General features: G+C 45.0%; 1 protein-coding gene across 4 annotated transcripts; it reads right to left on the bottom strand.

The window, feature by feature from the left end:
- Positions 1-25,154: 25,154 nt before the first annotated feature.
- LRRC28 (leucine rich repeat containing 28) lies at positions 25,155-109,586 on the bottom strand. 4 transcript variants are annotated; one of them, XM_073568779.1, is made up of 10 exons: positions 109,434-109,586; positions 72,268-72,489; positions 71,775-71,815; positions 41,755-41,792; positions 40,266-40,403; positions 37,351-37,557; positions 31,599-31,701; positions 29,589-29,764; positions 28,470-28,629; positions 25,155-26,222 (listed from the first exon to the last, which is right to left on the bottom strand). In XM_073568779.1, exons 2-10 carry the CDS (start codon positions 72,469-72,471, stop codon positions 26,150-26,152), a joined length of 1,140 nt encoding a protein of 379 aa, XP_073424880.1. In that variant the 5' UTR covers positions 72,472-72,489; positions 109,434-109,586; the 3' UTR covers positions 25,155-26,149. The 4 variants fall into 4 exon arrangements, with proteins under 4 accessions (XP_073424880.1, XP_073424879.1, XP_073424881.1 ...); XM_073568778.1 differs by lacking the exon at positions 109,434-109,586 and adding an exon at positions 100,413-100,596; XM_073568780.1 differs by lacking the exon at positions 109,434-109,586 and adding an exon at positions 76,611-76,631.
- Between the last annotated feature and the right edge of the window lie 34,593 nt (positions 109,587-144,179).

Raw genomic sequence — 144,179 nt, 5'->3', positions numbered from 1 at the left:
ACCAAGAGATTATCACTGCTGTGACCACAGTGCAAGTGAGCCCTTGTCTGACCACACCTCCCCTTCTGATAAGCAGCTCACTGTCAATGACAAGAAAACTGTGGCGTTGGTGGGGTTAGCTTTCTGAGCTCTGCTACACTAAAAACCTTGATTGTGTCACAACTGCTGCACCCAGTAAACTAAGTGATGCATCGTTGGAATCAGTGTCTCTTTTCGTACTCTAAGGTAGCAAAAATCTACTGACAGATCACCTTTACTGTTTATGGGGGTCTCCCAACTGTCACTCGATTGGGAATTTGGAACTGAGTGGCTCAATCCTTTTGTCTGACAAGGAGAAAAGTTGCCAGGGTTTTCCTGAAGTGTCTTCCTATTGCAAAAGTGATGTCGGTAGGCACTGTGTATACATACATTCTTATAGAAAATGCAGCAGAGCTCAGCCACGCTAAGTGTTCTTATGTATGGGGGACTGGGGAAAGATAGATGGCAGTTTAGACCAGAGACTTTGTGAATAAATTACCCATCCCCTTTAGGTCCTGCTCTGAAATTTCAGTTACTGGTAATCTCTGAAACTCGTTGAAAAGCTCCATTGATTTGAAGGGTTACTGACATGTAGGATGTTGGTTTAGAGATTTCCAGTGATGGGTTTGATCTTGTACCCCATTGTTCAAGTTTATAATTTTTTTTTTTATATTGTCAATGATCTTTTTAGATTTTACTGTGTTTACAGAGTAAGCTTGTTTTTTCACTATATTTATGCATTAGGCTTGGACATAGTAACATCTGTATGAAAAATTAACTCATCTAAGCATCATTCGCACTCATCTGATGGCCTGCATATTGCTGAATTTCCACAAAAGCTAAAGTAGCTAAAAAAAATTGTGAAAGAAAATGTTTTAGCTAATTAAAGGCTATATCTTTGACATATAAGAATAGTTTTGAAATGATATTCGTGGCATACCCCTGGAAGACGCTAACATGAAACGTGCGTTGGGGTACTGCTCCTCACCCTTTCCAGTAGTTCAGGTTTTCTGTTTATTTTTATACTACTTGGCTATATGACCTCCATTTTTGCATACATCTCATTGACATACACTGTGTATAACCCACTATGGGTTCACACTGTCATGTCATTTTGAATCCTTTATACCTTATTAGGACTGCCTTTTACCTTATTAACTTCTGCATACCTGCATCCTCGATAGGTGGGGTAATATATTTCCTATATTTTACCATGTTGAATTACTCATAATAAAGCTTGTTAATTTAACATGGTTGTTTTTGCTTCCATTGTTTTTCAAATTCTTAAAATTATACAAAGTTTCAGTCTGCGATCTTCATTTCTTTATTCATTTCAGATGCCCTAATGTGCAGTTTCCAGATTGAGTAAAATTTCAGATTTTTGTGGGAGTTTCCTTTTGTGCAATACATGATGAGCGTGAGGTCAGTGTGTATCCAGAGTGCCGCTGTCTTCACTTTCTTTCATGTATCAGCACAGCACCAGGATTGTATTTTCCTCTCCATGTGCTTTCTTGCTTATCTATAGCCTATCTTCTCTGCCCTCCCAGAGACCATAGATACTTTCCCCTCTCTGTGTACAACCTCTCCCCCAATTGGTGCTATAACTAGCACTGAGAAAAGGGAGCAGAGAGTTGTCAGGAGTAGGGCATCGGAACAGATTTGTAACATTTCTGCAAAATTTAGCTAGATAAATGTCTTACAAACACTGCAGCAAAAAATGATAGAATTTTTTTAATGAAGACTATTTAAAAAGTTGTTTAAGTTTACATTTAGGAAGCAATTGAACAATAACATTTTTTGTGAGAACGTTTACATAGCTATTAAGGGTTTGTAACTCTTTTATTCTTGTAAAATAAAGAGAGCTACTGTATATAAAACCTTTCTTGCTGTGTTTTCACTCAATATATAAAGGTGTCATGTGTGAATATGAAGCATTCATGTACACACATCTGTACTGCATTAAGAAGCTCACACAGCTCTGATCACTTTGAAACGCTTTCCTATTGGAGTGAGGCTATAGTGTAGCTGGAGGTGTCACTATGAGGCAGGTGTTGATACTTCTGAGGAAGCTTGCCAATTCCTGTCTCTTGAGTTCCACACCCATTCCTTACCACAGAGAACACTCCAACATTGTGTATTCTGGAGAACGTCCCTAAATAACAGCTGAAGAAGCACATTTTGCACTGCAGATGCACAAAAATGAAAAAACGTATGACCTAGGCCCTAAAAGTGAGTTTCAAAGAATCATCCACATAACAGAAAGTGATGCTATACCCCTAGCAAATGGCATCTTTTTCACTAGTGACTAGTGGAGGTACTGAACCATATTCGCCTGTAGTATCTGACAGTCTGAGAAGAGTTTATATTTCCACATAAATTGCGATTTATTGAAAAAATACAGATTTAATTTTTTTGCAAAATTAAAAGAAAATCTGTGTCCTAACCCCACAAATGTAAAACTTATACAGGTCTGATGTATATTTAATTCATTGTATTTCATTATTGTAATCTAGCTAATGATGAGTCTCTATATGGGTCCACTAGTCTCCCCAAATCCCTCTGAGATGTTACATAATACCCTCCTGTGTTTTTATTCGGTAGAGCTTAATGGCAATCTGTAAGAAGAATAAACCGTCCTAAGTCGTATGTACATGTAGGTCATAAAAAGTTGAATACATGATGCTCAATATCAATAATCCAATGTTTTACTGCAGAGAAATCTAGGTTTATTTTCACATGTAAATGAGCTGTTCAGGAATATGGTCCGGACATAGATCTCCCTGAGAAACTGCCTCCAGAGATTATATTACATGAAAGGGGGCATTACCTGTGGGAGACATGTAATGACTGACAGTTTGATCTCATAATCACATACAGCTCTGCAGTGAGATCAGAGCTAACACCGTACAGCAGAGCTAGCTCAGTACAGCAGAAGTGAAGTTTTTCTCATTACAAACATTTGCAGCAGCACTTGTTCTCTCATAGTGCTGGTAGTTCTGCTTCAGGGCTGTGCCTGATTATAACCAACATAGCACAGCAAAGTTAAACCTTGTTTTATTCCAAACACTGTGCTCTCAGTTCTGCTGTACAGCCTTCCCCCCACACTGACTGCCTGTGAGATAGAAGCTGAAGTGCAGCGAGAGGATAAATACAAATGTTTTTATAATGAGACAAATTTCATTTCTGCTGTGCTATGTTAGCTCTGCTGTACTGTGTCAGCTCTTCTTTACCATGTTAGCTCTGCAGTACCGTGTTAGCTCTTCTGTACCATGTTAGCTCTTCTGCACCATGTTATCTCTGCTGTACCCTGTTAGCTCTGCTGTACCATGTTAGCTCTTCTGTACCATGTTAGCTCTACTGTACTGTGTTAGCTCTTCTGTACCATGTTAATTCTTCTATACCATGTTAACTCTTCTGTACCGTGTTCGCTCTTCTGTACCATGCTAACTCTTCTGTACCATGTTAGCTCTTCTGTACCGTGTTAGCTCTGCTGTACCGTGTTAGCTCTGCTGTACCATGATAGCTCTGATCTCACTGCAGAGCTGTGTGTGATTATGAGAGCAAACTGTCAGTCATTACATGTCTCACACTAGTAATTCTCTCTTTCATGTAAAAAATTCTATGGAGGCAGATTCTCATGCAGATCAGTGTCTGGCCCTTGGCTCGAGAACAGCTTATTTGCATATAAGAAAAAAGTGGATTGATCTGGAATAAGACATTGAATCACAGATATCAAAGTATCATTTTCTCCAGCTTTCTATGATCTCATAGCCCAAATAGATAGCTTAGAGGGGGGTTGACCCCACTGACAGATTCCCTTTAATATCTCCAATCAACTTCTCTAAGCCATCTACAAAGTCATTAACATCATGAGAATAACACAATACTTACCCTTGTGGTCCCCCATTAGCTCTGCTCTATTAATCCCCACCTTCTATTTTCTAATCTTTAACCAGATGTTAACCATTTTACTCTTTTTCACTACATTCCAGAATTCTTATTTTGTAAAACCAGTATCAGACTTGCATGTTTTGCATTGTAAACTAGATGGAGGAACTTTCATCTTTGAGGTAAAACTTATTGTATAAAACTTACTTGTGCTCCCTGCATGCCATCACTTTCTAGGGTGGGAAAACCCCATCGAGTTTCTTAGTAACATATCTGCACTTCAATCTTTATGAAACATTTACTAGTGGAAGATTTCCTTTTTACAAGGGTAACGTGAGGGTCTTTTGAGTTTTGACATCCTCCCAGTCTTAGTTTCTTTTAACTACATTTTTTCTTAAATTTGCAAGTAGCTTTAAATATGCAGCTATTGCTAAAATAATATTTGATTTGGGTGTAGTTGGGCGAGTATAATAAAAGAAGTCAGTATTAGTCATTTCCTAAATCCTGATTCTCTGTGATAATGCCTTTTTTGTTATGCGGCTATGAAAGCCGTACAACAATTAGAGAAGCAGAGTAGTACATATAAGCAGACTATAGAAAAATGGCCACGATATAAAAAAGTCAAATACATTTTGGGAAATAATTCAGAAAAAAATACATATAAAGAAAACTACGGTAGATCCTTTAATTTAATCCTACACTGTACAGCTAATGGACAGCTGCAACATGTGCCACTGTTATGTCACATACTGGTATAAAGAGCCAATAGGCTAATCTTTCCAAAAAAAAGTTTACAAGATTGTCATAATTAAAAATGTGTACAATGTATATTAGAACACAAGAACCCCAGGAACTGAGCCTAATTTACAAGGGTTCCTACTACTTGTTTCAGACAGGGAACATTAAAGCACCACTCCAGCGTTTTATTCTTAACTTCAATGCGAAGGTGAAGTACAAAACCTTGCTCAGTACTATGTTGAGAAACATTTACTTCTCTGAATGAAGCATTGAGAGACGTGGAGGAGAAAGCGGTGGTGGTGGACATGTGACCGCAAGACTGAGCGGTCACGCAACGACTGCTGGAAATGCCAGAGCAGGATCCTAACAGTCAGCATTTTCTATATTGTTAAGATTCCCAATTTTTCACACTCATACAAATTTTGTTATTTGCCAGGAAAACTCCTTTAACTAACATACACCTGACATGAGGACCAAGACATGGTATTGTTGTGCACTAGGCAGATGAAGCTGCGGACGCACCCCCTCCCAGCCGGATGAACCCTCAGCACCCAAGTAAAGGAATGAGCCAGACTCTAAAATAACAAGACCCCTAAAGTACCCTCCTTTTTCATCAAAAAATGCTGGCAAAAGTAAAAAATTGATGCACTTTAAGGTGACGCTCAACAGGGAGTGCGTTTCAAAGTTAGACATGGAATCAGTCATTGTTTGTGTAAAGGGGTTTGTTTAATTACGTTCTTTGCTGTATTTATGCCTTTTTGCTTACTGGTATTGCTACATGTTTTATGTACTACCTAATGTATGATATGGTACTTCTATCCCTTCTGGGTATTACCATTGCTGTGTTTTCATGTTCCTCATTGTATATAGTGTGATAATGTTCACTATGTTTCATGTACAGTATAGGGAAAGCGTAGTACTCTTGGGTGAACACTAGAGGGGGCACTCTAGTATACACAATAGTTAGTAGGTAGTATAGGGTTGTGTAAGAGGGCCTGCTGAGAGTTAAGGTTAGAGCAGAAGGGAAGTTAGTCAGATGGGGCCAGGGTGCCCGAAGTGTCCACATGAGCTATAGGCCCAGGACGACTCAGCAACCACGAAACGTTAAGCAGCTGCAGCCCACATTATCCACGGCCACTGGGCATAATTGCAGTGGGCCAGTACAGTAGGAAGAAGTGGTAACTCATACCCTGGGCAGACGCCATTAGGGCGGGAGTCGGTTGGAGTGAGGAACAGAAGGAAGTTGGAGCTTCGCAGGGAACTGTTGGATGCTTTTCCAGAGGCAACTAAACTGGATGACTGATGATTTCAAGTCTGGGGTGAAACAGGCAGAAGGAATTGTCATCATGGCAAGGTTAGGCCAGGAAGAAACTGGGAAGCAGTCTAAGATGGTCCAGTCCGTATGTGTGCCGCACAGAAGCACCAGTAAAACAGGGAAAGCTGAGGAAACGAGTAATTAATTAACTCCAAGAACAAGCCATTTGAAGCTTGGTGACTAGCAATTAGCACAAGGGTGTGAGTTCTAGTGCAGCTACAGCCAAACTGGATTCCTTTGTTTGACTCAAACACATGGAGACATCGTGACACTACAGGTCACAGCAAGGCTCTGAGGTATTGAATCTGTAAAATGACCTATAATAGCAGAATGCAATATCTCTGAGCCTAGCCGAGCACATTTTCAGAACCAGCATTCCTTCCCCCACATGCCTGTGCCCGGCAGCCACCTGTAGCACTCTGCATTATGGAGTTACGAAGCGTAGATACCAGGGATTACATATGGTAGGCATATTTGTTCTCCCTGCACAGATTAAATCCAGCGGAACCCAGTGGCGGTGCCGCCGACCCATTTGGAGTTACGGGTGGAAAGTTATGGGCCATCCACGGTTCTGCCTGGAAAATCACAGTTTTAGAGATGGGACGAGAGAGGCTGCACAAGCCCAGGGGTTGGCACAGAGTGTGGGAAGGAACAGCCTAGAAGATATGAGACAGCTCCTCATTTTTTAGCTTAGTTTTCTACTGGCAGGAGGATCTGTTATCTGACGTGGCCAAGGGAACCACGTAACTAAGATTTGGACCAGTGATCCATCAGCGCCTCCCTGTGGTCACATGCTACATAGCACGGTAATTGCAATATATCTATACCCTAAGCTTGTACTACACTCTTGACTATATACTTGTATATTGTTCTGTAAATATATGCCTGTATATTTCTAGTGTGCCGTTGGGTGATTAAATATAAAATTAAGCTTGGACTGCTCTTTTATATCCATACACGAATCCCCACGACCACACGCTCTCTTGGTTACTATACACTACCCAGGTTGGTTTCTGACCTGATATAAGCCTGCTGGCTGGCTGGAAATTGTGGCAGCAAACCGTAATGTTTTGGTGAGGAACTCTGGCAGTGACGGCCAGGAGGTTTATATATATATAACCCCAGCCTGGACTGATGATGTATATCCCCCCTCACTGGGAGCGCCTCATCAACTTATGCCTATAAGAGAAGCCTTTCCGGCGACTACTTGCCCTCAGTGCAGTTCCATATCTGACCTGGGGCAAGTGGTGGTGCCAGAGAGCCGATCCCTGCTGGGTCCTTATCTCCCCTCCCCCGAGATGAGCGAAGTCGACACCCCCTTTTCCTGTGCGATTCTTCACAGGACCATATAGGAACCACAGTACATATGAGAAGCAGTCAGTATCAACAGAAAATATTTACATCCAGGTATCTTATGGGTAACCTCTTTGAGTCTTTTCTCTTTTCTTGCCTTCTGCAGCACATGTCCATATAGTCCCCTTTACACATATTACCTAAATAAGCTTCCCATAGTATATGACCTCCATAATGTCAGCCTTAATGAGCTACACCCACCACGCTGTCTGCCATTATCATTTATAAACGCTATACCATCCACCATTATAAACCATGGCCTATACCATGGGGTGGGGGGATCTTCTGCTGACACTATTAAAGGGGTAATGTCCCCCAATTCTCTACTAATGTCCCCCATCCTGTCCTCCTTCCATTTATATGGCTCCATTCTGGCATAGATGGCTCCCATATTCTGGTATAGATGGCCCCCCATCCTGGTATAGATGCCTTCATCCTGGTATACATGGCTCACCATTCTGGTATATGTGGCTCACCATCCTAGTATATACAGCCCCACATTCTGATATAGATGGCCCCCCGCCTAGTATAAATGGCCTCCATCACGCCGCTCACATTAAAAAAAAAAATTCTACTTACTTTCCTTCCACTCCCTCACGGAGAGGTGTCCTGTTCTGGTTCCAGTTGCTGAATTCAGCGAGTAAGCAGCGTGTGACGTCACTGCCATGTGCCCCCATACACCGACGTCAGGTGCTGGAATATTCATTGCTCCGTACGCCCGGAATTATGGGAGTGGGGAGCATTGAATATTCATTTTCCTAAATAGTGGACACACATGATCGCCCAGCCGCTGCAGGAAGCCGGCTGCTGTGGCTCACACTTTTACCCGCTGTGGTATAGTGACCACTGTGTCCGCTAGGGGGCGCTGTGTGGGTGTCCCAGGACAGGCGTATAAGCATTTCCAGTGTCCTGATAGGAGTAGAATGCTGAATGATCGTAATGTATCTCAAGGTGGGTGGCCTCGGGATGAAGGCTTGTGTATGTGTTGATCAGCAGTGATACTGCTGAGGTTTCGTGCCAATGGGTTAGGGAGAGCTACCTACAAATCCACCCAGGGGTGTGGCTAGAACACCATAGTAAAGAATGTATGAATGCTTGTAGGACCTGTGATGAGGTCATAGCCATGTGACCCGGTGGGCGTGGCTACAGACCATATAAAGTGGCCAGGGTAGGTCACATGAGTGAATGCTCGGACTCGGTTGGTCCGTTGTGGAAGGTTCCTCTGGGAGATGGGGCTTCCTGCCTGACAGCACGTGAATGCTGTGAGTAATGGCTGCAAGCGTCTGACAGTTCCCAGGGAATGGGAATGAACGTCTGCAGTGAGCTGAAGCAGCCATGAGGGAACCCTGACGGGGTGAGATATCTGTGAGGCTGAAGAGCCTGAGTACTGGACATTGCGTAACCTGTGTTACCACAGGCTTAACAGAGGGAAGCTCTGTCATGAACGCTATGCTGATTATATGAACTTTATGTTGCTGGTTATGGTTTATGATGCCTGAATAAACTGCATGGACTGTTCTTGTTTTATGGAAAACCCGTGCCGGATCTGATTATTTGGCTGCCAAGCGAGTGTCCCCAACCTTGAATGACAGCGCTACCTTACACCGCTATTAAGGAAAATGAATGTTCACTACTTTCCACTCCCATAGTCCCACCCATCTCTTAGCACTGGCTTCAGTCCATAGAGGAGGGAGGGACTATGGGCATGGGGAGCAGTAAATATTCATTTTCCTTAATAGTGGGCACAGTGTTTCCCAGAGCCGCTGGCTCCTGCCTCATGTGACCCTGCTCCTCCTCTCCCACCTTTTTCCCCTACAGCTACAGCAGAAATATCTTATAGTCCGCAAAATATGATATCTTTTTTTGCCCCCAAAGTGCGTCCCCCTCATGGAGGCAGGAGGTAGCACCCTAGTAGGTGGGTTCCTACCCCTCGTCCCGGCCCTGTCTGACATTGCCACAAACAAAATGGGTGTAATCATGGATAATGGAACGGCTGTCAAATAACAAAGACAAGAACAGTAAAGTCCACATGGTCAACCTAAAGCAACGGTACCAGAAATAGATTATGGCACCAAACTAACGGACTGAAGGACCTGCAAAACAGTAGGTCACAAAACCACCAGACACATGTAAAATAAATTGTCAGACTTGTGAGGGTTTGCTAGGAAACCACACAGACATGCACAAAGTACATGGGCATCGCTTACATAATTGCTTTTCTTGAGATCTTTTAAAGGGAACCTCTAAGCTTCATTATGCTGTGCACTGTATGGAGCGTGTTATAGAGCATATGATTCAGGATGTACATATGGGGAAGGCTGGTACTGGACTGTCTGACAGTCACTAGAACAATTGCTGATCAGATTTAGGCCGGGGTCAGACTTGTGAGAAACTCGGACAAGTCTCGCATGTCAATACCTGGCATGTATTTCTGTTCAGCAGCATGCTCCGCTCCCAAGTGCCGGCAGCAGTGCCTGGTATTAAGATGCGAGACTCGTCTGAGTTTCTCGCATGTGTGATCCCGGCCTTACTCTTTCATTGTGCTCGTCATTATGATTAGTTTTATGTAGTAAATTGCATAAATGCTGCGAAATTCTTTGGCGCTCCATAACTATAACACACTTACACGAAGTCAGTGATGAGCCCAACAAACAAGCAGTGGATCTTTATAGTTGATTGTTGGCATTAGAGTATTTATACTGGCTGTATTAAGTTGCGATGTGTAAGTATACCAGGATCAACCTGGGGTCAAAAAGTCTCTGACCCCACACATTAATCAGTGATGGGAAGGTATGGGACAAGTGTAGGGTCACAGCGCAGCCCACTTCTTGAAGGATGTAAGAGTCTTGACTCGTGTTGATCCCGTAAGCTTCTTAAATCAGAAAATAGTATTACACTACAAAGAGCTTACATAGGCGGCACTTGTATTTGCCACATAACTAGGGTTACATGGACAGATCACTCGATAATAAGGAAAGATGTATGTGTATCACACATCATTATTACTCATCACCAATCACCACAATGTAAAGACACAGTGTGCAACATGGCATAACACCACCTTCGCTAATCTCACCATTGCGTCTCTCTCAGAGGTAGACTACAGATGTACATTGAAGGGTGACGTCTGCTACACATCTCTGTTTCCCCCTAAGCAAAATAGTAACTTACTGTTGTGTGAAAAAAGTGTTTGCCCCATTCCTGATTTCCCATTCTTTTGCATGTTTTTCACACTTAAATGTTTCAGATCACCAAACAAATTTAAATATTAGACAAAGATAACACAAGTAAGCACAAAATGCAGTTTTTAAATGGACATCTTTATTATTAAGGGATAGAGAAATTCAAACCTACAGGGCCTTGTGTGAAAAAGTGATTGCCCCCTAAACCTAATAACTGGTTGGGCCACCCTTAGCAGCAACAACTGCAATCAAATGTTTCGGTAGCTGTCAATGAGTCTTTTACAACACTCTGGAGGAATTTTGGCCCACTCATCTTTGCGAAATTGTTGTAATTCAGCCACATTGGAAGGTTTGCGAGCATGAACCGCCTTTTTACGTTCATGCCACTGCATCTCAATCGGATTAAGGTCAGGACTTTGATTAGGCCACTCCAAAGATTTGTTTTTATAAGCCACTCTGAGGTGAACTTGCTGTTGTGCTTTGGTTCATTGTCCTGCTGCATATCCCAAGTATGCTTCAACTTGAGGTCACGAACAGATGGCTGGACATTCTCCTTCAGGATTTTTTGGTAGACAGCAGAATTCATGGCTCCATTTACCACAGCAAGTTTTTCAGGTCCTGATGCAGCAAAACAGCCCCAGATCATCCCACTACCACCACATTTTACTGTTGGTATGATGTTCCTTTGCTGAAATGCTGTGTTACTTCTATGCCAGATGTAATGGGACATACACCTTCCAAAAAGTTCAACCTTTATCTTGTCAGTCGACAGAGTATTCTCCCAAAAGTCTTGGGGATCATCATGATGTTTTCTGGCAAAACTGAGACCAGTCTTTATGTTTTTATTGCTCAGCAGTGCTTTTTGTTTTGGAACTCTGCCATGCAGGCCATTTTTGCCCAGTTCCTTTCTTATGGTGGATTCATGAAAACTGACCTTAACTGAGGCAAGTGAGACCTGCAGTTCTCTGGATGTTGTTGTGGTAGTCGTCGCTGTGCTCTTGGGGTAATTTTGGTTGACCAGCCACTCCTGGGAAGGTTCACCACTGTTTCATGTTTTTGCCATTTGTGGATAATGTCTCTCACTGTAGTTCCCGAAGTCCCAAAGCTTAAGAAATGGTTTTATAACCTTTTCCAGACTGATAGATCTCAATTACGTTGTTTCTCATTTGTTCCAGAATTTCTTTGGATAGTGGCAAGATGTCTAGCTTTTGGTCTACTTCACCTTGTCAGGCAGGTCCTATTTAAGTGATTTCTTGATTAAGAACAGGTGTGGCAGTAATCAGGCCTGGGCATGGCTAGGGAATTTGAACTCAGCTTCACTTTTTCATAGGGCTCTGTAGGTTTGATATATTTTTCCCTTAATAATAAAGACCTTTATTTAAAAACTGCTTTTTGTGTTTACTTGTGTTATCTTTGTATAATATTTAAATTTGTTTACTGATCTGAAAAATTTACGTTTGACAAACATGCAAAAGAATAGGAAATCAGGAAGGAGGAAACACTTTTTTCACATAACTATTTATACACACCGCTGGTGCTGATGCTGTTCGCACTGGCTCCTCTGGGGTACAAGGCCACTTCACTCTCACCTCTTTCAGACAAATGAAGCATTTTATTTATTTTACTAACTTATATAGTGCCATTAATTCCAAAATGCTTTACAGACATTATTATTACTGTCCCCAGTGGGGCTCACAATCTAGATTCAGTATGTCTTTGGAGTGTGGGAGGGACCCACGCAAACACAGGGAGAACATACAGACTCCTTGTAGATATTAAAAAAAAAAGGCTACACTACTAACCACTGAGCCAGCGTGCTGTCATAAACAGCCGGAGGAAGTGACATAACAATTTCATGCAATCCCCAGGAAAGCCATTAGGTTCAGTTGCCATTTGATATTTAAAATATGGCATCTGAACCTAATGGTGAATGCATTGTGGGTTTCTGCATGGAGATGCTACATCGTGTATAATTGTGTTTCAACCCTAGTAGAGATTTATGACCAATATTTCTCAATACTTATAGGGTAAGGAAATATCTAATCTCATCAGTGCTGGTGTAACCTGTGACTATTATTATACACCTAACAAAAAAGGGGTACTGCTGCTGTAATCCCTCGAATATGCACACATATTATAAATATTAGTATTGTATCACGCCATAGCACACAACTGAGTGTTACTCACCTGTATCGGTCTATGAACCACTGATTGCGACAATTGGCGGTCGGCTGAGAACTAGTGTGCACAGTAACCAAGGTCTTACTATCTAAATCTAAACCATTACTCCAACACTTTTAAGTAGCCACGCTAATTAGGTTCGGCAGTGTTATATACTGCTGTTGGGTCACACTATTATTGTATACATGCAATATATTCATAGACTACCAATAAGTTTTAATTTTGTAGGTATAATTGTTTAGCCTCTATACTACACATCAGTCTAATCAGGTCCAAAATTTAGTTATTCCATCCACCCCTATTTTAGCGAATATACAGTTGAAACCAGAAGTTTACATACAGTATATAAAAAGACACACAATTGTTTTTCTCAATATCTGACATGAAATCAGAAAAAAAATGAAATTTTAACTACACAAAAATGGGTTTCAGGTTTTGGATCCCTCCTCTCCTACCTAAGCTCATTTCTAAAATGTTTATGCATCTTTCCTCAACATTGAAATTGCAACACCAAGAAAGAAAAGTCATGGAGCTATGAAGATCACAGGATGGATAGACATGGTAATGATGCACAAATGATGAACAAATGGAACAAATTTTCAAAACATATTGATTTATGAGCAATGAGTATGAGCAACACGCGCAGACGTTCCCGCACTTGCACACGGCTGTTATCCATGAGGCTATTAATGGTTATCTGAGGAATGTCCTACCACGCCGACAATTGGGCTTTGATAGCAGCCAAGGTGTGAAAGTGCAGGGATTTCTGCACGTGCAGCTCATACTTGATACTGAATAAATCGAGATGTTTTGAAAATTTGTTTCAATTTTTTCATCATTTGCATATAATATGGTGATTTCCATAATTCCATGGCTTTTCCTAATTTCAAAGTTGAGGACTGTACATTCATTTAACACTGGGGGATTTGTTGTTGTTGACAGTACAGTTGTGGCCAAAAGTATTGACACCCCTGCAATTCTGTCAGATAATACTCAGTTTCTTCCTGAAAATGATTGCAAACACAAATTCTTTGGTATTATTATCTTCATTTAATTTGTCTTAAATGAAAAAACACAAAGAATTGTCCTATAGCCAAATTGGATATAATTCCACACCAAACATAAAAAAAGAGGGTGGACAAAAGTATTGGCACTGTTCGAAAAATCATGTGATGCTTCTCTAATTTGTGTAATAAACAGCACCTGTAACTTACCTGTGGCACCTAACAGGTGTTGGCAATAACTAAATCACACTTGCAGCCAGTTGACATGGATTAAAGTTGACTCAACCTCTGTCCTGTGTCCTTGTGTGTACCACATTGAGCATGGAGAAAAGAAAGAAGACCAAAGAACTGTCTGAGGACTTGAGAAACCAAATTGTGAGGAAGCATGAGCAATCTCAAGGCTACAAGTCCATCTCCAAAGACCTGAATGTTCCTGTGTCTACCATGCGCAGTGTCATCAAAAAGATTAAAGCCCATGGCACTGTGGCTAACCTCCCTAGATGTGGACGGAAAAGAAAAATTGACAAGAGATTTCAACACAAGATTGTGCGGATGTTGGATAAAGAACCTCAAGTAACATCCAAACAAGTTCTAGCTGCCCTGCAGTCCGAGGGTACAACAGTGTCAACCCGTACTATCCGTCGGCGTCTGAATGAAAAGGGACTGTATGGTAGGAGACCCAGGAAGACCCCACTTCTTACCCCGAGACATAAAAAAGCCAGGCTGGAGTTTGCCAAAACTTACCTGAAAAAGCCTAAAATGTTTTGGAAGAATGTTCTCTGGTCAGATGAGACAAAAGTAGAGTTTTTTGGGCAAAGGCATCAGCATAGAGTTTACAGGAGAAAAAAAGAGGCATTCAAAGAAATGAACACAGTCCCTACAGTCAAACATGGCGGAGGTTTCCTGATGTTTTGGGGTTGCTTTGCTGCCTCTGGCACTGGACTGCTTGACCGTGTGCATGGCATTATGAAGTCAGAAGACTACCAACAAATTTTGCAGCATAATGTAGGGCCCAGTGTGAGAAAGCTGGGTCTCCCTCAGAGGTCATGGGTCTTCCAGCAGGACAATGACCCAAAGCACACTTCAAAAAGCACTAGAAAATGGTTTGAGAGAAAGCACTGGAGACTTCTAAGGTGGCCAGCAATGAGTCCCGACCTGAATCCCATAGAACACCGGTGGAGAGGAGATCTAAAAATGGCAGTTTGGAGAAGGCAAATATCAGGGACCTGGAGCAGTTTTCCAAAGAAGAATGGTCTAAAATTCCAGCAGAGCATTGTAAGAAACTCATTGATGGTTACCGGAAGCGGTTGGTCGCAGTTATTTTGATTAAAGGTTGTGCAACCAAGTATTAGGCTGAGGGTGCCAATACTTTTGTCTGGCCCATTTTTGGAGTTTTGTGTGAAATGATCAATGTTTTGCTTTTTGCCTCATTCTCTTTTGTGTTTTTTCATTTAAGACAAATTAAATGAAGATAATAATACCAAAGAATTTGTGTTTGCAATCATTTTCAGGAAGAAACTGAGTATTATCTGACAGAATTGCAGGGGTGTCAATACTTTTCGCCACAGCTGTACATGCATATGTTATTATCGGATTGCCGCATCGGAACAAACCCTTTGATATCCATGTTTGGCCAGAATTGTGTGAGTAGAAGATTGAGCATAATTTTAGTGATAACTATAACAATCACAGTCGTTATTGTCACTAGAAAAGATTTTATAACAAAATCCTATTTTTGGCTCTTTTGACATCATGGATCCAGTCTAGAACAGAAGCCATGATGCAGTGTCATAAATTGTACAACAGATATCATCAGTGACTGACAGGTTCATTGATTATGGAGTCATCCGGGTTTCATCACTTTTACTGGAAGAATTGCGCTGCGTACAAAATTCAATTCATCCTATCATATCTGACGCTATTTGCAACAGACACTCAAAATATAGTTTCTGTCGGTTGTGTGGCCAGATTAAGACTACGTTCACACCTGCCCTTGCAAATTCTGTTTGTCTGTTCCTGTTACTGGACAGTGTGGAGTCAGAAGACAGCAGCGTCTGATTGCTCCTACTCCGCCGCTGAGAAGAAGCACTTCTACTTCATTTTAAATATTTCTTCTGGCAGAAAAGGGCTTAATCGGCCATGTTGGAAATCCCTGTGCTCACAGCTGTGCTCAGATATCCACTCCTTTTCCCTTTATAATCTGGGCTCTATTACTAATCCTTGTCAGTGCTAGCATTTGCTGCATGGCTAACAGTGGGAGAGGAGTACATAGGAGAGGGAGAGATGAATGAGTTATGTGTGACTACTGTTTGGTTTGTATGTTTGGTAATTCCTTATCCTTCTCTATTTTGGTTTATTCCCCTACCTCCACACCCCGGTGCATTCCTCTGTTAAATGTGAGTGAATACTTTGTATGCCTGGAGTTTTATGGTAACCCTTGTCTGTGTTGCCTTGTTTGTTGGGTTGGTGTACTATGGAGCACAGTAGTGCCCCCTCTTCCCTGGGCGGGGGAAGAGAATAGCCCTGCCTCCTCTTCCCTGGGCGGGGAAGAGAACAGACCAGACGGAGGGCTAACTTAGGAGATAAGGTAAGTGTGGAGGCCCCGGCATCTTCACCTCCACAAGTATCCCGGGGAGTAGGGCGAGCTAGGGCACCACCTAGTGTTAGGGTCTGGAAGGAGCTCCTGGTCCCGGGTCACCCGGCAGCTGTGTCATGACAGTTCTATTTTTAGTGTTTTGGAGCAGACCAATGAAAAATGGATCAATTGAAGACCTGAAACCATCTGGTTTCCATCATGTGTCAGTTTTTAGAATGGACAAATAAAAGTTCTACATGATGCACGTTTTTTTTCCATTCTAAAAATGGACACGAACCCTCTTCTGTCTGTGTGCACCGTGATTACATCCTTAATCTCCCAAATACGTGTATTGGAATTTGAGGAAAATATTGATGTAACTCTAATTTGCGCTTTGGACTCCAAGCTTTTTTCTTCTTTTTGCAAACATTTTAGAAATAAAAACTTATATGCTGCTGTATATATTTTTTGTCTACATTTTTATGTAACAATGTTATTACCCTAGCCCTAATGTTAGCCCTAACCCTAACCCAATCCCTAATGTTAGTCCTAACCCTAACCCAATCCCTAAACTTAAAGTTTTTTTCCTCATTTTATCCCCCATGCTTCACCACTAGGTATCGTGGGTTTCACTATATTTTGAGGACAGTGTTGTGTCATTGTGTTGGCTGTCACTTCTGACAGTACTGGGGCTATTACTATATCGGTGGACACTCTTTCACTATATTTGAAGGCTCTGTGGAAATGTGGTCATATCTGTTTTAGGGAAACTGAAGCTGTCGCTATCTGGGGGACAATGATTACCATGTAGTAACAGGGAGCAGTGGGGCTCTCACTGTATTGGGGTGACTTTGGTTATCACTATATACAAGGTCACTGTGTCATTCACTGCATTTGGAGACAATATTGCAATCAGTATATTTGGGGGCACTGTGTCTGTCAAATCAGGATAAAGACATGTTCTAGCAAACATTTCAATCTATTTTTTACTATAATTTTAAAATTTTGTATTACTTTTACAGTATGTCTCGGGTCGACTGAAAATCCTCATATCTGGCCCAATTGCCACGATTCATTTCAATGTAGCAAAAAACACCGGATGGAAAGTGATGACACAACTGAACCTATATTCTTCTATGTGAACATTTCTGCGTCCCGCGCCATCGTTTGACTCCCTGTGCTGGACAGAAAAATGCTGCATGTGCAAAGTGCACAACTTTGTCATTAGTTACGTCTGGCTCCGGCATAAAACATATGGCTGGATGCATAAGTAAATCAAGACTGGATATAATAACACATAAGCACAATGCATAGTTCCTGTTCACACTAATGATATTTCTGAGCTCGTTTTCTGTCGTTTGTTAATATTCTGCACTCAGTAGGAGGAAATCAATACTTATTTTTTAAATACTTTTTTTTTTTTCTTGATTAATGCTGCCCTTCAATCTTTATGCATCAATGACCTTCAGATTTTGTCATTTTTATGTAACGCAGGAAGAAATCTCTAATTGTAGGCGGAGGAGCTCCACAGGACTCCAAATGATTTCATTTTGCTGCATACAAATGTGTGAACTAATAATTTTCATCAACAGTTAATGAAAAATTGCAAGTGTACTTTCATCTCACGGACGTTGGTCACATAATAAAAGGGTCCTTTCTCTTTATGGGACGTTTTTGGCTTAATACATTGTGTTAAAACACTAAGTAAATTATAGTTTTACCTTGTGGGGGTAGATATCACTGCCATTATGTGAGAATCGTTCAGCAAAAAATGGTCTATCATGTGAAAAATGAAGAAAAGCATACATCACAGATCTTTGTGATTGAGTAATCTGTGGGAGTCCGTGACATGAGAACTAGAATTATGGAACCAGGTCTCTTATTGGTTTTTCTCTGTTTCATTGCAACCATTTGGTAAATTCAAAAAAGTTCATTTTTTTTCTCATTAATGTACACTCTGCACTGCATCTTGTCTGAAAAAAAAAAACAAATGTAGAAATTTTTGCAAATTTCTTAAAAAAAACCCTGAAATATCACATGGTCATAAGTATTCAGACCCTTTGCTCAGTATTGAGTAGAAGCACCCTTTTGAGCTAGTACAACCATGGGTCTTCTTGGGAATGATGCAACAAGTTTTTCACAAAAGGATTTGGGGATCCTCTGACATTCTTCCTTGCAGATCCTCTCCAGTTCCGTCAGGTTGGATGGTGAACGTTGGTGGACAGTCATTTTCAGGTCTCTCCAGAGATGCTCAATTGGGTTTAGATCAGGGCTCTGGCTAGGCCAGTCATGAATGGTCACAGAGTTGTTCTGAAGCCACTTCTTTGTTATTTTAGCTGTGTGTTCTGAAGCCTCTTCTTTGTTATTTTAGCTGTGTGATTAGGGTCATTGTCTAGTTAGAAGGTGAACCTTCGGCCAAGTTTGAGGTCCAGACCACTCTGGAAGAGGTTTTCATCCAGGATATCTCTGTACTTGGCCGCATTCATGTTTCCTTCAATGGCAACCAGTCGTCCTGTCCCTGCAGCTGAAAAACACCCCCATAGCATGATACTGCCACCACGTTTCACTGTTGGGATTGTATTGGGCATGTGATGAGCTGATGAGCAGTGCCTGGTTTTCTAGACACATACCACTTAGAATTATCACGAAAAAGTTCTATCTTTGTCTCATCAGACCAGAGAATCCTATTTCTCATAGTCTGGGAGTCCTTCATGTGTTTTTTAGCAAACTCTATGCGGGCTTTCATATGTCTTGCACTGCGGAGGCTTCCGTTGGGCCACTCTGCCATAAAGGCCCGACTAGTGGAGGGCTGCAGTGTGTCACGGTCCTGTTAAGGTCGGCGTGCAGCCACGGCTGAGCAAGGACTCACCCACACTGCAGAGGGGCCCGGGGTCAGACACGGCCGGATAGTTCAAGCAAACAGGACCTGGAGAAGCTAAAGTCAGTGAGCAGTGAAGGACCTATGGTCATGTGACCACAAGGGGGCGGGGCTTAGCGTCCTGCTGTCAGAGATAGGCAGAACACTAATACAGGAATTCTCAAAGTCAGACAAACCGGGTCATACACAGAGATAACAGTAAAGTACCAGGGATGAGACAGAATGGAGAGTCGGTGCCAAGCAGAGATCAAAACCAAACAGACATAGAAGGTACCAAGCAGAATCCAACAAGCAGTATCCAGAGAACAGACCGAGTCATACACAGAGTATCAGGCAAACAAGAACATAGCACAAACACACTCAGGGGTCACCACACTATGCCAAGGGCGAAAGTATAACTGACGGGGATGGGAGCGTCCTGAGGCTATAAGAAGCTTTCCCAGAACCAGGGAGAGGCCAGGATCATAAGCCCAAGGTGTGCAGATAAACCTGCACTGGAATCACAACCTTTAACCCCAGAAATGCCAGTCATCAGCACTGGTTCCAGACATTAACCCCACGTGTGCGAGTCAAACCCGCACTGAGATCATGACACAGTGACGGTTGACTTTGTGGAACTTTCTCCCATCTCCCTACTGCATCTGTGGAGCTACAGTGATCTTGGGGTTTTTCTTTACCTCTCTCGCCAAGATTTTTCTGCCACGATTGCTCAGTTTGGCTGGACTACCAAGTCTAGGAAGACTTCTGATGGTCCCAAAGTTCTTCCATTTAAGGATTATGGAGGTCATTGTGCTCTTAGGAACTTTGAGTACTGCAGAAATTCTTTTGTAACCTTGGCCAGATCTTGCCTTGCCATAATTCTGTCTCTGAGCCCCTTGGCCAGTTCCTTTGACCTCATGATTCTCAATTGGTCTGACATGCACTGTGAGCTCTTATATAGACAGGTGTGTGCCTTTACAAATCAAGTCCTATTAGTTTAATTAAATACAGCTGGACTTCAATGGAGTAGAAACATCTCAAGGAAGATCACAAGGAAATGGACAGCATGTGACTTAAATATGAGTTTCTGAGCAAAGGGTCTGAATACTTATGACCACGTGATATTTCAGTTTTTCTTTTCTAATAAACTTGCAAAAATTTCTACGTTTTTTTCCGTCAAGATGGGATGCAGAGTGTACATTAATGTACATTAATGAGAAAAAATGAACTTTTTTGAATTCACCAAATGGCTGCAATGAACCAAAGAGTGAAAAAAAAGATTCTGAATTCTATTGAGCTCCCTGCTCCACATTCAGCCTGGGTGTTAGTCTTAGGAGAACAGGTGTGCTTACATCACTAGGTTGCACCTGTTGTGCAAAGCCTCGGTCTGCACACAACAGACTGGAACAGCGCATTTTGGGAGGTAGTTCTTTTGATTGTCAGTCAGTACCTGTGCTGGGCAGCTGTTGGGGCCAGTATACCATTTTGGGGGTCTGTGGAGGAGCACACTGTGTGGGCACCACCATACCATGTGGGGAGGCAATTGTGGGCATCATTCTATGTGGGTAGCTGTTGATCAAGCTGCCAGGGCTGATTAACAAGAGCAGTATGATTTCTAAAGTTTTAAAAAAACAATAAATTACCGTATATACTAGAGAATAAGCCGACCCCCCTAATTTTGCCACAAAATACTGGGAAAACGTATTGACTCGAGTATAAGCCTAGGGTGGAAAATGCGATAAATTTCAAAAATAAAAAATAGATACCAATAAATGTAAAATTAATTGAGACATCAGTAGGTTAAATGTTTTTGAATATTCATATTGAATCAGGAGCCCCATATAATGCTCCATACAGTTATGATGGCCCCATAAGATGCTCCATACAAAATGCCCCATATAATGCCGCACAAAGGTTAATAATGGCCCCATAAGATGCTCCATAGATTATGCCCCATGTGCTGCTCCATAAAGGCTATGGCCCCATAAGATGCTCCATAGATTATGCCCTATATGCTGCTCCATAGATTATGCCCCATATGCTGCCCCATATATTATGCACAATATGCTGCTCCATAAAGGTTATGGCCCCATATGCTGCTGCGAATAAAAAAAAAAAGACATACTCACCTCTCGTCGCTGGGGGCCAGGTGCTGGTGTCCTGAGCAGGCGGGGACACCGGCGCGCTATGCAGACCAGGTTCCGGTATCGCCACTGGCTCACGCCCCGGCTCCTGAGATATTCTGAGACATGCATACTGTATATATGCCGAGTTTTTCAGTACATTTTTTTAAGCTGAAAACGCCCCCCTCGGCTTATACACAAGTCATTGTCCAGAAAGCCAGCGGGGGAGGGGGAGCAGCAGCAGAAGGCGGTGGCTATGGCTAAAGCCTGTTCCGCTGCAGCCACCGGCTTCCAGAAGACTTCAAACTCACCCTCCTCCAACGTGCCCTCGATGCATCTCGCTGGTGCCGGCTTTCAGCAGCTCTTCCTGTACTGAGCGATCACGTGGCCCCACTCATTAAGGTAATGAATATACACGCGTCTTCACTACCATAGGCGTGGAGCGCATATTTATAACCTTAATGAGCGGTGCCAAGTGATCGCTCAGCAGGAAGAGCTGCTGAAAGCCACCACCAGCGAGATGCATCGAGGGCATGCTGGAGGAGGGTGAGTAGGATGTTTTTTTTTGTAACATCAAGCATGCATACCAGGACAGGAGGGGGGAGCCATGCATACGATAACGATGGGGGGAGTCATGCATAGCAGGACAGCGATGGGGGAAGCCACGCATACCAGGACAGGGGAGCCACGCATAGGACAGCGACGGGGGGAGCCAAGCATACCAGGACAGGACGGGGGGAGCCACGCATAGCAGGACAGGGATGAGGGGACAATGCATACCCGGCTTATACTCAAGTCAATAAGCTTACTGTTTTCCGTGGCAAAATTAGGTGCCTCAGCTTATGTTCGAGTTTATAAGGTAATTATGCTTAATATTAAGCAATAACATTGATATCAAAATATGTTAATAATATTAAATTAAATTAATTTCAGCAATTTGATTTGTCCCTTCACCACAGTCACAGTCTTTCAAATGGCCCATTGGGAAAATGAATTGCCGACCCCTGACATAGCACCATGTTCTTGTGAAGGATGTGCTCTTCGTACCAAAAGTTAATGTCCTTCACTTTTCAAACCAAAGTTTCAAACATGGAAGAACCGTGTATCCACGTGGTAATGTTGATCCTGGCAGCCTTAGGAAGGCATCTAATGGACTTTGGTGTTACAGTATTTTGTTCTGGTGGATAAAGAATAATCTGGAATCCATAGACACAATGACACATTCGGATATGAAGCATTGTGCCTCTTGCTTTACCACTAATCAGCCAAGAAACTTTTCTCCACAAACTGTGAGGGGCCAAACAAGAAGATGCCATCTGTGGCCCACAAGGGGATGCATCCTAGGAATGTAACTCTACTCTGTAGGCTAAAACTGTACCTACAACACTTGTGTCAGGAAGGGTATTCATCACTGGACAGACCGATAGAGATTTAGTGAGTAAAAATTATCCATAAATTCTGTACTCTATGATTACATTGATTGAATACAAATACAGCACCTTTTATATCACTTTCATTAATAGAGGGATCCAAGCCAGATGTAAATGTTGCCAGAGATTCCGCTCCTTACTGAAAGGTACTGTATATGCAGTTTGAATGTTCCTAAAAATAGTGACCAATATATCATTATGTGGTTATGTGGAGCACACAGTCAGCACTAATCGTACCGTCTGCAGACTCCGTACAGAACAAAAATAGAGCATCCATTCATGGTTCTTACAGCGTGTAAGTCACAGCGATTCTACTATCCCAAGGTTTCCTCAAAGACATCTCTTGATCTATGATTTCACGTTTTTCAACTGCATTTACTTTCTGGTTATATTAGCATAAACCGTACATACGCCACACACATCCTGGAAGACCAGTCTTAGGAACTCAGTCACTGCAGTAATTAGACAATTTTAAAAATTACAACTCTGGGTAATTGGTATAATGTCAAAATTATGGACTCTAAACATTTTCTGAAAAACTTCTAATTCAAAAGTGGTGAAGTTGCTGTCTATTAGCACTTATCGATACAGTAAGGGCAGTATTACAGGTTCTGTGCTGCTCTCTATCTGTGCCATGACAAGCTTCTTCTCTGGTCACCACGTGGCCTTCATTGATCTGGAAATGCTCCTCTGTGTGTGGTTGATCACCCGTAAAAAGGAGAGGAGTGGCACACAGCTAAGGAGAAGACTTCGACAGGTACTAATGCTACAGGTTCCCCTGTATTGCAGGAGAATGGAGTCCCTTGGCCCCAGTTCGGAAATTCAGAAACGAAGAAAAGATGTTTCGAGCACTCATCCCAAGGTTCTGTAGAAAGTTGGCATTAGATATACATAAAATCTACGTGTATAGACCAACGTGTATCAAACCCAAGTTCATGGATTCTTAATCCTATGAATACGTTATGATTAATAGTCTATACACATTTATTTTTATATGTTGTACTGTTGGATTTTAAGTCCATCTAATAAAAGGGAATGAGTTATTGAACCTTGGGATGAGTGCTGGACATTTCTTTTCTACATTCTCTGGCATTCTACTGTACATTATTTTCTTCCATTCCGTGCACCACCTGGCTCATTAGACCGTGGATTGTGTCTCTATAGAAGGATGATCCTAAATTACAATAATTTTTTCCTATGTTCAGTAAGGTCCAGAAATGAGTATATGAAATGGAGAGGTGGCAATTGTGAAATGCTGAGCTCTTAAGTGCTGATTAGGGAAATTGTTACCCCAGTTCTTCAGATAGTCTGGCGTCTGGAAGTTGAACCTGAAATTTATGGCATAAAGATTTGGTAAACGATAAAACTGCGTTCATGAATTGCAGATGCATTTGGACCACAGTGATTTTCTTGTTCAGGGCTTTCTGAAATAGTGGCAAACTGCACATTTTTGGCAAATTTATGCCAAAAATAATGTGCACTTACAGTAGTTTTGAACATCATGGCAAAAACACTACATTCTATAATTCCCTCACGGATTTAACCTTTGTATAGAAATAATTTTGTAAATTCCTCTTGCTGTCCTCTCTGCCTGTCAGCGGTGCTATCGCTGACCGCTCACTTGGCGTCACGTGACCCCGGCTGCAGCAGCCACGGATGTTGTGTCAAGTACCAGAATGTCTTGCTTCACCTAGGTGTGACCCGGTAGCGTGCAGCCCTGGATAATGAAATCAGAGAGAGAAAGCGCGCGCCGGATACTGGGCTGTGACGTGCAGTGAAACTCCGCCCACAGTCCACTCAACTGGGTGAAGCAAGGCATTCTGGTACTTGACGGGACATCAGCGGTGTCTGCAGCAGGGGTCACGTGATGCCAAGTGAGCAGTCAGCGATGGAGCCGCTCTCAGAAAGTGGACAGCAAGAGATTTTACAAAAATACTTCAATAGAAGGGTTAAATCAGTGGGGGAAGTATAGAATACAGTGGACCACCTCTTTAAGGTCTTAATACCTTAAGTTTTATTGTGGTCCTTGGGGTTGGTTTAATAGGAGAATATGGCCCTCAGACAAAAAAAAAAGTTTCTGCACCCCTGCTCTATGTAGAAAGCGATGTACAGCTTACAGCTTCTCTTTCTGACTTTATATATAAGGACTTACTTTATCTGTCTTACATATCTGGCTAGTTTAGTTTTTTTTTTAATTTTATGTTGAAATTTACTAATAATAATTTTGACAGAGTTTTGGCCTCCAGTGTAATGGTTTCGATATACAACAGTTATCAGATGAATAATGTAACGCAAGGGATGACTGTGCTTTTTAATGCAGCAGAAAAGTGTGAGCGTTCTTGAACGCTACGACAGATCAAAACATAAATGACAATATTCATCCTACAATGTAAATCTCATACCGCCTTGGGAGCATTATAAAACGGCGTTCAGCCTCTTTACCCCTTTTATGTAGTTATGTTGAAGAACAAGTCACAGAACAGGCTGGAGTTTCACATAAACACAAGCTTTATTTCAGTCCATATTTTGTTGAGACGTTTCTTGGATCAGGTCATTAGAAATGACGATCTATTCCTGGGCCTTTAATAAGATGTCTGGTCAGCAGCCATGGTGTTTTTTTTAACACACGGCGTTGAGAGATTTGCTGTCGGCACATGTGGTCCAGAAGAAAAAATCTGCAACCCTTCTGATCCCAGATAAAAGCCATGGAGTGATGACGTACATCCATCGTTTTGCTCTCAGTACTAGTTATAATGGATTTGTTCTCATCTGCGGCAGAGAACTAGTTAAAAGACAAGATTCCGAAACATTTCATCTTAATGAAGCACCATTGTTACTGTTGGGTTATGGAGGATTGCAAGGCCGCCCCGGTACTGGGAAGCCATCCGGCAATGCCATCACTACTGTCTTCTCCGATCATCCAGTACCAGGGCTGACGCATCACTCGGTGGCTTTCATGTTTGGCAATTCAGTGAAGACTTTCTTGCACCTTGTGTTCATATAATATCTGAAATGTCTAGAAACATACGGGAAAAGGCCTACGATCCACTGCAAACCACAGATGTGTACAACAAAGGCTACTCCACCAGTCTGCATTAGCTAAGTTGCCAATCATATTTTGTGTTGTTTCATATTACACAAATCCTTGTCAGAATCTTCTGTAATATGTATGGTGTCAGTACTGAGTAATGGTTAAGGCCAGCGTGGGCCTGTTTATTAAATCACATCCCTCACATGCATTTTGGATGTCAGATCCGCCTCCCTGTGGTATGTATGATTCATCCAAAGACACACAAGGAGAAGAGAGTCTTTACTGAAGAACCTGCAGGAAAGGACAGTAAGTGTAACAGTGTAGTCAACGTGACCATTGTCAGTCCCCGGGGTCACTCACACCGAATCACACGTTCCAGAAATATCACTGCTGGTTGTTACTTAAGACGATGGGGCAAGATAGGATAGTCCAATATTGCCAGGGAAGATAAATATCAACTTAGTAGATCGAATGTCTGGAGACACTGGATAGAGCAGCAGTATGCCACAAAACTGACAGCTGTTCTCCTGCAAGAAAAGAACGGGGATGTGTCAGGGGTCTGGTCATTATCCTACTTCATACATGCAGATTAGTAATTAAAGGGTTATTCTCATGTTCTTTAATACTTAAAATTGTTAAACGCTTGTAAAAAGAAGCAACTTTGCAATTTACATATTATTAAAAATCCTCTCCAAACAAGTACAGTGCTTATATGCTCTTTGCAAAAGAGCTTGTAAGCGCTGCTGTGATGCTGTTCGGCTTGCTGGGGCACTCTGTTCGCGCCATACCGGTCAGCTTCAGTGCATCTGCAACTCTCCGATGTGCCTCTGTCTAAAGAACGGACAGTATGGACCAGTAAGCAGATGATTCCGCTGGTCTGAACTGTCAATCACGCAGGAGAGCAACGCCCCCCTGACCAGCAGGAAGCCTGGAGGCTGGGGAAGTTTGCTCTTGCAGAACATTAGACAACCCCTTTAACCAATATGCTGATATTTATAGTTATCATTTCTTCTTAACTTTGAAAAACCTTATATGACCTCAGTTTCTTCAAATAAAGAGACCAGATATTGGTAGGTTTCATACTGGCTTATGGTTAAATTTGTCAGAATACATATGTTCTTTTCCTTACATCAAAGTTAATCAACTTTCTAAATAGTCCTCATCAATCATTTTCTTCTATTTTGCTGTGACAATGTCTTTAAGATCTTTATTTAGCTGATGATCTGCACAAATAATACAAATCTGCAAAGGTCCTGCTCCTGTGCTCCTACCTCCCTTTTCTGGCTGTTAGTGATAGCACCAGGAAAAGGGTTGTACCTGGATCTGCAATCAAGAGATGGGGAATTATCTACAGTCTCATGGAAAGCACTGAAAACAGGCTCCAGGCGAGAAGGAAAGCACATTGAGACGAAAAATAGTTCTGGAGCTGTGCTGAAACAAGAAAGCAAGTGAAGAGAGCAGCATCCTAGATACACACAGCCCTCACATCCAGCCTATACTACAGGGAGAGACACTCCCGCAATAGAAAAACCTGAAACTTGGAATAATTGGTCTGAAAATGAATGATGGAACGAAGACTGCAGGCTGTAAATTACTTATGCTAATAACATAGATGAAATCATTTTTCCCATGTCAAAGCTGTTCATAGTCTTTAAGCTCTTTACTTGTTAATGAGGCCCTCCATCCCCATGTGACTATATATTTGAATTCCCAGGGCTCATGTGAGGTTATGACACGTGAACCCCGCGCCCAATCTGCAATGGCATCTCTGTCCCAGCCTTTTGGCATATTAGTAAGAGGAAGTGAGCAACCAGCCGCAGCTCTTGACGTCCCATAGGCCCAGGACTCACGTGTCAGAAGAGCCTCGCGTGAACCCCGGGAACCCGAATGCCAACACCACTGGAACAGCGCAGACACGGGAAGGGAGTGTAAGTGTTTTTATTTTCACAGGGCCAAACATGGGGAATTAAAAGGGGTTTTCCTAGTAGTGGACAACCCCTTTAAGTCTTTCCTCAGTGCTCCCTATGCCTCTGCAGTGGCCAAGAGGATGGAGCACTGATATAAAATAGTGTAGGCGCAGGATCAGACAGGAGTCAGGTATGGTGGCTATACATTTACAGTACTATGGGGGGTAATGGGTCACTATAAATCTCCCATCTGAAAGTTACTTCAGAAATGGCTTATGTACATTTGTCATATATTTTATGTAACGTCGGTGCTCTAGCAGTCCCATGCAACCTTTTCCCCTGGTAAGCTCATGCTTGCACTGCAGTATGGCTCTGTAGAGGACCCCACTTTTACACGAAGCGAGTGCTCACAACTTCTAACCAGATGCCTTTTCACTTTGTCTTTAATGAGAGATGATGATACGACCAATGAGTAGTACATAGACAGAAACCATGAGACTAGAGCCACAGGGCTAATTTGGAGGTGTGACATAAAGATCACATGGTGCTGTTAAATGGCCACTAATGACAGTGAATGACCATCCCTTGGACGTTAATGAGTTTGCGACATGACAGTTGGCAGAAATGTGAACCTGATGGATTTCAGTGTGACCATATCCACTATCAGTTGTGACATTAGCACACAGCGATATGAATGTTGTGTAGCCAAAGTCTCGATCCTGCTCTTACCTTAGATAAAGAACTACAGTCAACTGCTTCTAAAAATGCTGCGTAAAACCTAGCGCTCAAATATAAGAAAATCTCACAAACTGCACCTCAAACGTGAGACCCAATATTGGAGGCCACTTTTGTGATCTTTTGCATTACCCTTGATGTAGTCCAGCCATAGGGGTCTCTCTCAGGGGGAAGAGCTTTGGATAAACAATAGTAAACATGGACTGGCTGCAGCGGTGGCAGTGCCCTAGAGGATTCCGCAGTAGCTCCAACAGACTCCTGGGTAATGTCATGTAAGAAAGGCAGCTTATATCTGATGAAACAGAAAGAGAGAGGTCAGTTTATGTTATTCTTTAAGGAATGCACTTGATTTTGGGGGGGCTTGAGTAGGTGGTACATGACTCCGAGAATCAAAGAAAACCAAAACAGAAGCCATATCCTGTCTGAACCTATACAGAGCGGTCCATGGAAAATGTTATTAAATACAGATTTATGAGAAGTCGTAGGAGCGTCTCCCATGCTACATTGAAAAATAACGTTACTTTATTTATTTACTCACTTTTATAGCGCCATTAATTCCCTATCAGTATGTCTTTGGAGTGTGGCAGGAAACCCACGCTAACACAGGGAGAACATACAAACTCCTTGCAGATGTTGTCCTTGGTGGGATTTGAACCCAGGACCCCAGTGCTGCAAGTGCTAACCACTGAGCCAGCGTTCTACCCTAACAACGTAGCCAAAGCAGAGGTCGAACAAAAAAGTAGCAGAAAGGGAACATGGCTCTCCAGCCCCAGGGCAAGGTGCTCGAGTAGGGTCCTATCCCTTATACACCATGGCAAAAATAATTTGGCGCCTCGCAACGCTTCTCACCAGAGCGGTTATACCAACACTCACTGAGCGGTTTTCCTACATTGTAATCAGCTCCTGTAATCTGATGACTGACAAAGGTCATAATATAAAGTTAGAACATCTGGGTCAATATAACTTGGCCAAAGGACATTTGCTACAGAGCACTTTATGAGATGCCAAGATGTGCACACAACTACAGTACATCCTATCCCACATTATTCCCAGTGTTTCGCACCTACAAACCAAACCTCAATGCCAAAGAGAGGGGCTAGGACCTAAAGGTGAGCAGCAGGGAATGTGCCCCGAACAGTACGTAGTGTAAAGGTTATTTTTTAGTCTGATTTTTTTTATTTTTATTCGCAGACAATTCAGGTTACAAAATGTGAAAAGGTTTCTGTTTATCTAGTGTGCAAAAAAGATCACCTGGTATGAATGCGCACAGAGCAGCATGGAGGGAGCGCAGCGCCAGTTCTTGCAGGGGCAATACCGGGTCGGTGGATAAACCGATAGTCTTCACCTCGGCCGGGAGAAGGACGCTCAGTGGCCCAGAGGTGAAAGAAAGCAGCTTTGTTTCAGATATGGGAACGAGCGAGCCGCAGCTGTGAGGATGGAAGGAAGGAAACTGTTAACATCACAAGGTGTCTTTCTTTCCTGGAATTCTCTGACAAAGGCATCTACGTGTCTAGAACAGCTAACCCTAGAAAAAAAAACATCCAACCATGCGCTTAGCAGGAGCCATTTCCAATCACTTAACAGTGGAAAATAGTGATCACAGCCTGGCCTGTGTCCAGAGGGGCTTAGTGCCGAGTTTTGGACTGGAGGAGATAGATCACAGGCAGGAATAGAGACTGCTATGAATTTTATATTTTTAACTGTAACAAAACTGATTCCTTTCAGCTTAATGTAACAATACATTGCTTTATCTATCTAGTTCTTCTAGGGTCAGGTGTGAGAAGTTATGCTCCTGCAAGCGCCATTACAGCCCCTACATGGGTTTTCATCCAGCTTGAATATCCCATTTGCTTACGTAGGGTCGTGTTTAATCCCTCTCGTGTGTATAGCTGCAAAATTGGAAATCTGTGCTGTTCAAGTCCCTGGATAAAGTAGTAGATAATCCATTCTGAAGCCATAACATCCACAATAGGGCTCGCTAACTAATTTTTTCTTGTTCTTAAACTAACTTAACCAAAATAATTTAAAGAGAATCTGTCACCAAATGTGACCTAGCTAAACTATTAATATGGGCATACAGGTTATAGACTTCTGAAAAAGTCCTCCCTTTGTGTCTGATGTCAGATGTGTTGTTGCTGATAAATCATCTTTTATCCCTTTATATTAGTGACCTCTTCCAGGCTCTGGGGAGGACAGTGCCTGGAAGATAACTCTGCCTCCATAGATTATTTTACACGAAGGTGGCGTTACCAGTGTGATATGTAATGGCCACCCTCTACTCTCCTGATCTCACTGCAGAGCTGTGTGTGATTATACCTGACACATCTGCAGGTTCCTCTCAGCTTCAGCTTCCAGTTCACAGACAGACAAGGCTGCAATATTGTTGCAGTACAGCAGAGCTGAGAGAGCTGCAAAATGTGTTTGCAAGAAGACAAATTTAATTTCTCCTGTTCTGTGTTAGTTACTTGTCTCACACTGGGAACTTCCTTTTCATTTAAAATAAGCTCTGGAGGCAGAGTAATCTCCAGGCACCATCCTCTCCATTGCCTGGAACAGCTCATTTATATAAAGTGATAAAAGTTGACTTCTCACCAACAACATATCTGTTAGGAAACATACAGGTAGGACTGTTCTCAGTATTCTATAGCCTGTATGACTAATAGTTTAGATAGGTCAAATCTGAGGACAGATTCCATTTAAAGGTGATTTGTTAGCAGGATCAACCCTCCCAAGCTGTGCACAAGGGCAAGTATGTTATAGAAAAGTGAATAAAATGATACCGTGATATCTGAGAGCCGATGTCTTATTCCAAAGTAATGCACATTTTTCTTAATATGTAAATAAACTGTTAAGAACTATGGGCTGAGCAGAGATCTACCTGAGAGTCAGCCTCCAGAGCTGATTGCAAATGAATTTGGACGTTACCAGTGTGAGACATATAGATTAGGAGAACTGACTGTCAGTCATTACATGTCTCACACTTTTAAGGCACCCTTTAACTTACAATAATCTCTGGAGGCAGATTCTCATACAGATCAGTGTCCAGCCAGTAGATCTTAACAGCTCATTTACATATAAAGATAAACGTGGATTTCTCTCAAATAAGACATCGGATCACAGATATCAAGGTATCATATTACTCAGCTTCCTATGACCTACATGCCCATATAGTCTCCTTAGGAGGGTTGATCCTACTGACAGATTCCCTTTAACTGAATTTTATCTTCTTTAAAAATCAATACTAAAAAGTGGTGGACTCACCCGCTGCAGCCAATCACTTTATTATAGAGATAGGAGGGGAGACCCTTTAGCTGAATGTTGTTGTCCACATAAACATACTGCAATTCCCGGGATCTTCCCAAGTCTGGATATAAAAAGCAAGAAAATATGAAAAAAAGAAAATGATTAGGACTGCTTCACATTTCCGTTGTCGGCGGTCAGCTGAAATCCGCCAAAGGTAAAAAAACAACGGATCCACCTCCGTTTAGTGACGTACGGATGTCAGCGGACCACTTTTCAGTACGGATCCGCGGAAGATGCAAAGTGCCGAAATTTAAAGAGAGACAGAGAGAGAGAGGGTGAGAGAGAGAGACAGAGAGAGAGTGAGAGAGAGAGGGAGGGAGAATCAAAAAACGGATCCAACGGACGACCGTCAGTCAACATCCACCACTAATGCAAGTCTATGGGGGAAAAAAGCGGATCCGCCAAAAAAGGGGCGGATCTGTGTTTTTTCAGAAACTGGCGGATTTTGACTGACGTCAAAAAACGGAAATGTGAAAAAGGCCTTACACACAAATTTTTTTTTCCCCAAAAATCTGTGTTAAATGAAGAGAGATCGGAGGTGACAGTTGGAGCTTTTAAAATGATATGGAGAGGGGAGAAGGCGCTAAAATGCAAATAAACATTCTGCTACAAGTTCCCCTGAAACGACAGTTGCAGTTCTACATAGAACTTTAAGAGCACCAACTGTCATCTCCTATCTCAGTATTGGGAAAGTCTATATTTATTTGAAAACAGATTTTACTCATGAATTGATAACTTTGAGAATAAATGATCAGTCCTGGAAGGGAAAGAAGCTGATTTCTTTAATACAATATGTTACAGATTCACGGTGGGGACACGTATGATTACTCCATGTAACCCTTGAATACCTAAAACCACAAATTGTTTCCCTTTAATATAGTGGGGTATTAATAGAGGTTGTGACCTGCCCTAATTATTAAAGGTTGAAGAGAGGTGAATTTTTAACATTCCTGTTTTATGTCTCTTGTAGATGGTCCGAGTTCACTGAATCTCAGCCAAGCAGAAACATTAATGTCATTCTAATATACTACATTCCCTGGAGGGTATCTGCTCTAGGCCTCCGCCACCTTCAGGCTGGAGGGCAAAGAGTTCACCCGGTTAGCTGCGTGTGGGCACAGTACAGAGCCTGTCACCCGAGTGTGCCGTCAGCGATGACACCAGGAGCATTAACCCCATGCATGCTCCTCACCAGCTCCCGCTGTACGGGAAGCTCGCGCAGTATATCGTCACTCCGCTGGCCCCTTGGCCGTAGCCCAGCACATTATTTTTTTTATCACCGCAGCTCAGATGTTGGCAGCTGCTGCGCTATTGTCTGGCGAGTAATGCTTGTGATTTACATTGAGCTGTGGACTGGACTGGAGGCGATAGCCAAACTCACAGAAAGTCCAAATATGGGAACTTCTGCTCACTGCGCACAAGGGGCAAAACCAGACGCTGCTTGTACAGCAGCAGCACCAGCCAAGAGCACACCGAGGTGCTGCAATAGACAGGGAGGAGGTAGTGCTAAAAATCACTTGTGTTAACCCCTGCATTTCAGCGGATGGGGATCACATGTCATGCACTAAATAATGAGGAGCAAATGTGCGCTGAGGTGTTATCTGAGCATGCTCGGGTGCTAACAGAGTGTCTTGGGTGTGCTTGAAAAATATGTTCGAGTAACTGTGGGTACATGATTTATACACACAGATATATGTCCAAGCATTTTCCCAAAATCTTCTCTACAAAAAACATAAAAAAAAACCATGCCTGTGTAAATAAAAAAAAAAAACATGAACAAAAGCTTGTAAAAGATGCAAGAAAATCACGGCATTAAAAGGCAAGAAAAAAAATTGCATAAGGCGATGTTCTCATGTAGAATAAATCCTGCATTTTTAAGGGAAAAAAATCCGCTAAGCTTAAAAGTGCAAGCAAAATGGATGCAACTCAATGAAAAGTCGTGTCCACTAAGTGTTTAAAAATGTTGTTAAACTGTGTTTTTCTTCCCAATAGGCCTAAAGAGGAGCGTGAAACATTCTTAAAGGGAACTTGTCCCCAGGTTTGGCCGATATGAGATACGGCCATCACCTTTCAGGGCTTATATACAGCATGCTATAACACTGTATATCGGCCCCCAACTCGACCTGGAAGAGAAGAAAAATAACTTTTATTATACTCACCTGTGGGGCGGTCCGGTCTGGGAAAGGTCAGAGAGCCCCGGCGCCTGCGCACTGCAGTACTTTGCTCTGCCCTCAACAGGGCAGAGAAGCACGCCTGCGCAGGAGCGCGATGCTGGGGAGCTTGTGTGGATGATGCAGGGTCGCGTCATCCATATGAAGCAAGCAGGAGGGCGGCATTGCAAGAAAATGGGATGCGCCGGACCAAGAAGAGCGATACTCACCAGACCAGACCGCCCTGCAGGTGAGCATAATAAAAGTTATTTTTCTTCTCTTCCAAGTCGGATTGGGGGCAGATATACAGGATAACAGAATGCTGTATATCAGCCCTGAAAGATGGTGGCCGGATCTCATATCGGCCAAACCTGGTGACAGGTTTCCATTAAGTGCAGGCTTCCATTTTGTCTGTACTAAAAACAGCATAAAAATACTTTGCCAAATTTGCATGAAAAATGCAAAAAAAAAAAATAAAATAATTAAAAAATAGGGGAAAATGTATAATAAAAAAATCACAACAAAAACACAATAATCAGAGCAGATTGCTACTGCATATTTTGGCGCAGTCACTCTACAGAAAACCACAACCTTTTTCTTGCAAGTTCCTGGGGGAAGACAGAGGCGAATCCTTGCAGCCTACAGTGCGGTGCGCTGGGAGGATTCATAAGTCTGCAGTCACATAGAGAGACTGCAGACTTTTCATTTTAGACCGGACAACCCCTTTCAAAAATCACTTTGTGAAGGCAATAAGACAACACAGAATTTGGGCACTAGTCAACAATAAAACCAAGTAACTAGAACCAGAAGTGCCCATAACTTTCACAATGAGTCTGAATATTGTGTACTGCAGTCAGGGAGTGAGATGTGAACGTCCTTGACACTCGGGTAAAACTTGTGCAGCTTATGGGCACATAAACCCTTTTTTAATGGCTGTTTATAGACATCTAAATGAGGATGTGTCACATAATGTGGACACTTACAAGCATACAACTGACAGATGCGTATAAAGGGAAGCCATCATCAGTAAAAGACCTATTGTTTAAATTGAGTTTTTGGGTTACATGTATTTATTTTTTTTAATGTTGCAGTTTTAAATCACGATATTTATTTAACAAAAAAAAATATTTAAACAATATTAATAATCTTACCATTTGCACACTGGCCACCAGTTTGGAGCTTGTTTATTGTGGCTATGTGCATGTGTTGTTTCCTGAAACAATTGGGTTTTTGGGTTACATGTATTTTTTTTTAATGTGGCAATTTTAAATCACGATATTTATTTAACAAAAAAATAAATAAACAATATTAATAATCTTACCATTTGCACACTGGCCACCAGTTTGGAGTTTGTTTATTGTGGCTATGTGCATGTGTTGTTTCCTGAAACAACAGGAAGTATGAGTCTAAAAAAGCCCCAGTGGTGAAATTTGCTAAATTTTTATTTTTCATACAAATTTCAATATAAAAAAAAAATAAATTGCTGAAAAAACCCCCACACAATTAACTAAAAAACCTAATTTAAACAATAGGTTATTTTAAATAGAAAGTAGTCTGTACAGGCAGAGCTTACAGTATGTCTTAGTAACCCCTTTTTCAAATACACCCTCCTGTCATATTGCTTGGGCATCAGCTGTTGGGGGAAGAGTTGGAAGGCCCCCATAAACCTCAGTAGGTTGGTCAGTCTCTCCGAATTCGGTGGGTTTGGCACTTCTTGCATCTGGGCACCTTTAGTAAGAAATATGTAAGATACCCCAAAGTACAGTGTAGTACAACTTTATGCACCATGGGTAGGTTTCCTATAGGAAAGAATGCAACCATACCATAAAATTAATTTTCAAAAATATTCCTTAAAGGGTCTCTCCGATGTTACTTCTGCTGCAGAAGGTGACTGGCATGAAAGTGTCCTGACTGGTATTGGTAAGCGCAATGAAAAACCCTTTAAAGTATAACTGCATTTGATCTTTTGATGAGGAAATCTCTGGTAAGAAATTATAATGTGCGTCCATACATTGAGGGTCTGTGGCCGCCTACATACATAGCTGCCACCATACTATTATCGCTCATTGTATTCATTCCATCATTGTCTGATGTTCGGAGTATCTTATGATTGGGGATCATCGAGTGGATTCAGAATAATCGGCTATTCAAGATACGGCTATCCTGAAGCGGTCCTGTCATTATTGGGTTGACTATTCTATATGGGGGGGGTCTTTTTATCCTATCTTTATATGTTGATATATTATCACTATGCATTATATATATTTTTTGTCATTCACAACATAATTTTCCTTTTTCTGGGATTTTATTAGTTTAATCCTAGTATCTATGTTTCACATTTATACTTATTTTTTCATCTTTTATTACATAATAATTACATTTATGCGTGTCTGTTTAGCAGGGGTGATCTTTATATTTTTATTTTTTTATTGCCCTTGCTATTATAATAGATAGTCACAGTTGCACTTTATTATTGTTGTCATTAATATGAGATTTTGCGGTATTTATATCTTCTTTATTCACTTCAATATTGTCTCTATCAACATGAGATACAGCGATATCTATGCCCTCTTTTCTGCCCATATTAAAGATGGTGGCTTCAGTGTGTGTGCGCATGCCCAGTGTGGCGGCTCCCATGATTCAACTTTCCGGCGGCTAGCGGTGACACGGGAGGCTATTGACGTCATGAGGGAGTTCCCTCTGCCTTCCGGTCACATGGGCGGCTGTGGGCGTTGCTTTGTGGCGTCTTGCTTAACACTGCGCATGCGCCGATAATGGCGCTGATAATCATGTACACCTGGATCTCCTACATAAAATGCCCATATGTCCAACACACAGACACAGCCCCCCGAGGAAGCCCATGCGAAACGCGCGTCGGGGCTGCTCTGTCTTGTGCCGTGCTCACCTGCAGTTACTATATGGGTATGATATTAACTCTTTGTATTGCGTTCTATTTAATTCATTATTTGGAGTGTGTTAGCGCTGTTTTTCCTATATGGTGGCCTGTGCATTATGCATATACAATATCGTTATGACACGAACCTGTGCACTATGCATATATAATATCGTTATGATATGAACATATTGGCAGTATAGAGACTCATCGCTTTATATACATTCATTACCCAATCTGCTATATAGGGTGTTGTTAGCGGTTACCACATGTGAGCCTTGTGTGAGCACTTTTGTCATTTGTCTGTATTTTGTACCAGTTTTTATGTATTTGCAACAATAAAACGTACTTTTATTATATTTTTTGTGGATTATATCTCCGTGTTTTGTGTAGGATTTATACTATTGAATACCAGTATATGGTTTGGGGTAAAATCCCTTTCAGTTTAGGATTTCAGTCACCGAGTTCTTCTAGATCTCATCTTGTGTCATTACTTCAAAGAAGACAGGATGATGCCCGGTAGTGATTCTATCTAGTCTGAGATTTCTCGTAAGTCTGTCTGTCGCTCACAAAATCTTAAGGGTCTGTGTGATTATTTTGTCAGGATGTGTTTTACATATAACAGCTTCTGAACATTAACAATTCGGAAAGACCTTGTCATCTGTCTTACCCAAAGGCAGAGATGCCAGGCGGTTCCCGGCCATGGAGAGCTCGTTCAGACTAGCCAGCTGGCACAGTTGGCGTGGAACGCTGCACAGGAAGTTCCGATCCACGGTCAGATAACGCAGCGACTGGCAGAGGTGCAGTTTCTCTGGTAAACTGGCCAAGTGATTGGTGGAAAGGTCTAACGTCTGCAGTTCTTTCAGCTTTCCAATTTCTAGAAACGTGAGCACAAGTCTTAACCACACAGCCTGAAGAAGGCCGCTCACACAGAAGAAGATGCAACCTGAATTCACATCACTGTTGGACAGTACGTTAGGTTTTGCAAGTAATGTTCCTGTTCTCAAACCCTGAAAATCCATTTGGGGCTCTCTGCAGCCTTGTCAGGACTGCCCTATGAATAAATATTCATTTACAAGATCATGAAAAAAAAAACAGGACAATTTTATAACTGGAATTATTATAATTTTTAAAAGGAATCTGTGTAATCTGAGAACCGCATAACATAGGAGCAGATACCCTGATTCCAGCGATGTGTCACTTACTGGGGATGTGTTTTGCTGTTTCAATACAATCAAGTGTTTTATCAGCAGGAGATTATTACTACAGGACAACTTGGCAATTGCAGGGTAGTCAAACAAGCCCCTCACACTGATTAGCAGCTCCCAATCACTATACAATGTGCACAGAAAGCTGTGGAGTGGGTGGGTTATACACAGATCAACAACTGAGCTCTGCTAAATCTGCAGCAGGGAAAACTGTGACTCTAACACAACTGCTGCACCCAGTAAATTAAGTGATGCATCGCTGGAATCAGGGTCTCTGTCCCTACATCATGGTGCTGACAAATTACACAGGAAAAACCTGTTGACTCATTCCAATTCAATGCTTCTTGTCTAGATATTGTTGTTGTTTCCCCTGATACTCTTGATTCCCTCTCCCGACATCCACTGAAAAAGAGTTTACCTTACAGTCTTTCTTTAGGAGCGCACTGCTCCCCAAATTACTGTTAGCCTTGGGTTGGTATGCTCATCACTGACAGTCTGGACACATGGTATTGCTACATAACTGGCCTGAACTTTACACTCTCCCGTCAGCTTCAGAGCAGTGAAAACTCTACAGGTAAGAGCTTGTAAGCGCTGCTCTTGTTGCCTAGGAGACCGGCCATTGCTGATAGACCTTCTGCAATGAGCAGAGCACAAAATTAGAAATCCCTTGTTCTTGAGAACTCAGTAGATATTTAGTTACAAGCAGATTGCAAAGTGGATTGATTTTACAGACACTGTGAGTTTAACCATTTAATATAGTGACAATGAGCCTTTAATGTATTAAAGTGTAACTACCGTGAACATTTTTATATGTTATACCTCCTATAGATGAGTACTAGAATGGGTTCTGAGACCCACAGCCCACCAAGCAGAATTACTGAGCGGTGAAAAGGCCACCTTATGGAGCTTGTACATGACGCAACATTTTATTGTGTCCACACACTGTCTGGATACTTTTGGGCTATGTTCACACGTTGCGTTTGTGCTGAGGTTTTGTTAAATGCAAATTTTCAGCTGCGTTTTACAGCAACAGCAAAGTCTATGAGATTTCAGACATTTCATACACACACGTTGTTTTTTTTCCTGACTGATTTGGAGAACTGCTACGTTTTCGCAAACGGCAGCACGTCGCTTCTTTCGGAATTTTACAGTGTTTATTCACCCAAAGGAAACAATGGACAAGCGGAAAAACGCAGCAAAAACCGCAGGTATCAGGTTTGGCTGCAAAAACCTAAAGAAATGAAATCCTGCAGATTTTGGGGAAACTAAACTTTATCAACATGCACAAGAGACAACAAAACTGCAGCAATAAAAACTCAGCGACACTTGCTTTTTGTAAACAGCATCTTTACTGACGAGAGCAGGTTTTGCTGCAGAAAAAAATGCAAGGTGTGAACACAGCCTTATATAGGATTCCTGCTATTTTGTAGCTCCGCCAACAAGAATTGATGAACTAGAAGTGGATCCTGGACACATTAACCCGGACATTCTGATAACAAGAACAGCAGGGGGCGCCACAACAAGTATGGAACAACACTTTCTACCTGAAAAATTGTTCTGTCTGTGCACAGAGTAAGGTCAGATTTAATGGCGGTACAACCCCTATAATTGTGAGGAGAAATCATGTAATACAACTGTTACCGGCCTGCCTCTGAGCATCAGGTTTACAGGAACATGCCCAATCCTTTTCTGCTGTCAGACATATCCTGCAGAGGCCAGCGTCCTTCTCCTCATCCGAATAACCATGTCTTACCCGAGTATGGGTGACGGCCGCGGGCGGCCTCAATCTGCTGTCCCCAATACCGGTGCTGCAGCCGGTGAAAGAAGACAGCAGAGGGGTCTGGGATGCAAATGCCAAAAAGGAAAGGAGCTGCACAAATGACCTCCCTATGGCCGCTCCGTGCTAGTACCCAGATGTCTCCAGCTTGGAAAGCCATCTGAGTAGTAGAAATGTATTACAGAACTTCTCACCGTTCATTTCCTTTAAATAAATGGCTTTAAAGTGGTTCCAAGGCAGATATTCACAATCTGACGTTTACATTCCTGCTAATCTCTTTCATTTTACAAAATGCTGAGAATATTTAGTCATTTTGTGCAAAATATACCTATCATGTGGCCAAAAACCAAAATGTGCAGAAAAACACTATGTAAATGATAGTACAAAGACATGACGGCATCGCTCTGCCGCAATGAACAACATGTCAGGGCTACGAGAACTTTCAGGAAATCAGCCCGTACCTGGACAGTTGCAGTATTAATCACACAGCATTTCCTTTCACTAGCACTTCTACGTTACAAGAAAGACACATGGCTCTGACGGGCAACAGCTGGGGGTCTCCGGCTCCGCGAGCAGGTGTGCGTGTAGGTCAGTCCTTACCTGGAGGAAGGTATTTCAGGCGGTTGTTCGTCAGCCGTAAATGGCGCAGTGATTTCAGCCTTCCGATGTCGGGGCACAAGATTTCAAGAGCGTTATCACTGAGGTCCAGGGACTGCAGCTTCACCAGGGAGCCGATGGCTGCGGACAAAACCAGAAACGCCTTCAGCCCCTTCCAGAATACATAACTTGCCATGTTTGCTCTTGGATTTCTTATATTCTTCCTCCAAGAGCCAGAACTCCTTTACTGTTGTGTCCACATGAGTTGGAGTTTTGAATGCCACCAATTATTTTACCAAAGTGCCAAGAAAGGAAAAAATATAAAAGTGGGGTGCAATGGTGAAAAAAGGCACAATTCCACTATCTTTTTTGTCTCTATAGCATTCATTAACCCCTTGGATTCACAGCCACTTTTGGCCTTTATGACAGACCATTTTAAAAAAAAAAAAATTTATTGTCGCATTCCAGGAGCTATAATTTTTGTTATGACCATCATTCGACAACTTTTTTAGTTGTATTTGTCAGTGGAATCAATTTTCGGGGTACATATAGCTTATTAACTCTTTACGGGAAGGAATATAGAACAAACCTACAATTCTACAATACTTCAAAAGCAAAGTGATCAGGACGAAAATGGAGATGACAAATTTATATAGTTTTATTATATTAGACAATACACACTTTGGAAAAATAAAATCACTTGTTTTTGTATCACCATATTCGTCAGTCAGAAGTTTCACAATTTTCCGTCAGTGGAGCTGTATGATGGCTTATGTTTTGCATGACAAACTGTAATTTTTGTTGGTTTCATCTTGTGGCGCATGTGATTTTTTGATCAATATATTACACTCATGGGGAGACAAAATCAATTTGTGGGTCTCTGGTCCATCAGCCAGGTCTGTAGCGCCGGCCTCTGGATGGGAGGTCAACAAATTTCTTAGCTTCCGGGATCCCCGGGGTGCAGCGTTTCATTCCCTTATTGGTCCCACAAGGGACTATATTGTACAGTGCATTATGTAACCTGACAATATTTGATTGACATTTAGCCTATCAGGTTGGATCTGATAGGCTGAGGTTTATGGCAAACATGGAGGCCATTATTTGGCCTCCTTCCTGCCATAGGAACAATAGGCACCCCACGAACGTGCTGCGGGGGTGCAGATGGGCTGACAGAGAGTGATTTTCCTCTGTCAAACTCCTCACTTGTCGCCATCACTGTTGACAGGTACATCTGAGGGTTTAAAGTGCTGGGATTGGAGCTAGGTCCGGTCCCAGAATACGTAGCAGGAACTCAGCAGCTTATTACAGTCGGATCCTGTGGATGGCATGGGCGTAAACCTGCTTTTAATTAGCTTACTGCAAAAAAAACTGTTCCTATCTCATTTCACTTTGCTAGAAGGTGATCAAGTATAGATGATTTTTGCATCATACGAGCGAGCATATTATCCAAGGAGAGGGACGGTTGACCAAATTATCACGTAACGACACTTACCTTCTGGGACAAACACAATGTTATTTGAGTGGAGATACCTTCGAAAATAAAGAAGAAAAAAAACCCATGAACAGCTGCTACCCTGAAGGACTTCATCAAGGACATACACTTCCAGACATGTTAATATGCTAGAAGCATCAAGGGCAAAAAAGAAGAGAGATAAAGGCAGGCAGAAATACAAGATGGCACATGTTTAACTCATTACTGACCACTTTCACTTTTCAGAATAACAAGCCACCAATTCCAGAATAAACAAAAATGTGCTGTATGACCGCAGCCTTGGAAGAAACATATTCTGCCAGGCATCGCTCCTTGATGTCAAAGAAGTTTAGTGTTTGCAGTTACTGTACATAATGTCCCTACTGAGACATCCCCAGATAAATGGAAGTTTAAGCGAAATATCTCACTCTGATACATGACTCTGACCGCAGATCGGCAACTCCAGTTTTTCTTTTTTAATAAATTTGCAAAAATTTCTACATTTCTGGCTTTTTTTCCGTCAAGATGGGGTGCAGAGTGTACATTAATGAGAAAAAAAAGGAACTTTTTTGAATTTACCAAATGGCTGCAATGAAACAAAGAGTGAAAAATTTACAGGGGTCTGAATACTTTCCGTACCCACTGCATGTTGTCAAAATTTTGGCACGTTTGGAGCAATTTCAATACAATGTTAGTACGTTCCTTGGAGCACAAGTCAAAAGAGCATGTCTAAAACGAATTATACATGTGTTGTAAAGCAAAACTTGGCAAAGATTAAGACAAGTTTCCAGTGCAGGTAGCTTAGAAAGTCAACCCCACTACATATAGCTAGATTATAAACTCAAATGATATTTGACTTTCATCTATGACCTTCTTCACTTGTCAATTTCCCCCAAAATCACATAAAATTTGCACCAGATGAAGACAAAATGTCATTAAAATTGTGACAAAATTTCAGCATAACCACATAAACATGTATTGGTAAATGTGTGCCAACATTTGTCGTCACTTTGAGGACTGTTTGCCAAATAAAGCAAGGTTCAGACTAGTAATAGAAGTTCAGTTTTAGGAATAGAAAACTGGAATTGCTACCAGAAAAGGGATCCATCCTATGACTATATTGGTGTCTGCTTGGTTTCCATTTGGGTGGCCACTATTTTATCTAGCTAATACTCCTTCTTACAAGTGAAGAAAGTCAGAGGTGAGAGCCAGGTATCATTTTAGTTTTACATCTAGGTGTCACGTGTCAGTATTCAGAGTCGTGTATCAAAGAAACCTGAATCAAACGTACATTAATCTGATGTATGACAGACACCCATGTGTCCGATGTCTTATTCCAGAGAAATCCATATTAACTGTTAAGATCTATGGGCCGGATACTGATCTGCATGAGAGTCTGCCCCCAGAGCTTATCCTAAATGGAATGGGGCATTTCCAGTGTGAGACATGCATATCAGGAGAGCAGACTGTCAGTCATTACATGTCTCACACTGGTAATGCCCCCTTTAATTTACAATAAGCACTAGAGGCAAATTCTCATGCAGATCACGAAAATCTTAGCAGCTCATTTACATATTAAGAGAAATGTAGATTTTTTTGGAATGACATTAGGGCTATGTGCCCACGTAGCGTTTTAAAACGCTCACTAAAAACCGGACTCCTTCCCAGAAATCGTGCTGAAAAAAACGCGCAATTTCACTGCGATTTTACCGCGATTATGATCGCGATTTTGCCGCGATTTTCACGTGCGATATTCAAGCACTTTCCAAGCGATTTGAAGCATCGCTTGGAAAGTGATTGACAGGTTGGTCACACTCGTCAAACATAGTGTTTGACAAGTGTGACCAAGTTTTTACTATTGAGGCTGCCTATGCGGCCTCAATAGTAAAAGATAGAATGTTAAAATGCTAAAAAAAATAAAAAAATCGGGGTATATTTACCTTCCGGCGTCCCGCGCTGCATTCCCGGGCATCAGCGTTCCCAGTGATGCCTTGCGAGACCTGTGATGACGTAGTCTCGCGTTGCTATAGCGATCTCGCAAGACCGCTAGAGTCACGCGAGACTACGTCATTACAGGGCCTTGCCGCAAGGCATTACTGGGAACGCTTAGGCCGGGAATGCAGCGCGGGACATCGGCTGGTAAATATACCCCGATTTTTTATTTTTTATTCTTTTTTTTTACAGGGGTATGGTACCCAGGGCCTGTAGCACAGTCTCCTCTCCTCCACACCGTGGGTACCAACCGCACATGAGACGCTTAACTTCCCGCATGGTGGGCATAGCCACATGTGGGAAGTAAGCGATTCTCATGCATTCCTATGGGTGCGGAATCTCGGCAATTCTTTGCGATTCCGCACAAAAGAATGAGCATGCTGCGATTTTTTCCGCGATGCGATTCCGCTGCGGAAAAAAGCGCAGCATTAGCACAGCATGTGTGGAATGTCATAGGAATGCATAGGGGGCGTTCTGTACATGATTTTTAAACGTTTTCGCAGCGTTTTCGCGCCAAAAATCACGGCAAAAACGCTTAAAAATCGCTACGTGGGCACACAGCCTAAATCGGAAAAAGCTGCAGGAAACCGAATCTTTATAACGTAAAGAAAACATTCGCTGTTAAACAGAATTTCTAATCTGCAGTGTATAATTATATTTTACTCTTGAAAATCCCTGCTCTTTCTATGCTTAGACGTATAAAGGACGATCCTATTTATTGATTGACTTATGTGTGAATACAGCAATTAATTACTGTTCATATAACTCTTAGGCTGTGTGCACACGCTGCGGATTCCGCTGCGTTTCCGCAGCGGTTTTGGCCGCTGCGGACACGCAGCAGTTTTAGCTGCGGTGTACAGTACCATTCATTTGAATGGGAAAACAAAAAACGCTGTGCCGACGCTGCGGAAAAAAACGCGCGGATTTGCTGCGGTTTTGAATCCGCAGAAAGAATTGCATGTCAATTCTTTCTGCGGAAACCGCTGCGGGTTCCTATCTCCACCATTGTGGAGATAGTGAATCCGCAGGACCAAACCGCAGATAATCCGCAGGTCTTTGGACCTGCGGATTATCTGCGGTTTTTGCAAAATCCGTGCGGATTAATCCGCAGCGGATTCCGCAGCGTGTGCACGTACCCTTAAAGGGGAATATACTTTCAATAAACTTTTTAGAATAACTTATTGTGTGTAAGGAATAACACTTTTTCTGGTCATTATATGACTTGTATTATGCATTTTCAGAAGTTTTTCCATCTGCAGACTCTGGTTCTTCATTTGCAATTGACTCTGAGCTGGTGGTATGAGATTAGCTGCTAAAAATCTTCAAAACATAGCACAGCACAAAGAGAGGTATTCTTCCTCTTGATTCCTTAGATAGCACACAGACAAAAGCAGCAGACAAAAGCAGCAGAAGCATGGATAAAATTATACAGAAGTACTAAACTGTGCAGCTGTGAATCCAGATCTAGGGCAAAATAAAAAAAAACTTGTTAAAAAGCTCAACATAATCTTTCTGTGTCTCCCTATGCTTGTGTGAAGGTAAGCACTTAAATATTTATAGGGGTCAGACCTATGAATTTTGTAATACAATCATATGAAAACAAAACAGCAGAGTTTTTGACCAAATTACAGCAAAAGTCCTCGGCTCACCAGGAAGAACTCTGATACCATTATAATTGGAGGTCTTTGGCATAATAATGGAAGCATGGTCCGATCCTGTTTGTGAAAACATTTAAACCTGTACATAGAACTTGCTGTTCCTCAAGTGTTCTTAAAAAGTAACCTTAAAATTAGGCACGTAAGGGATATAATTGATCAGGTCACGGACAACCCCTTGAAGACAAATGAGATATATCCAATGAATATTTATCATCTATTGGCCTTAATTTGGAGACTGTTTATACTGCACAGGACATGTAGACTAGAGATGAGAAGTTAGCAGACAATGTAGTATTCTTAATTGATTGTGCCACATGGTTGATTGTTGCGGTATTTCCATTAAGTGACCCGTTGTGTCCATTACAGGGATTTTGTGACTGCTAAAGAAATTTCAGGTCATTAATTAAATGATGACAGATAGGAAATGACACAGGTAAAAAAGAAATTAATTTCACAGCGGTTTTCGCATTTGTGCCAGAGGCATGTCACAATGACTTTTCTACTCTGCTTAATTTTGGAGAGGGTGTTCAGACTTTGTCCTATGTACAGTCTGTGCCCACTAAGATACCCAGAGAGTCCTTCACCATTATGAAGGGCACATTGAAAACCTAGTGTTTGGGATCTGGCTAGCTTCCCGCTGGCGACACGGCCATGTTAATATACTCGATTTTGCCTGCCCTTCAGTTGTCTTCGGTTTAGACAAAGCTGACTGCCGTTTGTGCCACCAGACTGAAGGACAATCTCCCTCCCTCAATCCTCCTTGTCTTGTAAAAACTGCACTTTTAATTCTTTACTAAACACAAACGCTCTTGGTATATCTTGTCCAGATTTAGAGTGTAGCGTTGAGCAGAAAGGGTTGCAACACTCTGATCCAGCAACCATATCGGTTGTCTGTGGCTGCGGAAGCAGAACCCTGGGAACCTCCCACCTGCCAGCATCCCTGTCTAATCTTCTGAATAGTAAGTCTGGCTGTTACACACCTGACCTGCATCCGGGCTTTGCTCCACTCACCCCAGTCTTGCGTTGTGCTCCACCTCAGGCTTTGCAGATGGCCCAATGTGATCTCATATGATCATCGGCCTGGGCCTACCAGGACACACACCTTTGTCTTGGTATTAAAACTTTCTAGTTGCTCAGGAGAGCTGTCCGTTACCTGTTCCCGGTCCTCCAGGACCTCTGGTACGTATTCACCTGCGGTTGTCAGGACATCTCCTGTCGACCAGCAACTTCCGGGACCTCTACTACCTGTTCCCAATCTTCCAGGATGTCTCCAGTCCACTTGTAGCTTCCAGGACCTCTCCCACCTGCTCCCGATCTTCCAGGACCTCTGCTAAGTGTCCGGGTGCAGCTTCCAGGATCTCTGCTACGTGTCCCCAATCTTCCAGGACCTCTTCTACATGTCCAACTGCACCTTACAGGATCTCTCTTGTCCGCCTGTGGCTTCTGGGACCTCTGCTGTTACCGGTGTTCCAAGACCTTTGCTGCCTGTTCCGGGACGCCGGTCTGACTGTAGCTTCTGCACCTCTGCTACCTGTTTCCCACGTGCCTGAACTGCCTGCAGCACTGACGCCCATGGCCCATGTGCTTACCAGGACCTTGAGCTTTGAGGATCCACCTCATCTAGTGTGCCCAATATTGGCACGGACTACTAATGAGGGTCGACTGGACCAGGGCCCTGCAAATCATTTTACGTAAATCTAAATGCAAGCTTTTTTTAAGATACAGTCTAAAAACATGTGTCCTCTAATTGTTGTGTTTGGACAGAAAAAATAAGATTTGTAGCTTTTTTACTTTAGACTTTGTACTTTTGTTTCCAAGCACGAGGCAATCCACAAAGTAATTTGGTGTATGTGTTATTGTAAAGTAAATATGAGAATGGCCATCTCTAAATGGTGGTGGTTACAAGTGTTCTGAGGTTATAGCCATGACTGGCAGTCATAATGTGTACTAAAGGGATTTTATATGGAAAGTCATCAACCTTTATGCACAAAGTGAATAGGACGCAATTTTGGGCTGTGATAAAAGAAGAAACAATTGCACGTTCAAACCCTGAAGATGGTGATATCAAACTTTTGAGAAATGGCCCAAAGTAAACTTGTCACCTATATAATATAAAATTCTGGCCTGGGTATGATTTTTTTTTGCATATTGTGCAGACACAATAGTGAACGTTGGTGCAAAGGAGGTCAAATAGAGTCCAATATTTCAAAATTTAGACTCCCATGAGCCTCCTTCAAGTCAATGGTACGTCTGAAAACAAAAGCTATATGATTTCTCCAATCACCCAGTTTGAAGAACAACAATTTGACAATGTGTTCTGGAGACCAAAAACGTTGTGTGCTGTGTGGGGGACATCAAACCTTGCGCTTGCACCCAAATTTTCATACACTTTACGATATTACGATGCCATAAATTCATGTGCCAGATGCATCAATGTTTTACCCAATTTTTTTTTGTACCTAATCAAAGACTTATAGGGTTTGTCCACTACTTTTATATAGATGGCCTATCCTAAGGATAGGTCAACAATATCAGATCAACGACACCTGGCACTCTCACGACTGGCTGTTTCTGGTGCTCCTGCCTGTCCACTCTGACCACAACATGAATCTGACGCTAATAAATTAATGCTGACCCTTAGCTGCAAAAAGTTAGGGCAGGGATCCCCAACCTGTAGCTCGGGAGCCACATGTGGCTCGCGGTCCCATGAACTGTGGCTCACGACTGTCTGCCAGCTTGGTGCATTAGATCTAGCAAACAGGTAGGAAGAGCACATCTCAAAATGGTGAATTTTGTGAGTAGCCCTGCACAGAAGAGCAGATCTAGAAGGACATTTACTGGTCTCAGGGGTTTAGAGATGTTTTAGGTATGGTATGCTGGAGGATAGTACTACCTGTTAGAGGAGATGCTCAAAGATGGATGTGACCGTGTGTTGGGAGTCCTTGATGGGAGAATACTGAATGGGGGTATTGTGGGAACCCCTGGATCTCAGTGTACTGATTTGGAGTAATTTCTGTGGAAAAACTTTGGTTATCATTATATCTGTAATGGGGGCTTTGGTTGACACTACTTTGAAGGGGGTGGGGGGGCTGGATGTGGCTCACGCCCCTCTCTTGGGGTATGTGCACACGTTGCAGATTCTGCTGTGGAATTTTCAGCACAGATTTTGCTAAATCTGCAGATAAAATGACCTGCGTTTTACCTGCGGATTTAGTGCACATTTACTGCAAGTTTTTGTGCGGATTTCCCCTGCAGTTTTACACCTCCGGATTTCTATAATGGAGCAGGTGTAAAACTGCTGCAGAACTGCACAAAAGAAGTGACATGCTGCTTTTAAAATCCACACCAAATCTGCATGGAAAAATCTGCAGCATGTGCAACAGCGTTTTTTGCTTTACATAGCCTTAAATGATACTGTACATCACTTGCAGTTCTGCTGCAGTTCCACAGGGCCAAATCTGCTGCTGAACTGCAGCAAAATTCGCACCGTGTGCACATATCCTTAGTGCTGAATGTGGCTCGTGACCATCTCTCTAAGCTGAATGTGGTTCTCAAGGTCAGAAAGGTTGGGGACCAATGAGTTAAGCGGGAGTCACACATAGCAATCTCGCTAGCGAGATCGCTGCTGAGTCACAACTTTTGTGACGTAACCGCGATCTCACCAGCGAGATCGCTGTGCGTGACAGCGATCAGCGACCGGCCCCTCTGCCGGTATCACTGATCGCTGCAAGAAACCTCTGGACATATTTTTTGTCGCTGGTCTCCCGCTGGCCAGCACGCATCGCTGCATGTGACAGGCGGGAGACCAGCGATCAGCTGTAAAAAATAGAATTAAAATAAAAAATATAGTTATTCTCACCTTCCGACGTCCCGTTCAGCCATCCTGCCTCACTCCACGCTCCGGTCCCAGTGATCCTTTGCACGAATGACCGCGAGACTTCATGCTCCCACGAGACCGTGACGTCTCGCGGTCATTCTCGCAAAGGATCACTGGGATCGGAGCGTGGAGAGAGGCGGGAAGACTGCGCGGGACGTCGGAAGGTGAGAATAACTATATTTTTTATTTTAATTCTATTTTTTACAGGGATGGCAAGCGATGCCGGGCGCTCGGCATCGCTGTGCTGATCGCTGGTGAAGCTGTCTGTGTGACAGCTCACCAGCGATCACATAGCGACTTACCAGCGATCCTGACACGTTGATATCGGTGTCGGGATCGCTGGTAAGTCGCTATGTGTGACTCCAGCTTTAGGGCAACTAAATAATTCTGGACATGTAGTAAGACTGGTGGCGAGAAAATATGTGGTGGTATAAAAAATACTAATATTACTCAGACAAGAGTTAAATTATTTCCCCCATCACCCAAATCTGAATTCCACTGTAAACAGCTGGCCTTGTTCTATACTTAATGCTCCAATGCTCCTTAACCCCTTTCTGTCATGTGACGTACTATCCCGTCCATGTGCCCTGGGACTTAACCCCTTCATGACCCAGCCTATTTTGACCTTAATGACCTGGCCATTTTTTGCAATTCTGACCAGTGTCCCTTTATGAGGTAATAACTCAGGAACGCTTCAACGTATCCTAGCGATTCCGAGATTGTTTTTTCGTGACATATTGGGCTTCATGATAGTGGTAAATTTAGGTCGATAATTTTTGCGTTTGTGAAAAAAATGGAAATTTGGCGAAAATTTTGCAATTTTCAAATTTTGAATTTTTATTCTGTTAAACCAGAGAGTTATGTGACACAAAATAGTTAATAAATAACATCTCCCACATGTCTAATTTACATCAGCACAATTTTGGAAACAACATTTTTTTTCGTTAGGAAGTTATAAGGGTTAAAAGTTGACCAGCAATTTCTCATTTTTACAACAAAATTTACAAAACCATTTTTTTAGGGACCACCTCACATTTGAAGTCACTTTGAGGGGTCTAAATGGCAGAAAATACCCAAAAGTGTCACCATTCTAAAAACTGCACCCCTCAAGCTACTCAAAACTACATTCAAGAAGATTATTAACCCTTCAGGTGCTTCACAGGAACTAAAGCAACATGGAATGAAAAAATGGACATTTTAATTTTTCCAACCAAAATTTTATTTTAGCATCAGTTTTTTCATTTTCACATGGGTAACAGGATAAAATGTATCCTAAAATTTGTTGGGCAATTTCTCCTGAGTACACTGATACCTCATATGTGGTCATAAACCACTGTTTGGGCGCACGGCAGGGCTCAGAAGGCAAGGAGCGCCATTTTACTTTTTGAATGTAAAATATGCTTGAATGTTTAGCGGTTGCCATGTCTTGTTTTAAGAGTACCTGTGTGCCTAAACATTGGAGCTCCCCCACAAGTGAGCCCATTTTGGAAACTAGACCCTCCAAGGAACTTATCTAGATGCATAGTATGCACTTTGAACCCCCAGGTGCTTCACAAATTGATCTGTAAAAAAAAAAAAAAGTACTTTTTTTTTTCACAAAAATTTTATTTGGCCTCAGTTTTTTCATTTTCACATGGGCAACAGGATAAAATGGATCCTAAAATTTGTTGGGCAATTTCTCCTGAGTACATCAATATCTCATATGTGGTCATAAACCACTGTTTGGGCGCACCGCAAGGCCCGGAAGGGAAGAAGCGCCTTGTGACTTTTTGATTGGAAAATTAGCTCCAATCGTTAGCGGACACCATGTCGCATTTGGAGAGCCCCTGTGTGCCTAAACATTGGAGCTCCCCCACAAGTGACCCCATTTTGGAAACTAGACCCCCCGAAGGAACTTATCTAGATGTGTGGTGAGCACTTTGAACCCCCAAGTGCTTCACAGAAGTTTATAACGCAGAGCAGTGAAAATAAAAAAATAATTTTTTTTCCTCAAAAATGATTTTTAGCCCGCTATTTTTTATTTTCCCAAGGGTAACAGGATAAATTGGACCCCAAAAGTTGTTGTCCAGTTTGTCCTGAGTACACTGGTACCCCATATATGTGGGGGAAAACCACTGTTTGAGCGCACGGCATGGCTCAGAAGGGAAGGAGCGTCATTTGACTTTTTGAATGGAAAATTAGCTCCAATCGTTAGCGGACACCATGTTGTGTTTGCAGAGCCCCTGTGTGCGTAAACTTTGGAGCTCCCCCACAAATGACCCCATTTTGGAAACTAGACCCCCTAAGGAACTTATCTAGATGCATAGTGAGCACTTTGAACCCCCAGGTGCTACGCAGAAGTTTATAACGCAGAGCCGTTAAAATAAAAATATTTTTTTTCCCTCAAAAAATAAATTTTTAGCCTGCTATTTTTTATTTTCACAAAGGTAACAGGATAAATTGGACCCCAAAAGTTGTTGTCCAGCTTGTCCTGAGTACGCTGGTACCACATATGTGGGGGGGACCACTGTTTGGGCACACGTTGGGGCTCAGAAGGGAAGTAGTGACGTTTTGAAATGCCGACTTGATGGAATGGTCTGTGGGCGTCATGTTATGTTTGCAGAGCCCCTGATGTACCTAAACAGTGGAAACCCCCCACAAGTGACCCCATTTTGGAAACTATATCACCTAAGGAACTAATCTAGATGTGAGGTCAGCACTTTGAACCCCCAAGTGCTTCACAGAAGTTTATAACGCAGAGCTGTGAAAATAAAAAAATATTTTTTTTTCCTCAAAAAGTGATTTTTAGCCCACTATTTTTTATTTTCACAAGGGTAACAGGATAAATTGGACCCCAAAAGTTGTTGTCCAGTTTGTCCTGAGTACGTTGGCACCCCATATATGGGGGGGGACCACTGTTTGGGCACACGTTGGGGCTCGGAAGGGAAGTAGTGACGCTTTGAAATGCCGACTTGATGGAATGGTCTGTGGGCGTCATGTTACGTTTGCAGAGCCCCTGATGTACCTAAACAGTGGAAACCCCCAACAAGTGACCCCATTTTGGAAACTAGACCCCCCAGGGAACTTATCTAGATGTGTGGTGAGCACGTTGAACCCCCAAGTGCTTCACAGAAGTTTATAACGCAGAGCTGTGAAAATAAAAAAATTTTTTTTTTTCCTCAAAAAGTGATTTTTAGCCCACTATTTTTTATTTTCACAAGGGTAACAGGATAAATTGGACCCCAAAAGTTGTTGTCCAGTTTGTCCTGAGTACGTTGGTACCCCATATATGGGGGGGACCACTGTTTGGGCACACGTCGGGGTTCGAAATGGAGGGAGCACCGTTTGACTTTTTGAACGCAAAATTGGCTGGAATAAATGGTGGCTCCATGTCGCGTTTGGAGAGCCCCTGATGTACCTAAACAGTGGAAACCCCTCAATTCTATCTCCAACCCTAACCCCAACACACCCCTAACCCTAATCATAACCCTAACCACAACCCTAATCCCAACACACCCCTAACGAAATCCCATCTCTAACCCTAACCACAAGCCTAACCGTAATCCCAACCCCAACCCAACCCTAACCCCAATTCCAACCCTAACCCTAAGTTCAACCCTAACCCTAAGTTCAACCCTAACCCTTAGTCCAACCCTAACCCTTAGTCCAACCCTAACCCTTAGTCCAACCCTAACCCTTAGTCCAACCCTAACCCTAGCCCTAACCCTGGCCCTAACCCTAACCCTAGCCCTGGACCTAACCCTAATGGAAAAAAAAAAATATATATTTTATTATTTGTCCCTACCTATGGGGGTGATAAGGGGGGCGGTGATTTACTTTTTATTTATTTTGATCACTATGAAAGTTTATCATAGTGATCAAAATAAATGAATGAATCTGCAGCGTTGCAGATTCGATTCGGCGCACTGCGCATGCGCCCGCCATCTTGCAAGATGGCGGCGCCCATGACGCTGGACGGCAGGACACCGGGACGGATAGCGGGAGGTCGGAGGCACAAAGGAGGGTGAGAGTGGGTGATCGGAGGGGCGATCGGAGGGCTGGGGGGCGGAGGGAAGGCGGAGGGGCAGATCATGACGGCGGCTGCCGATCGGTGCCGTCAGACGGTGGCGGCAGCCGATCGGTGCCGTCAGTCGGTGTGGGGGGGGTCGGGTCTCGGTGTCCAGCCATGTCCGATGCTATTTCAGCATCGGCCATGGATGGATTGTAATATTTCACCAATTTTCATTGGTGAAATATTACAATCGCTCTGATTGGCAGTTTCACTTTTAACAGCCAATCAGAGCGATCGTAGGCACGTGGGGGCTAAGCCACACCCCCAGGTGTTAACTCTGAAGGGTCCTTTGTGTGCGGGTCGGGTGACCTTTCAGTGACCCCGGTCACCCGACCCGCAGGGGGGCTATTTATAGCATGACGCCTACGTAGGCGTCATAGGTCGTTTGGGCACTGCTTTTCATGACGCCTACGTAGGCGTCATGGGTCGTGAAGGGGTTAATTCCCAGGGACGGGATAGTACGTCACAGCGATCAGCGGCGCCCACATGGTGAGCGCCGCTGATCGCGGCCAGGTGTCAGCTGATTATCACAGCTGACACCCGGCACAATGTGTCAAGGGCGGTTACGGACCGCCCCGACACGTTAACCCCTTGCACACCGCGATGAAACACGATCGCGGTGTACCGGGGGTTAAAGGGAAGCATCGGCAGGGAGGGGGCTCCTTCCGTGCTTCCCTGAGCCCCCCACAGCAGCGCAATGTGCAGCGCTGCTGCGGGGGGCTCCATCCCTGCAGGTCCCCGAATCCAAGATGGCGACGGGGACCTTCGGGGGCCTGCAGGGAGCTGGCTTCCTCATGCCTGCAAAGCGCAGGCAAGTAGGAAGCCATGTTCAGTGCCTGTGACAGATCGCTGATCTGTCACAGTGATCTGTGATGTGACAGATCAGCGATCTGTCACAGGACAGTGATGTCCCACCTGGGACAATGTAATAAAGTAAAAAAAAAAAAAGTGTAAAAATAATTTAAAAAAAAAAAAAAAAATCGCTAAATAAATAAAAAAAAAATTTCATTTTTTTGTAAATAAAACAAAACAATAAAAGTACACATATTTGGTATCGCCGTGTTCGTAACGACCCGCCCTATAAAACTGTCCCATTAGTTAACCCCTCAAAAAATAAAAATAAAAAACGAAGCAAAAAATAATGATTTATTATCATACCGCCGAACAAAAAGTGCAATAACGCGCGATCAAAAAGACGCATATAAATATCCACGGTACCGCTGAAAACGTCATCTTGTCCCGCAAAAAACGAGCTACCACACAGCATCATCAGCGAAAAAATAAAAAAGTTATAGCTCGCAGAATAAAGCGATGCAAAAATAATTATTTTTTATATAAAATTGTTTTCATTGCATAAAAGCGCCAAAACATAAAAAAAGACCTAAATGAGGTATCGCTGTAACCGTGCTGACCCGAAGAAGAAAAGGGCTTTATCAATTTTACCGCAGGCGGAACGGTGTAAACGCCCCCCCAAAAGAAATTCATGAAACGCTGTTTTTTGTTCATTCTGCGTCCCAAAAATCGGAATAAAAAGCAATCAAAAGATGTCACATGCCCAGAAATGGTACCAATAAAAATGTCAACTCGTCCCGCAAAAAATAAGACCTCACATGACTCAGTGGGTCAAAATATGGAAAAATTATAGCCCTCAATATGTGGTGATGCAAAAACTATTTTTACAATAAAAAGCGTCTTTTAGCGTGTGACAGCTGCCAAACATAAAAACCGCCATAAATAGTAAATCAAACCCCCCCCCCGTTATCACCCCCTTAGTTAGGGAAAAATAATAAAATAAAAAAAATGTATTTATTTCCATTTTTCCATTAGGGTTAGGGCTAGGGTTAGGGCTAGGGTTACGGCTGAGATTAGGGTTAGGGGTGTGTTGGGGTTAGGGTTGGAGTTAGAATTGGGGGGTTTCCACTGTTTGGGCACATCAGGGGCTCTCCAAATGCAACATGGCGTCTGATCTCAATTCCAGCCAATTCTGCGTTGAAAAAGTCAAATGGTGCTCCTTCCCTTCCGAGCTCTGCCATGCGCCCAAACAGTGTTTTACCCCCACATATAGGGTATCAGCGTACTCAGGACAAATTGCAAAACAACTTTTGGGGTCCAATTTCTCCTGTTACCCTTAGGAAAATAAAAAATTGGGGGAAAAATATCATTTTTGTGGAAAAAAATGTTTTTTTTATTTTCACGCCCGGGCATTATAAACTTCTGTGAAGCACTTGGGGGTTCAAAGTGCTCACCACACATCTAGCTAAGTTCCTTAGGGGGTCTAGTTTCCAAAATGGGGCCACTTGTGGGGGTTTCCACTGTTTAGGTACATCAGGGGCTCTCTAAAGGCAACATGACACCCGCAGACCATTCCATCAAAGTCTGAATTCCAAAACGTCACTACTTCCCTTCCGAGCCCTGACATGTGCCCATACAGTAGTTTTCTCCCACATATGAGGTATCAGCGTACTCAGGACAAATTGGACAACAACTTTTGGGGTCCAAATTCTCCTGGTACCCTTGGGAAAATAAAAAAAATTGGTGACTAAAAGATCATGTTTGTGGATAAAATACGATTTTTTTTATTTTCACGCCCGGGCGTTATAAACTTCTGTGAAGCACTGGGGGGTTCAAAGTGCTCACCATACATTTAAAGTAGATAAGTTCCTTGGGGGGTCTAGTTTCCAAAATGGTGTAATTTGTAGGGGGTTTTCACTGTTTTGGTACATCAGGGGCTTTCCAATCGCGACATGGTGTCCGATCTCAATTCCAGCCAAAAAAGTCAAATGGCGCTGCTTCCCTTCTGAGTTCTGCCATGCGCCCAAATAGTCATTTACACCCACATGTGGGGTATGAGCATACTCAGGACAAATTGCACAATAACTTTTAGGGTCCTGTTACCCTTTGGAAAATAAAAATTGGGGGTGAAAAGATCATTTTTGTGGAAAAAATATGATTTTTTAATTGTACCGCTGTACGTTATAAACTTCTGTGAAGCCCTTGTTGGTTCAAAGTTCTCACCACATATCTAGATAAGTTCCTTGGGGGGTCTAGTTTCCAAAATGGGGTCACTTGTGGGGGGTTTCCACTGTTTAGGTACATCAGGGGCTCTCCAAACGTGACATGGCGTCCGATCTGAATTCTAGCCAATTTTGCATTGAAAAAGTCACACGGCGCTCCTTCCCTTCTGAGCTCTGCCATGCGCCGACAGTGGTTCCCCCCCACATATCAGGTATCAGCGTACTCAGGACAAACTGCACAATAACTTTTGCAGTCCAACTTCTCCTGTTACCCTTGGTAAAATAAAAAAAATTGAACCTGAAGTATTTTTTTTGTGAAAAAAAGTTAAATGTTCATTTTTTTTTAAATATTCAAAAAATTCCTGTGAAGCACCTGAAGGGTTAATAAACTTCTTGAATGTGGTTTTGAGCACCTTAAGGGGTGCAGTTTTTAGAATGGTGTCACTTTTGGGTATTTTCTATCATATAGACCCCTCAAAGTGGCTTCAAATGTGATGTGGTCCATAAAAATAAAATGGTGTTGCAAAAATGAGAAATCGCTGGTCAACTTTTAACCATTATAACTTATTAAGTTTTTTGTGTGCCGTATCTCTGTGATTTAAGGGCATAAAAATTCAAAGTTGGAAAATTGCGAAATTTTCAAAATTTTCGCCAAATTTCCATTTTTTTCACAATTAAACGCAAGTTATATGAATGAAATTTTACCACTAGCATGAAGTACAATATGTCACAAGAAAACAATGTCAGAATCACCGGGATCCATGGAAGCGTTCCAGAGTTATTCCCTCATAAAAGGACAGTGGTCAGAATTGTAAAAATTGGCCCGGTCATGAACGTGCAAACCACCCTTGGGGGTTAAGGGGTTAAAGAGTTGACCTGGTTAAAAGAGCTCTCACAAGGTCACAAGTGGACAGTTTTTGCTCTTTTGTACTCTCACTGCTCCTATGAGTATTCAGTTTCTTTTTGTTTGCTTTTTTTAATGCATCATACTGATCCAGAGATATGAACTTTATGGTCTTCACAAGGGGGCATGCTTATAGGATCTTCTGGAGGCATATTTAGGTTGTTCTGCATTATCCCCCTGTAAGCACCACCCCTTGTAAAGAACATAAAAATAGCAATGAATAAAAAGGCACAGATCTCTATAACCCCTTTGATTAGGTGCAGGTGTCAGTTCTGCATGAGAGGTGACACCCCGTAGCAACGACGTTTAACAACTCTGATTATGGTGTCAATAGTAACAGTGACATCGAGGTGCATCACACAGGGAGTGAGCTCCCTGTCTGCTCCCATCAGCACAACGCAATCGCATCGCGTTGTGCAGATAGTGTCCATGGTGACCAACGGCCACAAGATGGCTGCGGGGTCCTTCACGGAAGGTGGCTTTTGAGCGTCTGCGAAGAGAAGGAGCTGATACGCCTCCTTCCCTGCCGATCAGACACTGCTCACATGCCCGGGCAGTGCAGAAGCATTGCAGAGTATCAGATCAGTGATCTGTCACTGTACAGTGCAGTCCCATCCTGGGACAATGTAAAAACGTTAAAAAAAAGTTATTACAAAGTGTAAAAATGTAAAAAAAAAAAAAAATCCTCAAATAGAGAAAAAAAATATATTATTACAATAAATACAATGATTTATGTATAAAAACAAACAAACAAAAAAGTACACACTTGTTATCGCCACTAGTTAACCCCTTCAGCGAACAGTGTAAAAAATAAATAAATAAAAAACAGGGTAAAAAAACTATGCTTTATCATCATACTGCTGAACAAAAAGTGCAATAAAACAAGATACAAAATGCCATCTGGTCCCGCAAAAAACAAGCCGCTATAAAGCTCCGTCAGCAGAAAAATAAAAAAAAGTTATAGCTCTCAGAATAAAGCGATGCAAAATTATTTTTTCTAAAAAATTGTTTTTATTGTGTAACATCACCGAAACATAAAAAAATGATATAAATGAGGTATTGCTGTAATCGTACTGATCCGGAGAATAAAACCGCTTTATCAATTTTACCACATGCGGAACGTTCAATTCCTGAATTGCTGTTTTTTGTTTATTCTGCCTCCTAAAAATCGGCATAGTAGGCCATCAAAAAATGTTATGAGCCCAAAAATAGTACCAATAGAAATGTCAACTCGTCCCGCAAAAAAGAAGCCGTCACATGACTCTGTTGGCCGAAATATGGGAAAATTATAGCTGTCTAAGCATGGCGATGCAAAAACTAGTTTTTGAAAAATGAAATGTCTTTTAGTGCGTGACAGCAGCCAAACATAAGAACCCGATATAAATTGGGATGGCTGAAATTGCACTGACCCAAAGAATAAAGACGTCTAATACCGCACAAGGAACGGCGTAAAAAATACATAAAACCAATTCTTCATCTGCTGTTGATTTGTTCATTCTACCTCTCACAGATCGCAGTAAGGCTGGGCTCACATTTATCCTGCACTTCGCGCTTACATCACGGTTTCCGTGTAAATATCTGAAATCCGTGATTCAGACGGAACCCCCTGCGGAAGATTCCCTATAATGAGGCAGATGGAGACAGAGTGAACACTGTCTGACCTGTGATCAGGCAGTGTGTCGTTTTAGGCGAGCAAACAAGCCCGGCCGACTACAGTTTTGTGCACTTCTGAAAAGAAAGACAACGGTGGATAGAAGCCAGACAGAGTCCAGAGTAACACATTATAGTGAATGGATCCCTCGGGGGTTTCATCTGTCACGTCACTCAGAGATTTAGATGGAATCCCCGATGTAAGTGCTCAGCGTAGAGCGCCGGATAAATGTGATCCCAAACGTTATGTAAAATGTTCCCAATAAAAGGTTCAACTCAATCCACAAAAAAAGCAAGTCCCCTTCTACATTACTGGTAGTACAAAGGCTCTGGAAAAGCTAAATGACTCCTCGCACATCAAAAGAAATTCAGTAAATTCTGCGCTAAGAAAAATCTAAATGCCCCCTACCTTCTGAGCCCCAGTGTGCCTAAACCACATTTAGCGCCCACATTTTTGGCATTTCTGAAGTGATGAGAGCCTGCCTAATTTACGGGTACGTGTCTCCAGAAGCATGACCTTGGCAAAATCTGCTCTCTAGAGGCAAATAGCGCTCTGTCCCTCCCGACTCGCGCCGTGTGGCTAAGCAGTACTGTACAGCCACATATGGGTATTTCTACAATCAGCAGAAATTGTGGGACAAATTTTGGTGCCAATTTTACCCATTTCCCTGTATGAAAATGTAAAATTTGAGGCTAACACAATTAAAAATGTAAATTATTTTATCTTCACTGCTCAAATGTATAAAATTCTGTGACACACCTGTGGAATCAATATAAACACTGCACCCCTAGATAAATTCATTGAGAGGTATAGTTTGTAAAATGGGGTCACTTATGGGGTGTTCTGCTGTCCTTGCACCTCAAGTGCTCTGCCAATGTGACATGGCACCCCCAAACAAGTGCAGCAAAATCTACGCTGTAATATGGCGCTATGTCCCTTCTGAGCTATGCAATGTGCCTCAAAAGTAGTTTTCGACCACATATGGGGTATTGATGAACACAGGAGAAATTTCACAACAAATGTTGCGGCCTATTTTCTTCATTACCCTTGTGAAAATGCAAAATTTGGGGCTAAAAAAAATAAAATAAAATAAAATTTGCGTCACATCTGGCCACATCATGATGTTATAACCTCATCAATTTTGCGGTATAACCCCTGAAACATACGTTCTTCAAAGTATAAAAGTGATGGTGTGAGTGATCTTAAGAATAAATATCTATTACAATCTGAATAAATACAGATTTAAACTCTGATAAAGAACCTGTTGGTTTGATGGTGCAATGCTTTGTAGAAATGTTATACTTTATTTGTAGTGCTTGTTTACTCTATTGTTGAAAGTATGCTTCTATATCTACTTTGGATGATAATGATATGCTGATCCGTATTCTATACTGCAATGTCTTATGCTTGTTGTATTAATTTGTGGAATCTTTCAATAAAAAGTTTAAAAAAATAAAAATTGTGTGGGAAAAATGTGATTTTTTTTTGTTTTTTAAGGCTCAACATTATAAACTTCTGTGAGGCACCTTGGAGTTCAAGGTGTTCAATACACATCTAGATAAGTTCCCTGAACCAAAATGGTGTCACTTGTGGGGGGTTACCACTGTTTAGGCACTTCAGTGGCTCTCCAAACATGACACAGCGTCCGCTAATTACGGTATTCAAGCAAGTTTTGCATTCAAAAAGTCAAATGGTGCTCCTTCCCTTCCGTGCGCCCAAACAGTAGTTTTACCCCAAATATGGTGTATCGACATGCTCATAAGAAATTGCACAAAAAATTATATGGTGCAATTTCTCCTGTTACCCTTATGAAAATGCAAAATATGGAAGTAAAAAACATTTTTGTGGGGAAAATGTTTTTTTTTTTTTTATTTCACGGCGCAACGTGGTAAACTTCTGTGAAGCACCCTGGGGTTCAAGGTTACTCAAGGTGCTCAATACACATCTAGGTATGTTCCCTTAGGGGGTCTAGTTTCCAAAATGTTGTCACTTGTGGGGGGGGGTTACTGTTTAGGCACATCAAGGGCTCTCCAGTAAATATTGCATTCAAAAACTCAAATGGTGCTCCTTCCCTTCCAAGCCCTGCCGTGCGCACAAATAAAAGCTTTCCTCCACATATTGGATATCGGCATACTTAGGAGAAATTGCACAACAAATTGTGTGGTCCATTTTCTCCTGTTACCCCTATGAGAGTATGTCACACAAAATAGTTTATAAATAACATTTCCCACATGTCTACTTTACATCAGCACAATTTTTGAAACATAATTTTTTTTTTGTTAGGAAGTTAGAAGGGTTAAAAGTTGACCAGTAATTTCTCATATTTCCAACAAAAATTACAAAACCATTTTTTAAGGACCACATCACATCTGAAGTGGCTGCCTATATAACAGAAAATACCCAAAAGTTACACCCTTCTAAAAACTGCACCCCTCAAGGTGCTGAAAACCACATTCAAGAAGTTTATTAACTCAAGTGCTTCACAGGAATTAATGTAATGTAGAAGGAAAAAAATGAACATTTAACTGTAGACACAATTTTTACAAGGGTAACAGTACAAAATGGACCCCAAAATTTGTTGTGGAATTTCTCACGAGTATGCCGATACCCCATATGTGGGGGAAAACTACTGTTTGGGAACATGGCAAGGCTTGGAAACGAAGGAGCGCCATTAGACTGCTAAATTGGACAAATAGTGGACGCCATGTCACGTTTGAAGAGCCCCTGATGTGCCTAAACCGTGGAAAGTGATCCCATTTTGGAAACTAGACCCCTCAAGGACTGTATCTAGATGTGTGTTGAGCACCTGGAATCCCCACTAAAGTTTATAACGTAGAGCCAAGAAAATAAAAAATAATTTTTTTCTACAAAAATGTTCTTTTAGTTCCAATTTTTTTTATTTTAACAAGGGTAACAGGAGAAAATGTACCCCAAAATACATTGTGCAATTTCATCTGAGTATGCAGACACCCCATATTTGGGGGAAAACTACTGTTTGGACACACGACAGGGCTCAGAGAGGAAGGGGTGACGTTATGGAATGCAGACTTTGATGGAATTGTCTGCTGGTGTCATGATGTGTTTGGAGAGCCCTTGATGTGCCTAAACAGTGGAAACCCCCCCACATGTCACCCCATTTAGGAAACTAGACCCCTAAAGGAATTTATCTAGACGTGTGGAGAGCACCTTGAACCCACAGGTGTTTCACAGAATTTTACGTTGATCTGTGTTTTCCATAAAAATATTGTTTTAGCCCCCAATTTTTTCATTTTCATAATGATAGCAGGAGAAAATGGGCCCCAAAATGTGCTGTGCAATTTTTCCTGAGTACACCAATACTCCATATGTAACTAAAAAGTACTTTTGAGCACAGTGCAAAGCTCAGAAGAGAAAGAGCGCTATATTGTAGTGCACATTTTGCTGGACAGGTTTGAGGGTGCCAGGTCACACTGACAGAGCCCTTGAGGAGCCAGAACAGTAGAACCCCCAATAAATGATCTCATTTTATAAACTACACCCCTCAATTAATTCATCTGGAGCTGCACTGATCATATTGACACCACATGTGCGTCACAGAAGTTTATACCATTTGGCGGTGAAGAAAGAATAATTACATTTTTGACACTAAAATGTTGTTTTAGCCCCAAGTTTTTAATTTTTCTAAGGGCTAATAGGAATTCATGGACCTCGGTTTGTTGTAAAAATTTCTCCCGAGTGCGGCGATACCTTACATGTAATCGGAAAATACTTTTCTAGCACAGTACAAAGTTCAGAAGGAAAGTAGCCCCATATTATAGTGCATATTTTACTGTTAAGGTTTGCGGGTGTCATGACCCACAGAGAGAGCCCCTGCGGTGCCAGAACAGCAGAACCCTCATAAGTGACCACATTTTAAAAACTACACCTCTCAATGAATTTATCTAAGGTGCAGTGATCATATTGACACCACAGGTGTCTCACAGAATTTTATACCACTGGGCAGTGAAGAAATAATAACATTTTTACCACCAATATTTTGTTTTTGCCCCAGATTTTACATTTTCACAAGGGAAAATGGGTGAAAATGGCACCAACATTTGTCCCACAATTCCTCCTGAATGTAGAAATATCCCTTATGTGGTTGTACAGTCAGGGCCGGTTTTAGATAAAGTGGGGCCCTGGGCAAAAATTTACAGTGGAGCCACAAATGCTCACATATTGCACCATCACACAGAAACATTTCAGTTGTACCTGCGCTGAGTTCAGGTCGCTAAACGAGCGCGATCGACAACACTGAAGTTATTCACCACTTGTTTACCGGCCTCCTTAGGGTATGGGCACACGTTCAGTAATTGGCAGCACTTTGGACGCAGCATATGTCCGTTGCGTCCAAAGTGCTTGCCGGCTATTGAACGCAGGTGAATCCGCATGTGTTCACTCAACCGTGTGGATTCACCGTGTCCAATACATTCTACGGGTGAAATTTATCTTGCGGAGGCTCGTGTCTCCGCAAGATAAATAGGCATGCTGCGGTCTGGAGAGACGCGCCGCATGTCTGTGCACGCATAGTGGACATGGGATTTCTTGAAATCCCATCCACTGTTCTGTAACATCTGGACGCTGCACAAGTACGCAGCGTCCAACCCGTATCGCTTACTGACTGTGTGCATCTACCCTTACTCCGGCTGAGGAAGAATGATTGGTACAGATAGTCCTCACACACACACACACACACACACAGTATAATGCAACCCCCTCAGAGTACAATGCAGTGCCCTCAGAGTGTAAACGCAGCCCACCTGAGAATAATGCAGCACCCTGAGTATAATGCAGTGCCCTCAGAGTATAACGCAGCATCCCAGTGAATAATGCAGCGCCCTCAGAGTATAATGCAGCCCCCAACACAAACACACGGTATAGTGCAGCCCCCACACAAACAGTATAGTGCAGTCCCCCCACACACAGTAAAGTGCAGCCCCCCTCACATAGTATAGTCCAGCCCCCACACAACCAAGAATAGTGCAGTCCTCCCACACAGAGTATAATGCAGCCCAGACACAGTATAATGCAGCCTGCACACATACAGTATAATGCAGCCCCCCCACACAGTATAGTGCAGTCCCCCCATACAGTATAGTGTAGCCCCCACACAAAGTATAATGCAGCCCCCACACAAAGTATAATGCAGCACCCACACAAAGTATAATGCAGCCCACACACACAGTATAGTGCAGCCCCCACACACAGTATAGTGCAGCCTCCCACACACACAGTATAGTGAAGCCTCCACACATAGTATAATGAAGCCCTCCACATACACAGTATAGTGCAGCAGAAACACACAATACAGTATGGTGCAGTCCCACCACACACAGTATAGTGCAGCAGACACACAAATGCACAACACAGTATAGTGCAGCAGACACACACACAATAAAGTATAGGGCAGTCCCCCCACACACACAGTATAGTGCAGCAGACACACACACAATACTTACCTCTCCTCATTCCCCTGCTGCTCTGGCTTCTGCAGAGCGTCTCAGTGTCTGATTAGCTCCACTGCTGGCACAAGCTGAGTCAGAGGCAGAGTGATTGGAGAGTGAGCGTCAAATGATTCTCTCACCTCTATCACTGCTTTCAACTGTATCAGATCAGTGTCTATGATGCCAATAAGTTGAATGCGCAATACGAGGGAGGGGGGTGGCAGCGGTGCCGGGCTCTACATACTCAGGGGCCCCTGAGCGTTCGTTTCAGCCCGTAAGGGTATGTGCACACATATGCAGAAAATTCCTAACTGAAAACCGGACTCCTTCCCAGAAAACGCACGCCCCCCCCCCCCCACACACAAATTTTCTGCGCGATTTTTCCGCGTTTTTTTCCGGAGCGTCCCCAGTCTCATAGAAAATAGCTGGAAATGCGGATTTTTCCGCAAAAGTAATGAGCATGCGGCATTTTTTACGCATGCTTCTTGTAAGCGTTTTTTTGCTGGTAAAAACGCTTAAAAAATGCGAAAAAGCACTTACGTGTGCACATACCCTCACTCTGTGCACACTGCAATCTGTCTGGCTGATGAAGATCATTGTAGGACCAAAACGTCGTCTTTATTTTTGGATTGCCTGCACACAATAAAATTATCTGCTTACAGAATTTACTTGAGTGCAAAGTTTTCTACAAGATTTACATGGAAAATCATCTTACTTGGGCACCATCCACAGGAGAGCCGTAATTAGCAATTTTTCTAAATGTGGTTTAGGAACACTGGGGCTCAGAAGGGGCACTTGGATTTGGGAGCGCAGAATTCCCTGGATTTCTTTTGGGGAGCGAGGAGCTGTGACAACACAGCATTTCTTCTTAATTATGCTAAATGTAAATTGAGTAACCCACAATCATAAACTGTTGACTTAAGTATTGAGTCTTTATGTAGGACGAATATTTAGATGTATGAAATTATCTTCTACAGTTTATCTTCTGTTATCTTTGCAAATCAGTAAGGCATGGCCACTGAACAATGATGTGTGCTGATATGTTGATTACTTACATTGTTTATGCCAGACAGTTTGTTGGCATTTCCAAAAAGATGTGGGAAAACTATGCAAATAGCTTACATAATTGAACAATGCAGGTTGGCCTCATTCACATCTCTCTCTGACCTCTGGATGCTGGTTGAAGGCCAGTTGAGAACTATGTAAAGAGACTTTTTCTTCTGGTCGAGGTGACTCTTCAGGATCTCAGCTTAGGGTACTACGGACCGGGAAGACACAGTACTGCTTCATTGACCATCACTGAAACCACAAAGATGCCGTAAAAGAATCTAGGTTGAGACAATCGGGTCACCTGGCCACATACCTCACTGCTCTCGGTTAGCTTCCTAAGCTTGCCGTTACCTCTTCGCTGTGGAGGCCTGCCAAAAGTGGGGTATCACTGGTGGGGGTATGAGGCACAGGAAGTGGCTCTAATCCCGGCAAGTCAGCGGAAGGGTGAGACTTTGTAATTTACACCATCTTGGGTATTTGCTGGGACTGTTCTATATGCTATTGTGTGTTGGTGGTTCAATAAGTTAATGCCACACTGTTTTATCCTCACCCTGTGTTGTCTGAGTAGTGTTTTGCCCACGGGGAGAGAGAGCAGGCGTTCAGTTGTATGAGCCCTGGTCCGTGCAGCCTTTCTAAAGACAGCCAGGAGAGACGACATGACAAAAGAAGAAAAATTTTACAAAAGGCCAAGGTATAAAATAAAAAATAAAAATTTTATTAGATATATTTAACCCCTTCGCACCCGAGTCTGTTTTTGCCTTCGTGACCGGGCCAATTTTTTCAATTCTGACCAGTGTCACTTTATGAGGTCATAACTCTAGAACGCTTCAACGGATCCTGCTGATTCTGACATTGTTTTCTCGTGCCATATTGTACTTCATGATGGTGGTAAAATTTGTTAGATATGAACTGCGCTTATTTGTTAAAAAAAAAAAATCGAAATTTGGCGAAAATTTAGAAAATTTTGCAATTTTCAAACTTTTAATTTTTATGCCCTTAAATCAGAGCGTCATATCGCACAAAATAGTTAATAAATAACATTTCCCACATGCCTAGTTTACATCTGCACAATTTTGGAAGCATAATTTTTTTTCTTTAGGAAGTTATAAGGGTTAAAAGTTGACCAGTGATTTCTCATTTTTACAACAAAATTTACAACACCATTTTTTGGGGGACCACCTCACATTTGAAGTGAGTTTGAGGGGTCAATATGACAGAAAATACCCAAAAGTGACACCATTCTAAAAACTTCACCTCTCAATGTACTCAAAACCACATTCAAGAAGTTTATTAACCCTTCAGGTGCTTCACATGAATGAATGGAATGTGTAAGGAAAAAATAAACATTTAACTTTTTTTCACAAACATTTTACTTCAGAACCATTTTTTTTTATTTTCACAAGTGTAAAAAGAGAAAATGAACCACAAAATTTTTTGTGCAATTTCTCCCGAATACGCCGATACCCCGCATGTGGGGCTAAACCACTGTTTGAGCACACGGCAGAGCTCAGAACAGAAGGCGTGCCGTTTGAGTTTTTCAATGCAGAATTGGCAGGAATTGAGATCGGATGCCATGTCGCATTTGGAGAGCCCCTGATGTACCTAAACAGTGGAAACCCCCCACAAGTGACCCCATTTTGGAAACTAGACCCCTTAAAGAACTTATCTAGATGTGTTGTGAACAGTTTGAACCCCCAAGTGCTTCACAGAAGTTTATAACGTAGAGCCATGAAAATAAAAAATCATTTTTTTTCCACAAAATGGCCTTTTAGCCCCCAATTTTTATTTTCACAAGGGTAACAGGAGAAATTGGACCCCAAAAGTTGTTGTCCAATTTGTCCTGAGTACGCTGATACCCCATATGTGGAAGAAAACTACTGTTTGGGCACACGGTGGGGCTCGGAAGGGAAGTAGTGACGTTCTGGAATGCAGACTTTGATGGAATGGTCTGCGGGTGTCATGTTGCGTTTGCAGAGCCCCTGATGTACCTAAACAGTGGAAACCCCCCACAAATGACCCCATTTTGGAAACTAGACCCCACAAGGAAGTTATCTAGATGTGTGGTGAGCACTTTGAACCCCAAGTGTTTCACTAAAGTTTATAATGTAGAGCCGTGAAAATAAAAAAAATCATTTTTTTTCCACAAAAATGATCTTTTAGCCCCCAATTTTTATTTTCACAAGGGTAACAGGAGAAATTGGACCCTAAGAGTTGTTGTCCAATTTGTCCTGAGTACGCTGGTACCCCATATTTGGGAGAAAACTACTGTTTGGGCACACGTCGGGGCTCGGAAGGGAAGTAGTGACGTTCTGAAATGCAGACTTTGATGGAATGGTCTGCGGGCGTCATGTTGCATTTACAGAGCCCCTGATGTACCTAAACAGTGGAAACCCCCAATTCTAATTCCAACCCTAACCCCAACACACCCCTAACCCTAATCCCAACCCTAACCATAACCCTAACCACAAACCTAACATCAACACACCCATAACCCTAATCCCAGCCCTAGCTCTAAGCCTAGCCCTAACCCTAGCCCTAACCCTAACCTGCGTGCCTGCTTTTCTTTTTCTTTACTTTTTTTTTCTTTTTGTGACAAGATCGCTGCCCTGCGATCTGACTCATAGTAACGCCACTTCTCCTCTGATCTCACACTGACAGATGATCAGAGGAGAAGCAGCGTTACTATGTGACAAGATCGCTGTCTGGCACATAGTAACGCGACTTCTCCTCTGATCTCACACTGACAGATGATCAGAGGAGAAGCAGCGTTACTGTGACAAGATCCCTGCCTGGCACAGCTGTGCCAGGCAGCGATCAGCTGTGCCAGGCAGCGATCTTGTCACACAGTAACGCTGCTTCTCCTCTGATCATCTGTCAGTGTGAGATCAGAGGAGAAGTCGCGTTACTATGTGCCAGACAGCGATCTTGTCACATAGTAACGCCACTTCTCCTCTGATCTCACACTGACAGATGATCAGAGGAGAAGCAGCGTTACTATGTGACAAGATCGCTGTCTGGCACATAGTAACGCGACTTCTCCTCTGATCTCACACTGACAGATGATCAGAGGAGAAGCAGCGTTACTGTGACAAGATCCCTGCCTGGCACAGCTGTGCCAGGCAGCGATCAGCTGTGCCAGGCAGCGATCTTGTCACACAGTAACGCTGCTTCTCCTCTGATCATCTGTCAGTGTGAGATCAGAGGAGAGGTCGCATTACAATGAGTGAGATCGCCGGGAAACAAGCAGCTTTCCCAGCGATCGCTCCCATTGGCTGCTGTGACGCTGACATCATCAGGACCTGAACCAATCAGGTCTCGATGACGTCGGGGGTCCCAGCATGCATTGTGCACCGGGATCCCCGCGTTATAAGGTATGTGGGGGTCCCGGGGGGCACAAAACCGCCGACAGTAGATAAACGTCGGCGCTGCACAAAGCCAGCAAGCGCCAACGTTTATCTACTGTGGGCGGTCGGGAAGCGGTTAAAAACAATATATAAAAGAAAGAGCACTGCAGGTTACTGAAGAAAAAAAGTGGGCACACCCAGATGATGTAAAGCATTAACTATTACTCAAATGATTGATTCTTTAATAGTGACCTACTATTTCAGATAAGGAACACCTTACTGTAGGTTTAAACCGTTGTCTGGATAATGTATAATATTAAGATGTGAGTTCAGATGAGTGAGAAGGAGTAAAAACCCTTCATCACTGGGAGAATTCTTCTATTTATGCACTTTTATTTTTCTTTCCCTTTTTTCCAAGAGCCATAACTTTTTTTTTTTGTTTTTTACTTTTCTGTCGACATAGCTGTAAAAGGGCTTGTTTTCTGAAGGCCAAGTTGTGTGTTTGAATCACACAAATGATTTTACCATATAATGTAATGAAAAACGGGTTAAATTATTCTATATCGGGTGAAATAGTGGATGGAAAAAACAATTCTTTTAAGGTTCTGTTTTTATAGTATTAAGGGTAAAAATGACCTGATAACCTGAGTCTCCAGGGCAGTACCATTACGGCAACACCAAACTTGTATAGGGGTTTTTTCACATATTTTACTGAGTAAACAAATTCACAATTTAGGGATGTTTTTATTTTTGGTACATACAATGTTCTGATTGCCAGGGTCACGGGAGGCTGTGGGGAGATCATTGTGGAGATGGTCGCCCAAACGCATGTCCTACTGAGCTAGAGAGTAGCATTTCAGTGGTTAAACAGCTCTATTCACGAATATTAAAGGCAGGTACTGGCTGTATAACACAGCCGTCACTCACCATGTGGACTCCTGAGCCCGCTCCATACAGGTGCTCCAAATATACAGCAAACACACTGGGCAAATGTTGGGAGGGATTAAAGTCTATGAGTTATGTGCAACCTTGGGAGCAGTCTCAGAAAACAGAACAAATTAGGAAACAATGGCAACCATCCATCACAATTGAGGTAGGCCGCACTGCAACACCAAAGGAAGTCATTACATGCAATGATGAAGACAATGCCGCAATCTCAATGTCGCGTGGCACAATGTCACCGTGTAGCCCTAGATACACATTAGAATTGCTGCTTTAGTAACACTTTCATCCATCATAGAGCACAATGACAAAAATGCCAAGACTGAGCCGCTGCGATCTTCTAGCATTTCAATGATGAGGAATAATGAAGCTTGCAACCATATCTTTAAGGGGAACCTGTCACCATGTTTTCCCTATATAAATAATATCCATCACCTTTGTGCTGTCTAGTCTAGCACGCCAGCAACACCTTTATGAGAGCCTGGCTGGCCGGCAAACCTAAGAAAATACCTTATACAATTGTGCCGGTCCATATACTAATCAGAGCTGAGCGATCCGATGGGTATCTGTAGACTGTGCTAGGTGACTCCTCTGTCCCCACAGTCTCCGTTGCTCTTGCTTCGATTGACGCGGCTGCTGTCATCCACACAGCGTTTTGACAGCAACTCCTGTTCCCTACTGTGCAGGCAAGAGAGTTGAACGGACTCCGTGGGTGATGCAGAAGTCAGACACGTCAATCAAGACTGGAGAGATGGTGAATAAGGGAACAAAGGAGGCACCGATCACAGTCTGGAGACACCGGGGACAGAGGAGGCGCTGATTAGAATATAGAAAAAGAATATAAAAGGCACTTTCTTACGCATGTGAGGTAGCTGGACCCTTATGAAGAGGTTGCAGGGATACTTTTCTAGACATCTGAAAGGTGGTGGATACAGTTTATATCTGGAAAATCCGGTAACAGGTCGCCTTTATGTTTTTTAGTCAGTAAATCAATGAGATTGACACAAGGACTTTACCGCCCTCCAGTGGATACAATGGAATAAAACAGTTAATATGAGAGGAGCACACTAAAGTGTCCTTCAAATATACTATATTGGCACTTTTACCACAATAATACACACTCAAGGGCAATAGGATGTAACTAATAGCCCAAAAAATGAAGCAATCCAATCAATATTATGTAATAAAATCACACAATTTTTATTTGATGAAACAAAAATTAAAAAGACTACATATCATTTTACATAATATACCCCAAGGGGGAATTGCACAGCCCAAGATACTATAATCAAAACAATAAGTGTACATACACAACCATCAAATACCTCATACAATTGCTATAATCCTCATAATTCTCAGTATAAAAAAACTATCAAGGGTTGACATTACTGAATTTAGTTATATCAGTGCCAAACTGACCCCAGAAGGTCTATTACATAGCATCTACAATATCAGTTGCTTCCCCAGAGATAATAACAGCATATCCTGAAATAATCATAGCTAGAAAGCATAAAATAATGCCAGTGTCTAAATAGCCTGAACAAGTTACCGCATAAAAGCACAGCACCACGATTACCGTCACACCTCGGCTAAGGTAATTAGGATCTATACCGATATTGCTTTTATGCGGTAACTTGTTCAGGCTATTTAGACACTGGCATTATGCTTTCTAGCTATGATTATTTCAGGATATGCTGTTATTATCTCTGGGGAAGCAACTGATATTGTAGATGCTATTTAATAGACCTTCTCGGGTCAGTTTGGCACTCATATAACTAAATTCAGTAATGTCAACCCTTGATAGTTTTTTTATAGTGAGAATTATGAGGATTATAGCAATTGTATGAGGTATTTGATGGCTATTTATTGTGTCATGTATGTACACTTATTGTTCTGATTATAGTATCTTGGGCTGTGCAATTTCCCCTTGGGGTATATTATGTAAAATGATATGTAGTCTTTTTAATTTTTGTTTCATCAAATAAAAATTGCGTGATTTTATTACATAATATTGATTGGATCGCTTCATTTTTTGGGCTATTAGTTACATCCTATTGCCCTTGAGTGTGTATTAATATGAGAGGAGACCTACTTACAGTTCAACAAGATTTGGGAGCTTCTGGGCAAGATTTTCCGGCTGCAAAATAAAAACAAAAGAACAAAAAAAAAAAAACACATTATACAACTGTATATACCAAGATGAAAGCTGTGCATTTTTGTTAATCCTGGAAGGTCCCAATTCAATGTCCTCTCATTTCTTAAGGTGCCAATATATTCAGGAGGTGAGCAGTACAGGCACATTAATATACTATTCAGCGGCTATCAGAGAAGGATGAGGAGCACTAGTCTTATAAATTCAGTATCTGTGTCTATAGATTCTGTGTCTCTGTGCAGAAATCTTGTAGAGAACTCCAGAGCGTGTCGGTGTTTGCAGCCTTCCTGACATTTCGGTGGGTATGGTGACATGTTAGGCTATGCCCACTTCTCATTTATGTATGCCAAATCATCTGACCTCCTGTTGGAACGTGGGTGGCATCTGGAAACTTGCTGCCCCGAATGACCCCACACGATTCATGTTCCTGTACTCACCAGTGTGGTCAGAGAATTGCGCTTCATGTAAAGTCTCTCCAGATACTGAAGTCCTTCATCTTTCAGCAGTTCTAGAGGAAAGTGGTTTAGGTTGCGGTAATTTAAGAAGAGATTCTTGTGTCTTTCCAGCTTGGCCACAGAGATGGTCTGGCAGAGTTCTGAAGCCATGTTTGGCTGGGGTCCATCCAACTGGACAAAGTGCATGTCAACATCTCAGATCATCTAGAAGGCAAGAAATTAAGTTAAGACATGGCATAAAAATATGGCAGGGTGTGCCCTTCATCCACTGGTAACCAGGTCATCAACATGATACATAAATTGGCCGGATTCTCACGAATAGGATCCCTCATGTGCTGAGAATATGGCTCTATAGTGCCCCCTGGCTCCAGCATTAAACACCATTGCAGCATGGTATGGAACTTGCTGTACCGTTTCCTGCAGTCTCACGGAAATTAATGAGGCAGTGGCCATATTCAGTCCATTCAAAGAGTGAACTTCAGAACTACATTCTTGGGATTATTGGGGTCCCATTGGTGGATCAGTGATAAGTGTTAACCTGGTACAACCCCTATAAGGTTGTCTCAGATCTGTTTTGTCACACTGTACTTAAGTAGACCACTATACAGTAAGGGCAAACTCATGTCTGCTGCTACATTTTCTGGCAGCAGATGAGAGACGGTAATTATCAAATCCCCCATTCCTCCAAACTAGGGCCATGGAATATCAAGATATTCATTGGCCCTTTGTTTCTCTTTATTCAACAGCCGCCAAAGAGATGCAGCAGCAGCACCATCAGCACCACCCCAAATGGAGCAGCATGCTGAACGGGAGGGGAGTCCAGAAGCAGATGAGAGACGGTAATTATCAAATCCCCCATTCCTCCAAACTAGGGCCATGGAATATCAAGATATTCATTGGCCCTTTGTTTCTCTTTATTCAACAGCCGCCAAAGAGATGCAGCAGCAGCAGCAGCAGCAGCAGAAATGGCATCACTGGCAGCAGCAATACCCACAGCCATGGAGTCTGGCCATCAACAGGACAGCACATCTTCTTCTGGGAGCCCTCCCTCGCATCGTCAGCGTTTGACGGTAAGTTTTTATTTCCAAAATCCATCATCTCTGTAATATATGTCTATTCATTGCCTTTTATTTCAAAACAGGAATCACAAGATGAAGAGGAGCTCCCAGAAGAAGAAGGAAGGGGTGGACAGACGCTTGGAGTGGGCTCACAATTCGTAAGTTTTTTGCATCAAACGCAGAAACACAACATCACACTACACACAACACATAGAAAACAATGTTCTGCAGACCACACACAGCAAACAAATGCCTACATCCAAACTCATAACATTTTTTGTTTTCTTCTCTAGTCTTCCCAATCTGGTGCTCGGCCAAGAGGTCCTCGCAGTGCCTCCCAGGGTCGTCGGCGACAGCAACGCGGCGGTTACCAGCGTGTAAGTATAAATATTTTGGCTTTGTTTTTTTGCACTTTTTATTTCATTTCTTTTGTGGAGGCTAATTATGTTATTTTTGTCTTTTTCTTTAACAGCCTTCACAGCGTGCTCCCGACTCTGATGGTGAGGATGGAGGGATTGATGTGGACCGCCTCATCGATCTCGTCAGAGAAAGGGAGCCGCTCTGGAATATGGCTGACCGCCGCCACGCTGACCTGATCATTACCCGACGACTCTGGGAGGAAATCTGTTCTCTCCTTGTGGACCGCTGGGAGGACCTCGAAGCTCGGGACCAGATTAAAGAGCGTAAGTATATACAGTAACGGTTGCTTGATGTAAACCAGTGTTTCCCGAACTCCAGTCCTCGTGGTCCCCACGGATCATGTGTTCAGGATTTCTATTTACTATTGAAATCCTGAAAACATGACCCCTGGGGACCATGAGGACTGGAGTTTGTGAAACACTGATGTTGTATACTAACCACTCCTTTCTCGTTTCAGGGAACAGAATTGTGAATCGGTGGCGGTCTGTGAGGGATCGTTTCAAGAAGGAGTTCAATAAAGAGATGCGGGCCCCGAGTGGATCTGGAGGACGCAGGAGCAAGTACAAGTACGCAGAAGCCCTGTCGTTCCTCCGGGAAACAATGCTCACCAGAAGGTAAATATTACACACCACATGTGAAAAAAATGTTAGATGTAACTTTTTTTTTTCAGCCAGGGCCATACCATGTCAGTATTTTAATTGTTTTTTTTTCTCTTTATTCCACAGCACGGTGAGCAGCACTCGGGAGCCTGCACGATTGGACCCTTCTGAGGCGATCCCTGAGGAGACCGGCACCGAGGGACACTTCGACCGCCCCGGTACATCTGCACCTTCCCTGCCTTCCCACACATTCGACCCATCTGTCCCATCCACCAGCACAGGAGCATCGTGGCCGCCTACATTACATGAAGCTGCTGGTGAGGAGATCGCTTTCCCTTTACCCCACCCTTCTGCCCCTGCCGCCTCTAGTACACCTGTGGGTACTGGGCGACAGCGGCAGAGGGGTCAGGAAAAGAGTTATGCGCAAGAGTTATTGCATCTGAATGCATCTTTCCAGAACTGTCTCAAAGTCTTGTCAGAGCAAATCTCCGCAGGCTTTCAGCAGATCAACTCCAGCATTCTGGAGGTGAAGACACTTCTGCAAACCATGCATTCAGAAGCAAGATCTTCGCCAAACCACACCTTTTTCAGGTCTGTTGTGGAGCGCATGGAAACGCTCTCTCCTGCCCAGCAGATGCATGTAATGCATTCGTGCCACGGTGCTCTACAGCAGGTTACCTCCCAACCTCCACCTCCCACCACTGTAGTTCATCCACCTGCACCCCCTCCAGCCACTTTCCATCCTCCCCCTCCTATTACATCTGCACCCCCTCCAGCCACTTTTCATCCTCCCCCTCCTACTACATACCAGCAACCTCCCCAGTACCAGCAACCTCCCCAGTACCAGTCATCTCCCCACTTCCAGCAACCTGCCCCGTACCAAACTCCTTCCCCGTACCAAACTCCTTCCCCGTACCAAACTCCTTCCCCATACAACTTTCCATCAACATCATCTGCTCCTACAGTCCCTGCCCAACCCTCCACTCCACCGCCCACCACCTCTTCTGCCTCCCACATGTCCACCCATTCTGTAGTTTTTTCCACACCTTCACCTCTAACTGTTCCTTCCCCACCAAGATCCCAGTCCTCTCTCCACACACCCAGTGTCGAAGTGTCCCGCAGCCCCTCCAGCAGTATTTCCACCCCACAGTACACAGAATTGTAATGTGTGTTTTTTGTAATAAAAATGCCCATTGGGTTTAAAACCTTTCTAAAAAAGTTTTTTTGCACTTTAAAAACATTCTACAAAAAAAAAAAAAATTTAAATAAAAGTTAAATTATCGTTTCACAATGGTTGTCTGTCATTTCTTTCTGCGGCGAACTATGTTTTAAAAAAAGGTTAAATACAGGGTATTTCAAAGGTAAAAAGGTATTCAAAACCAGGTATAACTGTGGGTAAATTTTAGCTTTTTGCCACAGTTGTGTTCCTGGTTGTGTTTGAAGCAAAGTATTTCACTTAAAAAGTTGTGTTTATTGTTGGTGATTTCCTACCAATGTACACAACTTTTGTTAAAAGGTGAAATACTTTGCATAAAACACAACCAGGTACACACCTGTGGCCTAAAGGTAAAAATAGTAAGACCATGACAAGATAGCCAACTTTGGTTGGCAAAGGTATATACTGTTGGTCCAGAAGGTACACAAGTTTAGGGCAAAAATCTCTCACACTCTGTCATCCCAGTGTACTCTGCCTTGAGGTGACATAAAGTATAGTGGAAAATTGTCCCTGAAACCGTCACAGAACTTCTAGTGGTAATATTTCCAATGACAACATCCATCTTCGCCAGTAACTTGCTCTTCTCTCCAACCTGCACTTTCTTCTCTACAACCTGTCAAAGAAGGGCTGTAGGAACATGCTATATCTAGTTTTCCAGTAGCCAATCCCGTTCGGAAGGCCACAAGGGTCAATTTTAAAAACCGGATCCGGCGTAATCCGTCGAAAAACGGATAGAAAAACGGATGAACCGGATGAGACGGATCCGGTTTTGTCTGTCAAGAAAAAGACGGATCCGGCAGAAAACCGGATCCGTCACATCCGGTTTTACTAAACATTTGCCGCATCCGGCGTTCCGGCACGACGCCGGATCGCGCCTGACGCCGAAAACCTGATGTGTGAAAGTAGCCTTAAAAAGACACTGAGACAATTTCCAGGGTTCTTATAAGTCTTCCTAAACACTAAAGAGTTATGGGTTAATCCCATCTCCAAGATCCTATTGCAATATGTAGTAAGAATAATATTAGAAAACACCTCTAATTAGAAGTGTAGTATAGTTCTTCTAAGGGCTCACACTCATCAGTGTAAATAAAATCGCTCCAATGCTGTTCCTGAAAAGAAGAATGAGAGTCATGCGAGTGAAGTGAGTTTTTTTTAAGGAGCAATCATTTGACAGTCGTATATAATGCGTTTTTAACATTTTAACATCAGCTTTCACAGAGAATTACTGTGTCATTTCAAGCTAGTTTTCTGAGTAATAAAACAATGTTATATACAGAAATAGATAATCAGTGCTTTACTTGTGTAGTTTTTTGTACTTGTATTTATTTCAAAATTAAATAAAAGAAAAAAATGGAGTGGGATCCCTCTAATTTTTATTAACCAGCTGAGGGAAAGCAGACAGCTGAGAGCTGGTCTTAATAGACAGAGAAGTAGGTAATAAACATGGAACTTTTCAGGCTATTAATATCAGCCAACAGCTATCTACTTTGCCTTTACTGGTTATTGACAAAGGGTGCTCCCCCCAAAAAAGTGACGTGGGGTACCCCCTATTATTAATAATCAGCAAAGGCTAGTCAGACAGCGGTGGGCTGATATTAATAGCCTAGGAAGTAGCCATGGATATTGGCCCCCTACCAGATTAAGAACATCAGCCAATTAGATCAGACATTAGATGTGCCAATTCTGGCACTTAGCCTCTGCTCTTCCCACTTGCTCTGGTGGGGTGGCAAGGGGGGTAATAGTATTGGGGTTAATGTCAGCTGACACAAGGCCCATGGGTTAGTAATGGAGAGGTGTCTATAAGACACCCCATTACTAACCCCACAGTCAAAGGTAACAAAGAGAAACACAAAGTAAAGTCCTTTATTTGAAGTAAAAACTCCCCAATCCTCTTTTACCCATTTATTAATATAAAAATAAAAACACAAATTAATCCTCACCAGTCCACAGATAATCCCTATGTGATGCTGTCTCACAAAGAACTCCAGCCGGATGGTTTGTTGAGCGGTGGCATGATTCAACAGCTCAGCAAGCCAGCCAGAACACACTGAGATAGCAACATGAGAACATTCATGCAGTGTCTAGCAATGACATGAGTAAGGTCACCGGAGTTCATAGCCAATGGACCCCGGTCACCTTACTGACGTCACCACTCACATTGTGAGAATTTTATCTGTTTGTCTTTATTACATTTTACTATGGGGTTAGTAATGGGGGTGTCTTATAGACACCTCCCCTTTACTAAACCCCTGGGTTCCATGTCAGCTGACATCAAACTCAATACTATTACCCCACGTGCCACCGCTCCAGGGCACATGGGAAGAGCAGAGGCTAAGTGCCAGAATTGTTGTATCTAATGGATGCGCCATTTCTGGGGTGGCTGATGTTCTTAGCATGGAAGTGGGCCAATATCCATGGCCCCTTCCTAGGTTAATAATATCAGCCTGCAGCTGTCTGTATAGCCTTTGCTGGATATTAAAAATAGCGGGACCCCATGCCATATTTTTTTGATCACCTCTTCTAAATAACCAGTAAAGGCAAAGTAGACAGCTGTGAGCTGATATTAATAGCATGGGAAGCTCCATGTTTATTACTCCCTTCCCAAGCTATTAAGATCAGCTCTCAGCTGTTTGCTTTACATCAGCTGGTTAACAAAAATTAGGGGGACTTATTCTCACTTATTCGCACACTGATAGCTACCCGATAATTCTACACCCGGAGAAATTCTCCTAAGGAAGACAAAACCTGATTTTTACTTTTTAATATTCAGGCTTCAGGTTTATTAACCTTTTGGATTGACCGACAGCGCAGTAGTTGTTCAGTAATAAATTTAATCATCAAACATACAAATTACCTAATAGTTCTGCACACAATGTAGAATAAACATTTTGTTATACCTATTCTATGTTGTCTAAACCTTTGAAATGTCCTATACTCAGGCATTTCTAATAGTCTTAAAAATACAGTAAAAATCTCTTTATTTGGTTCCACACTAAATCCCAATGACAGGTACATGGAGCTCAAGCGACATGGTAATCAGATGATTGTCATCAGAGAACTTGTCTGTAAAATCAAGCAACTTTGCTATTTACCTCTGTCTGTTCCCAATGATTTTTAGTGTAATAATGTACTGCTCGTGGCCTAGGTTACTCACCACGTCTCCATCGGAGGTGGCCAGTTTCCTAGGCAAAGAGCGGGCACTACACAGCATGCAAGCACAGCTCAGAAGTTGGCAGGATTGTGGGATCTGACTACCTTCGGTGCCCCTGCGCTACTATGATGTTAAGGAGCCAAAGCTGTGCTTACTAGCAGCATCAGGGAGCAACCATGTCGCTGGCCTGAACTGTCAATCTTCAGGAACATACTACCTCTTGTCAAGCAGAAGGCTTCTCAAGAAAGATAATACATCCCTTTTAAATGATTTTTGGGGTTATTAGATTACTCACCTTCCAGCAATTACTTTTTTTTTTTTCTTAGAAAAATCTCAATCACATCAGAAAAGTTGATCCATCATTTTAATCACAGAGTACCACAAGATTGACAAAAATTGGAGGTTATATTTCAGGATCAGTACTGGTACCAGCAGATAAACTTCTATATCAGGTCATGTTGGCTTATTGTGAATTCAAAATCCCTCCAAACAGAGATCATCTCCTACATGGAAAGCTTGAAAAACTATTTCAGAAATTCCTTTCTTTTATATGTAACCAGGATAAACCAGCAACAGGTAAAGGGAATAACACTTTGGCCCATCATTCCTGATGATTGTTTGTCCCAAAAAGCTGTGCTCGTAGCAGTTTACAGATCACCAGCCAACAAGTCAGAGGCTGCTATCAGATGTCGAAATCGGATCATAGCTGAGGAAACAGGTGCAGGTTACAATATTGTGACCGTGAGTCAGTCCACATCAATGCTAAAGCGAGATGGGACCTGTCATGAAGAGACCATCAATCTCCAGCCTCCAAGTAATGTTACAGAACACGCCTGACACTGCCACAGAAAGACGCTTGTAACTGCCCGAAATGCGTTTCACAAAAATACCTGCTGATGTGCATGGATCCCAAATACAGTGCTTATGTTACCCTATAAGATAGATATAAAGGTATGTTCACACAGAGGGGTTTTACAGGAGGATTTTTCTGGTTGACTAATCCATGTAAAAACTATAACAACTTTTTGGCCTTTTTTCTGCTTTGTGGGTCATTTTTCTGCCTTTATTGATTCAGTTATTAGCGTACACAGAACAACTGAGTTTGGGGTACATTTTAGTTTGAGATCTCTTAGGTAATAGTCTGCGGACCCATTATTTGAGGCTATTGTGCTATTGTGTTATTAGGAGTCGTTTGTTAAAGGGGCGAGAAACGCGTAGAGACATTAAAGGCTTTGGGATGGTATATGCGTCATATATTTTCTATTTAATCTAAGAAGATTGAAGTGCACGTGTTTTAGCCAGTGCTTGATTTTATGTGTCGGTCATGTACCTAAGTGTAAGGGGTAACGTTTCTCCTTGTGGAGAGTAACATACCGCCTCTGGCATGCCAAGGTAAGGAGGCTTATTTGCTGTGCAATGCTCCACTGGGAAGTTAAATATGAAAATTGCCTCTTCAGAGAGGAAGAAGACTTGAATTCTATAGCACCATCTGTTGGAAGCAGCGATCCTACAAGTCACTATCGACCCTATAACAAGTAAAAAGTCAGAGAGCCACGCTGAGTCCGCAGCTGTGTGTTCATTTAGGCTAATTGCACACGTACCGGAACTCTCGCGGAAATTACCGCTAGAGTTCCGGAATTCCAGTCCGCGGGAAAATCGCATTTTAAATTCCTGCGATTTTCCCGCGGAAAAACTAGCATTTTGCAAGCGTATTTAGCTTGCAAAATGCTAGCGTTTTCCAAGCGATCTGTAGCATCACTTGGAGAACTGACTGACAGGTTGGTCACACTCGTCAAACATAGTGTTTAACGAGTGTGACCAACTTTTTACTACTGAGGCCGCCTATGCAGCATCAGTAGTAAAAGATAAAATGTAAAATCCTTTGTGAAAATGCCCGCGATGACGTCCGTTCTCGCGGGATCGCGATGTCTCGCGGTCTTTCGCGATGACGTCGCGCGAATGACCGCGAGACTTCGCGATCCCGCGAGAACGGACGCCATCGTGGGTATTTTCGCAAAGGCTTACTGGGAACGAGAGCGTGGAGAGAAGCGGGAAGGCTGCGCGGGACGCCGGAAGGTAAGAATATCAATATTTTTTATTTTAAATTCTATTTTTTACAGGGATATGGTACCCAAAGCCCGGAGGACAGTCTCCTCTCCTCCGGACCGTGGGTACCATCCGCAAATGTTCTGCTTACTTTCCGCATGGTGTGCACAGCCACATGCTGGAAGTAGGCGGAACAATGCATTCCTATGGGTGCGGGATCGCCGCGATTCCGCAAATTAATGAGCATGCTGCGGTTTTTACCGGGAAGCGATTCCGCCGCGGTAAAAACCGCAGCATTAGCAAAGCATTGCGGAATCCCATAGGAATGCATGGGATGCTTATTTTTCGCGTTTTCGCGGCAAAATCGCGCGGTTAAAACCGCCGCGGAAACGCGGAAAAAAACCGCCACGTGTGAACTCAGCCTTATAATACAACTATTGGATTAGTAATGGACAGGTTTCTTATAGACGCCTCTCCATTACTAAGCTGTGGGCTTGATGTCATAAGATAATACAAAGGTGACATCAACCTCACAAACATGATCCCCACTTGCCACAGGGAAAGTGGGAAGAGCCGGGCAAGCCTTTTCTGGGCGGCTGCTATTTTTAGGCTGGGGGGGGCAGTATAAATGGCCCCTTACCAGCCTGAGAATACCAGCCCCCAGCTGTCACCTTTAGCAAGGTTCATTGTCAAAAATGGGGGGGGGGACCCCGAGCCAGTTTTTAAAATGATTTATTTAAATAATTAAAAAAAATGGCGTGGGGGCCCCTCTATTCTTGATAACTAGCCTTTCTAAAGCTGACAGCTGAGGGTTGCAGTTCTCAACTGTCAGTTTTGCCTGGCTGGTTATCAAAAATACAAGGGAACCCATGACGTTTGTCTTTTTTTAAATTATTTATTTAGAGCGTAGGCACTGGCTGATGGTTACTGCCATCAGCTGCGGCCTGCTCTCGCTGTTATTAGTGGAAGCAGGTGTAGGCTGATGGGAGCAGTAAATTCGCAGTATTGAAAAAATATCCTTGGAGTTTGACAAAAAGCTCACAGAGAAAACTCCAGTTAACGTGATACAATATAAAAAATAACTTTTATTTTGTTAGTCTTAAAAAGTTTATATAGACACAAGTAAATTACACAGAATACCATCACCAACTTAAAACGGAGACATGAGATTGAGGAGCCAGGGGAGGTGTCTGCCCCTGCTCTATTGCTGTGCAGCCCTACCCGCCAGCTGAGGTTGGCACCCTATTCCTGCGCAGTGGCTCTCCCTTCTACCTTTGCTAATCCCTGATTGGGAACAGGAAAAAAGATGCACTGAGAATTGTCAGTTATACTATCGGTAGAAGATTTTATGAAAGAGCTGGTCAATTTTCTAGGGAGAAGGGAAACTAGGTGATGATATATTGAAAGGAGGCATCTATGAAATACATCAAAAAAGTATATACTCTCCCTAAAATGCAGGCCCTACCTAACAGCGGAGACTGGCACCCTATTATGAAACGAAGTTGGCGCCCCTGCTACCCAACTGCTATCCCTTGTAGCCCTAATGCAGTGTTCCCCAACTTCGGTTCCTCAGGAGCCACCAACGGGTCATGTTTTTAGGATTTCTTTAGTATTGCCCAGGTGATGGAATTCTTGCCCGTCCAGAATGTAATTATCACCTGGCAATACTAAGGAAATCCTGAAAACACGACCTGTTGGTGGCTCTTGAGGACCGGAGTTGGGGAACACGGCTAGTAATGTATTAAATGGACTATGTCGGACTGGATAGTATTATACTTTGGTTTATAATTTTATTTTTGTTGCAGGAGACGAGGGCGTCGAGGATTAGGTGTTCAGTAAGTATGGTTAATTAAGATTCAATAAAGAAGTATGTGTGATTATTTCAAATAAAGGACTTTATTCTGGCTGTGGGTCTATTTGCCAAATACAGTAGGGAAAAGAGTATTTAATCAGCCACCAATTGTACAAGTTCTCCCACTTAAAAAGATGAGAGAGGCCTGTAACTGACAAATCCAGAAAATCACCTTGTCCGATTTGGCAGCAAGATTTATTTTGCAAATTATGGTGGAAAATAAGTATTTGGTCATAAACAAAAGTTCATCTCAATATTTTGTTGTATATCCTTTGTTGGCAATGACAGAGGTCAAACGTTTTCTGTAAGTCTTGACAAGGTTGGCACACACTGCTGGTGTTATGTTGCCCTATTCCTCCATGCAGATCTCCTCTAGAGCAGTGATGTTTTGGGCCTGTCGCTGGGCAACACGGACTTTTGAAATCCCTCCAAAGGTTTTCTATGAGGTTGAGATCTGGAGATTGGCTAGGCCACTCCAGAACCTTCATATGCTTCTTACGAAGCCACGCCTTCTTTGCCCTGGCGGTGTGTTTGGAAACAATACCATGCTGAAAAACCCATCCACGATTCGTCTTCAATGCCTTTGCTGATGATGGAAGGAGATTTGATCTCAAAATCTCATGATAGATCGGCCCATTCATTCTTTCATGAACACGGATCAGTCGTCCTAGTCCCTTTGCAGAGAAATAGCCCCAAAGCATGATGTTGCCACCGCCATGCTTCACAGTAGGTATGGTGTTCTTTGGATGCAACTCACCATTTTGTTTCCTCCAAACACAACGAGTTTTGTTTCTACCAAACAGTTCCACTTTAGTTTCATCATACCATATGACATTCTCCCAATACTCTTCTGGATAATCCAAATGTTCTCTAACAAACTTCAGACGGGCTCGGACATGTACTGGATTAAGCAGGGGGACACGTCTGGCACTACAGGATCTGAGTCCCTGGCGGCGTAGTGTGTTACTGATGGTAGCCTGTTATGGTGGTCCCAGCTCTATGCAGGTCATTCACTACGTCCCCACGTGTGGTTCTGGGATTTTTGCTCACCATTCTTGTGATCATTTTGACCCCACGGGGTGAGATCTTGTGTGGAGCCCCAGATCGAGGGAGAATAACAGTGGTCTTATATATCTTCCATTTTCTTATTATTGCTCCCACAGTTGATTTAATCACACCAAGCTGCTTGCCTATCGCAGATTCAGTCTTCCCAGTCTGATGCAGAGCTACAATTTTGTTTCTGGTGTCCCTCGACAGCTCTTTGGTCTTCACCATAGTGGAGTTTGGAGTGTGACTGTTTGAGGTTGTGGACAGGTGTCTTTTATACTGATAACAAGGTCAAACAGGTGCCATTACTAGAGGTAATGAGTGGAGGACAGAAGAGTCTCTTAAAGAAGAAGTTACAGGTCTGTGAGAGAAAGAAATCTTGCATGTTTCTAGGTGACCAAATACTTTTTTTCCACCATAATTTGAAAAATAAATCTTGCCAAATCAGACAAGGTGATTTTCTGGATTTGTTTTTTCATATTGACTCTCATAATTATGGTCTACCTATGATGTAAATTACAGGCCTCTCTAATCTTTTTAAGTGGGAGAACTTGCACAATTGGTGGCTGACTAAATACTTTTTTTTTCGCCACTGTAAATATAGGATTAGTAATGGATAGGTGTCTTATAGACACCTTTCCATTACTAAGCCGTGGGCTTGATGTCACCTGACAATTCAAAGGTGACATCAACCTTACAAATATGAACCCCACTTGCCACCACTACAAGGCAAGTGGGAAGAGCGAGGCTAAGTGCCAGAATTGGCACATCTATAAGATGCGCCATTTCTGGGGCAGCTGAGAGCTGATGTTTTTAGCCTGGGGGGTGTGCCAATATACATGGCCCCTTCCCAGGCTATTAATATCAACCCGCACCTGTCTTCCTATCCTTTGTAGGTTTGATTCTATAGGGGGACCCCATGTCAATTTTTTTCTGGGGCTGCCCTGTAAACTAGCCAGTAAAGGCTAAGCAAATAGCTGCGGGCTGATATTAATAGCCTGGGAACCTTTATAGCTATTGGCTCCTTCCTATATTAACATCAGCCCTCAGCTTTCCCTCTGATGGCTATAAAAATTATGCGGGAGGCCTTGCAAATTTTTTTTTTACATTTTTTGAAAAATAAACAGATATTGCGTTTCACGCAAATTTTGTGTGTCTTTATTCAACTCTTTATGTACCGTTTTATTAATGAGGATATCTGGCTGACACCTGTTCATTACTAAACCACAGGCTTGGTAATTATATATATATATATATATATATATATATATATATACACACACACACACACAGCTCTGGCAAATTTAAGAGACCACTGCAAAATTTTCAGTTTGTCTGTTTTTTCTCATTATAGGTACATTTTTGAGTAAAATGTAAATTGTTCTTTTGTTCTATAAACTACTGACAACATGTCTTCGAATTTTCAAGCATTAAATTTTTTATTTCTTTTCAGAAAATGAGAAATGGTCAAAAGAACAAAAAAATGCAGTGCTTGCAGACCTCAAATAATGCTAAGAAAACAAGTTCATAATCATTTAGAAACAACAATACTAAAGTTTTAACTCACGAAGAGTTCAGAACTCAAAATTTTGTGGAATAACCATGAGTTTTAATCACAGCTTTCATGCATCTTGGCATGCTTTCCACCAGTCTTTTTCTAGCTTTACATAACTTGACCCCGGCCTATAGAAGACTGTTACGAACTGTTCTTGCTGTGCACTTCACCCCAGCAACCATTTGCCATTCCTTTTGTAGGTCACTTGATGTCATCCTGCGGTTGCTGAGTGACGTTTGAATAAGATGACGGTCATTCCGGTTAGTGGAGTGTCGTTTTCACCCTCTGCCAGTAGGTAGTTTTCTTGTCCCCAATGTCTGCTGCTTAACCTTGTTGTAAAGGATTGCCGTCTTAGAAATTTTAAGGATGGAGGAGGCAACATGACGCTCACTGTATCCCTCTGCTAGTAAAGTCAGAATTGAGCCCTTCTTTTCCTCTCTCAAGACTTTTCAACTCTTTTGGCATGGTTAAAAGTTATTTTTTCATTCCTATTACTTTTGGGATATCACTAGCACTTGTTTTGCCATCCAGCTTGTCCTATTTCAAGAGGATTGTGAACACCACAGCAGGGTTTTTTTTATACTTTCCTTCATTAAATAAGATTTGGTTCAGGTGATCACCTAATCAGAGACACATTAAGTAGAATGAGGTGTCCTCTGGTTGGAATTCAACCGACACTGGAACGGAATGGCTGTCAGACATGCAGAGAAGCTGATTTTTATAAAACTGTGCAGTGGTCTCTTAATTTTTGCCAAAGCTGTATATATATATATATATATATATATATATATATATTCCCTTATATTTGTTCTGTGTGTGTAAACATAATAAATTTGAACATGGTATGTAATGATGTTATGGTCTTCAATGGACAATGAAAAAGATGAGGTTGAACAAGGAAATTACATCACAATTCTTTTTTCTTTTTAAATAATATAACTTTATTCAGCTCCAAGGATTTACAAAAACGCATACAAAACCGCAACAAAAATGCATGGATTTCCCACTGCGTTTTCTGCCAAGAGATGCAGAAAGCGTGTAGAAATTTCTGCAAGCAAATCCGCAACATGCGCACATAGCCTTAAAGGGAATGTGATATTTAATATGAGGGCAGCATGAGGTCAGGGTTAAAACTCCAAATTCAACTATGTGTCACTTATCAAGCTGTGTACTTACAGTGAAGGTTTTATCACTAGGACATTATTATTGCTGTGATTAGCTGGTCACGTGCAACCACACCCAGCTCACTGTCTATAGACGTTGTACATATGTAGCCTGGTGTGGGTGGGGGCAACGTTCAGAGCTTTGCTTTATGTTACATCAATGAACTCTGATTGTGTCAGAACTGCTGCACCCTGTAGACTAAGTGACACATCGCTGGAATCAGGGTGTCTTTCCCATATTATGCTGGTCTCAGATGAGGTAGCAAAAACCTGCTGACAGATATCCTTTTGGCAGAACAAAACGTGAATTACGAGTGAGGATTAAAGAACTTACCGTATTTTTCGGATTATAAGACGCACTTTTGTTCCCCCAAATTTTGAGGGAAAGTGGGGGGTGCGTCTTATAATGCGAATCTGTGTGCTGCTGTGCTATAGAATAGGGGGGGCGGCTCTGGCGTGGTGTCAGGGGGCTGGGGTGGGCTGGCTTTTAAATTGTGAAAAGTTTATTCAGAGGGTCATTTATTATTCAACCCCTCAAACCACCAGAATTCTGTTTGGTTCCCCTAAAGTATTAAGAAGTATTTCAGGCACAAAGAACAATGAGCTTCACATGTTTGGATTAATTATCTCTTTTTCCAGCCTTTTCTGACTATTTAAGACCCTCCCCAAACTTGTGAACAGCACTCATACATGGTCAACATGGGAAAGACAAAGGAGCATTCCAAGGCCATCAGAGAAGATCGTGGAGGGTCACAAGGCTGGCAAGGGGTACAAAACCCTTTCCAAGGAGTTGGGCCTACCTGTCTCCACTGTTGGGAGCATCATCCGGAAGTGGAAGGCTTATGGAACTACTGTTAGCCTTCCACGGCCTGGACAGCCTTTGAAAGTTTCCTCCCGTGCCGAGGCCAGGCTTGTCCGAAGAGTCAAGGCTAACCCAAGGACAACAAGGAAGGAGCTCCGGGAAGATCTCATGGCAGTGGGGACATTGGTTTCAGTTAATACCATAAGTAACGTACTCCACCGCAATGGTCTCCGTTCCAGACGAGCCCGTAAGGTACCTTTACTTTCAAAGCGTCATGTCAAGGCTCGTCTACAGTTTGCTCATGATCACTTGGAGGACTCTGAGACAGACTGGTTCAAGGTTCTCTGGTCTGATGAGACCAAGATCGAGATCTTTGGTGCCAACCACACACGTGACGTTTGGAGACTGGATGGCACTGCATACGACCCCAAGAATACCATCCCTACAGTCAAGCATGGTGGTGGCAGCATCATGCTGTGGGGCTGTTTCTCAGCCAAGGGGCCTGGCCATCTGGTCCGCATCCATGGGAAGATGGATAGCACGGCCTACCTGGAGATTTTGGCCAAGAACCTCCGCTCCTCCATCAAGGATCTTAAGATGGGTCATCATTTCATCTTCCAACAAGACAACGACCCAAAGCACACAGCCAAGGAAACCAAGGCCTGGTTCAAGAGGCAAAAAAATCAAGGTGTTGGAGTGGCCTAGTCAGTCTCCTAACCTTAACCCAATTGAAAACTTGTGGAAGGAGCTCAAGATTAAAGTCCACATGAGACACCCAAAGAACCTAGATAACTTGGAGAAGATCTGCATGGAGGAGTGGGCCAAGATAACTCCAGAGACCTGTGCCGGCCTGATGAGGTCTTATAAAAGACGATTATTAGCTGTAATTGCAAACAAGGGTTATTCCACAAAATATTAAACCTAAGGGTTGAATAATAATTGACCCACACTTGTATGTTTAAAATTTATTAAAATTTAACTGAGCAACATAACTTTTTGGTTTGTAAGATTTATGCATCTGTTAATAAATCCTGCTCTTGTGTGAAGTTTGAAGGCTCTAACTTATTTGCATCTTATCAAACCTGCTAAATCTGCAGGGGGTTGAATACTACTTGTAGGCACTGCACCCTCCTCCTGCAGGGTGCGCGGCAGCAGCTGCTCATCCAGGCAGTTCATCGCTTCAGGACCTTCCATGATGTGACCAATAGGACCTGCGGTCACGTGACTCCCAGTGTGCACTGCGAGTCACGTGACCGCAGGTCCTATTGGTTACATCATGGAAGGTCCTGTAGCTACAATGAGCTGCCTGAATGAGCAGCAGCTGTGCGCGCCCTCGCAGGAGGAGGATCTCAACAGACACAGGAAAGCCACGGGGGGAGCTGGGAGCAGGAGTCATCATCAGAAGGTGAGTTAACTGTTTATTATTTTATCATGTGCTTGCCAGTAGTGAGGAAATATAGGGACGGGGCCATATGTGACAGCAGGGGGAATATAGGGACGGAGGGACAATGTGTGCCAACAGGGGGGAATATATGAACGAGGGGCAATGTGTGCCAGCAGGGGGGAATATATGAACGAGGGGCAATGTATGCCAGCAGGGGGAATATAGGGATGGGGGGGACAATGTGTGCCAGCAGGGGGGATATAGGGACGTGGGGGCCGTGTGCGTACCAGCAGGGAGGCATATAGAGAGAGGGGGCCATGTGCGTGCCAGCAGGAGGGCATACAGAGAGAGGGGGGCCATGTGAGTGCCAGCAAGGGAGCATATAGTGACCGGGGGGGCCATATCTGGGATGGGATGTGGGGGCTATGTGCCAGCACAAGGGGGCAATGTGCCAGGATGGAGGTTATATAGATACCAGGATGAGGGACATATACGGCATATGATTTGAAAGACAGACACTGGCATTATAAGACACACCTCCATTTAACATAAAATAAACACTTTTTCTCTTTTTCTTCACCAAATTTGGGGGGTGCGTCTTACAATCAGGCGCGTCTTATAAAGCGAAAAATACGGTATGTATAACATTGAAAGACAATTCACAGGGCACCCATTATCATATCATTGCAAGAAGGCACACAATGGAAAATTGTTGGGAAGCTCTTTGTAAAAAAAAAACATTATCGGGGAGGAAATTATATACACCAAATGTCAAAAGCAGAAAGCAAATGGATATTTACATTAAATACATTGAGACCAGCGGGTCTCAGTAGTGAAATAGAATGACTTGCTTTCTAGCAGAAGATGAATTAACACTTTGACCAGAAGAGTGATCGTAGTTGAGTGATGTCACGAAAACACAGGGCTGCAGTTTTTTTTATCCATTCTAAGGAAGTGTCAGGGCAAGTTTGACAGTGTAACAGGGCATATAGAAAAATAGGTCTTTGCGAGAAATTCCCTTTAAAAACCTTTCATATACAGTCATGACCGAAAGTGTTGGCACCCTTGAAACTGTTCCAGAAAATGAAATATGTTTACCAGAAAATTATTGCAATTACACATACAGTGGGGAAAAAAAGTATTTAGTCAGTCAGCAATAGTGCAAGTTCCACCACTTAAAAAGATGAGAGGCGTCTGTAATTTACATCATAGGTAGACCTCAACTATGGGAGACAAACTGAGAAAAAAAAATCCAGAAAATCACATTGTCTGTTTTTTTTTCATTTTATTTGCATATTATGGTGGAAAATAAGTATTTGGTCAGAAACAAAATTTCATCTCAATACTTTGTGATATATCCTTTGTTGGCAATGACAGAGGTCAAACGTTTTCTGTAAGTCTTCACAAGGTTGCCACACACTGTTGTTGGTATGTTGGCCCATTCCTCCATGCAGATCTCCTCTAGAGCAGTGATGTTTTTGGCTTTTCGCTTGGCAACACGGACTTTCATCTCCCTCCAAAGGTTTTCTATAGGGTTGAGATCTGGAGACTGGCTAGGCCACTCCAGGACCTTGAAATGCTTCTTACGAAGCCACTCCTTCGTTGCCCTGGCGGTGTGCTTTGGATCATTGTCATGTTGAAAGACCCAGCCACGTTTCATCTTCAATGTCCTTGCTGATGGAAGGAGGTTTGCACTCAAAATCTCACGATACATGGCCCCATTCATTCTTTCATGTACCCGGATCAGTCGTCCTGGCCCCTTTGCAGAGAAACAGCCCCAAAGCATGATGTTTCCACCACCATGCTTTACAGTAGGTATGGTGTTTGATGGATGCAACTCAGTATTCTTTTTCCTCCAAACACAACAAGTTGTGTTTCTACCAAACAGTTCCAGTTTGCTTTCATCAGACCATAGGACATTCTCCCAAAACTCCTCTGGATCATCCAAATGCTCTCTAGCAAACTTCAGACGGGCCCGGACATGTACAGGCTTAAGCAGTGGGACACGTCTGGCACTGCAGGATCTGAGTCCATGGTGGCGTAGTGTGTTACTTATGGTAGGCCTTGTTACATTGGTCCCAGCTCTCTGCAGTTCATTCACTAGGTCCCCCCGCGTGGTTCTGGGATTTTTGCTCACCGTTCTTGTGATCATTCTGACCCCACGGGGTGGGATTTTGCGTGGAGCACCAGATCGAGGGAGATTATCAGTGGTCTTGTATGTCTTCCATTTTCTAATTATTGCTCCCACAGTTGATTTCTTCACTCCAAGCTGGTTGGCTATTGCAGATTCAGTCTTCCCAGCCTGGTGCAGGGCTACAATTTTGTTTCTGGTGTCCTTTGACAGCTCTTTGGTCTTCACCATAGTGGAGTTTGGAGTCAGACTGTTTGAGGGTGTGCACAGGTGTCTTTTTATACTGATAACAAGTTTAAACAGGTGCCATTACTACAGGTAATGAGTGGAGGAAAGAGGAGACTCTTAAAGAAGAAGTTACAGGTCTGTGAGAGCCAGAAATCTTGATTGCTTGTTTCTGACCAAATACTTATTTTCCACCATAATATGCAAATAAAATGAAAAAAAAACAGACAATGTGATTTTCTGGATTTTTTTTTCTCAGTTTGTCTCCCATAGTTGAGGTCTACCTATGATGTAAATTACAGACGCCTCTCATCTTTTTAAGTGGTGGAACTTGCACTATTGCTGACTGACTAAATACTTTTTTTCCCCACTGTATGTTTTGTTATACGCATGTTTATTTCCTTTGTGTATTGGAACAACACAAAAAAAAAAAAAAAAACAGGAAAAAAAAAAAAAGCAAATTGGACATAATAATTTCACACAAAACCTCAAAAGTGGGCAGTACAGAATTGTTGGCCCCTTTCCAAAATTGTGGGTAAACAAGTTTGCTTCAAGCATGTGATGCTTGTTCAAACTCACCTGTGGCAAATAACAGGTGTGGGCAATACGAAAAATCACACCTGAAACCAGATAAAGAGAAGAGAAGTTGACGCAATTGATACATTGTGTGTCACACTAAGAATGGAGAACAGAAAGAGGAACAGAGAACCAAAATTGTTAAAAAATATCAACAATCTCAAGATTACAAGTCCATCGACAGAGATTTTGATGTTCCTTTGTCCACAGTGCACAATATATTCAAGATTACAACCCATGGCACTGTAGCTAATCGCTGTGGAGGTCAGAAAAAAATGCATAAAAAGTTGCAACGCAGGATAGTCGGGATGGTGTATAAGAAGCCCCAATCAAGTTTCAAAGAAATTCAAGCTATCCAGCAGGCACAAAGGTGCATCAGTGTTAAGAGTCTTGCAAACTGTCAACATTTGCGTGAAATGCTATGGCAGGAGATAGAGGAGAACCCCAATGCTGGCACAGAGACATAAAAAAGCGAGACTGCAGTTTGCCAAAATGTACACGAGTAAGCCAAAATCCTTATGGGAAAGGGTCATGTGGACAGATGAGACCAAGATAGAGCATTTTGATAAAGCACAGAATTTTACTGTTCTCCGAAAACGGAATGCGTCCTACAAAGAAAAGAACACACTACCTACAGTCAAATATGGTGGAGGCTTACCAATGGATTTTGGGTGGAAATTTAGTGTCCCATGTCAGAAAGCTGGGGTTGCCTTCTAGGTCATGGGTCTTCCAAAAGGACAATGACCCTAAACAAACTTCAAGAAGCACCCAAAATGGTATGGAAACACTGGAGAGCTCTGAAATGGCCAACAATGAGTCCAGATCTAAACCCTGTTGAAAACCTGAGGAGAGATCTTAAAATTGTTGTTGGGGTAGGTGCCTTCAAATATAAGAGATCTGCAATAGTTTGTAAAAGAAGAGTAGTGAAAAATTCCAATTGAGAAGTGTAAGAAGCTTGTTTATGGTTATAGGAAGAGATTGATTGTAGTTATATATTCCAAAGGGGGTGCAACCAAATATTAAGCTGAGAATGCCAACACTTTTGTCTGGCCTACTTTTGAGGTTTTGTGTGAAATTATGTCCAACTTGCCTTTTTTTCTCATTTTTTATGTTGTTCCAATACACACAAAGGAAATAAACATGCATAACAAAATGTGAAATTGCAATAATTTTTCAGGGAGAAATACTTCATTTTCTGGAATAATTTGAAGGGTCCCAACAATTTCGGCCATGACTATTTAATACTGAACCATGTTGTAGAAGTCGTTATCTTTGGCTCGGATGTTCATTAATTATCTATCATATACTTACCTAAAATTGTCCGTCATCCACTTCTGTCCGGACGTCCTCGAATCCCACAATCCACCAGAAGTACGCTGACCGTCATATTGGAATACCCAGGTGATGGGTATTTCAATATGGCACCCGCTGGTGGTACCAGGCCTTTCCGCAGTACCACCAGCGGGACACCCACGCCGGACCCTCCCCCCGCTGGACCCGCCGCCTGAGTACACGCGCTGGATCCCGCTGCTGCCTGCCCATCCACCTCCGTACAGTCACAGCCGGCAACAAAGACCGCGGCTTGCGGCCTGTGCTGGAGATGGGGTGCGGGCGCCCTCTGGTGGCGCCACACCCCATCTGCAGCACAGGCCGCAAACCACCATCTTACCTGCCGGCTGTGACTGCATGGAGGTGGGTGTGCAGGCAGCGGCAGGACACGCCCACACACACACACTGTGCTCCCGATGCGATAGCATCAGGCCAACATGTAGTAAACTTTATAAAGGGATTGTTCCCACTTAGCAAGTTCTCACCTATCCACAAGCTCTGAAATACCAACTTGGAACAGAGCAATGGCCATACATTCTCACCACTCCAATGAATGCTCACGAGACTGCCAGACATTGCTGAGTGCTGTACTTGGGATTGATGGGACCCCGGAGGTCAGCGTCTTATCACCTATCCTGTGGATAACTTTCTAGCTTGGGAGAACCCATTTAAGACATTGCTGTCCTTCCACACAAAATTTGTAAAAACACAAGACTTGCTGGCCTCACCCCCACATCAGGTTAAAACTGCTTTAGCTGTTTTTCAGCCTATTATGGCCATGAAACCAGGGCTGTGGAGTCGGTAAGCTAAACCTGCGACTCCGACTCCTCAATTTCCCTTACACCGACTCCGACATATATTGATTATATTTAAGCGAAAAATTTATTGTAGTACAATGTGAACATCACACATGAAATAATTTTTATGATACAGTAATCAAGATATTTAGATAGAACATAATATATATTTATTGGAACACAACTTTAGAACACAAAAAACTGTAATAAATTGTAAATATGTAATACACTATATATATAACACTATGTAATAAACTATGTAAGTGGCAAAAAACAGTTTTCAACAAAAACATACTAAATAACATTTGTGCAGTCTATGAATTTGTTCTAAGAAATAGAATTGCCTCCATCAGATCCTCCTTCATAGATGACCTAAAATCTGATCTAATAATTTTAAGGCCAGAGAACAACCTCTCTACACTAACTTGGGTTGGAGGCAAAGCCGTAACCACGTGGGCAACATCCCTAACAATTTCCTGGTATAAAGGAATTGCCTCATGCACAGTCAGTTTTGATGAACGGTTGAATTTTTCTATTTCTTTGAGAGCAAGTGAAACATTTTGCTGAAATATGGTCAATCTGCTTGCTATAGGAGACGGAGTGAAATCTTTTTCCTTGCGGCAACGCTTTGCCTGCTCCATGTCATCCAAATACTTGTCAAAGTCAAACTCCTCATCTGATGAGGATGAAGATATGGCAGCAGTAACACTGTCAGGACTCAAGTCCCCTTGCGCCTGGCAGTCCTCCTGTAGGCCACTCATCCTAACTGCTACCTCAGTCAGAGCTTCTTTTCCTTTAGTAAGCTGTTGATCATCAAGCAATATACGATGACTTGGGTCCACATAAACAGCTGCCAGAAAAATGTTATTTTCCAATAGCTGTGACTCTCTGCGTTTCATTGAAGCAGAAATGCCATCTGCGATTAAACCTCCTCTTTGGGACAGGCAAAACAGCAAGTTCTTCCACTCCCTTATGAAAATGCCAGGAGTTAAATCCTCAGCTTGTCACTTTTTAGTCACTGTAAATGGGTGATTAAGCAATTCCTTCAATTCAGCCACCTGTGTCCATTGACCTTCATTTAGGGTTACCTGAGGGTTCGTCATATCTATAAGAAACGGTTTTAGTTCAAGCAATCGCTCAATCATTAAATAAGTGCTGCCCCACCGAGTGGCTTGATCGACAATTGCCCCTTTCCCAGCGCGTCTCTTCAAGATGGAATCAATTTTAGGGGTTCTGGCGGCAATAACCAATTTCCTCACTTTTCCAATCAGATTTCCAGCATGTCCCTCTTGTAGACTATAGGCCCCGTCACACACAGCGATATTGCCAGCGAGTTCACTGATTTTGTGACGCCACAGCGATCTCGCTGTGTGTGACATGGATCAGCGACCGGCCCCCCTGCCGAGTATCGCTGATCGCGTTCGAAAGTCATGGGCCGTTTTTGATCGTTGGTCTCCTGCTGGCCAGCGCGCATTGCTGCGTGTGGCAGCGAGAGACCAGCGATCAGCGACGCTGGTTTCCAAGTTAAACAGCGGGTAACTAAGAGCTATAAAATTCCTATGAAAAAAATATTCTGCACATTCTGCATTGAACTACTGTACCCAATTCATTATATAAAGCATGAAATATCCCACCTATCATGCTCTGTAACCTGCTATCCATTCTTTGCAGGTGAGAGGTTCCTCTTTATCTGCATTCTGCCAGCTTTATAGGTGCTGGAATTTCCTCTCCCTAACTTCCCTGCGTGCACTTGCTCATGCCAATAGCTGGCCTGCCTTGGCCTAAAAGCCCACCTCCCTGCTATTTCTCTATGTAATTTTGCAGATAGAACAGCAGATATAAAGCCCTGCTCTCTTCCTGTACTCTGTCTCTGCGGTTTGAGAAGGCTTACCCTTGGCATTACGGAGTGGACAGCACTTTGGGGCGAATTTCCGGGCTCAGAACATCATTTAGGGGAAATAAAATATTTTGCATTGTGTTAGACATAAAAGGAGCCTAAGGCTGAAACCAGACTTCCATGTTTCATAGTCCGTATTCGGACCACAATTCCCGGACCAGCCTCAGGTCTCCTGACCCGCAGTAACTCCTGGCCAGTTTACGGACCATAAAACACAGAAGTCTCATTTCAGCCTGAGTTTATTGAAAGGATAGTGGAGAACAGCTTTGTATTGACGATCACAATGTTTTGTATAATACACTTTAATTCATTTTCAGGACTTGATACCTCCTCTCAGTGCAGTAAAATAAAAGCGAGCATTAGTTAGGACCACGAGGCTTCAGTTATTTAGGCTTTGTTTGCACAGTCAGGATTCGCACTAGGCAAATCCTCTGTGGATTTTCAGGAATCTGTGTCTAAATCCAGATAGTATCAACGTCTGAGCCTGGCTTACGTGGATCTTCCTGTGACTGCGGTGAATGTGCACGTGGTTTACACTGGATCTGTTACCTAAATAGACGCCTGTACAATCAAAACATATGTGCAGGGAGCAAACATCAGCCAGGTTCTAGGAAATATAAAGTCCTTACACATGAATACGGCAATAATGATATAATGCAGTCACATAAATGTGCCTGAGCCGCCATCATGGCGTTCTCCAATGTGTACAGAGGTAGACACACTGAGAACTGGTAAATCAGATCCAGAAATACAGGGTACAGTCTTTTTAAGTTTATGGGCATCCCTTGGGGGTTCCTCTTCAGGGCCCTTTACTGCATCACCTATGACACGCCAATCCAGACCTGGGCAAAGTGCAGCCCGTGGGCCATATCCGGCCCTCTGACATTCCCTGTCCGGCCCGCAGACCTAGACAGCCAAGGGGCTGAAACCAGTGGCCCACAAGCCGAGGGGCTGAAACCAGTGGCCCACAGGCCGCACCATGCCATCTCACGCCCGCCCACTGTCTCCTTCTGCCCTGGTTCATTGGTGGAGGAGCACACCGGAGACAGGAACAAAATCAGAGCGCTGGGGGAACGGGACCCGAGGTGAGTATGTGGTGTTCTTTTTTTTTCATCTGTGTGGGATATTTGGCTGGACATGAGGAGGTTATAGGGATCTCATGCTGGACATGAGGAGGCTATGCGGGGCCTCACACCGGACATGGAGAGATTATGGGGACCTCACGCTGGACATGGGGTGGCTATGGGGGCCTCACGCTGGACATGGCGTTGCTATGGGGGCCTCACACGCTGGACATGGCGTTGCTATGGGGACCTCACGCTGGACATGGGGTGGCTATCAGGGCCTCAGGCAGGACATTGGAAGGCTATGAGGGCCTCACGCTGGACATGGGGTGACTATCAGGGCCTCAGGCAAGACATGGGAAGGCTACGACGGCCTCACACTGAACATGGGGAGGCAATTGGGGGCCTCAAGCTGGACATGGGAAGGCTATGGCGACCTCACGCTGGACATGGGGAGGCTATGGGGGCCTCACGCTGGACATGGCACGGCTATGGGGGCCTCACGCTGGACATGGCACGGCTATGGGGGCCTCACGCTTGACAGGAGGTGGCTATGGGGACCTCATGCTGGACATGGGAAGGCTATGGGGACCTAATGCTGGACGTGGCATGGCTACGGGGGCCTCACACTGACACATGGGTTGGCTATAGGGGCCTCATGCTGGACATGGGGAGACTACAGGGACCTCACGCTGGACATGGGCAGACTATGTGGGGCTCATGCTGCATATAGGGGAGGCTGCGTGAGGTTTATGGTGTATATGTGGAGGCTCTGTAGGGCTCATGCAGTATATTGGAAGGTTGTGGGGGGCTCATACAATATATAAAAGGGGCTCTATTAGGGTTTAAACGATATAAAGGAGATTTCAGCGTACTTAATTCTGCTTAATATTAAGTAATACAATTAATATAATTATAAATATAATTATAATTAATATATTGATAAAAAAATAAGACCTCACATGACTCGGTGGGTCAAAATATGGAAAAATTATAGCTTTCAAAATGTGGTGATGCAAAAACTATTTTTACAATAAAAAGCATCTTTTAGTGTATGTCAGCTGCCAAACATAAAAACCCACTATAAATAGTAAATAAAACCCCCCTTTATCACCCCCTTAGTTAGGGAAAAATAATAAAATTAAAAAAAAGTATTTATTTCCATTTTCCCATTAGGGTTAGGGCTAGGGTCAATTCCAGCCAGCTCTGCGTTGAAAAAGTCAAATGGTGCTCCTTCCCTTCCAAGCTCTGCCATGCGCCCAAACAGTGTTTTACCCCCACATATGGGGTATCAGCCTACTCAGGACAAATTGGACAACAACTTTTGGGGTCCAATTTATCCTGTTACCCTTGGGAAAATAAAAAAAATTGGGGACTAAAAGGTCATGTTTGTGGAAAAAATATTTTTTTATTTTCACGCCCGGGCGCTATAAATTTTTATGAAGCCCTTGGGGGGGTTCAAAGTGCTCACCACACATCTAGATAAGTTCTTTGGGGGGGGGGGTCTAGTTTCCAAATTAGTGTCATTTGTGAGGGTTTTCCACTGTTTTGGCACATCAGGGGCTTTCCAAACGCGACATAGTGTCCGAACTCAATTCCAGACAAAAAAGTCAAATGGCGCTGCTTCCCTTCCGAGCTCTGCCATGCGCCCAAATAGTGGTTTACCCCCACATATGGGGTATCAGCGTACTCAGGACAAATTGCTCAATAACTTTTAGGGTCCTGTTACCCTTTGGAAAATAAAAATTGGAGGTGAAAAGATCATTTTTGTGGAAAAAATATGATTTTTTAATTGTAAGGCTGTACGTTATAAACTTCTGTGAAGCCCTTGTGGGTTCAAAGTTCTCACCACACATCTAGATAAGTTCCTTGGGGGGGTCTAGTTTCCAAAATGGAGTCACTTGTGGGGGGTTTTCCAGTGTTTAGGCACATCAGGGGCTCTCCAAACGTGACATGGCGTCCGATCTGAATTCCAGCCAATTTTGCATTGAAAAAGTCAAACGGCGCTCCTTCCCTTCTGAGCTCTGCCATGCGCCGAAACAGTGGTTCCCCCCTACAGATCAGGTATCAGTGTACTCAGGACAAATTGCACAATAACTTTTGCAGTCCAATTTCTCCTGTTACCCTTGGTAAAATAAAAAAATTGGACCTGAAGTTATTTTTGTGTGAAAAAAAATTTCATTTTTTTTTAAACATTCAAAAAATTCCTGTGAAGCACCTGAAGGGTTAATAATCTTCTTGAATGTGGTTTTGAGCACCTTGAGGGGTGCAGTTTTTAGAATGGTGTCACTTTTGGGTATTTTCTATCATATAGACCCTTCAAAGTGACTTCAAATGTGATGTGGTCCGTAAAAATAAAATGGTGTTGCAAAAATGAGAAATCGCTGGTCAACTTTTAACCCTTATAACTTCCTAACAAAAAAAAAAATGTGGTTCCAAAATTGTGCTGATGTAAAGTAAACACGTGGGAAATGTTATTTATTAAGTTTTTTGTGTGCCGTATCTCTGTGATTTAAGGGCATAAAAACTCAAAGTTGGAAAATTTCCATTTTTTTCACAAATAGACGCAAGTTATAGGAATGAAATTTTACCACTAACATGAAGTACAATATGTCACTAGAAAACAAAGTCAGAATCACCGGGATCCATGGAAGCGTTCCAGGGTTATAACCTCATAAAGGGACAATGGTCAGAATTGTAAAAATTGGCCCGGTCATGAACGTGCAAACCACCCTTGGGGGTAAACGGGTTAAAGGATGAAAGACTAACAGCATGTGTCAATAACATGTTTAGATGCAGAGGATACATGTGTTATTGTGTTTGCTATTAATAATGTTATTGATATGTTCATTAAAGCAAACTTTTTGAACAGATGACATGTGCCCGGAACATCCACAGGTGGAATAGATCCACCTGCGGCTATTAACCCATTAAATGCCACTGCCAAACTGCCAGCAGCTTTTAACATGCACTTCCGGCAATCGTGCCAGAAATCCACCTGTCAGTGACCCCTGTTACGTGATCGCGGGTCACCGATGGGTTGGCATGACAACCAGAGGTCACCTGGAGACCTATATGGTTGCCACTGCTGGATTGCTATGAGCGCCGGCAAGGTATTCTGCTGCATACAGGCGATGTGATCATTGCCCCTATGGAGCAGAGGCAATCAGGTTATGGCAGCCTCTAGTCTCCCATGGTGACTATTGAAGCATGCAAAAAGAAAAAAAAAAAAAGCTTTTAAAAATATAAAATTTCAAATCACCCCCCTATTTGCCCCATTCAAAATAAAAAAAAACAAAACAAAGTCAATAAAAACATCAGTCTGACACGCAAAAATAAGCCCTCACCCAACCCGAGATCACAAAAAAGGGAGACGCTACGGGTATTGGAAAATGGCGCAATGTGTGCACCCAGCCTGAGCGGTGACCGTCCCCCAAGGCTTGGCTACTGGATGGATCCCGGAGAGGCCGCTGTCACCTGATGGCACCCCGGGCTCAGCTGTCATTAGCCGGCCCACATGCTGATGCCATCAGGTGAGCGCTGGCTCTCAGGGGTCCCGTCCAGCGACCACAGGTTACTGGTGGATCATGTCCTGCGGTGGAGCAGCGCCTATTGCTGGCTCTGGGGCTTTCATGCCGTTTATAGATCCCGCAGCGGTGCTCGCCCCTTCTATCTTCGCGCACCCAGGACCGATGCACCGTGCGCCCATACACGGATCTCCACACTGCCCTCAGTGACAGCTATGCCGCCTATGAGACACGGGGACCCAGCACAGCCTGCGCCGCTCTCGCTCTCATCACTACACAACTACTCACCTTTTTATTGCGCTTGAAGTCCTGGCAAATCTATTAACACCAACCATGAAACCGGCATCCTGATTGGCCTTGGGGGCAGGGCCATCAGCTGATTGGTTGGGACATAAACTGGGCGGGCTCTCCGTGAATCAATGACGTTTAAGATAACAAAGCAACCAGTCCTAGTTAAGCTCTGATTGGCTATGGGGTCACAGCTGTTATTCGGATTAGCCGTTCCTTATTGGTGTCGAGTCTAAGCCTACGTTTTTGTAGGGCCGCATATAATTGGTTGTTTTTTTTGATTGGCAGCGTCGATAACCTATCATTAATTAGAATAATAATTAGGAAAGTAAAGCAGGTTATTACTCTACTGCCAAGTCACGTGGTAACCGGGTAACTCTGGAGGGATACCCTGCCTGACGCGGTGCATTTAGAAGCGAGGGAGGGCTGAAGGGCGCACGGTTACAAGCTGTGGCATATGAGCACGTGGTCAGTACTCCAGCTCATGGTCCATAGCAGCTGCCTGGATGCACATGGTCACATGAGCACGATTTGCCTGCACCACGTGACTTGTGTGAGAGCCAGGGCTGTGGAGTCGTGGAGTCGGAGTCGGTGCTCATTTTGGTGGAGTCGGAGTTGGAGTCGGTATATAATGGATCGACTCCGACTCCTAAAATATATAATAAATTGGGTACAGTAGTTCATTAGTGTATTACATATTTACAATTTATTACAGTTTTTTGTGTTCTAAAGTTGTATTCCAATAAATATATTATGTTCTATCTAAATATCTTGATTATTGGATCATAGAAATGATTAAATGTCTGATGTTCACATTGTACTACAATAAATTTTTCACTTAAATATAAGCAATATATGTGGGAGTCGGAGTCGGTGTAAGGGAAATGTCGGAGTCGCAGGTTCGGCTTACCAACTCCACAGCCCTGGTGAGAGCGCACTCAGACAGGTTGGCGCAGTCTTCTACCTGCTCTGCGCCAAAATGTGTCAGTGGGGGCCACGCCCTGGCGCTGGCCTGCAGCTTACCCGCAAGGTTTTCCCTGATGGGGGGGACCACAACACATGGCCAGAGCTGGAAGTGAGTGGGAAGTGCACTGCACAGAGAGGCCTCCATAGCTGACCACAGTGGCGTGCAATGTATTCACCCCCTTGGCTTTTTACCTGTTTTGTTACATTACAACCTGTGTGTAAATATTTTTGTGATCCAATTTGTGTGTGATGCATCAGCGCTAAATAGTCTAAGCTGCTGAAGTGAGACAAGTAGAGAGATACACACAGCTCAAGTAAAGAGCCATGCTGTAATTTGTAAAGAACGCGCTCCCCTCGCCTCCCCTGCACCAGTGCAGGCACAGTGAGTGTAAGAAGAAGCGGGAGACAGATGGCTCCCTGGTGGTGCAGCACAAAAGGGAGTCTGGTCTATGCACCTGACTATGTCAGCATCACATATAACTAACTGAGGCCCCCTGCCAATCTAACAGTAAGTGACTGAAAATGGAAGGGTGCTTTAGTCATGGGTGGTAGAGGGGGTCTCAGTCACTTAGGGATGAATGAAGGCCCCATTCCCATATTTTTACTATTACTCCTGACTTACTGAGTCCTTAGTATCACCTTGGACTGACTGAGCCTGCACTCCCTGTATCCACCTCTTCCTGTATCACCCTTTACTGATTGAGCCTCCTCTCCCTGTATCACCCCTGACTGACTGCGCCCCCTCTCTCTGTATCACCCCTGAATGACTGAGACCCCCTCTCCCCTGTATCACGCCTAACTGACTGAGCCCCCTCTCCCTGTATCACCCCTGACTGACTGAGCCCCTTCTCCCTGTATCACCCCTGACTGAGATGTCTCCCTGTATCACCCCTGACTGAGACGCCTCTCACTGTATCACCTCTGAATGACTGAGACGCCTCTCACTGTATCACCTCTGAATGACTGAGACCCCTCTCTCCTGTATCACCCCTGACGGACTGCGCCCACTCTCCCTGTATCACCCCTGACTGAGACCCTTTTCCCTGTATCACTCCTGACTGACTGAGACCCTTCTCTCTGTATCACCCCTGACTGACTGTGCCCCTCTCCCTGTATCACCACTGACTGACTGCGCCCTCTCTCTCCTGTGGCACCCCTGACTGAGACCCCTTTCCCTGTATCACCACTGACAAGCTGCGCCCCCCTCTCTGTTTCTCCCCTGACTGAGACGCCTCTCCCTGTATCACCCCTGACTGATTGCGCCCCCTCTCTCATGTAGCACCCCTGACTGACTGAGACCCCTCTCCCTGTATCACCCCTGACTGACTGCGCCCCCTCTCATGTAGCACCCCTGACTGACTGAGACCCCTCTACCTCTATCACCCCTGACAGACTGCGCCCCCTCTCCCTGTTTGTCCCCTGACTGACTGAGACGCCTCTCCCTGTAACACCCCTGACTGACTGAGACTCCTCTCCCTGTATCACCCCTAACTCACTGCGCCCCCTCTCCCTGTATATCCCTGACTGACTGAACTCTCCCTGTATCACCCCTGACTGAGACCTCTCTCCCTGTATCACCCCTGAGCCCCTCTCCCCTGTATCACCTCTGACTGACTGCACCCCCCCTCCGTATATAACCCCTGAGTGACTGAACCTCTACCTGTATCACCCCTGACTGACCGAGACACCTGTCCCTATATCACCCCTGACTAACTGAGACCCCTCTCCCTGTATCACCCCTGACTGACTGAGACCCCTCTACCTCTGCGTCCCCTCGCCATGTATAACCCCTGAGTCACTGAACCTCTCTCCCTATATCACCCCTGAATGACTGAAATCGGTCTCTCCTGTATCACCCCTGACTGACTGAGATTCCTCTCCCTGTATCATCCCCAACCGGACTGCACCACCTCTCCCTGTATCACCCTGATAGACTGAGTCACTCTCCCTGTATCAACCCTGCCTGAGACCCCTCTCCCTGTATCACCCCTGACTGACTGAGACACCAGTCCCTCTATCACCCCTGACTGACTGAGACATTTCTCCCTGCATCACCCCTGACTGAGTCCCTTCTCCCTGTATCACCCCTGACTGACTGCGGCCCCTCTCTCCTCTATCACCACTGACTGACTGATACCCCTCTCTCACTGTATCACCTCTGACTGACTGAGACCCCTCTCCCTGTATCACCCCTGACTACGCCCCCTCTCCCTGTTTCATCTCTGACTGACTGAACTCTTTCTGTATCACCCCTGACTGACTGAGAAAAATGAGGATGAATGAACTCATGGAGATCAACATCCAACACTGCGGAGACACCATCACATGTTTCTCAACACAGTGATTCTAGAGCAATGCCCTCATCCCTTATGGGAAATATGTAAAAACATGCAAAACACAAGCCGCGGAAACACCATCACGTTTCTCAACGCAAGCAATGACTGACCAAGTCTTTCCCTGGGAAGGAACAACCACGGGAAGGGCAGTCTCCAATGAAGGAAACCACCTATGCCAAACCATGGTATCCATCCACAGACAGCTGTTTCGGGGTATTGCTCCTCATCAGTGTGGAGTAGGAAACTGCCTAGTAGAAGACTGTGAAAAATGAGGATGAATGAAGTCATGGAGATCAACATCCAACACTGCGGAGACACGATCACATGTTTCTCAATGCAGTAATTCTAGAGCAATGCCCCCATCCCTTATGGGAAATATGTAAAAACATGCAAAACAAGCCGTGGTTTCCTTCATTGGAGACTGCCCTTCCCGTGGTTGTTCCTTCCCGGGGAAAGACCTGGCCAGTCATTGCTTGCGTTGAGAAACATGTGATGGTGTCTCCGTGGCTTGTGTTTTGCATGTTTTTACATATTTCCCATAAGGGATTGGTGCATTGCTCTAGAATCACTGCGTTGAGAAACGTGATGGTGTCTCCGCAGTGTTGGATGTTGATCTCCATGAGTTCATTCATCCTCATTTTTCACAGTCTTCTAGGCATTGCTCCTACTGGCCAGTTTCCTACTCCACACTGATGAGGGGCAATACCCCGAAACAGCTGTCTGTGGATGGATACCATGTTTTGGCATAAGTGGATTCCTTCATTGGAGACTGCCCTTCCCGTGGTTGTTCCTTCCCGGGGAAAGACCTGGCCAGTCATTGCTTGCGTTGAGAAACATGTGATGGTGTCTCCGCGGCTTGTGTTTTCCCTGACTGACTGAGACCCCTCTCAATGTATCACCCCTGACTGATTGAACTTCTCTCGCCTGTATCATCCCTGACTGACTGAGACCACTCTCCCCTGTATAACCCTGACGGACTGAGCCCCCTCTCCCTGTATCTCCCCTGACTGAGCCCCCTCTCCCCTGTATCACCCCTGACTGACTGAGACCCTTCTCTCTGTATCACCCCTGACTGAGACCCCTCTCCCTGTATCACCTCTGACTGGCTGAGACCCCTCTCCCTGTATCACCCCTGACTGATTGAGACGCCTCTCCCTGTATCACCCCTGACTGAGACGCCTCTCCATGAATCACCCCTTACTGACTGAGATGCCTCTCCATGTATCACCCCTTACTGACTGAGACGCCTCTCCCTGTATCACCCCTGAATGACTGAGACCCCTCTCTCCTGTATCACCCCTGACCGACTGAGATCCCTTTTCCTGTATCACCCCTGACTGACTGAGACGCCTCTCCCTGTATCACCCCTGACTGAGACGCCTCTCCATGAATCACCCCTTACTGACTGAGATGCCTCTCCATGTATCACCCCTTACTGACTGAAACGCCTCTCCCTGTATCACCCCTGAATGACTGAGACCCCTCTCTCCTGTATCACCCCTGACCGACTGAGATCCCTCTTCCTGTATCACCCCTGACGGACTGCACTCCCTCTCCCTGTATCACCCCTGACTGAGACCCCTCTCCCTGTATCACCCCTGACTGTGCATCTCTCCCTGTATCAACACTGACTGACTGCGCGCCCTCTCTCCTTTGACACCCCTGACTGAGACCCCTCTCCCTCTATCACCCCTGACTGACTGAGACCCTTCTCCCTGTATCACCCCGACTGACTTCGGCCCCTCTCTCCTGTATTACCCCTAACTGACTGAACCCCTCTCCCTGTATCACCCCTGACAGACTGCGCCCCCTCTCCCTGTTTCTCCCCTGACTGACGCCTCTCCCTGTATCACCCGACTGACTGTGAGCCCCTCTCCCCTGTAACATCCATGACTGACTGCACCCCCTCTCTGTGTATCACCCCTGTCTGACTTAACCTCTCTCCTTGTATCACCCCTGACTGAGACCCCTCTGTATCACATTTAGCAACAGAAAAAAATATAATTTTTTTTAATGAGCATTAGGTCTACAGACAGGTTCACATCACCGCCACAAAATGACAACGTGGGATATTACGGCAGGCTATATCATATTCAGCAACAGAAAAAAATTCATAGTTTCATATCACCACAGCATTAAATGACAAGGTGGGGTACAACAGGCTGTTTCACATTTAGCTAGTGATAAAATAAGATTTAGAACGCTATACTCGTGCATGGAGTCCACTAGAAGCAGTGCACAACACACTTGTAGGACATGTGCCCTGTTGGCTTTGTCTGTGGACCTCAGTAATGACAAAAATAAATGCTGGAATGTAAATTTAACAGCCACACTGGACACTAGCTGGACAAGCCGCTGTGTCAGGACATTGTGAGCGCTTCCTGCGCCCTGTTTGGTTAGCTGCAATGTGCACACGTAAAGTTAGAAAAAAATAAGAAAATTATTGATGTGCTGTGGTTGCAAAACCGCCACGCCTCTGAGCTCTGCAACCCCCTACCCTTATCATACACGTGCCAAACGCTCATGATACACCACCATTATCATTGTTAAAGTGCTGAAAATATTTCTCTGGCAACGCAAATATTTTCCTGCACTTTTTACCGAATGTTACCAATTTTTTCTGATTTTTATAAAATTTTGCTCGTGTTTCAGATCACGAATCCGAATGTGCCATATTCGTGCCGAATTTATGTTTGACGGTTGTTTTCCAAACAATTTCGCTCATCACTAAAAACGATGCACACACTCAGAAATCTCTATATATAAAACTGAATATATGTATGTGTGTATCACCAACCAATCACGAAGCATCTTTCATTTCACCAGAGCTGTTCAAAAGAAGCTGAGCTGTGATTGGTTGCTATGATCAACAATTTTCCTTGCGACCAATCACTAAGCATCTCTAATTTCACCAGAGCTGGTTAAAAGTAGCTGAGCTGTGATTGGTTGCTATGAGCAAGTTATCCCACTTGACAACACCTCAGCAGACACTGACATGGTGGGAGAAATCTAGCATCCCCAGGAACATAAGCTCCCAGAAATTGTCTGCCCCCCAGAAAGGAGCACAGAGCACGTGACAGAAATGAATCCCCCCTCCCGTGGATCAATGGTTAGCAAGTTAGGGCAAATCCACTCAGTATTTTGGTACTGACCCCAGGCCTTTCTTAAAGGGATCTCCGGTATGGAAGTCAGGGCAAATCCATCCAGTGCTTTGTTTCTGACCCCATGCCTCGCTTAAAGGGATCCTCGGTATGGAAGTCAGGGCAATTGCCTTCAAATGCTCTGGTACTGACCCCAGGCCCCTCTTAAAGGGATCTCCTGTATGGAAGTTAGGGCAAATCCACTCAGCGCTCTGGTTCTGACCCAAGGCCCCTCTTAAAGAGATCCCCGGTATGGAAGTTAGGACCGTTCCAGTCAGCGCTCTGGTTCTGACCCCAGACTGACGGGATGATGTGAGATATTAGGGGGAGTAGTTCGGTGGCTCTGGCTGATGGGATGATGTGCGATATTAGGGGTAGTAGTCCGGTGGCTCTGACAGGATGATGTGGGATATTAGGGGTAGTAGTCCGGCGGCTGTGACGGGATGATGTGGGATATTAGTGGTAGTTGTCCGGTGGATCTGGCTGACGGGATGATGTGGGATATTAGGTGTAGTAGTCCAGTGGCTTTAACGGGATGATGTGGGATATTAGTAGTCCGATGGCTCTGGCTGATGGGACGATGTGGGATATTAGGGGTAGTAGTCCGGTAGCTCTGGCTGACGGGTTGATGTGGGATATTAGGGGTAGTAGTCCAGTGTATGTGACGGGATGATGTGGGATATTAGTGGTAGTTGTCCGGTGGCTCTGGCTGATGTGGGATATTAGGGGTAGTAGTCCAGTGGCTTTAACGGGATGTTGTGGGATATTAGTAGTCCAGTGGCTCTGGCTGATGGGACGATGTGGGATATTAGGGGTAGTAGTCCGGTAGCTCTGGCTGACGGGATGATGTGGGATATTATAGTGAATGTGGCTATGCGGAGTGGGCGGGGCTAATCACTCAGCTTTATATATGTATATATATATAGATATATATACACTCACTGGCCACTTTATTAGGTACACCATGCTAGTAAGGGGTTGGACCCCCTTTTGCCTTCAGAACTGCCTCAATTCTTCGTGGCAGAGATTCAACAAGGTGCTGGAAGCATTCCTCAGAGATTTTGGACCATATTGACATGATGGCATCACACAGTTGGCGCAGATTTGTCGGCTGCACATCCCTGATGCGAATCTCCCGTTCCACCACATCCCAAAGATGCTCTATTGGATTGCGATCTGGTGACTGAGGAGGCCATTTGAGTACAGTGAACTCATTGTCATGTTCAAGAAACCAATCTGAGATGATTCGAGCTTTATGACATGGCGCATTATCCTGCTGAAAGTAGCCATCAGATGTTGGGTACATTGTGGTCATAAAGGGATGGACATGGTCAGCAACAATACTCAGGTAGGCTGTGGCGTTGCAACGATGCTCAATTGGTACCAAGGGGCCCAAAGAGTGCCCAGAAAAAATTCCCCACACCATGACACCACCACCACCAGCCTGAACCGTTGATACAAGGCAGGATGGATCCATGCTTTCATGTTGTTTACGCCAAATTCTGACCCTACCATCCGAATGTCGCAGCAGAAATCGAGACTCATCAGACCAGGCAACGTTTTTCCAATCTTCTACTGTCCAATTTCGATGAGCTTGTGCAAATTGTAGCCTCAGTTTCCTGTTCTTAGCTGAGAGGAGTGGTACCCAGTGTGGTCTTCTGCTGCTGTAGCCCATCTGCCTCAAAGTTCGACGCACTGTGCGTTCAGAGATGCTCTTCTGCCTACCTTGGTTGTAACGGGTGGCAATTTGAGTCACTGTTGCCTTTCTATCAGCTCGAACCAGTCTGCCCATTCTCCTCTGACCTCTGGCATCAACATGGCATTTCCGGCCACAGAACTGCCGCTCACTGGATTTTTTTTCTTTTTCGGACCATTCTCTGTAAACCCTAGAGATGGTTGTGCGTGAAAATCCCAGTAGATCAGCAGTTTCTGAAATTCTCAGACCAGCCCTTCTGGCACCAACAATCATGCCACGTTCAAAGGCACTCAAATCACCTTTCTTCCCCATACTGATGCTCGGTTTGAACTGCAGGAGATTGTCTTGACCATGTCTACATGCCTAAATGCACTGAGTTGCCGCCATGTGATTGGCTGATTAGAAATTAAGTCTTAACACACAGTTGGACAGGTGTACCTAATAAAGTGGCCAGTGAGTGTATATAATCACTATAATTTGTTATAACTAACCGTAGTTAGTTACTATGCCTGGGCAGCGCCGGGTTCTTCAGCTAGTACATAATAATGCTCAAAATTTATTAACATGAGAAAGAGAAGGAGGGTAGACAAACATAAAATCAATTAAAACCAATACAAAAGACCCCTGAGCCCTGTAGCCATATACATAACAATATATTGCAGTAGCATGATGAGCACAAGAATAGGTCCATGCAACATGTAAGTTATAATTGAGCAGACATACTGCCGGTTCAACCGGTACAACTGGAGGGGGCTCCCGAAGGACAGAGAAAGCAATGTGGTGAATGACAGCTGGCGGCAGTATTACTGCTAACAGGAGAAGCAGGGGGGCCCGCTCTGCTGCACGCATATGATATGACGGTCAAACGGGACCCCTTCCTCACCTGTTAGTATTCATTAAGTGGCTGGTGCGGTGCAGTATCTATGGTGACGGTGGACGAAGGAAGAGAGGAGTGATGGAGAGGGAGGGAGTCTCAGTGAGTCATTGAAGCTGTGGCTCTGCGTGTGACTCACTGCTGCTGCTGTGCGCGTATGCACTCTTCTCAGCGTCTCTCAGTGATCCGCAGCACTGGGATACATGAGAATAGGGGAGGTGAGGAGGGAGGACTAGGCTAGGTAGGGGAAGGGCCGGGAATAAATGTAATGAAATGATCCACTATATAGGGGGATAGGATGGAGATCTACAGAGCGCCCCTGGTACAATGTCTAAGATGATATGGAGTGCACAGTGACATTTGTGCATCGTTACCTCTCAGCCAATCACAGACTTTGCCTTACAAGTGTAAGAAGAAGGACTGGTGGTACCTCTCTTGCGCCGGGTTCGGAACTGTCGGGGGGGAAAGCTTAGAGATCCGGACCGACCTTTGCACTGTGCAGCAGGGGTCGTGGCTAAGAGCAGAAAGCAACAGAGCGCACGTAAGCAGACAGACTTGGCGGGAACAAGCAGCGTGCAGCAGGGAGAGGTGAGTGCTCAGTGTATGGAGCACCGGAATAGCGCAAGCCTACACTCGTGCTTCCCTGTGACAACTCACAGAGACTGTGACCCCAGGATCATGCCTTGTGCCCGCTGGCCTCTGCAACGTGAGGTGCCAGACGCTTCAGGCCCATGAATATTGCGCGCGCACCGCTTGAGAAGGACCGGATGATTCACCGTGAGCTGTGCTCTTATTCCCCGGTGTACATCTGTCGAGCCACGTTAGACTCCGTTGTGGACTGCCCTGCACCCCACTCAGTAAACCCTGAACCAAGGAATCCGTTAAAGACGTCGAGGATAAATCGCTGCCATTGGAATTCAGCTCAACTACGCCTTCAGGACGACAACGGATCTACCACGCTCTGACCGTGTTGGTGAAACTGTTCACATTGTGGACTCCAGTCAGGAAGCCGTCGGACTGATACCTTAACCCTTGAGAACTGTTGCATTTTCTATTATATTCTTTACCTCTTCACGTATACCGATCTGTTATACCCCTGTTTATCATTTCTCCTCCCTGCATGAAGTACACCCCTGTTCAAGTAAAATTACGTTAACTCTTGCTCTGTCTCCTAACAATTACTGCATCCCGCATTACTGCTCACACTTAGTCAGCAGGATGCAGTCCAACAGCACGGAGGTGGCAGAGCAAGCAGTTGGGGGAGCCCCAAGGTCCAGCATATCCCCCTGGAGGCGATGTTAAGTAACCTCCCGAAATTTTCTGGAAGCAACACTCTGCTATGGGACTGGACTGAGCGGGTCAGGGGAATGATGAGGATGCACCCCATGACCCCCGCGTTAGAGGCAGAGGTTGCCATGTTAGCTCTGGATGGAGAGGCGAGGAATTCTGTCATGCTTAGACCCCCTCAAGAGCGGGACACTTTTAACAAGGTGCTTCAAATACTAGAAGAAATGCACGGAGACCCCACGGACGTAGGAAAATTACGTATGCGTTTATTTAGCCGTGTTCAAATGGAGGGGGAGACTGTGACCCAGTGCATGAACCTGCTACAGGAGATCCATACTGCAATTATTAAGAAAGACGGTGTAGTCGTAGGGTCTACTGACATAGTACTGCGGAATCAGTTGGTGACAGGCTTGACAGATGCGCTACTGAATCAGGCCTTGCGAGAGCGCTTGCGAGTAAATCCGCCCATGATCTTTTTTTTTTAGAAGTTGGGAGTGAAGCGCACGCGCGAGCAGGAGTTGACAGTCCCGACGGAGAAGGTCCGGAGCGGGGAGGTGTCTGTGACCATGGTCACCGAACCAGGATGGGTGGAAGAGTTGCGGAAAGAGATCCAGGAGATATGAGAACAGCATCATCAAACTTGTCCAGGGGTAGAACTGGTCCTGAGAACGTCCCACAGGGAAGAACTGCCTACATGTTAAAACTGCGGTGAGACTGCAAATTAGGCTTGGGGTTCTGTGCGATGGGGGAAACTCCTCCAATGCCGTCCGTTAAACTAGGAGGCTCCATGGCTGAGGGATGCCACCTGGAGCCTGAACAGTCAAGAAGGAGAACCAGAAGTCCCACAAGTCTAGTTTCCATGTGTCCTCTCGTTTGGACTGAAATGGATGGCCGGGCCGTTGTTTGATTGACACCGGCTCTCAAATGACCACGATGCCTGAGACAAACTTCAGACGGCATTTCCCTGAAACGATGCGGGGCACGGTGATAAAGTTGATTACTGCTAATCATTTAGCCATCCCAGTTGCAGGGGTGGTCTGGATGCAAGTTACTGTTTGTGGCAAAGATCTGGGTCGGAAGGGAGTGGTGCTGACCTATGGATGAACGTATTGAAGGAACTCGGAAGTTTTCTTATCAATGAGTCGACAGAAGTGTTCCTGAAACAGTGGAGCCCTCGTACTCCCCAAAGGAGAGTGTTCCAGCAGTTGATCCATGTGGCCCAAGCCCAAGAAACCTCTAGTGATGGGAAGACACTGGGAAAAGTGATCATTCCAGCCGCAGCCAACCTTGTTCTACCACCGGGCCAAACTGTGCTCACCCTGCCCATTGGAAAACGCGAGGCTAGGAGCCCTGGAGCAGCACTGGGTGGCTCAGATGGCGAAGTATCGATATAGAATCGCCTACATGAGGGGAACAGAGAACACTCACACAGACTCCTTATCCACAGGGACACATAAGAGACCTGGACCCAACCGGGACAAAGAACTGGAGGCTGAAGAAATCACTGAGTTCCGTGATTCTGCCAGGACATTGGCAGCTACGCAGGAACAGATTCAGGCAGCATCCAGAGAATGCATTCTGGGACGACCCCGTGACGAGTGGGTTCGATTGCAACAGGAAGATGGGGAACTCGCTCAAATGAGACAGTGGGTAACTCTAAAACAACTGCCAAGTTAGAGAGAGAGAGACGCCCTGTCACCGGGGTCTCTGCAGGTCCTTTGACAGTGGGAAAGGCTCCACCTCAAAGATGGACTGTTGTACCGGAAGATCCAGATGCAACGGGAACTGGGTGTTACCTGGCAAGTGGTGATCCCCGAGACGCTGCTTCATAAGGTGGCCACAGAGGCACACGAAAGAGGAGCTCATTTCGGTCAAGTGAAAACCTTTCAGTGGCTACAGAAGATAGTCTACCATCCTCGACTAAAAGCTGTAGTCGAAGAGGCATGTCAGCAGTGTAGAAGCTGTGAGTTAAGGTACTGTCACACTAAGCGATATCGCTAGCAATATCGCTATAACTTGTGACGTTATAGCGATATTACTAGCGATATCGCTGTGTCTGATACTTACCTACGACCCGCTCCGCCGCTGGTTATCGCTGATCGCGCGAGAATGTCCTGGACCGCTTCTCGTTGTCAGCTTCCTGCGGCGCTTCCTGTGGAGAGATGAGCGACGAGCGTGGAGCCGGGCGGGAGGACACAGGATCGCCTAGTGTGACAGGTAAGTAGCAACCCCCGTCCCCAGCGATGTCGCTAGTGAGATCTGCCTGTGTGGCAGCTCACTAGCGACCATTTAACGATGTACCAGCGATCCTGACCGCGTCATATCGCTGGTCGGGATCGCTGGTACATTGCTAAGTGTGACAGTACCTTTAGCTAAACCTCCGGATCATTGAGCTCCCACACAGACTGTCATGACTTCTGCCCCCCTAGAAGTGTTGATAATAGATTATCTGACGATAGGTCCGGCCCACCTCGGATATGAACATTGCCTGGTTATGACTGACCACTTCACCAAATTTGCTATTGTGACTCCATCTCAGGATCAAACTGCTGAATCAGCGGCAAAAGCCATTTGCAGGAATTTCATTCAAGTGTACGGCTGCCCGAAGAGGATCCACTCTGATCAAGGCGCCTGTTTCCAGGGGCGAGTAGTGGAAGAATTGCATTGCATATACCAGCTTGAAAAATTTTGGACGACGCCCTATCATCCTCAGGGAGATGGAGCCTGTGAACGGTTCAATCGAACTCTGATTCAGATGTTGAGGATGCTAGAGGAAGACAGAAAAGTCAGTTGGCCTGAATCTGTAGCTGAAGTAGTTTGGTTGTACAATAACCGAGTACATCACACTACCGGGTACACGCCATATACTCTGCTATTCGGCCGACCGGATAGAGAGATTACTGAGCTGGAATTGGATCCAGAGGAGGACTACCCACGGACGGGGGTGTCCACCTGGGTTCGAGAACATCATCACCGGGTACAAACACTGCACCACCTTGTGCAGACTAAGTTTTGGGAACTTGAGCATCTGGAGACACCTCCCCTGCGAGGGACAGCTCTACAAGCCGGGGACCGTGTGTTGGTCTGAGACAAGCGCTCTTGAGACAAACTGAAGTACAGCTGGAAAAAACTCTTTATCGAGTAAAACGAAGAATCAGCACTGAAGGTCCTGTCTACGAAGCCCAACCTGAAGGGGAGAAAGACACCCCTACTCGAAGGGTCCATCGGAATATGCTATGCCCTTGTCTATCAAAAGATCTTGATCAAGTGGAGGAGATAAAACACAAAAATTGAGCTTGGTTTGAGTTGGTACACATGCAGCATATAAATGCATGTTCACATGGCCAAAAAGCATACAAAACCTACAAAAGACAAAATGAAAAAACCCTGCTATAATTAAATAAGTAAAAAGCAAAAGTGCATTTAAATCATACAGTTCTTAGTAATACTGTATTTGATCAAACATAGCATAAAAGCCGTCCCACCTTCGACAAGGTGACTCTGTGGTCGGGGCGGTCCTACACTATCTAGTATTAATAACCTTATCATGTGTCAAAGTTGACGTCTGTGTGAATAAGGGCAGACAAGTGGGTCGCCCTCCCAGGTCCGTAGGGTACTCGGTACCGGGCCGGTGTCAGTGGGACGTGTCACAGCAGCGCCCAAGTAATGGGGGAAATTGTGAATGGTGGAATGTAATTAGATGAATACTTCGTGACGCCACCTGTGGTGTTCGGCAAGTGAGGTGTTAAGCTGACGCTGCTTGCAGATCCTCTGGGGCTGATTGTTATGAATGGGTCACCGAGGAGAAAAAAAAGCAACACACGCTAAGTCTTAGAAAACCAGAGAGGTTGGTAACAATGCAGATTGCAGATCCCTGATCTTAACACACAGCTAGCAGCAGTCGTGGAGCGTGCCTACGATGGTCCTGGATGCCTCGTCACAACCGGAGAGCTAAATAAGCCTAAAGTAAGAAAAGAGGAAAACTAACTCCCCCAGAGCAGACCCCAAAGGAAAGACAGCCCCCCACATGTATTGACGGTGAAGCAAGATGAAAACACAAACAAAGGCAGAAAAATAGGCTGAGCAAACGATGGGGCCAAACTAAATTGAAAGGACAGGAAAGGAAAGAAACTGTCTGCAATCTGCCAAAAAAACCCTACCCAAAATAATGTCAAACACTTCTGATAACAAAATTAACCCTGAAGTCACTAGACTTCTCCCACTATATCAGCACTCTGAAATATTCTGAGACACAGCAAAAAAGAGGCCAATCTAATAAAAGACAAAAAGGCAAATTGGCAAATACAGATAAATAAGAGTGGAAATTCAGCACAGCCCAGCCGGGCTGGCTGACCACACAAAAACTGAGTTGACCAACAAGAGCAAGTGTGAACATTAGCAAAAACAAACAACTTGAGAAGACTGGAGCAGAGCTGAAGTCCAAGACCTGAGAAGCAGACTGAATCACCAGCACCAGGATAGGGCGTCGGCTGTCTTATATCCAGTCTGATACTCCAAAGATCCAATCATTATCCTCCTCATCAGGTGGCAGACCATTACCAATTAAACCAACCTCACTACCTCCTGTCACCACCAGAGGGAGAACGGAAGGAGAACTCCCAGCTGGTGGAGCAGAAAATGAGCTCATAACAGCTGATGGTGTGTTGCAGCTAAAATGGTGAAGCTCCCCACAGGTGGAGCTGTAGCCCCAGGGCAGTGTGGATGTAGGGGACGAGGAGAGGCACAAGCGATGTAAAATCTGGTACCCAGGTGTAGCGGTGCTGGGTGCGTTGGCGCGAGAATGAATGGAGGACACCGGGGCTTGCAGTTCCAAAGCTTTACTCACAGTCTGTAGTGCACACAGGTGCCTGCCTCTGTGGTTGTCCTCCGGGTCAGGGACTCTGTGTCATGTCGGACACTGTTCGCACCAGGGTGTCCAGCAGACAGCGGTAATACCCCATCCTACCACTTTGTTCTCAGCAGCGCTGGTTGGTCTTCAGATCCGGCTTGGATTGGGTTAACCAGGTTGTCATTCTGGCTGGGGCTTAGTCACGCCCTCTGCCTTTAAATTGTCCTGCGTGACTATGGGTGTCGCCGACTATAGCTCTCACCTTGTGCTAGCGATACCGGTCTGGAGTGGTGGTCTTAGGAGCATACAATATCTGGTGTAGTATATTCTGTTGTTGCCATTTTGCCTCCCTGTATGGTATTATTTGGTTGCCCTTGCAAATTATTGTTCTCTCTTGTGTGTATGAGGTGTGGTGCGTTTCCCTTATCCTTGTCCATACTTATTTGTGGGGTCTGGTGTTTGGTCTCCTCACTGGGTGGAGGGTGGTGGGTTCAGCTTAGGGCTGGACAGGAGACAAGGACAGGGTGGAGCCCAGGCAGGCACACATTTAGTGTAAACCCTGGGTTGAGGGACAGACAAGGTTTCCCCTAGTCTGAGGGACATCGCAGGGGCCCCGGGGTTTCAGCCTAAAGTTACCTAGGCTTCCCATGACATTATAGTCGGCCCAAAAATTATTTACCATGGATCCTATAGTCTCCATAACCAAGCAGCTGGAGGCTCTGTCCATACAGGTCACTGAACTGAGGGGGGCAGTCCAGCAACAAGGCCTGTCAGTTCCTGCTGTACAAACTGAGGCAGCAGTCAGGGCAGCTGAACCCAAGTGACCTCTCCCTGAACGATTTTCTGGTGATCGCTGTAAGTTCGCTGTATTTCGTGAATCCTGCAAATTGTATTTTTGTATGCGTCCACTCTCCTCAGGAAATGAGGCTCAGCGTGTGGGCTTGGTAATTTCCTTGCTGAGTGGTGATCCACAAGCATGGGCCTTTTCACTACCTTCTGATTCACCTGCATTTGAGTCCGTAGACTTTTTTTTTCTGCTCTTGGTTTAATCTATGACGATCCTGACAGACTGGCGTTAGCAGAATCTAAAATACGCTCTCTACTCCAGGGTGAGCGACTGGTGGAGGATTACTCTACTGAATTTCGTCGCTGGGCTGTGGACACTCAATGGAATGACCCTGCACTAAGGAGTCAATTCTTGCATGGGGTTTCTGGAAGGGTTAAACAGGCTATGTTAATGTATGAGACTCCCGCCTCTCTGGAGGCTGCTATGGTGCTTGTAGTGCACATTGATCGCTGCTTTCGTCAGAGGTCGCAGGAGACATTGCCTGTGGGGGGGGGCAGTTTCTGGTGAGGTTGCCTCAGGTGAATCCATGGAGCCTATGCAGATCGCTGGTATATCACATTCACATAATAACAAGCATAAATGTCCCTTGCCCAGAAAGCAAGGGGTTTGTTTTTTTTGTGGCAAAAAAGGACATTTTATTAATGCTTGCCGGCTGGTACCTAAGAAAGACGCGCCAGCGGAAAACTGCTAGGCTCAGAGGGTTTGGAGGAGTCTAGTCTGAGCCTTTGCATATCCTCCGTGGTGGTCTCCCAGTGTATGCTCCCTGCCAAGGTTGTAGTCGGGGGCCAAGAGCTGTCGATTACTGTATTTGTAGATAGTGGTTCAGCTGCAAATCTCATCGATGAGAGGTTTGCGCGGACAGCGGGATTTAAGGTGGAGAAGCTGCCTAATCCTATCCGGGTGGTTACCATCAATGCCTCCCCTCTCTCACAAGGGGAGATTAAAGAGTTTGTGGCTGATGTACAACTCCACATTGGGGTCCTACACTCTGAGCGGGTAACATGTAAGGTGCTCAGTAATTTACCTGCTCAGGTAGTTCTGGGGTTTCCATGGTTGTCTATGCACAATCCGGTGATTGATTGGAAAACCCAGGATATAATTCAGTGGAGCAGATATTGCCAGGAGAGTTGTCTGGCCACGTGTATCTACGCGGTGACTCCCAGCATCCCGGAGCCACTGCTGGACTTTGCTGATGTATCTTCTGAAAAAGGTTGTTCAGAGCTGCCACCGCACCGACCCTATGACTGTGCTATTAGGTTAAAACCGGGAGCCAAGTTACCGAAAGCCAGAATGTTTAATATCTCAGGTCCTGAGAGGCAAGCTCTCAAAGAATACATTGCAGAAAGTCTAAGCAAAGGGCACATTAGGCCTTCATCATCTCCATTGGCGGTGGGGTTCTTCTTTGTCAAGAAGAAAGATGGTCGATTATGCCCGTGTCTGGATTTCAGGGAACTCAACCAGATTACGGTTCATGACCCATACCCGATGCCACTCATACCCGATTTGTTCAATCAGGTGTCTGGTGCCAAATGGTTTTCCAAACTTGACCTCAGGGGGGCGTACAATCTCATAAGAGTCCGTCAAAGGGATGAATGTAAGACGGCATTTAATACCCCTGAAGGTCATTTTGAGAATTTGGTGATGCCATTTGGGTTGACGAGCGAGCCAGCAGTATTTCAACATTTCATAAATGATGTCTTTTCTCATCTTTTGGGGAAATTTGTTATCATATACCTTGATGACATTCTTATTTACTCACGTGACCGTGATACACACATAGAGCATGTTAGGCAGGTATTGCAGTTGCTCAGAGAGAACAAGCTCTATGCCAGGCTTGAGAAATGTGTATTTGTCGTCCAAGAATTACCTTTTTTGGGTTATGTAATTTCCACTTCAGGGTTTAAAATGGACACCGCTAAAGTGCAAGCGGTGCTGCATTGGGATCGGCCTGATAATCTCAAGGCGCTTCAGCGGTTCCTGGGCTTTTCCAACTATTATAGGAAATTTATTAAGAATTTTTCTATAATTGCTAAACCGCTCACCGACATGACTAAAAGAGGTACCAATTTTTCTGACTAGTCCGAGGCTGCGGTGTGCGCCTTTGAATTCCTCAAAAACAGTTTTGCTTCAGCTCCCATCCTGGTTCAGCCTGATATCTCCCTACCATTTACCGTGGAGGTGGATGCATCTGAGGTTGGAGTGGGGGCGGTACTGTCTCAGGGCCCATCCTTGGGCAAATTGCATCCGTGTGCCTACTTCTCCAAGAAGCTGTCGCCTGCTGAGCGTAATTACGATATTGGTAACTGGGAATTGTTGGCCATCAGGTTGGCATTTGAGGAATGGAGACACTTCTTGGAGGGGGCTGTCCATCAGATTACTGTTATAACAGACCATAAAAATCTGCTTTATTTAGAGTCTGCTAAACGCCTGTCCCCCAGACAGGCTCGCTGGGCGTTATTCTTCACCCGGTTCAATTTTTTTGTGACCTACCGACCAGGTTCTAAGAATACTAAGGCAGACGCCTTGTCCAGATGTTTTCCGGGTGGAGAGCCATGTGAGGAGTCGGTGCCTATCCTCCAAAAGGGTGTTGTGGTCTCGGCTATCACGACAGAAGTTGAGGCAGAGATTGCTGAGGCTCAGGAGGAGGTACCGCCGGATCTGCCTCCTAATAAATCGTTTGTGCCACTACACCTACGCTTAAAAGTGTAAAGGGAACATCACAATACTGTCCTGGCAGGCCACCCAGGGGTTAAGGGCACTCTGGAACTTGTATCACGTCGTTTTTGGTGGCCCAAAATCCGGCAGGACGTGGCCTCATATGTGTCCGCCTGTACCACGTGCGCACGGGCCCAGACACCACGCTCCCATCCTGCTGGCATGTTGCATCCTCTCTGTGTGCCCAGTAAGCCATGGACTGAGATTTCCATGGATTTCATTACGGATTTGCCCTCCTCGGCTGGGAACATGGTCATTCTGGTAATAGTTGATCGGTTCTCTAAAATGTCGCATTTCGTTGCTTTGCCATCTTTGCCAAATGCGAAGACCCTTGCACAGGTATTTATTCGCGAGGTGGTCAGACTTCATGGTGTCCCGTCTGACATTGTATCTGATAGAGGTACACAATTTGTGGCAAAATTTTGGAGAGCCTTTTGTTCACGCCTAGGGATTAAATTGTCTCATTCATCGGCTTTCCATCCTCAGTCAAATGGGCAGACTGAGCGTATGAACCAAAACCTGGAACAATACTTACGCTGTTTTGTGTCTGACAATCAGGAAGCGTGGTCGGCGTTTCTTCCTCTGGCTGAATTCGCGATAAACAATCATTGTCAGGAATCGTCTGGGGAATCTCCTTTTTTTTGTGTTTATGGTCAACATCCCCAATTCTGTACCTTGCGCCAGGGGTGCTCTGTTGGCGTTCCTGAGGAGGACCAGTTGGGAGCACAATTGTCATCCATTTGGAGGAGAGTAAAGCAGCGCTTGCTGAGTGTAGGTTCTAAGTATAAACGTGTGGCTGACAGTAGACGTGTGCCAGGTACGGACCTGTGTGTGGGTGATTGGGTGTGGTTGTCCACAAGGAACATCAAACTCAAAATACCATCACTTAAGTTGGGTCCCAGGTTCATTGGTCCGTTTAGGATCTCCGCAATTATCAACCCTGTGGCATTTCATTTGGAGTTACCTGCCGTATACAAGATACATAATGTGTTTCACAAGGCGTTACTTAAAAAGGTCATGGGTTCTGTTGATGTTTCTCCCTTGCCACCGCCTTCCATCTTGGTGGATGGCACGTTGGAGTTTAAGGTGTCCAAGGTGGTTGACTCTCGGGTAGTGCGTCGCACTCTACAGTACCTTGTCCACTGGAGTGGCTATGGTACTGAGGAGAGGACTTGGGTGCCGGCTTCGGACATACATGCAGACCGACTGGTTACGATGTTTCATCGCCGCCATCTGGACAAGCCAGGCCCTTGACATTGTGAGGTTCCTGGGGTCCCTCATAGAAGGCGGGGTACTGTCATGTCAGACACTGTTCGCACCAGGGTGTCCGGCATACGGCAGTAATACCCTATCCTACCACTTTGTTCTCAGCGGCGCTGGTTGGTCTTCTGATCCGGCTTGGATTGGGTTAACCAGGTTGTCATTCTGGGTGAGGGCTTAGTCACGCCCTCTGCCTTTAAATTGTCCTGCGTGACTATGGGCATCGCCGACTATAGCTCTTGCCTTGTGCTAGCGATACCGGTCTGGAGTGGTGGTCTTAGGAGCATACAATATCTGGTGTAGCATATTCCGTTGTTGCCATTTTGCCTCACTGTATGGTATTATTTGGTTGCCCTTGCACATTATTGTTCTCTCTTGTGTGTACGCGGTGTGGTGCATTTCCCTTATCCTTGTCCATACTTATTTGTGGGGTCTGGTGTTTGGTCTCCTCACTGGGTGGAGGGTGGTGGGTTCAGCTTAGGGCTGGACAGGAGACAAGGACAGGGTGGAGGCCCAGGCAGGCACACCTTTAGTGTAAACCCTGGGTTGAGGGACAGACAGGGTTTCCCCTAGTCTGAAGGACATCGCAGGGGCCCCGGGGTTTCAGCCTAAAGTTACCTAGGCTTCCCATGACACTCAGTCAACCTCCAGGCAAGATGGAACACTCCCTTCCAACACTCCGCCAACATGTGCCTTTCTGAACGTCTCCTCTATAGCACCTTTAAGTGTGAAGATCTCCTAGTACTGAGTTACACTGGAGTTCCTCCTTACAGATGTTCCCAAGAACTCTACTTGTACGGCAGACAGCTGTAGCCTGCTTCGGGGACTCTCTAATCCTGAGTCCCGGCTCTCCCATGTTGCTGTTGTGCCCCCAAGTCTTAGATGGCAGTAGTGCATTTACAGCCGACTACTCCACCGGTGTCTGCTGCCGAACCATAAGTGTCCATACAACCTCGGGGACTGGGCTCCTGCCTTGCGCTTAGAACCTATAGGCAGGGTTCTCTCCAAACCCACGTCCTCTCTGTTCTCTTCTACGCCTTCGTTCTGTACTAATCTCTCTTTCTTATGGAAGCTTAGGTTTCAGTTCAACATCTTTCTCCTTCTTTCCTTTCCCGTGCCAGCTGGCTCAGATCACTGAGGCAGCTGCAGCACTCCTTCCTCCATCCCTCTTCCAGGGATCCTCTCCGAGTGACCTTCTCCCTCTACCTCTCCATCTGACTGACTGACCGACTGACTGTAATTCTGAACCTCCCCGCTCTTTTATATTCTAAACTCCACCTGCCTCCCAGCACGTTTAGTGTTCCAAGCAGGGAACCACCAAAGATGCTCTGCTACCCTCTGAGCATGGAGCCGCATGTGGCTTTGCTGAACTACTGTGTTGTGTGGGATGCGAGTGTTGGAGCGTGGTCAGGAGTTCCCACCTTACCTGGATGGTGGGGCACTACACCTTAGGAGAAGGTGCAGTACCTCTGTGGCGACGGAGCCTCAGGGGCGCCACACAAGGATCGGGGCCCAAACTCTGGACACCAGTCAGGGGAAGCCTTTAAATACAATTTCCAGCTCAGGAGACGGAGGCCACACCTCAGCTTGTACAGAATGCAAAAATACAAAGAAAAAAACAAAAATTGAGCTTGGTTTGAGTTGGTACACATGCATCGGATCTACCATGCACTGACCGTGTTGGCGCCACTGGTCACACTGTGGACTTTTCAGTCAGGAAGCTGTTGGACTGATAAGTTAACCCTTGAGAATTGTTGCTATTTCTATTATACTTTTTACCTCATCCCGTATACCAGTCCGTTATACCCCTGTTTATCATCTCTCCTCCATGCGTGGGTATACCCCTGTTCAAGTAAAATTACGTTATCTCTTTCTCTGTCTCCTGTCCGTTACTGCATCCCGCAACCTGCTCAAAACAAGCACATCTGTGATTGGCTGACAAGGGATGATCTACAAGTATCTTCTGTGCACTGGAGTCTGTCACGCCGTGCTCACCTGGGGGCGGGACCTCGGTCCCGACGTCATCTCTTCCGGAGCTGCGGTCACTCCGGGGGTCCCGTAGGGTGCGCACGCGCAGCTCTCGTCCCCGGGCCTCCTCCTACATGTCACGTTTGCGCTTGCGCGCTCTTGTCAGTGCTGTATAGGGCTCGGTCCTCTCTATGGTAATGGAGGACCTGACCTGGAACCTGTAGTGGTCATGTGCTTTCTGGCTAGTTCCTGACCCGGAACCAGTAGTAGTCATGTGCTATATCAGACGACCTCCCCCTAGGGGAGGTGCCTGATTATTGCTGTGCTTCCTGGCTTGGTCTGCCGTGTCCCTGCCTGGCTGTGCGCTGTACTCAGGTCCTCTGCCTTGCACTCTGTTGTGCCTCTTGGCACACGCTCTGAATCTGCACTCTGCTTTGTACTTGGTTGTGCCTCCTGGCACACGCTCTGACCCTGTGTTCTGTCTCGTACTCGGTTGTGCCTCCTGGCACATGCTCTGACACTGTACTCTGTCTCATACTCGGTTGTGCCTCCTGGCACACGCTCTTACCCTGTACTCTGTCTTATACTCAGTCGTGCCTCCTGGCACACACTCTGATTCCGTGCTCTGTCTTATACTCAGTTGTGCCTCCGGGCACACACTCTGATCCTGTACTCAGTCTCTTACTCTGTTACACCTCCTGGCATGCCTGCTGCCTGACTCAGTGCTCTGACGTGCTCCTTGCACGCTTCCTGCTTCGCTCACACCCGGACGAACGAAGTCTCTGTATACCACGTGTTCCCGTGTCCACACTTTACACGTTCCTGCAGACACTCTCACCCACTCGTGTCTCCTGTGAGCCGGCCGCCTGGTGCCAGCAGTCGTGGTGCCTCACCCCCTGGGGCTTGCCCCTGACACTCCCTGTATAGGGGGTGGTCTTCACTAGGTCAGCTCGCCCTGGGAGTGTTGGTGTCACGACCCAGAGGGTCCACTCCAGGAGTCGTCACAGTATAATCAGGCCATGGACCCCGCTGGTGCCATACCTCCATCCAAAAGGAACTGGTGTTCCTACGGGAGAGTCAGACCATGATTATGGTCTTTTTGAAATCCATGGAGTCTCGTTTGTCGGCCATACAATCCGTTTCTGCCCAGTCCTCGGCCCCGCACCCGATGCCGCGCCTCGGCAAGCCACCCCGATATAGCGGGGACCCTAAGTTTTGTCGAGGATTTCTGAACCAATGCCGGTTACATTTTGAGCTTTTGCCGCAGCACTATCCCACTGAGCGCGCCCAAATTGCCTTTATTGTTTCACACTTAGAGGGGGAGGCATTAGCATGGGTGAACCCCCTCTGGGAGCGCAATGACCCACTCGTCTCTCGGCTTTCCACCTTTTTGGACACCTTCCGCAAGGTGTTCGACGAGCCGGGTCGGCTGGCCTCTATCACCGAGTCCCTCTTTAACCTCCATCAGGGTACGCTACCGGTAGGACAGTATGCCATCCATTTTCGTACCTTGGCCTCCGAACTCGGTTGGAACAACGAGGCTCTCGTAGGGATCTTTTGGCGTGGCCTGTCCAGTCGGATCAAAGACGTACTGGCAGGTCGGGATACTCCCACCTCTTTAGAGGATCTGATCTCACTGGCGACACGCATCGACCTGCGGTTTCAGGAACGTGCCCGTGAATTAGCCAGAGAGAGGAGCTCCTCTCACCTCCTCCGTTCCTGCTCCAAGAAGCCGGGAAACTTCTCCGCCTAGGGTTGATAGGAGAGGCCTCCCTAGGTGTACGTGATTCCTCTCCTCCCCTGCTCGTGTCCGTATTATTGAATCTCGGTGCCAAGCGTTATTCTGAGGAGGCTTTCCTGGATTCTGGCGCGGAGGGGAATTTTATCACACTCGAGGCGGTTAAAAAATACCGGATTCCTGTCAGATCCCTGGAGACTCCTCGGTCGATTGTTTCGGTCAATGGTACGTCCGTGCTGGAGTCCGTTACCCAGGCCACCGAAGAGATCGAGCTGCAGATCGGAGCCCTGCACCTGGAGAAGATCTCCTTCCTCGTCTTGTCCACCATGTCTCACGCACTTCTTCTAGGCCTCCCTTGGCTACGGACTCATGAGCCAACCCTGGACTGGCGGTCGGGGGAGATACTCCGGTGGGGACCGTTCTGTCAGGAGAAGTGCCTGTTGCCCGTCCGTCTGATGAACTCTGCCGGTCCATCCCCGGCACCTACAGGTCTGCCGTCGGCTTACTGGTCCTTTGCAGATGTTTTCGACAAGAAGGAGGCCGAGACTCTGCCTCCCCATCGGCCATATGACTGTCCGATTGACCTCATTCCTGGTTCTACGCCACCCAGGGGTAGGATATACCCGCTATCCCCTGCTGAGACCCAAGCTATGTCTGACTATATCCAGGAGAACCTTGCTAGAGGTTTCATCCGTAAGTCCTCCTCGCCCGTGGGAGCGGGATTTTTCTTTGTAAAAAAGAAGGACGGTTCCCTCCGTCCTTGCATAGACTACCGAGGCCTGAACAATATCACGGTCAAGAACAAGTACCCATTGCCATTGATCCCGGAGCTCTTTGACCGACTTAGAGGAGCTCGAATTTTCACCAAACTGGATCTTCGTGGGGCCTACAACTTGATCCGCATTCGTTCCGGGGATGAGTGGAAGACCGCCTTTAACACCAGAGACGGTCACTACGAGTACTTGGTCATGCCCTTCGGCCTCTGCAATGCCCCAGCGGTTTTCCAGGAGTTCGTGAATGACGTCTTCCGGGATATGCTGTACTCCTGCGTGGTAGTCTATCTGGATGACATCCTCGTTTTTTCTCCAGACCTCTCCGCCCACAGAAAGAACGTGTGTCAAGTCCTCCAGCGCCTGAGGGAGAACCGCCTTTATGCCAAGCTCGAGAAATGTGCCTTCGAGCAAACGTCCCTGCCATTCTTGGGCTACATTATCTCAGAATCAGGTCTATGCATGGATCCGGCAAAAGTGTCCGCCGTCCTCGATTGGCCACAGCCCCATGGGGTGAAGGCAATCCAACGCTTCCTTGGTTTTGCGAACTACTACCGACAGTTCGTTCCTCATTTTTCCTCGTTGGTTCGCCCCATCTCGTCCCTTATCTGCAAGGGAGCTAACCCAAAGGCTTGGCCCTCTGAGGCTGAAGAGGCCTTCCAGTCGTTGAAACAAGCCTTCGCCGCTGCTCCGGCGCTTCACCGACCTGAGGTTAGTAGACCTTTCACTCTTGAGGTAGACGCATCCTCTACTGGGGCTGGCGCAGTCCTTCTGCAGAAATCCTCTTCTGGACGTTTTGTCACCTGTGGCTTCTTTTCTAAAGTATTTTCCTCCACTGAGCAGAACTACTCCATTGGCGACAAAGAGCTATTGGCCATTAAGTTGGCCTTGGAGGAGTGGAGGTACTTACTGGAGGGTGCCATACATCCATTCAAGATCTTCACAGACCATAAGAACCTGGCGTACATCCAGTCCGCACAGAGGCTCAATCCTCGGCAAGCCCGGTGGTCCCTATTCTTCGCCCGCTTTGACTTTGAGCTACATTTTCGGCCCGGCGATAAGAACGTTAGAGCGGATGCGTTGTCAAGATCATTCCTGTAGTCTGATGCAGAGGAAGAACCCTCTCATATCATTGATTTATCCAAAGTAATTACTGTGGCTCCTGTCAAGTTAACCACGTTACCTCCGGGAAGAACCTTTGTGGCTGAGAATAACCGAAAACGAGTGCTAAATTGGGGACATTCGTCCAAGATTGCCGGCCACGTTGGTGTCAAAAAGACTTTGGACTTAATCTCTCGCCATTATTGGTGGCCTTCACTCTCCCAGGATGTTAAAGACTTTGTAGCATCTTGCCCGTCCTGTGCCCAGAACAAGATACCCAGACAACCACCCTCCGGTCTTCTGTTCCCGCTTCCCATTCCGTCGGCTCCATGGCAGCACATAGCCATGGATTTCATTACTGATCTGCCTTGTTCTTCCGGTTGTACTGTGGTCTTGGTGGTTGTTGACCGATTTTCAAAGATGGCTCACTTCATTCCTCTTCCCGGACTACCCTCTGCTCCTGACTTGGCGAAGATCTTCATTTCCCATATCTTCAGGATTCACGGCTTCCCCCAGCACATCGTGTCTGATAGAGGGGTCCAATTCACCTCCCGGTTCTGGAGAGCTCTATGCGGACTCATGAAAGTGTCATTGGATTTCTCTTCCGCCTATCACCCCCAAACCAATGGGCAGGTGGAACGTACCAACCAGATCCTTACATCCTATCTCCGGCATTTTTCTAATGCTCATCAGAATGACTGGGTCGGTCTACTTCCTTGGGCTGAGTTCGCCTACAATAATCACTCCAGTGAATCGTCTACCAAGTCTCCTTTCTTCATCGTCTTTGGACAGCATCTCAATGTGCCTCTACCGGTACTTCCTGTCTCGGGGGTACCTGCTGCCGATTCTCAGTCTGTGGAGTTCTCCAGGGTATGGCAGGAGACCAAAACCGCTCTCGAGAAAGCACGGGACAGAATGAAATTACACGCTGACAAGAGGCGCCTGGACGTTCCTCCATTTCTCCCTGGTGACAAGGTGTGGCTCTCCACCAAATACGTCCGCCTTAAGGTACCATCTTACAAACTGGGTCCCCGTTACATTGGTCCTTTTGAGGTCCTCAGGCGGATTAATGATGTTGCTTACAAATTGAAGCTGCCTCCTTCACTCCGTATTCCCAATTCCTTCCATGTGTCTCTCCTAAAACCTGTGGTTCTTAACCGATTTCATCCTTCTCCAGGCCACACACCCCAGCCTGTTGGCTTGGGGGATGAGTTTGAGGTGAATGACATTTTGGCCATGAAGAAGGTAAGAGGGAGAACCATGTTCCTGGTCGATTGGAAGGGTTTTGGCCCCGAGGAGAGGTCATGGGAACCCAGGGAGAATATCCACGCACCCCAGATTTTGTCTAAGTTCCTCTCCAGTTTTAGAAAGAGGGGGCGTAAAGGGGGGGGTACTGTCACGCCGTGCTCACCTGGGGGCGGGACCTCGGTCCCGACGTCATCTCTTCCGGAGCTGCGGTCACTCCGGGGGTCCCGTAGGGTGCGCACGCGCAGCTCTCGTCCCCGGGCCTCCTCCTACATGTCACGTTTGCGCTTGCGCGCTCTTGTCAGTGCTGTATAGGGCTCGGTCCTCTCTATGGTAATGGAGGACCTGACCCGGAACCTGTAGTGGTCATGTGCTTTCTGGCTAGTTCCTGACCCGGAACCAGTAGTAGTCATGTGCTATATCAGACGACCTCCCCCTAGGGGAGGTGCCTGATTATTGCTGTGCTTCCTGGCTTGGTCTGCCGTGTCCCTGCCTGGCTGTGCGCTGTACTCAGGTCCTCTGCCTTGCACTCTGTTGTGCCTCTTGGCACACGCTCTGAATCTGCACTCTGCTTTGTACTTGGTTGTGCCTCCTGGCACACGCTCTGACCCTGTGTTCTGTCTCGTACTCGGTTGTGCCTCCTGGCACATGCTCTGACACTGTACTCTGTCTCATACTCGGTTGTGCCTCCTGGCACACGCTCTTACCCTGTACTCTGTCTTATACTCAGTCGTGCCTCCTGGCACACACTCTGATTCCGTGCTCTGTCTTATACTCAGTTGTGCCTCCGGGCACACACTCTGATCCTGTACTCAGTCTCTTACTCTGTTACACCTCCTGGCATGCCTGCTGCCTGACTCAGTGCTCTGACGTGCTCCTTGCACGCTTCCTGCTTCGCTCACACCCGGACGAACGAAGTCTCTGTATACCACGTGTTCCCGTGTCCACACTTTACACGTTCCTGCAGACACTCTCACCCACTCGTGTCTCCTGTGAGCCGGCCGCCTGGTGCCAGCAGTCGTGGTGCCTCACCCCCTGGGGCTTGCCCCTGACACTCCCTGTATAGGGGGTGGTCTTCACTAGGTCAGCTCGCCCTGGGAGGGTTGGTGTCACGACCCAGAGGGTCCACTCCAGGAGTCGTCACAGAGTCGCAGCTTGGAGCGTGAAGCTGCTGCAGAGGATGAGTGTGGACCAGGCTGACATGATCTTTGCTGGCTTGTGGAAATTTTGTAAGCATGCAGCATTAGTGGCAGAAGCAATTTCTGAGAGTCCTTTGACAAAATTTTTAGGCCAGCTCATGCACCAGCACAAGAGAGTCCAAGTCTGACACGTGGTGAACGAATGGAAAGGATGGTGCAAGAGTATCTAGAACTCAATATCAATACCATCAGGGAGGGTTTGGACTGTCTCAAATTTTGGTCTTCAAAAATGGGTGAGTGGCTTGAGCTCGTCTCTCACTCCTTGGAGGTTTTATCATGCATGGCAACCAGCGTTCTATGAAAACGTGTCTTCAGCGCTGCTGGTGGTGTCCTGACAGATAAACGCAGTGGAAGATGAGAGACACCAGACCCAACGATCTGAAGGCTGCTTTCAAAGCAACTTGGGCCTCCATGACACATCAGCAGTGCCACAGGTTGATTGCCTCCATGCCACTCCGCATTGATGCAGTAATTGACGCAAAAGGAGCCCCGACCAAGTATTGAGTGCATTTACTAAACATACATTTCAATAGGCCAACATTTCGGATTTTGAAATCATTTTTCAAGCTGGTGAAAGTATTCTAATTTACTGAGTTTATGACTTCTGGGTTTTCATTGGCTGTAAGCCATAATCATCAACATTAACAGAAATAAACCCTTGAAATAGATCACTCTGTTCTCTGTTTGTAATGACTCTATATAATGTATGAGTTTCATTTTTTGTATGGAAGAACTGAAAATTAACTTTTTGATGATATTCTAATTTTGTGAGAAGCACCTCTACTCTGTTGAAATTGATGCCACTTTGTTGGTGTCTGCCACTAATTGTGGGAAATGTGAACACTCCTGATTGTTCTCCATCTGCTAGGTAATGGAAGAGATGTTGCTCCTCATTATAATATTTATACTCTTGTGAAATTGATGCCATTCGGTGGTGTCATGCTCTAATGTTTTTGAAATTTTAAGACTCCTGATTAGATCTGCATCTGCTGAGTTGGCTGTAGTGGAAGAAATGTCGCTCCCCATTATACTATTTCTACTCTGATGAAATTGATGCCAGAATGGTGGTGTCTGCTCATAATTATTTTAAATTTGAATACTCCTGATTGGGTCTCCAGCTCCTGGGTTGGCTGTAGTGGAACAGGTGTCGGTCCCTATTATAGTATTGCTACTCTGGTGAAATTGATGACACTTTGTTGGTGTCTGCCACTAATTTTTTGAAATGTTTAGACTCCTGATTGGATCTCCTTCATGTGTATTTCCTGTAGCAGTAGGCCTCCCAGACCGGCAGGCCTCCATCCTCTTTGAGTCAACTACCCGTGTTACTATCCTTACATTTTTCTGACAATAGTAGTCTACCAAACTGATATTTGTGCCACCAGATTGTGGCTGAGCATCAAAGCAAGTTGAGCTATTGCATGTGGTATCAGGGCTCCCAGCACAGCAGGCCTACACTGATCCCTCACCCACCTCATTTTAATTTGAAGTTCAATTCAAACATGTAAATGCTGTCCCTGACTCTAATACCTCTTGAATGGCAAATTGAAGATTCCAGAAGGTTTATTTTCCAGCTGATTTTTTGAAAATATGCACACATACAGTAAGTATAAAATACTTTTGCAAAACAGGGTTGTATACGCATGAGCTTCTAAGTTGGCAGATGGTGAATGGGGAAGAAAAATGAGGAAGAAGTGAAGGGTTACGGACATCACAACTACATAAAAGAAAGAAAGGGAGAGAGGAAAGCCAAACTTCTAAACAGGGCAAACCTTATTGCATAGCAATAAAAAAGCAACCTATAGCAACACAATGGTAATGCAATTGGGTCGCCCTCCCAGGGCTGTGGGGTACTCGGTACTGGGCCGGTATGAGTGGGATGTGTCACTGCAGCGGTGACCCGGACCATGGCCCTGGGCGCCCAAGTAATAGGAAGATGTGAATGGTGGAATGTAGTTAGATGAATAGTTCGTGACGCCACCTGTGGTGCTCGGCAAGGGAGGGGTTAAGCCGACGCTGCATGCAGATCCGCTGGGACTGATGGTATCGTGCAGCAAAGATGTAAAAGCTTCCCACAGGTGAAGCTGTAGTCCCAGGGCAGTGTAGATGTGGTTGGCACGGGGATGTAGCGGTGCCGGAAAGGTAGGAAGCAGACAAGACACAGCGGGGTGCAATTTCTGTACCTTTACTTTATTTGATAACTGCAGTCCAGGGTCCTGATTACAGATGGTACCAGAGCAGGCTAGCCTGGAAGCAACTCAGGGATTCTCTCTCAGCAGATGGGCTGTGCAGTCTCCTTCCTAGTGCTTACTTGAGGGATCTCCGGTACTGAGTTACACTGAAGTTCCTCCTGTCAGATGTTCCCAAGAACTCTACTTGTACGGCAGACAACTGTAGCCTGTTCCAGGGACTCCTCACTCCTAAGTCCCGGCTCACTATCCGTGTTGCTGTTGCGCCCTCAAGTCTTAGATGGGAGTATTGCATTTACAGCATTCTACTCCTCTGGTGTCTGCTGTAGGACCATCAGTGTCCATACAGCCGTGGAGACCAGGCTCCAGTTCATGCGCTCTTATGGGAGATGAGCTCTTCCTCTCAGCTCTATCTCAGCGCTCCTTCCACACGTCTGCACACTTCACCCTCCGCAGACTAACTGACCACTCCTTCCTCTTGGCCTTCAGAGAGCACTCCTCCCCTTAATTCCGGTTCAGAGTTCCCGCTGCTGGCCTGGAGTGGAACTGTGTTGCATGCATAGATTGACTGCGAGAGAGACCCTTCATTGCCTACAAGCCTGGCATTACCCTCCCTGGAGGAAGGCAAAGCCACTGTGGCGGCCATACTTCTGGGGGCGCCACACAATACTGTCTGTATGATTCCAAAATCATGAGACATGACACAGATGTTTCACGTCCCGTTTGCTGAACCCTTGGCTACGCTTCCAGTGTGTTTTGTCTGCTGAGACCCCCATAATCTACAGCACAGAAAACAAACTGTTCTTGTGCATTGAACTGAAATAAATCAAAACGAACACATCCAGCCCATGAACAGTAGCGCTTCCCAGGACTCACATCCACATTCTTATTTTTGTTTTTTTCTTTTTAAATCTAACAGTTTTTTTAATTTACTAGGGGACACCAAATTATTCAAAGTTTTCCTCCTTCTATATGTAATCCCTGGTTTATCAGGGAGATGTTTTCCCAAAACAGGGTCAGGTTTCAAGATATACCAATATTTTAAAAGCACAGTTCTTATAACTTTATTTCCCCTATTGAATGTAGTCACAAATTTCAATTTCCAGCGGTCATCACTTTTTTCTTTACCAATAATCAAATTATCCCCTTTCCTATTTTTCCTTCTAAACTTTCCTCCTGTGTCTCTATTTTGTTGTCTCTATATGCACCATTTATCAGATTTTTTGGGTATCTTTCTTCCTTAAATTTTCTTTTTAGGATTTTGGACTGAGCCGCATAATCAGATTCTCGCTTACAATTCTTTCTTATACGAAAAAATTGACTGCGGGGTATCTTCCACTTCTTGTAATGTATAATATTAAAAAAAAAATTCCCACTATGGTTTATCTCCAAATCAAGAAACACCATTTTTACTTTGTTGATTAGTGATGTGAAGGTGATCCCCCCGGTGTTATTATTAACATCCTTTATTAATTGTGCAGCTTCCTCCTCTGTCCCCTTCCATATGATAATCAAATCATCTGTGAAGCGCTTATAAAGCCTTTAATAAAAAAGAGTATTGGGAAGCGCTGCCATTCATGGTCTGGATGTGTTCGTTTTGATTTACTTGTCCTGTGTGAGCCTGTAACTGGTTCTTTCACTTGGATCCACCCGATGCAAGCTGCAAGCCCTGTCCATTGAAAAGTATCCCAGAGGAATTTTTTGAGGATACACGATCTAAAGCCATATTGGTCTTCCATCAGGTGGGTGCATGAAGTTGTGCCCCCATCAAAGACTATTACATATTGTGCTTGCGCACATAGGGCGCCGTGCTTTGCCTGTTCTTCTCTCCCAGACAGGTTTTTTTGTTTTTCGTATATTGAACTGAAATAAAGCACTACTGAGGTCAGGTCCGGCTCCCGGTTTTCGTGGGTCCCCCCGGTCGAAACACTCTCAGTGGGTTCCTTTAACACATAACACAATTCGTATTGTACGGTTACAGCAGAGAAATATAGGTATAGTACAATGCCACTTGCTTCTTACATTGCATGAGTGATATCTATTGTAAATTCTACAATAGCTCAGAAACCGGACAGTATTATGAGTATCACATAGTTTTCCATGTAGAATAATGAGCCCTATATATTGCTCCATACAATATTATGGGCACCAAATAGTCCTCCATGCAGAATAATGAGCTCCATATATTGTTCCATGCAGTATTATGGGCATCACATATTTCTCTATACAGAATATTTACCCCATATAATGGTCCATACAGTATAATGAGCCCCATATATTGCTCCATACTGTATAACGAGCCTAATATATTGCTCCATACAGTTTATGATGGGCCCCATATATTGCTCCACACAGAATGGACCCCATATAATACTCCATACAGAATAGGCCCCATATAATGCGCCATACAGTATATGATTGGCTCCATATAATGCTCCAGTATATAATGGGCCCCATAAGATGCTCCATATATAATGAGCCCAATAAGATGCTTCATATATGTTTGGACCCCATATGTTTCTCCAGTATATGATGGGCCCCATATGATGCTCTATGTATAATGAGCCCCATAAGATGCTCCATATATAATGGGCCCCATATAATGCTCCATAGAGAATGGGTCCCATATAATGCTTCAAAAGGTATATGTCACGGTCCCGGCTGTCTCTTCTGATGCGCGCACCTCCCGGTGCGCTCCTGTGGCCCGGCGCCTGCGCACTGCCTCCTAGGAGTGATGTCGCGATGGCTCCACCTCCAACATGGCGGCGCCCACCGACTACTTAGGATCAGCATCAGGCCAGGTAAGTTGCCTGACTGTCGACTGCGGTGACGCTGTCTCCTTCAGCGCTCACTGTGTCTCAGGCCTTGCCTCTTTTCTGTGCCCTTGCTGTGCCACCTCTGGCAGCCCTCGCCCTGTCCCTTCTGTCTTCCCTTGCTCGCCTTTGTTTCCTGTGTCTGCCTCTGTCCGCCTGCCTTCAGCCTTGTCTCCCATTCTGTGTCTTTACCTGTGCTTTCTCTCTATTGCAGCCTCCCGCCTGTGCCACCCGCTGAGCTCGGTACGCAGCCATTCTCTGTAGTCCCAGGTCCTTCTCTGCAACAGCTTTGATTCTTCTGAGTGTCCTCTCCAGGCTTAACCCCAGTCGCCCCTTTGGTTCCGGCCGTCACGGTTCTACCCTCCGTGGGCCTGCCCCTAACACTCTCTGTATAGGGGGTGGCCACCCCTGGTCCGCTCGCCCTCAGGGGCTCTGGTACCGTGACCCAGAGGGTCCATTTTCGGGTTCTTCCCACATCGCTATCCTGTAACAGCAACCGTAACAGTACAGTCAGGCCATGGACCCCACCGGAGCCTCGGCTGCGCAAAAAGAGTTAGTTTTCCTTCGGGAGAATCAGACGCGCATTATGTCCTTTATGAAAACCATGGACTCGCGTCTTTCCGCTCTCCAATCCTCTGACCCTGGTAACGCTGCTCAGTTGGCGGGCTTACAACAAGAATTGGCTCAGCATCGTGACACTCAGACACATATCCTTAGCTACATGGCGTCTGTGGACGGTTACTTTCCTTGCAGTCGGCCGCCTCAGCTCCCCCTCCTGCTCCGGTTTCTCACCCGCCTCCACGGTTAGCCAAGCCACCCCAGTATAACGGTGACACCAAATTGTGCCGGGGTTTTCTAAACCAGTGCCGCCTTCATTTTGAGCTGCTGCCCCAGCAGTATCCCACAGACCGAGCCAAGGTGGCCTTCATCATCTCCCATTTGGAGGGGGACGCTTTGGCTTGGGTCAATCCCCTCTGGGAGCGTGATGACCCTGCGGTCACCCAGTTATCTGTATTTTTGGACACTTTTCGGCGGGTATTTGACAAACTGGGCCATCTTGCCTCCACCACTGAGGCTCTGTTTAACCTCTGCCAAGATTCTCAGACCGTGGGCCAGTACGCCATACAGTTTAGGACCTTGTCCTCTGATTTAGGCTGGAACAACAAGGCACTGGTGGGCGCATTTTGGCGAGGCCTCTCGAGCCGTATAAAGGATGAGCTTGCTGGTCATGACACCCCCACAGTTCTGGAAGATCTGATTTCCCTGGCCACCCGGATTGCCAGGAGCAGGCTCGGGAGAGAAGGGTTCCCCGTCCATTATCTTTGGTTCGCAGACCGCCCAGTCCCCAACCAAGGATCTCCGCTCCTGCACCAGAACCAATGCAGGTAGACCGCCTTAAGCTCTCTGGCCAGCGTCGGAGGGAGAGAAGTCTCCAGGGCCTTTGTTTCTACTGCGGCAGCAACTCCCATTTGCTGCGATCTTGTCCTGAGCGTCCGGAAAACTTCTCCGCCTAGGCCAGGTAAGAAAGACCTCCCTAGGCATATGTGATACCTCTCAACCCCTCACTTTGTCTGTCCTCTTGCATGTAGGTGGGAAGCGGGCTCCTCTAGCGGCCTATGTGGACTCGGGCGCCGCCGGAAATTTTATTAGGCTTGAGGAAGTTAACAAACTTTCTGTCCCTGTGAGGACCTTAGAAAATCCCCAGGTTCTCGCATCCGTAGATGGTCGACCTTTGCAAGAGACCATTACTCTTGTCACCCAAGAGGTGGAGTTAAAAATAGGGGCCCTGCACAAGGAGAAAATTACATTTTATGCTTTAGCAGGTATCTCCCATCCTATCCTTCTCGGCCTTCCTTGGCTGCGGCTCCACGAGCCCACTTTGGATTGGCATAGTGGCAAAGTCTTGCGCTGGGGGGAGTCCTGTCGGGCTCAGTGTCTGCTGTCGGTGCGTCCCGTAGGTAACCCCCGTCCGTTCCATGTTCCCTCCGGGTTGCCGTTGCCTTACAGTGCTTTTTCGGATGTCTTCGACAAAAGAGAAGCTGAGACTCTCCCTCCGCACTGTCCGTACGACTGCCCCATCGAGCTCGTCCGGGTACCACTCCTCCTCGTGGTAGAATTTATCCTCTCTCCTCAGCAGAGAGCCAAGCCATGTCTGAATGCATTCAAGACAACTTGGCTAGAGGATTTATTCGGAAGTCTTAGTCCCCTGCAGGAGCAGGCTTCTTTTTTGTGAAGGAGAAGGATGGGTCTTTGCGTCCGTGCATTGACTACCGTAGCCTGAATCGCATCACGATAAAGAACAAATACCCCCTGCCACTCATCTCTGAGCTCTTTGATCGCCTGAAGGGAGCACGGGTGTTTAACAAGCTCGACCTTTGAGGAGCCTACAATCTTGTTTGCATACGCTCCGGGGATGAGTTGAAGACTACGTTCAATACGCGTGACGGGCACTATGAATATTTGGTTATGCCGTTTGGTCTCTGCAACGCACCTGCAGTGTTCCAAGAACTCGTTAACGACATCTTTCGAGATCTCCTCTACTCCTGTGTCATGGTCTACCTGGACGATATCTTGGTCTACTCCCCCGATCTAGCCACACATCGCCGAGATGTCCGCCAAGTTCTCCAACGTCTCAGGGAGAACCACCTCTTTGCCAAATTGGAGAAGTGCATTTTTGAGCAGACTTTGTTGCCTTTTCTTGGTTACATCGTCTCGAGCTCGGGGTTGGAGATGGACCCTGAGAAAGTCTCAGCAGTTCTCAATTGGCCATGTCCTCTCGGAGTAAAGGCAATTCAACGTTTTTTGGGTTTTGCCAATTATTATAGGCAATTTATTCCCCACTTCTCATCTTTGACTAAGCCTATTTCCGCTCTTGTCCGCAAAGGAGTCAATCCCAACCTTTGGCCTCCTGATGCGGAGGTCGCTTTTGAAGCAAGAATTTGCGAAATCTCCTGTACTCCATCGCCCGGATACCAGTAGGCCATTTATTCTCGAAGTTGACACATCCTCTGTGGGAGCTGGAGCTGTTCTTATGCAAAAATCCTCTTCCGGGAGTACTCTCACCTGCGGGCTCTTTTCTAAAGCCTTCTCCACTCCTGAACGAAACTATGCCATTAGAGATAGAGAGCTGTTGGCCATAAAAATGGCTCTCGAGGAATGGCGTCATCTTCTCGAGGGAGCCATCCGTTCATCATCTTCACGGATCACAAGAATTTGGCCTACCTTCAGTCCGCTCAAATGCTTAACCCACGGCAGGCCAGATGGTCGCTGTTTTTCGAAAGTTTTGACTTCGAACTCCACTTCCGACCCGGGGTCAAGAACATCAAGGCTGATGCCCTATCACGGTCGTTCTTATCAGTGGATAAGGAAGAGGGTCCGGCACATCTCATCAATCCGGCCAAAATCCTTATTGTGGCTCCACTGAACATAGTGTCCCCACCTGCCGGTAAAACCCTTGTTCGAAGTAAAGACAGAGTGAAGTTTCTTCGTTGGAGCCATTCGTCTAAGTTCTCTGGACATGCCCGAGTTAAAAAGACTCTCTCTCTTGTCTCCCGTCATTATTGATGGCCTTCACTTCGCAAAGACGTCCTGGATTTCATCCCCTCCTGTCCTCCTTCTTCCAGATGTACGGTGATATTGGTGGTCATGGATCGATTTTCCAAAATTGCCCACTTCATTCCACTGCCTAGCCTGCCTACTGCTCCCGAGTTGGTGAGGATGGTTTTCCTCAGCATATCGTTTCGGATCGAGGAGTCCAGTTTACCTCCCGTTTTTGGCGAGCTCTCTGTGGATTGTTGAAGATAACTTTGGATTTTTCCTCAGCCTATCACCCCCAGTCTAATGGCCAGGTGGAGCGAGTCAACCAAGCTGTAACATCATACCTTCGGCATTTCACCAATGCTCACCAAGACGACTGGGTCTCTCTTCCTCTTTGGGTGGAATTCGCCTATAACAACCATCCTGGCGAGGCATCATCCAAGTCTCCTTTTTTTGTGGTTTTTGGCCAACACCCCGGCATTCCCCTTCCTGTTTCCCCTACCTCGGGTGTACCGGCAGTGGACTCCTTGTCTACAGACTTCTCTCAGATTTGGAGGGAGACTAAAGAGGCTCTCGAAAAATCCAGCCTCAGGATGAAAAGGTATGCCTACAAAAACCGGTTAGACGCTCCCCCGTATAACCCTGGAGATAGGGTTTGGTTATCCTCACGGTATATCAGGTTAAAAATTCCTTCCTATAAGTTAGGTCCATGTTACATTGGCCCCTTTGAGATCCTGAGTCGTATCAACGACGTGGCCTACAAGTTAAAATTGCCCACCTCTCTGAAAATCCCGAATACCTTTCATGTATCCCTCCTCAAGCCTGCAGTATTTAATCATTTTCACTCTGCGTCGGCTCAGACTTCCCAACCTTGTAGTTCAGATAACATTTTCGAGGTGCGGGACATTTTAGCCATGATGACAGAAGAAGAACTTTGCTTTTGGTTGATTGGAAAGGTTTCGGCCCGGAGGAGAGATCATGGGAGCCCCGTGAGAATATTAATGCTCCCCTTATTATGAGACGATTTCTCACCAACATTAAGGGGGGGGGAGTAAGAGGGGGGGGTACTGTCACGGTCCCGGCTGTCTCTTCTGATGCGCGCACCTCCCGGCGCGATCCTGTGGCCCGGCGTGTCCCCGCGCCCGGCTTCCGTTTCCCTCAGCGTCGGGCGCCTGGGCACTGTGGGGATCCCGGCGCTCTGCCTCCTAGGAGTGATGACGCGGTGGCTCCGCCTCCAACATGGCGGCGCCCAACGACTACTTAGGATCAGCGTCAGGCCAGGTAAGTTGCCTGACTGTTGACTGCGGTGACGCTGTCTCCTTCAGCGCTCACTGTGTCTCAGACCTTGCCTCTTTTCTGCTCCCTTGCTGCGCCACCTCTGGCAGCCCTCACCCTGTCCCTTCTGCCTTCCCTTGCTCGCCTTTGTTTCCTGTGTCTGCCTCTGTCCGCCTGCCTCCAGCCTTTTCTCCCATTCTGTGTCTTTACCTGTGTCTTCTCTCTATTGCAGCCTCCCGCCTTTGCCACCCGCTGAGCTCGGTATGCGGCCATTCTCTGTAGTCCCCAGGTCCTTCTCTGCAACAGCTTTGATTCTTCTGTGTCCTCTCTAGGCTTAACCCCAGTCGCCCCTTTGGTTCCGGCCGTCACGGTTCTACCCTCCGTGGGCGTGCCCCTAACACTCTCTGTATAGTGGGTGGCCACCCCTGGTACGTTCGCCCTCAGGGGCTCTGGTACCGTGACCCAGAAGGTCCATTTTCGGGTTGTTCCCACTTCGCCATCCTGTAACAGCAACCGTAACAGTACAGTGAGGCCATGGACCTCACCGGAGCCTCGGCTGCGCAAAAAGAGTTAGTTTTCCTTCAGGAGAATCAGACTCGCATTATGTCCTTTATGAAAACCATGGACTCGCGTCTTTCCGCTCTCCAATCCTCTGACCCTGGTAACGCCGCTCAGTTGGCAAGCTTACAACAAGAATTGGCTCAGCAGCGTGACACTCAGACACATATCCTTAGCTACATGGCGTCTGTGTACAGGGGGTGGCCACACCTGGTCTGCTCACCCTCGGGGGCTCTGGTACCGTGACCCAGAGGGTCCACTTTTGGGTTGTTCCCACATCGCCATCCTGTAACTGCAACCATAACAGTATATGATGGGCCCCGTATATTATTCCATGTATAATGGGCCCCATATAATGTAATTGTCTATACAGTATATGATAGGCCCCATACAGCACAATGAGCCACATATATTGCTCTATACAGTATACAGTAATGAACCCCATATCATGCTTCATACAGTGTAATGAACCCCATATAATGCTCTATACAGTATAATGAGCCAGGTATAATGCTCCATACAGTATAATGATTTCCATATATTGCTGCATACATACAGTAATGAGCCCCATATAACGCTCCATGCAGTTTGTGATGGACCTCATATAATGCTCCATACAGAATTTGCCCAATATGATGCTCCATACAAAATAGGCCCCATATATTGCTCCATACAGTTTATGATGGGCCCCATATATTGCTCCACACAGAATGGGCCCCATATAATACTCCATACAGAATAGGCCCCATATAATGCGCCATACAGTATATGATTGGCTCCATATAATGCTCCAGTATATAATGGGCCCCATAAGATGCTCCATATATAATGAACCCAATAAGATGCTTCATATATGTTTGGGCCCCATATGTTTCTCCAGTATATGATGGGCCCCATATGATGCTCTATGTATAATGAGCCCCATAAGATGCTCCATATATAATGGGCCCAATATAATGCTCCATATAAGATGGTCCCCATATGATGAATCCCATATATTGCTCCAAACATAAAAATAAATGAAATTCTCACTTCTCCTAACTAGCCGCTTCTCTGCTCCGGACTCCTCAGCATCACCTTCTTCCGGTTCTCTGCACTGACTGTTCAGGCAGAGGGCGCATGCTAGTTACATCATCGCGCTCTCTGACTTGAAGCGTCACAGTCAGGGGATGTGGAAGCCTCCGCAACAGAGGAACAGGGAGAGGTTGGTATCGCAAGTGCCGGAATGATGAGCAAGTGGGGGGTGCGCACTCGTGAGTGTTGGCACTAGCACAACCAGCAAGCCCCATAGCATGCCGATGTCCCTGGTTCAAGGCCCCAGCACTTGCCCAGGTGCATATGGTGCTGATGCTGGCCCTGACTGATATTAACTCCTTTCCTACATTGGACGTACTATTCTGTCCATGTGACCTGGGACTTAAGTCCCAAGGACAGTGTCATGATACCAGTGCTGGGTGACCGGCACTTCTGGGGTTAATGTTTTGATCTCAGTGCAGACTCTTACCTGCACACCTGGGACCTATTATGGTGGCCTCTCATTGGTTCTGGGAAAGCTTCTTATAGCCTCAGGAAGCTCCCATCCCCCGTCAGTTATACTTTCGCCCTTGGCATAGTGTGGTGACCCCTGAGTGTGTTTGTGCTGTGTTCTGGTTGCTTGATTCTCTGTGTACGACTTGGTCTGTTCTCTGGATATTGCTTTGGATTCTGCTTGGTACCTTCTATGTCTGTTTGGTTTTGACTTCTGCTTGGCCCTGACTATCCGTTTTGTCTCATCCCTGGTACTTTACTGATATCTCTGTGTATAACCTCCGTTTTGCCTGACTCTGAGTATTTCTGTATAGTGTCCTGCCATCTCTGAAAGCAGGATGCTAAGCCCCGCCCCCTTGCAGTCACATGACCGTAGGTCCTGTGACTGCTTGCTAAACTTCAGCATCCACAGGTCCTGTGTATCTTTACTTTCCGGCTGTACCTGAACCTGGGCTCCCCTACAGTGCAGGTGAGTCCCTGCTCAGAGGAGGCTGCACGCCGGCGCTGACAGGATCCTGACATTATGACTGACCATTAAGTTTTTGGGTTTTTTTGTGCAGAGAGTTATGGATCCCATACAGTCTCTGGCTGACCAGATGAAAAGTCTGACTCAGATGTTTCAGGGTTTATCTCTGGAGCAGCAAGCTCTGGCTCGTTCTCAGCAGCAGGTTTCTGAGACAGTGCGAGGGGCTTTATCTGCTGGGTCTCCGGGGGCTGGGGCGAGGGATGTTGTTCTGGTGTCCCCGGAACCACCTGTTAAACTGCCTGACTTTTTTTCTGTGAACAAAAATGAGTTCAGGGTCTTCTTGGAGGGCAAACTTTTTTTTAGTTTGAGACCACATTCCTCTGGGGACGAAAACCAGAAGGTAGGGGTCATTATGTCGTTATTAAGAGGGTCCCCACAAGCTTGGGCTATCTCCCTTCCTCCCACTGCCCCTGAGAGACTGTCTGTGAATGCATTCTTTGAGGCCCTCGGGCACATTTATGATGAGCCTGACCGAGTGCGATTGGCAGAGGACATGATGATGAGCGTCTGTCAGGGGAAACACTCGCATGAGTGGTTTTGTACTGAATTCCACCGCTGGGCCGCAGATGTCTCTTGGGACGACGACGCACTCTGAGGACTCTTTCGCAGAGGCTTGTCCGAGCGGCTGCAGGATGCCTTGGCGTTACATCCCCCACCTAACTCTCTCGAGGACGCCATGACCCAGGCCGTCCGGATGGACCACAGGCTGCGGGCCAGAGGGGTGATGCAGGTGGAGACTCCATTGTTCCCCAGTGGAAAAGAGACTGCCCCTGAGCTCATGGATGTAGGCACCCTCTCCCTAAAGGATACGGAGAGGAAACGCCGGAAGGACAAGCAGTTATGCTTTTACTGCGGTAAAAAGGGACATTGGAAAAGGGAGTGTCCTGATTGCGCGTCTTCGACCCGGTCGGCGGGAAATGACTAGGTCTGGGTAGTCAACGGGGAGACTACTCAGACCCTCAGGTACCCTTTTCCTCATTTTCTAAAGTGTTGCTTCATGTGGAACTGTTTGTGGACGGTAGTTCTTTTCCCTCTACAACCTTTGTGGACTGCGGATCATCGATTAATCTCATTGACTCCCAGTTGGTCACACACTGCAAGATAGGGACAGTTAGGCTCAAGGTTCCGATCAAGGTGGTGGCCATTGACTCCTCTCCCCTCACTAAGGAGGGAATTCTCTTCATGTCTGACTTGTTTTCGCTCAGAGTGGGCGCTACTCATGTGGAAAACCTAAGTTGCTTTGTGCTGGACAATCTACCTGCAGGGTTGGTGTTGGGCATGCCCTGGTTACAACGCCATAACTTAATAACTGGAAAACGGGGGAGATTGTTCAATGGGGGTTTAATGATTTTAAGTTATGTGATAAATCCGCACTGCTGGTTGAACCTGTTAAGTCTGTGTCTGTATCATCTGTCGAGCTGGAAGGTATTCCGGAATGCCTGAAGGACTTCGAAGATGTATTCTCTAAAAGCGAGGCCGAGACGTTACCGCCACATAGACCCTTTGACTGCGCTATCGAGCTGGTCCCGGGGGCTAAATTACCTAAAGCCCATCTGTTTAATTTAACCCGCCCTGAGCGCTTGGCTATGAAGGAGTACATTGCTGAAAGTCTGGGCAAGGGACACATACGTCCTTCAGTCTCACCTGTGGCGGCAGGTTTCTTTTTTGTAAAGAAAAAAGATGGTGGGTTACATCCCTGTCTCGATTTTCGGGAGCTTAATCAGATTACTGTACCCCCTTCCGTTGATTCCCGACTTGTGTAACCGACTATCAGGGGCAAAGTGGTTTTCTAAACTGGATCTTCGGGGGGCATATAATTTGATAAGGGTCCGAGAGGGGGATGAGTGCAAAACTACGTTCCTCATGTCCTAGGGACTGTTTGAAAATTTAGTCATGCCTTTTGGACTTACCAATGCCCCCGCCATATTTCAGAATTTTATCAACGTGGTATTCTCGGATCTCATTGGTCATTTTGTCGTTATCTACTTAGATGATATTTTGATATATTCCTCCGACTGGCATTCTCATCTGGAACATGTACGAACGGTTTTCCAAAGACTGAGAGAAAATCATCTGTATGCCAAATTGGAGAAATGTGTATTTTGTGTGCAAGAATTGTCTTTTTTAGGTTTAACTGTATCCTGTGAGGGTTTTCGCATGACACAAAGAAGGTGCAGGCCATTGCGGATTGGGTGCAACCCCGAGATCTTTAGGGTCTTCAGCGCTTCTTGGGGTTCGCCAATTATTACCGCAAATTTATCCGGGGGTTTTCGAAGGTGGTCAAACCTCTCACGGATCTAACATGCAAAGGTCCGGATGTGAGAAATTGGTCCTTGCTCGCAAAAGAGGCCTTTGCGATGCTGAAAAAATGTTTTATGTCTGCTCCTGTGTTGGTACAGCCAGATCCGTCAAAACCATTTGTGGTGGAGGTGGATGCCACTGAGGTGGGGGTGGGGGCAGTGTTGTCCCAAGGGCCTGCCACTCTAACCAACCTCAGGCCATGTGCTTTCTTTTCCAGGAAGTTCTCTGCTGCTGAAAGAAATTATGATGTAGGCAATAGAGAGGTTCTTGCGGTCAAGTTGGCGTTTGAGGAGTGGAGGCACTTTTTGGAGGGGGCCAGTCACCCGGTTACTGTGATCACTGATCACAAAACTTTGTCATACATTGAGTCTGCTAAAAGATTAACGCCAGACAGGCCCGTTGGTCACTTTTTTTTTCTCGTTTCCAGTTTACTATTACATTCCGTCCAGGGTCAAAGAATGTCAAGGCTGACGCCTTATCTCACGGTTTTCACCCTGTGTATGCCCCTGAGCCACAGTCCTCCATTCTGCACCCTGGGGTGGTGTTAGCAGGGATCTCATCTGAATTGGAATGGGAAATTGATGGGGCCCAGTCGCTGGCTCCTGTGGCCAAGCCAGGGGGCAAGTTGTTTGTCCCTGAGCAACTTCGCCTTAAACTCTTGCAAGAGTTCCACGAATCCAAGTTGTGTGCTCACCCTGGTATATCAGCCAGGCGACTGGCGGTGGCTATGATCTTCTGGTGCCCTACCCTTGGTTCTGATATAAAGAAATTCATTTCTGGTTGTGGGGTCTGCGTTCGTTCTAAAACCTCCCATAGCCAGCCGGCGGGGGAGCTGATGCCCTTGGAAGTTCCTGAAAGACCATGGACCCACCTGTCCATGGATTTTATTACCAATCTTCCCTTTTCCAGGGGTAATACGGTGGTATGGGTAGTGGTGGACAGATTTTTAAAGCAGGCTCATTTTGTTCCCCTGTCCGCATTACCTTCAGCTGAGACCTTATCCAGATTGTTTGTGCAGCATGTGGTCCGCTTGCATGGGGTACCCCTGAATGT

This window comes from Dendrobates tinctorius, unplaced genomic scaffold (assembly GCF_039654945.1).
Source record: "Dendrobates tinctorius isolate UK_male_01 unplaced genomic scaffold, ASM3965494v1 ptg000022l, whole genome shotgun sequence".
In the NCBI taxonomy this organism is placed as follows: domain Eukaryota; kingdom Metazoa; phylum Chordata; class Amphibia; order Anura; family Dendrobatidae; genus Dendrobates; species Dendrobates tinctorius.
The sequence above is the reverse complement of the archived record's forward strand: the minus strand, read 5'-3'. Positions and strand labels throughout refer to the sequence as shown.

What these genes read in the sequence shown, in the direction of transcription:
- LRRC28 (XM_073568779.1), bottom strand. Translation starts at nt 72,471, where the DNA reads ATGCACTTTGTCCAGTTGGATGGACCCCAGCCAAACATGGCTTCAGAA. An exon ending in GCAATTCTCTGACCACACTG is followed by an intron (nt 71,816 to 72,267) that starts GTGAGTACAGGA and finishes TTTATTTTGCAG; the next exon opens with CCGGAAAATCTTGCCCAGAA. An exon ending in CTCCCAAATCTTGTTGAACT is followed by an intron (nt 41,793 to 71,774) that starts GTAAGTAGGTCT and finishes TTATTTTCGAAG; the next exon opens with GTATCTCCACTCAAATAACA.